The sequence below is a fragment of the Nylanderia fulva genome, unplaced genomic scaffold (genome assembly GCF_048542155.1).
Source record: "Nylanderia fulva isolate GAGA-0341 unplaced genomic scaffold, ASM4854215v1 Scaffold27, whole genome shotgun sequence".
Taxonomy (NCBI): domain Eukaryota; kingdom Metazoa; phylum Arthropoda; class Insecta; order Hymenoptera; family Formicidae; genus Nylanderia; species Nylanderia fulva.
This window is the reverse complement of record NW_028190336.1, coordinates 361,806-467,801: the sequence shown is the minus strand read 5'-3', so window position 1 is coordinate 467,801 and position 105,996 is coordinate 361,806. Positions and strand designations below refer to the sequence as shown.

General features: G+C 38.6%; 3 protein-coding genes and 1 long non-coding RNA gene across 4 annotated transcripts; 1 reads left to right on the top strand and 3 right to left on the bottom strand.

The window, feature by feature from the left end:
• Nucleotides 1-6,246: 6,246 nt before the first annotated feature.
• LOC114931529 (uncharacterized) lies at nt 6,247-23,398 on the top strand. Its single transcript, XR_003819682.1, has 3 exons — nt 6,247-6,305; nt 22,040-22,362; nt 23,142-23,398. It is a non-coding gene; the product is annotated as an uncharacterized LOC114931529 (long non-coding RNA).
• Nucleotides 15,372-18,028, bottom strand: LOC146722802 (uncharacterized). Its single transcript, XM_085483804.1, has 3 exons — nt 17,954-18,028; nt 16,855-17,584; nt 15,372-15,436 (listed from the first exon to the last, which is right to left on the bottom strand). The coding sequence occupies exons 1-3, from the start codon at nt 18,026-18,028 to the stop codon at nt 15,372-15,374; spliced, it is 870 nt and encodes a 289-aa protein (XP_085339930.1).
• On the bottom strand, nt 21,449-23,838 carry CPR5 (cuticular protein 5). Its single transcript, XM_029303611.2, has 4 exons — nt 23,768-23,838; nt 23,153-23,324; nt 22,107-22,354; nt 21,449-21,906 (listed from the first exon to the last, which is right to left on the bottom strand). The coding sequence occupies exons 1-4, from the start codon at nt 23,777-23,779 to the stop codon at nt 21,721-21,723; spliced, it is 618 nt and encodes a 205-aa protein (XP_029159444.1). The 5' UTR covers nt 23,780-23,838; the 3' UTR covers nt 21,449-21,720.
• Nucleotides 23,839-26,441: 2,603 nt separating this feature from the next.
• shot (dystonin-like protein short stop) lies at nt 26,442-105,485 on the bottom strand. The gene is given in 48 exon segments (XM_029303622.2): nt 26,442-29,452; nt 29,645-29,704; nt 30,130-30,240; nt 30,684-30,746; nt 31,282-31,465; nt 31,548-31,679; nt 31,771-31,927; nt 34,761-34,912; nt 36,624-36,686; nt 38,054-38,171; nt 38,274-38,503; nt 38,582-38,699; nt 38,802-38,973; nt 39,356-39,433; nt 40,110-40,163; nt 40,592-40,839; nt 40,924-43,048; nt 43,537-43,548; nt 43,734-45,730; nt 45,732-46,553; nt 46,667-47,488; nt 47,577-47,746; nt 47,835-48,312; nt 48,430-49,473; nt 49,555-49,844; nt 50,058-50,911; nt 51,001-51,795; nt 51,884-52,107; nt 52,195-52,341; nt 54,728-64,205; nt 64,387-64,502; nt 69,977-70,198; nt 71,369-71,452; nt 71,541-72,746; nt 72,831-73,301; nt 73,486-73,509; nt 73,732-74,305; nt 74,646-74,903; nt 74,995-75,445; nt 76,207-76,486; nt 85,993-86,007; nt 89,518-89,688; nt 90,109-90,198; nt 91,092-91,151; nt 93,456-93,473; nt 98,351-98,412; nt 103,883-104,711; nt 105,436-105,485. Coding segments are annotated over 47 exon segments (25,647 nt in total). The 5' UTR covers nt 104,067-104,711; nt 105,436-105,485; the 3' UTR covers nt 26,442-29,289.
• Between the last annotated feature and the right edge of the window lie 511 nt (nt 105,486-105,996).

Sequence of the window (105,996 nt, the reverse complement as noted above, 5' to 3'; positions counted from 1 at the left end):
AAACTTTAATGACATTTCTTATTTCCAGTCGGACGGGACTTACAGAACCTCGTCGACGCCTCTTTCGTCTTATATATCTTCTTCGTCATCGACGGCGAAAGAGAGGACTGAGAAGGAGGAGGAGCTCGATTCGTACTTACCGCGCCTCGTTATCATCCCCGTGTGATCTCTTACACCGAGGTACGCGGTTTCTCTCCATTTGCTTTATTTGCGCACCAAGTTTATGTGCCTCCCTATGATTAGTGTAATTTCCTGATATCGCGACCGCGATATCGATATCGCGAGTTTGCATAAATTGCAAAGCGCAAATGTATAACAGCGCGTCTAGATTGACACATTTTTTTGAAATACAACTTTTTTTGTTAAATATTGTCAAACGTATGTATATATATGTATATATATATTTTATTTTATATTATATATTATATATTTTAAATATTCTTTATAATCGTGACGAAAGTCGTTATTTCGTAATATTGATTCGCAGTTGATTGTGATTAAAGATACGATGTTTCTATAGAGAAAAATGCAAATTAATACGCGGAAGTCGCGAGGGACGTCTTAAATGAAATTACGCGACTGGGAAAATCTGCGTGAATTTGGCGAGAACCAAATCACGAAGGTAAAGATGGAACGAGAAATGATTAAGAATTATAAGTCGGTGTATGCCTCAGAAAGAAAAATCATACGTTTTTTAAATTATTATACAACAAAATTTTCGTCTCACTTTTTCTCGGAAATAAACAAGTTGTTTAATTATTATACTGGGTAGAAATAAAAATTTATTGTTACAGAAATTTAGTTTTTAATTAACTCTAAATCAATCTTATTAAAAGAAATTGAAAAAGTTGATTAGTAAAATATTCAATTCTAAATTAAAAGGATAATATCTAATCTAATATTCACGCGCGCGGGTTAAGAATAAAAACCTTATTTAAATTTACTCTGATGAAAAGAAGACGACTTTTGGGTCGCTCTGTATAATAGAATTCATGATTAAATGGGATGCCAGTTATTGAGAGTAAAATCGTTACAGTCGTATACTTAATCAAATATCATTATAGAAATAATAATTGAGGAGATAAAATCTCTCCATTTGATTGTCAGATGAAGGGAGAAGAATTCTCACAAAAAAATCACAGTGCAATCAAATAAAAGAAAATATATGATAGTAACGCTGGTTATACAGCTGGATAAATAATGCAGATGAATTTATGAATTTAAAACATAGGAATTATTTAACGAATCGGTCATTCGTGTAAAACGGAAATACAATTTTAATATCAGATTTAACGAAAGAAAATATGAAAAGAAAAATATGAATTTAGAGATAACTTGCATCATCCTCATCATCGCGCAGTTAGATGTCAATTCAAAAAGGAAATTCTCCCTCTCTTTTTTTCATTTTCCTCTACTTTCTTTTCTCTATTTTTGCTCTTCGCTTTTCCTTCTTTTATTTTCTCTTTGTTCTCTCTATACGATGCAATAAAGAGTAAATGCAAAACTGGAGCCCTCACGCATTTTAGCTCGCGTATAAGTATAGCGTGCGCAGATTCCTGAGCGACTTTCACGGGAAAGTCAATATTTTCCTTTGCAGTTGCGCCTACCTCGAGGCTCCATGTGGGCAGGATCGTGTTTTATCTAGTCCTCCTTTCAACGTGTTTGCATGGTGCGACATAGGAAATAACGAGAAAGGAAAAATCACGTGCAACTATCGGGAGAAAAGAAACGAATGTGAAGCGTCGTAAATGAAAACAGGTATAGATAGCCAATTGTATGTGTGACAATTCAAATGAAAAAAAAAATTAATGAGATTTTTTATTGATGAAAAAAATGTCAATAATGTTTATCACGTATTAGATTATTATTAGACTTTTGTTACTTAAAAAAGCGATACTAGAATTCAAGAATAGATACAGATAATGAGAAATTATTTCGTTTTTGATGCACGATTATGTAAAATAATACACTGCATGATATATGACAGAAAATTTTGATGTTTTCTCGATGCTCTAATCTTTCACAGATACATTAAAACAATCATGTAGTTATCGATATTTAAATCTCAATAAAATAAAAACGAGCAATAAATAAATATTAAATTCTTAATTTCTCTTTTCGAATTCCTCTCTTAAAAATGTTGACGATATATCGCACGAGTGTCGTGTTGATTAAACGAAATTATAATCACTCCTGTAAAGTCACATATCGTGCAAAGAATGTTGAACCGCCGCTCGATAATCACGATAAAGTAAATAAACGGTTCGCAGTTACGATCAACGAGAATCAAGCGACGGCATAGCAAACTGCAGTCTACCGCGCAAAAACCTGATCCAATCGATCAAGGAAGGCGCGGCTCGACTACGCCGTTAAGATCCCAGAAAACCGCTCAAACTAACGTGAATGAGGAGCGAGTTCACGGCTCGTTCGGCTCCCAATCTCTCTCTTTTCCCGATCCTTGTCGTCCTCGGGAGCCACGTCCTCGACTAACCATGGATATCCACCTAGGCGGAGACTCGACACATAATCGATATTCAATCACGTACGACGACATCTTCGGCGTTGCCCCAGTTCCGAAACAGGCTGTGGGTAGCGAAACGGCGGATGCGAGTAGTTTCCAGGGGTAAAAGAGGAAACGAAAAATTCAAGGAGGAAGTAGCGGAAGGAATAGTGAGACAGAGCGAGAAAGAGAGAGGGAGGGGAGAGATAAGATAGTGAATTCTGGAATTCCAATATGTCTCATAGCTATGCCCTACGGCATCTTCTCAATTTTCTCGTCGAGCTATTTCCGCGATGAGGCCTCGAAGGCTGGTCTGAATCTTCCAGACGAGGTGAAACCGAAAATGAAATCAAAACGTCTTTACTGAAGAGCGGCTCGACTACCGCTGTTAAACCACAGCGAGAAGCATCTGGTCAGTTTAACTGCACCCGACCACACGCGAGAAAACGTCAGTCTTCTATTCTACGCTTTACTTCTGCGGGGATAAAAGAGCGAACGGCACTTGTCTACAGTGCGGTCTGGCGGAACTTAACTCTGGAATTAGCGGGGTTTTTTTTTTCGCGAACTAATTAACGTAAAGGAAGTTTGTTGAATGAACCTGACCGTATATTCTGAATATGTTTCTATAGTTTGCAATATGATACGCATAAGAGATTGAGAGAACAAAAGAGAAATTCTCTTATTACTTTTGTTATAAAATACATTTTGTGAAGCAAATAGAAAAACATATTACAATAGAATGCAGTTAACTAGAGAATCTAAAGGAAGAATGAAATCTCTTTTTAGATTGTAAGAATAATAATATATGTGTGTGTATGTAATTTTTGTACGATCATCATTAATTTTAATAATTCTTATTATAGACGGATGCGGGTGAAAGGAGAGAGAAAGAGAGAGGTAGAGACAAACATTTTGCCAACCCCATTTCTCTACAACTGTGGCATAAATTATGTACATATATGTGCGAAAGTTGTTATTGTTCGAGAGCGATATAACCAGCGTTAATTCGGGTAGCTAAAGTTCTACACATAGTATCGTTACGGTCTTATCCAGTACTCAGTACGTTAAATGGAACTCACCCTTTATGCTAACTAAATCTAACGCAACGTACAATTCACCACCCGGCAAACTCGGCACCATCGTGCGCGCTCCATGTGTACGAGCACACATCGGTCACGTTCAGTTGAACAACTTTGCAACTGCTGAGTGATTTACTGCTGAGCGTTCTCCCGCGGCGCATTTGCTATTTCGCAACGTGCTCAATAACCGCCCGCTATTTTTGCAATGTCCGAAAAGTAGAGTCTTATAGCGCAACGTGACGATTGACATTTGGGATAGGACTGTTTCGGAGCATTCGAATTTGGAACGAGACGTCAAGACTCCAGCACAGTTTAGCATAAAAAATTTATGCTACGACATAAAAATATTCTTTCAAGTAAATATTTATTCCTTTTTTTATAGAATGAACAGACGACAAAAATAGAGATCTTATTTCGAAATGGGAAAGATTTCAAAAATAAATTTTAGATTTCTAATATGTATTTTAATATAAAAACTCTTATTCGAAATAATTAAACAAAGGGAATGAAATGTGAATTTATCACTTGTCGGATTATTGAACTGCTCTTCCACTAACAAAAGATTATCCTGGCCCTTTTGTTTTGCCAGTATCCACTTTACCTATACCGACATTGTCCTGGCTTCGTTGATTACTGATAACTTTTGATAGTAATTAGTAGAGTGAATTAGGCGACTCTCTGCTTATTACACGAGTAATAATAATTACAACAGTTACTGGCGTGTATAACGTCACTCAGTGCAAACAATCCCACAAGTAAGCTGTACACTTTCGCTATGTATATATGTATACGCGGCCCAACTGTGTTAAACTATAGTACTTATAGTGCAACAGCAAGTTAGCGACTGTCCGACAACAAGCCAGTGGCTAGGTTGCCCCGCTCTATTGATAGTTTCGGTTATCCCTAATCTCAACTCTCGCTCTCTCCTATAAACTTCCAGCTACCGACTGTCCAAACAGTTAAACAGTCTCGGCCCGCTAATCTTGGAGATCGAATCGTAGATTTCTTATCTCGCGTGCCGGCTTTTTGTCGATCGATACCGACAGACCGTGTTGTAAAATGTTGGCGAACCACAGAGATTTACCACAGGGTGCAACGCCCTACGGGTTGACGTAACGAAAATATCGAAACTTTCTTTAATTAGATACATATATTTTTTAATTCTCAATATATATATATCTGATATATGTATTTTTAAAATATAAATTTTAATCATGTGTAATTTTATGTAGGCATATATATTTTTTTCATATATCTTCTAACAGAATACTATAAGAAATCTTTTAGAGAGAGAGAGAGAGAGAGAGAGAGAGAGAGAGAGAGAGAGAGAGAGAGAGAGAGAGAGAAAGAGAGAATATTATTTCGACGTTTGCGATTTTATTAGATTATGAAACTAAAATTACATCATCACAGATAATTTTATGGAAAGATAAGATGCACGTCAGGAAATAATGCGAATATCCTATCGAACTGTTCTCATATCATGTCCCCGAACCAGAAGCAAGAAATGGTCAGATAAATTTCACAATGTTCCGACAGTTATCCAGTAGGTACGTAGCTAACGATGTCCCTTATCGGGGATTTCTAAACGATAGTAATCGACGTTTGCGGAACAGTCTTAATTAATTCCAGGTGGATCGACCTCCACATATATTACATCTACCCGATAGCCATCTACACTCGTTCGCGGCGAGAACCGATGAGTAAGTTAGATGGGAATAATCCTATCACGTTCTCGTTCAATAGGAGAGGCGGTCGCAATTAAAAGTTATAGATCCGATGGACATTAAATAATTCTTTAATGTTGCTTCTTCTTATTACAGAAATATGAAAATCCAATATTTACTTTAAGAATTGAATAAAATTAGATATATATCTTTCTCATTTCATTTCATCTAATCGAATATAATTACGCGCGCGAAGCGAAATTATTCTTTGTTAATAAAATATTAAAAATTGCAATGCATGCATACAAATTAATATTACAATGCATAAATATATATATATATATATATATATATATATATATACGAGTATATATTTTTCTTATTTCGTTTAATCCTAATTGAATATAATTAAAGTTAAGTTAATTATATATATATATATATATATATATATATATATATATATATATAATTAAAGTTAATTATAATTAAAGTAAAAAGGAAAGTTCATATTATTCTTTGATAATAAAATATTAAAAGTTGCACTGCATCCATAAAAATTCTTGCAATGAATGCATAAAAATATATTAATTGTGTGTGTGTGTTGTGTGTGCGTATGTGCAATGCATAAAATGCAATGTTTAAATCTAACAGAAAATGCGAAATAAATAGAATTCTCTACAAGAATCTTTCGATCAAGGCCTATCCTAGACTGCAGCCTATCACAAGGCTGCAGCCTGCAGCTGCAAGACTGCATAGTGTCGCCACCTGACGGTGAAGCCCGGGAATCAACCGAGGAATCGGCGAAGCACTCTCTCTTTCTATCCTCTCTAAACAAGCACAACTCCCACGTCCACAACACTGCGCGTCTCGAGCGGGACTGATCCCCACCACCGCAAGACTCGACGCCTGCCGCGCTTGCGCGTAGTGATGTCGTCACTCGTCACGTGACCTAACTTCGAGAGCTCGAGAATTCAAAACCGAGTCACAGTATGTGGCCGAGCGCCAAGCCTGACGGAGGAATCTTTGTTCGATTGGACCCAAATCTCTTTTCTCTTAATTGTAAGTACCAAAGAACTTGCTGTTTTCTGAATTTTTAAAATTGCAATATGTGTGTGTACATATAAACAAGGGTGGTTTATTTACTCTTGAAAAATATATATATTTCAATAGAATTATTAATTAATTGACATAAAATAAATGACTGAGTTTAAGAGAAATTTATTATGTTATTTGTTTATTATATTATACAAAAGAGATTTGATATTCTGCAATATTATTAAAGGAATGATATTCCGTAGAGGAAAATATTTTTTAAAACCTTTGTATGTACGGTCTAGTGATGCCATATGCACACAAATTTCTAATCATCTATAAAGACCTCCAACATCCACTCGTGGACATTTTAGTGGGGCCATTTACAGGTTTCAGTAGAATGTGTTGCGGTAAGACTAAAGTACTCGAGGGACTTTGGGCATAATGCACCAGCAAAGTTTACCTATAAACCTAGATATTTTAACCGCATTATTATCGCGGACATCGGCTACTTTGCGTAATGTTAATTTCTCGATAATAATTTGTCCGATTAGTATCCGGGTAACCGAGAACAGCGAAAAGAGAAATATGCTGATGATTCAAAATACATATATTCGCAAGGTCTCGTCCGCTCGTTGACTTCTATGACGAAAGGACATTTCGTCCAGAGACGGATAGTTTAAGAAAAGTCTCGATTTTAAATTCAATTGTCGCCGGTGAGAAAGAACGACTGCCTCAGGAACAGCACGTTCAATAAATCTGGACCCAGTGTCAACTGTAAGGGTGGCCTGTCCTCGCGACGTCAAGGCGAGTCTTCGCGTCTCGGTGCAAGAGTAACGGTCCTCCGCGCTGCAGAAACAAAAAGGGCAAAAGTAAAGAGAAGGGAAAAAGGCAACGAAACGCAATACATATACATACACACACAGGATGAAATCGGGTCGGCGAAAAGAAGAAGCCGCAATAGCGTCGACAAAGCCGCGGTTTCCAATTTAGTGCTTTCACTTTGTATACAGTGCGGAAGGCTCGAAAAGAAACAGAAACGATAAAGAAGGAAAATTCTGCGAGGAGAGAGAATGTCGGCGAGGAAGGGAATCGATGGGTAGGAAAAACGGGGGAAAAATGAACGCGAAGGAAAAGGGCGAGGAGAAAAAGAAAGAGAAAGAGAGAAAATGGGGAAAGGGAAGGGAAAGATTGGAGCTTGCGAGTCTCGACGGTGAAAGCCCGCAACTTGAATAGTTTGCGCTTTACCCTGATTGCCGTGCAAAAGTCCCGTCACTCCCACCGCGTTTTGCACGGGTCATTGCCGCTTCCATCGCTATTACTGGTTTTGACAATGACGTTGCTCTCCGCAGACTTTTCCATCGACTCGCCAACCGAGTCCCTTAGATTAGTAATGAGAATCGATTTTTATGAGTCTCTCCCACGTCGATTTTTTTCGAACGTTTATCCTTTAACGATAATCTCTGCGCCACGTGAGCATAATTTCGCGATATTTCGATATTTACAAGACATATCGAGGGTATTTAAACTGCACTCAGCGCGCGATTGCTTTATCGCGATAATCGATAAAATCTCGACGAGCACTTCTCCTCAGTCAGAGAGTTACTCGGAATAAAAACGAGTTTCCTTCTCTTTCGGCAAGAACAATCGTCCGCATCGTTCAAGATAAGCTAAGCTCGATATAGAAAAGTTTCGACTGGATAAATAAAAAAATACTTGAAATATTTAAAATAAAAAGCTCGCGAAGAGATTCACAAGTAAAGTATATAAATATTGATTTTATTATTAGTGTGTGTGTGTGTGTGTTTGTGTCCTATTCCTTTCTATCATTTCTACCAGATTCGATTTCTGACGGCTTACTAAATAAAGTACTTCTTTATAAAGTGCGACCGAGACGTGAGTTTCGCTTCTATGAAGCAGAGTAGAAACAGGTAGAAGGACTCGAAGAAGACGAAGATAAGATGGGTGGATGAAAAAGGCGAACGGAAAGAGGAAAAACTTTGAGGATACGTCTTTCACGTGGTCTAACTTAATTTGAAGACACAAAGAAACTTTCTCCGCTCCGGAAATAGGTGAGGACGTGTTTTTCCATGAGAAAACCTTCGTCTCGCCTCCGTCAACGCTTGCTTCTTTCTTCTCGCCGAATTCTTTATCCATCCGATACACTTCGAATACCATTGCACTTGCTCTTCCTTTCTTTCTCTTTTCCTTTCTCTCTCTCTCTCTCTCTCTCTCTCTCTCTTACCATTATATTCCTTATCTTTTTAACTATATAAAATTGTCACACAAACACGAATTCTGGGAAATTTGCCCGTCTGTGGCTACCAAAAAGACTGCTAAAAAAACTAGCTCTAATTATCAACCGTCTCGTCGATAAAAGTTGCTCCCAGGTACAGAAGGAGGATAAAAAGGCAATTGCCAGTTTAAAGTCACGTCGAGATAGGACAGATACGATGTAATATACGGATTCGTTTTACAAATGCAAGCGCGGCAGGTATAATGCGCCGCGAACACGAATGCGTGAAATGTAGATAGAGCTTAACTCTCTAACGAAGTCTACCGCTACCTTTCCGCGGTACTAATTAGCGCGCCACGCGAAAAGAGTAATAGGACCGCGAAATTTTCCCCGGGCCGGCTGTGCCGCGTCGAGCTCCGACGAGCACGAACGCGGATATGCGCGGGATATAATATGCGCCCGGAAATGCATTTCTCGCGGACGTCACGCGACACCGCACCGTCCGGACCTAGGGATGTCAATGGCACGCGCGGTTTTGTCAGGTCCGGGTAAGAAATATTTTCTCTCACGGTAATTAACGCGCCCGTACGTCGAGCTTTAATGGATCCTTCGAACGCGACGCGTTTGATTCGTGCGGCGCAATGCCAGGAAATACCAGATGCAATTACGTTTTCATTTTGTGCAGTTGTCGTATAAATAATTCGTATCCTTTTCTCGTTTAATTACGATATAAAGAATTCCATGAAAAATTTACAATTCACTATACGAGTCTCACATATTACATAAGGCTATATATACAATACATATATATGTACATATATATATATATATATATATATTTAACATTTATTTATTTATTTTTTTAGTGGAAAAAGAGGCGAATCTCTTTTTACAGCTTAGAGCCACGACAAGTCCGGCATTGTCGACGAGGATATTCCGTTCGCGATCTGTCTACCGTTTTCGGGATGATTCCCACGTACCGGGAAATCCTCTTGAACCCCGCTACACCGCTGCTCACGTCAGAGAGACTCAAACGAGATAAAGTGCGAAGGAGCTCTCTCGTAACGAACCGTTAAACGGCTTCTCCGATAAGTTGTTCTTCTAAAAAGAGATAGAGAGAGAGAGTGTAAGAAAAAAAGATCAACCCTCTATCGGCGCTATTATCCTCCGATTTTGCGAGACACTCCATCCGTCGACTCTTTCCTTTGATTATCAAAGACATAAGAATGACAGCCGGTTAAACGTCGCTGAGTGAAATTTCGAAGATTTCCGTTCTGTGCTATCGCGTAAATGGGATTTCATCAATCATAATCAAAACGATATATCCCATTTTACTAGTTCGTAGGAAACCACCTCTTCGCCGGTCGAGCGACATCCCTCTACGCGTTTAAGCGTTTCAGTAATTTATCTATGCTAATATGTATAACTAATTTATGTCAGCGCGCGTTACGTAACAGTTGGCTGACGCGTTGATTTATTTTGCCAACTTAACCGAAGCGGACTAATTTCACCACTTTCCACAACGGATAAATTGTATGTGTGCGTGGTGCTTTCGACAGATTATTTCGCGTTTCCTCTTTAGTTCATTTAACGATTACACATCATTACTATGGATTTCGTGCGATGCCGAGAGGGTGCATTTATTCGAAATGCGTTGCTCATTGTGATTTCTCTCGGTGAATCTCAGCCCGAGCAATACAAATGTCTCGAAGGAATCGAGAACGTATGTATATACAAATACGTATCTCCAAGCTTCAGTCATTCACGTAAAGGATTAATGTAGTTGCTCCGCAGGGACGTCACTGCACGCTCATACTGCATAATGCAGCACTCGTATGAAATCTCTCTTTTTGAAGTTGATTTCAATTCAAATCCCGGAATATTTTTGTCAAAAAAATTTGTTCTCGATAAAAATACTTCTTAACGAAATCCAACCGCACTATATTTGTGTCGACTATATAAATCTTTCATCTAATTAAAATCTAAATTAAATATCTGTGCTAAAAGTAGGAAGTGGTTCACAGATTGAGAAATGAAGTTTAATTACAAACCTGTAACAAATATTCGAAATTAATTGCTCGGTGTATTTGATATTTTTAAAAATATATAAAATAATTATTAAGTCTGCGCGTAAAAATTTACCGAGAAATCTCTGCATGAATTTCTTCTTCAAATGCGTATGTAATATTTTCGTCTAATTAAAATCTACAATAAATTAAATATATATGCTAAAGTAGAATGTATTTCATATTTTGAGATATGAAGTCTAATTACAAACCTGTAACAAATGATCGAAATTAATTGCTCGGTGGTATTTAATATTTTTCTAAAATAAAAAATAATTATTAAATCTCCGCGTAAAAATGTACCAAGCAAAAAATTTATCGAATTCGAGAAAACAAATATAAAAATATATATATCTGCATGAATTTCTTCTTCAAATGCGTACGTAATATTTTCGTCTCACGCGGCAAACTTTCCCCCGAGTTTCAAGATTTAATCGTGCCAAACTCTTTCGCGGTGCGGCACGAATAACCGCGCATGCACAATTAAAGCCCCGAAGTCTGAATCTGACTGAGGGATAACACGAGACAATTCTCGTGCGCGAGGAACGTGTTTCGCTACGTCAATTCTCCGGCACCATGACACTCTGCTTTACTGCTACAGTACATAGTAACGGCAGCAACAATAACAGCAACAACGATGCGGGATTCTCCGGTTGCTGCGGTTTGGTGTATATCTGCAGGTATATCTACCTGCCTACCACCTACCTTACGTGCATTTCGCCGCAATTGTAAACGTCTAAGTATCCGTCCACCCGCATCACCGTTGTCCTACCACGTAATCGTCCTGGCATACACGCAGAAGAGAACGGAAGACACCGCCGCGAGTCGTAATGGGACGGGAATAGGACAAGAAATGTGTCTCTCAGTCGAGAAGAGAGATATCTCTTTGTGCCTGACGGGTCTCAACAAGAGGACTCTCCTTTAGAGAGAGCGAGAGAGATTCCTTTCCTTATGTCTACATTAAACGTCATAAATGCTTTAACAGCGACTAAATTGACACTTCTCGCTTCGCGCCATCGCTTCGGCTCTCCTCGACTCTGCTTTCTAATGCTTCAAACCATCTTTGAAGGATGCCACTGAAAGTCCCGGCACAAAACGAGGGATAAATTTCCCGAAGAGAGAAGGTGAGAACACAAAGATTAAAAGGACACCATTCCGAAGCCACGAGGTTGAAGAGGAAGCGAGGCGCGCGTGCCGCAGAAGAGAAGAAAGGAGAATCCGACTGGAAAGAGAGAGAAATACTCGCTTTGCGAAGGAAAATACGTGTCCGATGTTAGCTAGCGCTGACTAGCCTCGAGGGAACGAAGAACGACTCGTAAATACAGTGTTAACAAGATGTACTTACAGAGAAAGAGAGAAAGGAACCGACGCGTTCCTTCGAATTACCCGATTGTGGGCTGTTCTAAGTCACCAATCTGAATATATCTTGTCTGTTAGATACTGGAAACAAAAATATATATCTCAAAAACCAGTGTAACAAAGAGAAGGAGAATTTTGCGCGAAAAGAAAGAAGAAACTTCTGAGAAAACTATTCATTCTACGTAATATGTAAATTTAATTAACTCTTAAAAGCAACTTAAAAATACAAATTTTTATTTTTATACAATGAAAATGTCTTAATGCGAAGTATAATTAAGTAAATGAGATAAATAATTTGATATCATTTTTATTTTGAAGAATATATTTAACCATATATGTAAACCATTGATTTAGAAATTTCATGAATAAAATAACGCGGATCCAAAAATGATTCTGTCAATACACTATTAATTAATTAGTTCTAAACTTATAAATCAATTTTATTTCACTTTTATATTCGTTGAATATATTTCATTATCAATGATGAAACACCTATTTACCTGAATAGATCTCTCTAATTTAATATCTTTTACAATATTACGATAAATTCGTTAAAATCGAGGAATATCTTTAGCCAGGAATTGATACTTAAATTTATATTTCATATATTAAACATTTATATACTCATCTATTCAACGTGTAATTATATTAGTGATGATGTATACATCCGAAGTAACCTGTATATCTGCTATATATACGTTAATTCGGTTTCCATAAATAACGCGACGCTGTGTAACGTGTCTAGTAAATGTGCATGTATGTGTGTACCTGGCTCGAATTGCATTCTTTAATTAAATGCAACTGTGCCCGGATATACACGCGCGTGTTGCTTTGGATATTTCCTACAGGTGCAAAGCGCTTTAGGGTAACTCCGGGAAGACCGCAGGAACTCATTTCGCGGCGGCAACTTTATGGAGATCGATGCTTCGGAAATAAAAGCTCCGGTATAACAGAGGCCCACTCTCTCCCTAGAGTCTGGCAGACTCGCTGCCAGAACGCGATGGAGCGCCATGGGATTTCCCTATTTCACTATCCGCCTGTCTCACCCTTTCTTCTTTTCTTTTTGTCCTTTCTCTGTTCAACGTTCACCGTCCCTCGTGGAAGTTTTACCGCCGTCTTGCTTCGTTTCGGGGACCATTTTCAATTCCTATGGCGCACAATCAAAGTTACCGATGAATATAAATGCCGGAGTTAAAAGCAGTCAACTTAAAGTCGCGCATCGACATTTCCGTTCGACTCCTCGTGGGAGTCAACTACCAATCGTTACCTTGTTTTTAAGCGAAATGATAATTTACATAGCGCGTATAATGCATCGCTTTGGAAGATTTATTTTTTATATTTGTGAATCGCTAAAATGCTTTTTATCTCGATAGATAGAATCTTTATAATAAGAGAAAGAAGGAAGCTTTATTTTAGCAACAAAAATATACACGAGTAAAAATGTATACGAAGTCAAATATGGTATAGAATAAATTGCATATTCATGCATTGTTTTTTTTATCATGTTTTCGATTTTATGGAACGATTGTATGTCCGACAAGCTAATGACACGTATAAATGATAGAGCGGAACGTAGTCAATTTGACGCCACTCTCCAGTAATAGACTTCTCTTTCCGATTCTAAAGAAAGCTATCCATCTTTTCGCACACTTGACGCCACCATCGTTTGACCCGCACTTTTGTTCAATATATTATTGACCGAGAATTTTGGATAAATAAATAAATATGTTACAATAAAAAGGTACACGTGTAAATATCTTATTATGATTGTATAAATAGAGAGTATCCTTTATATACATATATGTATATATGTACATATTACAAATTAGAATTACAAATTGTTATTATTATTATAAAAAAGTTCCTTTTTTCAGAATTATAAAATTTAAATATGACGATGGAAGTGAACGACATTATATTTTACATTTTATTTCGCTGCAATTTAACGTTTATGATTTAGACTTGATTTCGACGTCACGCTGATTGTATTTGCATCAAATCAGCGACGTATATATAAAGATAGAAGCTATCTCTCCACAGAATAAAATCATATTTTATTGACAGTTCAACGCTCGAAAAAATAGTTTGCCTAATGGATTTTTTCTTCATTTCCACATATCACAACAAGAATATTGTTATCTCAATAATTATCAACGTTACATACAAGATATACAAGATACATATGCACATAATATGATACGAAATATGCATACTCGGAAATATATCTTACCTGAAGTAGACTCGGTAAGTCTAATATGCAATCTTGAATACGAAATGCACGATGAAGCTTCGAATTACATTATTATCGTTCCATCGTGACAAAATCCTATATAAATCTTTCGTCGCCAGAAAACGAGAGAGAGAGAGAGAAAGAGAGGGAAGGAGTGTCAAGATTGCAACAGCAATAAATGACGTGTCGGCGAACTTGACTCTACGACAAATCGACTTGTCGCGGAATCCTATTGTCGGCTGCTGCATGTTTTCCCGAATCTTCCTCTTTTTGCGAGAAATCCGATCAGACCTCGTTCTACATCGAATTCGAGTATTCGCATTACTCTTATTTCGCATTCTGATTTGATTTTTTCGAAAAAAATCTATTATCAAGTGACAATAAAATACGAATAAATACGAATAATTTATTATATGAATACATAAAAAAAAATCTAAAGTTATATTATTAATTATTCCTAAAACGTAGCAGATTCTTGATTCACACATCTCCAAATTCTCCAAGGATAATCCCTATTTGCAAGTTGCTCAGTTGTTACCATCGACATTCATTGAATACCTCAAGCAAAATGCGATTACCGCGAAAAGCAGAATTCTGACTAAATTAACGTATCAAAACTCGAGCTGAGAGTGTCCATTAGCCCTTGCGGAAAATTACTCCGAGGATCAGCGTCCGTCTTCGTACATGCCATGAGACAAGAGCGCCCCAAGAGTTTCTCCAATCAAAGTCTCTCGTGAGATTAGTTAATTATCCTCCTGTTTTAATCGAATCCTGACGCGAGCTCTCGCAAAGAGTGGCAAGCAAACCCCCGAGTTGCTCGACTTGCTCGCGCGCGTATTCCGAGAATAGATTTCTAAATTCCCTCTTCTTTATCGTCTCTCTCACCGCCAGCATCCTCTCTTCGAGATCCCACCATCCTTACACCACGTTTCGCCTTCAGTCCGGTTCTAGCTGACCATGCTCTTTCCTAGACGAGAGCTACCGTACCTGCAGCCCCGGCTTCGCTTCCGGTCTGGAATTTCCGGCTTAACCCCGGAGAGCTAATAGCATAGCCAGAACAGTGCTGTACTTTTATCTCCTTGCCGCTAAACTTACCATTCCGCTGTGTGTTTTCTCTCGACTCATGACAGATAGCCAGCTGGTGCTTGGCAGCCGCACGCGGATGGGATCACTAGGTATCTATTTGGCCGATCGAACACTTCTCACTGTCGTTTAAGCTCTCTCTGCAAGCTGTTGGAACGTCTATTTACGCCGCCGCCTTCAATACCTAAGACAAGTCGGGATTATTATTCCTTTATTTAACACGTGAGCAATAAACGTGTCAATCTATATGTTACTAAATTATAATCATCGAATATATATAAAGTTTCTTGTATATTTTCGGCATCTGTTATTAAATGAAAACTTCTCGGAGAAATATATCTTCTATTGGATTCATGTTTCACCTATCAAGTGGAGGCTGGACTATTAATGAAACAGATATATCCGATTGCATTTATTCTGAGATTCTGAGATTTAATTAGCAAGAATCATTAATAAATAAAGCGTGACATCGAGGGCTATTTACAGGATTGTACAGAATAAAGTCGTCTTAGCGCGATTCGTTCGGTCGGCGGAGAGAGAAAGGGATGGGAAGAGAAATGACCCGAGTTGTCGGTGACAGAAAGAGACGCGTACTCGCGGATCGCAGCGCTGAGGGACGGATTGAATATTCCAATGCACCGAGGCGATCAATAAATAGACACGATTCCTAGAGAGCTATTCTGCGGGGAAAGGACGGCTCTCTCCTATCCATTACCGATCCCTATTCAGAGCAAGGACGATGACGATTCCTCGAATGACGACGCGCCAGATGCACGCTCCCCTTAACTGTACGCCCGCTTAATAGTATTCAGGCGAGAACGTGACGCGTCGCAGTAATGACGAGAACGTAAGGTGTAAGAGGAATAGCACGATGCGTGTTAACAATATTTCGGGAGGACCGTATTGCTTTGGACGAGTTCGATTGTTACCTATTACTGTTCAGCAAAAATCATTTTTTTCCAACACAAAACTAGTCGTTTCTTAGAGTTTTTTGGACGCTGAACACGAATTCTGTCTCCAAATTGCTCCATCACGTCACAATTTTTAATTAAAGTTGCGAAAAGCTATTTTCATGAATTTCATTATATTATAATTGCAATGTCTGACGTACTGGAGAGGAAATTAGAAGTATCTTATATTCAACTATGGATATCTTATTAATCACAATCGACAGCAAAAATCTCTTTTGAGGATTAAAAGTCCTAAAACAACATACTTTGATTGCAATAAAGCTTGTCACATATTGTTGCTATAGTATAGTTTGTGCAAAGTTTGTGAAAAAACTCTTTTTTGCAACTTTAATTAAAAATTTGTCAAAATTGTGACCTATGGAATAATTTGGAAACCAAATTCGTATTCAGCATCCAAAAAACTATAAGAAACAACTAGTCTCGTTCCGATTAATTTTTTTTGTTATTTTATATCTTATTGTGGCAGATATTAATATTATTGTGGTAAATATTAATGAGAAAAACTCTTATTCTTCCAATACCATATTGTCCCGTGTCATGTTATCATCATTTTCAGGGTAAATTCTAAGAGAAAATGTTCACTGTGTAGAAAACTGGTCCGCGCAAAATCGCGCGGTTATTTATTTCGTACCTTTTAAAGAACGCTGATTGCTAGATGACCTGGATTCCTTCTCTCGAGCGACCGAACTTCTCAGGGTGGACTGGCTCCAAGTACCGGCGTCCACAGACGACACTTCAAGATTTCTTTCATCCGCGTGCGGAAGCGTCTCGGTAAACTTGCCCGCGGTCAGAGCTTTCACCGGTTGCTTCAACACGAAATGATCCAGGAGATTCAGATATTCCGTTTCAAGTTTCGTGGAGACCGATGGATACGTCGCGGCGGCGTTGTCGACCTCGAAAAGATCCAGCAGATCGTTCCCGACGTCGTTCCCGAGTCTCGTCCGCGAATTCGGCGTGTTTAATTGGATATAATTTAGGACGACCTCGCCCGGAGGATAATTCGCGCCGTATCGCTCCCTCAGGCTCGTCTCGAAGGACGAGTAACGATACGTGTTGTAATTGCACGTGATGTCCACCACGGGAAGTTCGATCTGCGTCGCCACGTAAGACGACGAGTGTCGCGCCAGCGGTATCGTCTTTCTAACAAACTCCCGGCCGTGCCGGCTGTCACGTGGCACAGCGGGTGACGAGAGTACGGCCCTCGGCGTGGTCCACATTGTCATCCTCGACTCGGAATTGAAATTTAACAGTTCCGGTAACTTGGGATAGTGTTGCACTAGATTAAGCTCGCCGCGCCGGACATCGCGAGCACTTTCTGTCAAGTAGCCTCGAAGCGTCGCCAACAGCTTTCGAGGATGCAGCTGGAAATTCCAGATCCAATGCATGGCATCGCGCGTCAAAAGAGGAATACAAAAAAAATATATATATATATAGTGATAAATAAACGTGATAAATTTTTCAGACGCGAGAGGCGAGACAACGCTTTGCTTTCGCGTTTAAACTTCGATATCACGGCGAGACACGACCACGAAATGATTAATGAACGCGACACTCTTTTCAATTACTTCCCTCCTTTAATGCATTGTGTGTCCTTTTACACATACGAGGATTTGTTTCCTCCCCGCGGCATTTAACCTACATATTCCCGCGCCGTAATAAATCATTACTACTCCCTTAGACGAAAACAATTCGTAGGTGCAATTTACGATCAATTAATCTTGATCACGTACGACAAGCATCTGCAGTTGTACGAGCAGCGGTAACATCAGGAGCAAGCCGAAAATTATAGCGGAAATGCTTTCCATAGTTGTTGCGCGAGGACTCTCTCGTTACTTGAAAGGAGTTGCGAAAGTGATCAAGGTTGCATTACCGAACCATCTTAAAGCACGTAACTGATTTATGCGTAGAATCGTCATCTTATAGTATCAATTTTGTTTGATGCATGGCTCGTGGTTGGAAAATCGAGACATGTTAAATTTGGCACTTGACACCACCACGAAATGCGACCTGACAACCTTTGACGCGTCGCGTCGACCTGAAGTAAGTAATGAAAGACTATCGATTATTTAAACTGTAAATATATAATTGCGCACTCTTAATGATACATATATGTACGAAAAGATATATAATTAGAATAATTTTATACATTTTGAAATAATTATTTTTAAATAGAAACCCTTTCAGAGTTTATATAAAAGTATTTTTTCTCCAATTTAAATCGTTTTATTTAAATTATTCAAATAAACAAACCGAATTAATGCGCATTAAAGAGAAATATTTTTATATTTGTATAAACATTTTAAAAGTTTCTATTTAAAAATAATTATCTTTTCATCAAAACATATGAAAGAATTCTAATATACATATATCTGCTTATATATATTATCGTATGCATCGAGTGCGGAAAGCTTTAGCGTGTGCGATAATAACTTTTGAAAATATTAATTATCTCGGACGCTGTTATAATTTAGACTTTATACTTGTATGTTGTTACACATCAACCTGTTGTATGTTATCTCTTCATGCTGGTCGCTTCGCGCATACAGCGAATTCGGCTCGTTCGGCAATTCTCAATGGAACGCATACTGAATCAAGTGGGAGAATTCCATTATCGCGTAATAACTCTCAAGATTTGACTCACAAGAGAAGAAACCGGGGGTCTCTATAATAGCATGCAATTTAGACGCGGTCGAAACAGACAACACCGCGTCGTCCTGCGAAGCGTAAATCATGGACGCGGCACTAGTCCGAGGAGGGTTGCACGCGAGAAGGAAAATGGAGGGTACGGAGAGAAGTGCATATCTTAATTACAATATTCCCACGGGCGGAACAGAGGACCCTTGCCCGCTCTTCGTCGACCACCGACTTTCCTCCCCTCTTATGCCACCCTGTAGCCAGGCAGCTTGTAGGAATTTAATTAATTTGCCAGTGGCTTGCTCCTTGTCGCCACTCTGAAATATTGTAGCCTTCCCACCCTTTAAAACCCGAGCCAACCGTCGAATGCACCGCCTTTGCTCCGGACTCGCAATCTGCGCGCGATTATCACGCTCGGTTGCCCCCATCGCTATCTCTTATTATTTCCTCTCCTTCTCTCCTTCTCCGACTCTAATTGATAACGGCATTTGGCGAAGAATCACGTGTCATGAGTGATTGCCGTAGCTTTATTAGCTACACTGGATGTTGATAGATAGCCAAGTGGGAAACCCTCGACTAAGTCGAAATTTTCATTGCGTGTGCGCGCTCGCTGACTTTTCGGCGAATAATAAGGGTAAGTTTGCGCGAGAGGGAAGTTTTCGAGATTTCGCAGAAACCGAAACACTTGAGAAACTTAAAACTTTCTTCGCCGGAAGGGAGATGCTCCGGGAATATGCTGCACGACAAAGTGAAAACGCGGCCGATGGTGCTTGGTATCAAAAATCTTTCGAATTAGTGCGAGGTAAATGAAACCGTAAAAATATATCACATTTAGAATTTATACGAAGATTTTATTTTCTGATTAAATAATGCTCTTTGCGAAAAGAGAGCAATCGTTCATCCTTTTATTTCTTTTAATTAAGTATATATATACAATAATTTGCATCGGAACAAAGTCCTACGCGTATTTTGTGTACGAATTCAGAACGGTTCATAATCATTAGATCGTTTGAATGTTCTGTGTTATAACTTTCCGGAGACTATGCTGGTTAGTATATATTTCCGGATGTTTGGGGTTTCTCCAAAGTTCCAAGTTTCACAAAGTACCGGATTTACCACAACTCCCTGATTTCTGACAAGTTTTAGGTTTCGCATCTCTTCGATGGCGATAATCAGATAACGTTAAGAATCGTTCCATATTACATTATCTACGATATAATATTTCGTCCTTTGTTCCTCAATTTCGCTATAATTTAATATTAAGTTTTGCAGCATATGTCTTCTAATCAAGTATTTTTTTTTTCAAATTAATTAATTTTCAAACAAATTGGATATATTTTAACCAATTATACTACATCTTACACACACACACATATATATATATATATATATTGAGAGATAATGACATCCACGATAATTAAAAGGGATCTCGTACTTTAGGTTTATGACATCCTTCAATGGCACAAACTAAGAGAATTAATTTTGAACCGAGGACGACGTCGCGCAATATATATAAAGACGCCTGGACTAATCGATACTGCTTGTTAGTTTTGCCTCTACATCAGTCAGTACATATTTACTTGTGTATGACTTCGTGCTTGATGTATCCTTCGTATCGCGGTATGGTATTGCGCCACTATACACCTAAATTGCCATGCGCATGTTTAAGCTTCGCCGGATAGCATTGCGCGATATTGGAAATTACATTGACGCGATTCATGTTGATAGAATGTAAACCTAAATTCCCTCTCTCTCTCTCTCTCTCACATTCAATAGACTATATTACATAGTATTATACATTCTCCGGAATGCTCTTGAGAAGTTTAACCCGTCCAAGATTGCACGTTAAATGATTTATCACATTTATATTTAAATGTATAATTACATAGAGAAGGAAGAAAAACATTAACGAACTTACTTATTATTTTTATTACGACGGACAATAACTGAAACTTCACTGGATTTTACAAAATAATCAATGTAGGAAGATTGTAAAATTAGAATAAAAAGAATGCATTGGAAAAATATGTGCATTTAAGAAGCATCGGATCTAGGCAGGATTTTCGCCGAATAATTAATCATCCATGATTTTAGACTTCCAAGATTAAAGATTAGGCTTCGGACACGCTGGATCTTTGGTCCAGTGTGTTGCGATCGAAAAAATGATCGTTTCAACCAAAGGAAATGCAGAGACGCGCACCGGAGGTAACTTGACTTAGAGATGAGATTAGATGCGAAGAGAGTGCGAAACCGACGACACGATGAAAGATGGATGGTGACAGAAAAAGGCAACTAAGCAGCATGTCTGCCGTTGAAAAGCTGAGAGTCTCTGACTCGACCGAGCGCGAATGCTCGTAAAAAGCAAAGCGGAAACGGCCGAAAATCCTTTGGTCGCGCCATTAACGGTGATTTCTCCTAAGCCCCGTCAATCCTCTTCCCTCGTATTCTCTCGTCGATGTCAACTCCATTTCGACTAATCAAGTCGTCATTCATCGATCATTCCAGCCGCGATATGTGTTCGCGGCATCTTCCATCTCCATCAGCATCTCTCATCGAATTTAGCAATAAATTCGACTGTTGTTATCATTCTGAAGATCGTCATCATTTAAAGTGAAGAGATGGGGTTGCTTATCACCTTTACCAAACATTTTTATTTCAAGATACATAGAAATGTTTTAGATTTTTAAATAAAATAATAATAGGTAATAAATCTCTTTATATATGATATACTCTAGATATACTTCGTAAATGCAGATAAGAATAATGCGAGAGATGCGCAAGGAGACAGACAGGGAACCACTTTCGGTATACACCGTGGTGAAAAGCCAAGTAGCGTCGATTGAAGCGGAACCATCTAATACAATTATACATGTGTTTCGTGAATCTTCACGATACCGCCATTCGCGACGAGAGCCTGCGTGTCATAGATAGATCCCGATCTAACTCCCAGGCCGACTCTCACACCCACTAGCCCTGGATTCGCAGCCAGGACGTTCGTGATACCCGAGATAGCTGGCTGTCTCAGAAAAGGAGAACCCAAGACGGTCGCCTGAACAATCAAACATAAGGAAACCCTTTGAAGCCATTGATTTTTCATTTGCAAGATCTTTCGCCGATAATTTTCTTCGTAAGAGGAAAAGTCAACTCCAAATTGAGCAGGGAATCTTCCTCCCTTTCTCTAGGTTTCTCTTTCGCGGAGATTAATGGACCGTGGGAAAGAGCGGTCTAAAGTAACTGGATTATACCGACCTGCGGGCGAACTGCAACGGCGACCGGTGCAGCTGCGGCGATCACGGAAGGCGCCAGGACCGGATGCACCGTTGCTGCAGCAGCAGCAGCAGCAGTGATGCTGGGATCCCGCTGTACGACCGCGTTAAAACCGTTGATGGGATCGGCCGCGTAGGAGACGATGCGCCGGGCGCCGTCGGGCTCGATTAAGCTGTAACTTCCTTCAACTACGTCCCCGTTGCGAGTTTCCTCCTGCGCCTTATTGTCGCCTGGAAAAGTACGTACGTGTTTATAATACTCGAATAAAAGTTTCACGGAGATGTGTTCTTTCATTGTTTCGACGGGGTGTTTCATTTAAATTTAATCCACGAGCAAAATTCCTAGAAATTATATATATCCTATGTATATCCCATATGAGTAGTCCTATATATGAGTTTTCTGAAGGAGTGCATATAGACTTTTTCCAATTATCTATTGGTTCTTTCAAACGGGAATTAATAAAAGTTTTGAGCTAAGGTTGGATTCTGTTTAATTAATGTCAATGCGTATATTGTTGTTGTAATTTTATGTGTTAATATTGATGTTAGTTTTTTATTGTAACTCTATATTTAAAGGGACTTGTGTGTTTCCCGTTTATGATAATAATAATAATAATATAATTCCATATAGAAATCCTCAATAACAAATGGCCGAATTAAGTAGTATCGACAGGAAATCAATCTGCGAATTTGGTAACATCCTTCAGACTCGACTTCCTTTTAATTACAAAGTTTGTCTCGCAAATCTGGACATCTTTCATTTTTGTTCCATCGATGCACCTATATATTATCGATTGCCACATTTTTAATTTGATCTCCAGTCATTATATATCTTTAATTACTGACATTGAATAATTTTGGAAAGCGAAAAGTATATTTGCGCGTAAATAATTTTCCTCGAAATCAGCTATATGCTATATGCACTTGAAATAAACGACCCGAATTCTATGCATTTAGTTCGAGCTGCGCCAATTACAATTAAACAGAGGGTCTATAATATCTACGAATTATATTGCAGGGATGTTATACCGGTGAGACCATCTGCCACGCTATAACCAAAGCTATATCGAGGATGTGAATTGTAGTTTTCGGCTCTGATAACCGTTGCAGTTGGTTGTTGCGCGACAGCTACTGCAGCTGCACCTGGACCAGTGATCTCGGCGCGGGCGACGGCCAGTAAGGCGACGAAATAACCGATAATCTGTGTGCATCAAGAAGGAAATATCAGATATCGTCGGCATGCCAGATAATTAACTCAAATATAGTTTCACATAGCGCCCTAATATCGCTGATATTCCTAGCCGGATGTATAATAAGAAATGCATTAAAGCTGCAATAAAATATACAATTGTATATCCAATAGAATCTTATAAGATATCTTATTTAAGATTTTCTTCGCGAAATGCGTTTACATATTGAATAATATATCTCGCTAAATATTCTATAAGGAGTTTATATCTTTTTTAAAACCTAAACAAGGCAAAAATGAATTCATCAAACTTGTTTATTATTTCATTAAAAAAACTTTGATAAAATAGTTCATAAAAAAAGGAATAGCGAATTAACGTTACGGTTTCGCTACGAAAAATACAAGCGCAACCTGTAACGAAAATTAACAAATAATAATAAAATGTAAAATGTTACTTTATAAGACATGATGATTTTCACTGTTTGTGTCTCGTATTCGTTGACTGACTATGTACTTTACACGACTTGGAGACACTAGATTTTATACCGTGTCGAAGAGATCTCCCGCCCTTGCATCTCTATATTCTTCCACCCCACCCTCATCGGGGTCAGTATACGTACATTACTATGCGGATTATAGATAAAGTATAATGTGCACCGTATGCAACGTGGATTGCAACGTACGCGATATTGCATACCGCTGAAAATTCCAAGAGCGTCATATGAACTGAAGTATAAATATCTGATTAAAAAAAAAGAGCCTTCTCCATTCAATTTAAAATTCTCTCGAGAGTTAATATTTCCTCAGTAAAATTAAAATCAGACATGTGAAATTTCATTCCAGGTGGGTCAAAGTTTTGCATTAAATTTGTCTTTAGCACCGATATCGTATTTTAAACCATATAATTAATTTCACTATTATCTGAGAAAATATAACGAAAAGCAGAAAAAATAAAAATCATGAACATTGCATAAAAATTTAACATACACAAAGATATAGCCATTTAATATTTGCATTCTAAATTATATAGAAGAAATTTAATTCCTCCAGATTCCAATTTTATTTCGATGGAATAATGAAAACCATTACTTTATAAGAAGAATTATATTTATAAAATTCTCAATTTTTAAAGCTACTTCTGTAACATTTAAATAAAAAATTTAATTTCGCAAAAAGAAACTGTCCATGATTATGTCCAATTCATTATTCATAGAATGTTAAAATCTCGTTATATATGTATATCAAATTAAACTAAACATCTCGGCCCTAGAATAATAGGATCGCGAAGGTCTTGGGGCAGCCAGTTGACCTGTAACCAGACACTCAATCAAGGTGGTCCAGCTAAAGTATAAGCTAAGAAGGTGATCGTATTATGCAATAACACTGATGTAAGCTAATAATTGATGTCATTGCAACATATTAAGTAATAAAATCTCGTCTTTATGAGCCGAGAATTGTTGGGCCGATTTTTGATTAAATGCCAGTATGTTTGCTTAATATATGGGTCAAGTAAGTCGAGTATAGAGTAACTCGAGGATCCACTCGAGGAATCATATGCTTACGCCAGTAACTCTACCTGCGTTAATCTGCGTGTGCAATATATAGCCATGCGTGGTATTGAGTGTCTGATCATACGCGTGTGTGTTCGATCCATAATGTAAGAAATAATTGGGACTGGGATGTACTGCATTATCAAAAATGTAACATTGCATGACTAATCAGGGACCTATTATTTTTTACATATTATATGTAAATTAATTAATTAATTTAATTATATATAAATTAATTCATACAATTAATTATATCAATTTGCACTTTTCTTTTGTATAAAAAAATATATAGCTAGTTTTGTATTTAATAGCCTGCTAAAAAGATGTGTTATTGATTATATGATTATATTGATTATAGATGTGAAAATTAATCTGCAGACATGTGTCCTGACCAAACATAATGAAATCTAAAATAAATAAATAAATAATTTTAAAAAATTTGTTCCGAGGATAATTTAATATACAATATAAAGAAGACTTTTCTAAAATTTGTTTCTGGAACAGTTTAATAAAAAGGAGACTATTTTAAAATTTGTCTCCCGGACAAGTGAAAAAAAAAAGAGACTTAAAATTTTATTTGTATTTAAATATTTTATTATTTTAATGTTAAAACCTATTATTTTAAAATTTAATTAGGAAATTCGTTTTAATCAACTGATTTCTGTCATAAAAGATTAATGGAGTTTAAGTTATATTATTTTTGTTAAATATCAATCCTTTTATTATAAAATGGCGCGCTTATATTGTTCTAGTGTCTAAAAAATCACAGACGAAATCGAAAATCGTTAAATATATATTTTAAAATTGTTTTATATATATTATTCTATGTGATTTACAAAGGAGGAACATAAATATAAAAAAGAAATTAAAAAATGAAACATTTTCAAAATTATGGACAACTTTCGAAGATTAGGAAAAGCAGGAGAATATATTTAGGTAGCATATAATTGTATAACTCTTTAAGAGTAATATTCAAAAAACTCATTTATTAATCATTTATAAATCTTCTTTTGCTGTTTATACACACACTTTATACTAGTTTATATTTATGCAAGATCCAAAAAAATATTTTGTATTTATTACATTAAATTTTTTTCACGCGTTTCTCGTATTAACATTATTTAATATTTCCCTTGTTAGCTTAGTACATTCCGCTTAGATTATAGCCAATCCAATTATTTCTTACGTTCATGATTTAATCGTAGATGTAGCGGCTTCAGTATGTATAGTAATATTATATTTCATATTCTGGATATATCAAGGATTAAATGTTTACTAAAGCTATATCTAAAGAAGAATGGCCAGGTCTCTGAGCCATAACGATAGATAAAATGACTACATGCAAGTGGTCTGTTATTTTTAACCATTATACTCTTTTAAACTTAAATTACTTACATCTTTAAATATTTTATTCTGTTATCAAAAAATTCCAAAGCCTATGGCACATCTTGTAACAATGTGCAATAATTATTACATTGAAATATATCACCGCGATTGCTATATCGTATCTTTTTACCAAAAATCTAAAGCTAATTAAAAGATCGAAGGAGGAAGGATGTAGGAGAACACACACACAATGTAGAACTGTATGATAAACACTATTTTGATACTTTACACATTTTTTGACAGTGATTTCTCTTTTACACGTATAACCGACATCCGTATATTCCGTATCTCTTTCCAACAGCATTCAGCAAAAAACACATTTATACCGATTACAATAGTCAATAATACAATAGAGGAACATTTTTACACACTTTAAAAATGTAGATCGAGTGTTGTAGAAACTGCACGAAATTCGTTTAGACATAGAAATGTATCTTCGTATAAATTACATGTCTGCAAATTGTGCATGGACAGGAACACCGCAAGGAGATACTTGGTAAGCCTTATTAGCGAAGCATGCACAAAGCTGTCGTCTCTTCCATCAGATCCTCCCGAAATGTATCTGCTTGATATATTATACATTGCATCTGCCAGTTAACATTAAAGGATCAGAGTTGGCACGTAATCCTTGTTTTGGGAAAACCCTATCCGTTTTCGTAAAATTCGCTACGTAGCCAAGTAGCAATGCTTGATGTAGGCATCGACATGTAATTAACGATTCAGGATTCGTATCCTGACGATAACGCGATCCGCGGCTTGAATTAGAAAATACGAACTTGAAAAAAATATGCGCGCACGCATTAAATTATTATATATACATTTTTACATGAGGTCCAACATTCGCTTAGGAAATGAGAAACAGAAAAGAAACGGGTCGAGAGTCCCATCATTGAAATATGTCATGTGTGTGCGTGTACCTGTTATATATTTTTTGTCGCTGCATTATTATTATTGTTATTATTATTATTAACTTGTTGATACAGCACTTCTCAGTATGTGAAAAAAAAAAAACAAAAATCGTACCTTGAATTGTTAATAACATTAATCGCATTTACATAATATTTATAAGAGGCAGCGAGTTATATTAATCGCATCTAAAAATATACATGTAAAAAAATGGAAATGTCTTTTTTCAGAGTTTCGCTTTTTTTACCCGTCACCTAACAGGCCACTTCACGCAACGGAATATATTTTACTTAACTATTCACACAATTTTCTTTTTTAGTATTTTAACGATGTTAGGTATGTTCTTTCGAACTCTTAAATCTCTCGCGTTAATCGATTATAATTATTAATAATAATTATTGTATACAGTTGTATAATTAAATTACATAAGTATATATAATTAAATTATATAATTATATATGCAATTATAATTAATAATTGTTTATCAATTATTATTAATCATTAATAAATCGATTCGCAAACGTGTAACAAAAGCGAATCGTAAGTTAATCCTGGAACGGATGCATATATATATATATGTATATATATGTGACTTTGTCACTTAATACGTTTTTATTTAACATATGTCATTAAAATTTATCATTTAAATAATCTTTTATAATGTAGTATTATTATTTCGATTATTGTAATATTACAATGCTCGAAAAACAAGCATAGACATAAAATATAAATACAATTTCAAGTTAATTTGGCATAGATATAAAATATAAAAGAATTATTTAAAAGAATATTTAGACACACATATATAGAAACTATTATAAAAGTGCATTTTTTAATGCATTTTAAATCCGACCGCTCGAGGATTAAACTTATGCGTAATCATAAATTAGATTTGATTACTGTCATAGTTTTCTTACAAAACCATGAAATATTCCGTTTCGCAAGAACACAAACGTGTAAAAAATATTTCTCAATACATTAATCTTATAAACAAGATTTTCACTCAAATAAATTATCATTCAATATTCATGGTTTGTGAAATTATGTTTTCTCTATTGTCGCATATATAATATAAAAAAACAAAAAATATATATTTAATTTGAATCTAACAAAAATATTCGACTGATCAAACATTTACGATTCCATTTGCGAAACGGATAACAAAAATAAATGTCAAATTATAATCTATGTATCAGAATCTAAAACCGCATACACAATTTATTTTGTTTTTAACAAATGCGCATTAGATGTTACTTATTCGTCGTATAATATTAATACAAATATAAGTCAAGCAAAAATATTAAATAAATTAATGTCTTCAAGTATACAATTTGCCCAATATCAGAAGTCAAAAATCTCATTGGGAGAACCCCTCGATGGTTTTACACGACATATAAAACACGCAAAGGTATGCGTGCGACAAATGAGCAAACTATGCTAAATTATAAAAGTAGTTACAGGTAACTAATTATACTTGAAAAACACAATAAGCGTAATTATAATACATATATAGTATATCGCTGATTTCTTTTTTTTTTACGTTAAAATCTTTTCAGTATAGTATTGTCCTTATCGAGAAAGCTGGCGAAGATATTATTGTATCTTGCCTAAATATTTTCAATTATAAAGCATTACCCTGCACTTTCGGTAATACCAAGATTTAGGTATAACAATAATTTATGTCACTGTGGATTATTATAATCTAAATATAACGCTTTAAGCACTCTTCTCTATATAACGCGGGCACAAAATAAATATATTTCCCCAACTGTTTGCAATCCCCCTTACCCCCTAAGAGAGTATCGAATACTCATTGGTATAATTTATATAATTTTAATGGCATTCAGTACTTAGTGAAAATTCAACGAAATGTAAAGATCATATCGTATAATTTCTATATTCCTCATTTGCCTATGTGAAATTTTGATCAAGTTAATTTGGCATTCGTATATTACACACTCACTATCCTCTCTCATCTTACACAATAACTATTCGTATGTTCCCTGTAATACCATGCGGCCATTTTTTAATTTGCGACGGGGACATTTTTATATTTATATATAATTTTCTCGCTCAGGCATACAATATATATAATACGCAATTTTTTCATAAGCTACATGTATCCGTTAATAAGCTTATAATCGGAACGGCGCGCGTTGTTCGATCGGCGTGGGTTTTCCCTTTCGTGTACTCGGGGTCGTCCCCGACACGGATGTGTCGGAAGCTCCGGAGGGTTTCCTCGATAATTTCGAAGACGGTGGTAGCGGCGTGCTGGATCCACTGGACGGCGTGCGTACCCTGTAACAAATTATCACGTAAGAAAGTGCATAAGGAATGCGCATCCAAATGTGTTATACCTTTCAACTGTTGAAATTGCTCGAATGCAAATCTATCGAGATATACCTTTTTCTTTAGGCAAAAAACCTCTAGGCGAACGAGTCAAAGAGAAGACAAATGACAAAAATTGTGAATGAATATTAATTCTTTTACCTAGTTTGTTTAATGGCTGTTGGTATGTTAGTTGCTGAATTTGTACACACAGAGCTGCTCCTAACATTGTGAAAAAAAATATTGTTAGTCGACAAATATAAAACGATCACAATCATACACAAGTATTCCACAAAACTCATAATAATTGAAAGTGATAGCAACATCTAAATAACAATATTTCATAAATTTTGGCTGCATTCTCGACACAATGAACGAAACAAAAAGTCGCCAATATTATTATTAGATGAAGCAAGCTATTTTTGTCAAATGACTTAAATTATGCAATGTATTATGTGAATGTCATAATCAGATATTAATGATAGATAGACATATTAGATATCAAAATAATGGTATCAATTGCGAGAAGAAACCCAAAACACACAAAAGACGAAAACAAAATATTCGCAAGAAGAACAAGAAACAAAACGAGTGTAAGAAGAAACGGAAAACGGGTTACACATGTAAAAGCGCAAATTCAGCCATACCCAGTGGAATCAGTAGAAATCGTAGAATGGTTGCTTTGAGTCGACATATTGCTGGTGGTCGACTGAGGAGATTTTATATCCACTCCCACATACACAGGTATCCTAGAGCGGCTAAGGCATTACGAGCAATCGAAACGTCATTTTATTGCACAAACTGTATATATTGCATATAAGTACATGACAAAGGAATCTCTCTTTACGAAAATTAAACGAGCAAAGAAAGAGAAATGAAGAAACAGAAACAAAGATACAGTAATGAAGATATAAAAATGAAGAAACAGAATGGAAAAGATATACAAGATCAAGAACTGAAATAAAACAATAGAACAAGTTTAAATGTATCACCGTCACCACGTCTTTTATGTAGAAAGCCTATACCCTATACCGTAAAAACACCTTGCAGCATTCCAATATGTGCTTTGCATTTTGTTTTTGTTACAATTTTCATAAATGCGAAATAAAGTAGAATGACAGACAGAACGCAAAGTGCAAAGCGAAAGCCGCTTTCCCGAGTAAGTTTTATTAAAAATTGTCAATTCATTAATTTGCTTTACCTGATAGGTGTTCCGACACCAGTCAGGGTTGGAATGCTTGAAGCTCTATGGATTGAGCCAAACCTAAAAAACGTTGTTAACCAGATCCGTTAAATTGATGATTATTAAATTATTATATCGATTGATTAGTCGTATAAATGTTTTGCTGTTAACATGAGATGTGTAATAAGATTCGATCAATTAATATGTAAATGCCACCGCGTTGCAAATCCTTGAATTAGGAAATTTTTCTTCAGCTTCTAGTACTTTGACGGTATTCATTTTACGTGGTATGTATCAAATGTATACAGTAGAAACATAATGAAAAGTTAAAAAAAACAAGAGAAACAAAACAAAACTAAAACAAAGAAGAATTCATTCAGTAATAAATAACTCGATTACTTAGGGAAAAAATAACATATCAAACATTCCTCGAACCATCGCAATCAGTTTTTGATGTAAGATGAGATAATACTAGGTGCTCGATTATTGTTAATCTAATGCAAACGTTATAATAATCGGTTATGTATGTTTTTACTTTAAGGCACACACTGATGCGAGTTAGTTCGTGATCTGTTTTAAATTGTATGTCGATGAGAAATAAGTTTGGACTACAAACCTGGAAGGCACCCCGCTGGCGGGACTAATCAATCCTGTCGGGGTACGGGGTCGGGAGCTTGAACCGTTCATCGGGGTCGTAAGTTTCCTACCGGATATACTGTTATGTCTACTGGACGTCGGTGTATTGCTGGAGCCACCCACAACGGTTCTTCGCGGAATGCGACTCGGAGTGCCCGAATCATCTGCGCAACATTTAAAAATGTACTTAAAATGTGGCGAAAAAATAAAAATAAAAAAATATAAAAAGCTGAGTTTGATTCATACCATCCAGCGACTGCGTTGATCCATATCGACTGGGTGGCTTGCTTCCTTGTCTCGATGCGGGTCGACTACTAGGTCTGCTAGCAGGTCGGGAGGCAGGTCTTGAGGCTGGCCTGCTAGATGGACGGCTACCACCTACAGACAATATTAATTGTAGATGTTATATAGATTTTTAGCAGCAACATTGTTTTCAGATTTTCTCAAAGAATTTAGAATGATAGTTTACCGGGCGTCACAGTGGATCTATAAGGCGTGCTGGATTTCCTAGATATTTTGAAGGAACTTTCGTTGTCGCTAAGGCTGTCCGGGGTGCCGGCACTCAAGGATGAGCGCGAGGCTCGTGTTTGACCCATAGGTACGCTGCGAGCACTGCGTTCTCTCACCTAAATGATAAAAAAATTTGATAAATTTTACATGTAAACGTAAGCAGAGAAGCAAAAAAGCCATCGTGATTCATGTTTAATCAACAGAATCAGATGTAGGGTTTTGTGTTACGCGTTCTCTGCCGCCATAAACAAAATTATTAAATTATCCACACCGTAAAAATATATTTGTTGTAATGCAAATTGCATGTCACTTGTAATATGATAAAATAATCTAACAAAAATTTATTAAAAAGCTACTGAAAAAAGAAGAAAAATATTTCTAATCTTCTTAAAATACAATGGCACTTAACTTTTCTGAATTATTTAATAAACATAAAATTAAATAATATAGTGAAAATATTTGTATAAATGAATTACTATTAAATTCTCTTGATATTTTTACGGTAATACAAGGTGATGCTTCCTCTAATATTTACTACAAAAATCTACAGCAAAACGTGAAAAGAAAAAACTACTATAAATATATTACAAATATATAAATACATTATAAATAAAAATTGATTGATTGAAAATACGTAAATAAATTAATTTTTACATCGATAAATGTGTCCAAAAGTTTAACAAGCAATACCAATTTGTACATAATGGTCAACTGGTAAAAATCTGCCGATTTGCAGTCCTTTACGCTTTTGTCGAAGTGCTGTGATTGTAAAAATAATAGAGATTGAATAATATGAAAATAAAAATAAAACCGCTACCATGTTTGCCAGAGTGGAGCAAAGCTATACTGTCATGCAAACTTACCAGAAGAAGTTGGGAGAGATACAGTAGCTTATGATGATTCGAGGTATCTCCAATCAATGCCACTACGCACGCAGTAATACGACATTCGTTATGCAAATTCAATGTTCATTAAATCAACTACGTCCCCGATGCGTGTCCGTTTCGTCGCATTAAATAAACGCGTTTTATTCCAGCAAATTTGTTTCCGAAATTTTTAGTTGCTTAAAAAAAATTCGTGTAAAAAAAATTGTCAATAATAATTACCAAAATTCTGAATAATGCATCCAAGAATAGAATTTTTTCAAAAAATTGCACCAATTTATCGTTTAAAAATTTGTATTACATCAAATAAAAATCAGCTAAAGAGAAGTCTCTTCATGCTTATACAATAAGATATAATAGATTGTATCGAATCATTCTCTATCAAGGGGCAAAGGGGTGGGAATTAGAGGCGTCCAAATAATTCTGACAATAAAAATCAGATATATTCGACGATCAAACTAAAGAAAAAAAATCGATTTGATACAAAGTGATAGTAAGTGGTGAATGATGCGACAAGGTGTTGCATTCCACAGAATTTGGCGCAACATGTGCTATACGAATCTCTTTAATCGAAGTGATACGAGATCGCGAAATATATCTATCAGACACGTAAGAGATCCTCCTCATCATGCGTTCCTTACGAGAGAAATGGATGAGTACGAGGCAGAAATAAAATGACATGACATTTATGTGATAATAAACTGAAAATTATAAAACTTATAAATTATAAAACTTTTTATTTCCAAGCCTCCTATCCATTTTCCTTTATGTATTACTTGTTCTAACGTGACACGATGTTCCGACATGCATTTATCACATTATAAATTGCATCGCAATTAAAGAAGCATTCGTGATAGATTATAAATAACATTCATAATCTCTGACGATTGCTTATTCAACGCGATCTTCGTGATATATAGAGAGAAGAATATATAGAGCAGAGAGGACACAAGCAAGACACAATGACAGTCTACGGAAACATGTCAAAGTGTCGCGACCATACTGGAAACCCAAACTCAAGTGTGTCAATGTACAACAACGTCACACGAAACGGCAATAGAAAATTGAGAAAATTTCGTTATTTACCCAATGATAAGAGGGGGCGTGCATGTGAAGGGGATACGAGCACGGGAGGTCCTCCTTTTGCCTCAAATTCTCAAATATCGGCATCAGCTGGCTCATAAACTCCTCCGCTACACCACAAACGAAAATCTTTAGAATCCTCATGCAATCGCAGCAATCTCTCTTTATCGCACTTTTAAACCTCTCACTCCAATGAGCGAAAAATATTCCTGAAACGAACAGCTACCACATCTCCACGCTAAAATGATACGTAATTCGTTCCTTCCCTTGATCGCAACATCGACCATTTGGATTACAAATCGTATATAAAAAAAATTTCACAAATTAATATAATTACTTTCATAGGTTTCCTTAAATTTTCGTAAGGATTGGTGATTGGTATAGAACTTGGGATGTGTCCTTTCGTCATTACAAAGCAACGGGAAAGGATTTCAGGAGAAGATAGGCAAAACATTTACGAAATCGCGTCTCCTGAGGTTGGGCGAAAAATTCAAGACGCAGACATAACGATTTGATGTCCGGTCTTTAATCGATACAGTCGAATCGTTTTCGCAAGATCGACCGATATGATGAAACTAAACAAGCATTATTTCTTTCTGACTGCATCTACATGTTCGAACAACGTAATTGTCTAAAAAACTGCCATGCTCATGCGAAAATCAAACGTCTAGGTTGACAAATTGAAGAAAACGTCGTCGTATACTTACGTAGATTTTCGATGATGACGAACATCGACAAGAGCTGTCCAGGTAAAAGTTATATATACGTGCAACTCAATTTTTCTACTCTTCTAGCCAAAGAGTCCAATCCTCTAATCTACTGATTCGGTGTGAAAATTTTAAGAGAGAGAGAGAGAGAGAGTATTCAACAGTTTGTACAAATTAACGGCAGAGAAATAAAGAAAAAATCGGTGAAAAAATGAGTACTATACGTGCCTCGTCGCATATCAAGCCCTAGCTCGACTGTAACTCGCTTTCCTTACCTTGGTGATCGGTCCAGCATTGGTGGAAGATATCGGAGTACGCTGCAGCGTCGAAGTCGGACTCGGTTTGGATCGGAAGGCCGTCATGGTTTGGCTAACACCATCCGCCAGAATGAATTGCTCCCGCAGCTCGATATTCGTTCTTCCCTTGGCTACAGTGTGTTGCGTGCACGCAGTTAGGGAAGAGGCGTTGGGGGATGCGGGGTATATGAGAAAAGGTGCCAGAGAGAGATTTTTGAAATTTGCACAAAAAACCCGGAGACAGAGAGTTAGAGAGAAAGAGCGAAATGATGACATCGAGATGACATAACGAACGCGAAAACGAGATGAAAAAAAAAGGAAAAAAAATGAGTAAATATCGGAACGACAACATCCGGAACGAGAGTTGTGAATTGTATGAAGCGGAAGGTGTGACGATATTTTTTTTTACAGATTCACAATATCAAAGGCATGCGCGTTATCAATGAATAGCGGTAATAATGGACAGGGAAAAAGTAAAAGGCGAAAACAATGTATCACGATATGCGTGCATGTTTTGAGTACGTGTATGTTCAAGTGGCGTATCCAGGTTTGTATGTATGTTCAAAGTGTCATGGAAAAAAAAAGAAAAGAACAGCGTATTTAGAATATATGATCGAAAAAAAAGTTCTAATTTATAGTAAAATCGAGATCATTTCACACAAGCTTATTAATAAATATACATAGTTGTTCAAGACAAAGTTTTGCGTTATTATGGTTATCACGGAAAAAAGGTTTACGATACAGAAGTCACTATCTAAATATTCTGCTACTGAGACTCAACTTCATAACACTTATTTCAATGTTTAAGATATTTATATAAAATGTACGACTTGCGAAAATTATCTTTTTATATAATTTATTATATTTTTTCTTTATAATAAAAATGTAATGAGTCACGTCGCTTATTATTGTACATTTTATAATATATATCTCAGAAATTAATTTACGCATCATACTTGTAACCATGCCAAAAGAAACCAATGTATCCTCGAATGTAACATTTTAATGATAAATTAAATAGAAAAAAAGAACGAGAAGTTTCAAGTATATTCACATATAAATTTTCCTTCTCTTTCAGTAAATTTCAAAAATTTAGAAAATTTAATTTAAAAAAATATAATAAAAACATTAAACATGCATTGGTTATCTTGTAGCAAAGACATGAAAATTTCTACAGAGGGGCTACGAGAATAAATCTTTGCAAATAAATATATAAAACAGTCACATTGAATATATTACAAGATTGTGCGAGGATAAAGAAAAAAAAATAAATTGGATAAATCTAATTCAACCAACCACCCAAATCAAGAAATTGCAAAGGTATAGAACGCGGAGGAAAGAAAAAACGAAACAATTGCGGGATAACTACGTTCATAAAAAATTCTGCATCACTAAACATAGACTCTTTTCGCAACATTGACATTCGATTCTTCATCGAAGTGGCGAAACGATTGACATTACGCAGCGCAATAACTATAGCTCTTGTATTTCACTTCTGTACCAAATCTATTATATTTACCTTACCCGGAAAAGTAGCCAATCGTTCAATCATATGATACAAACGTATACAAACGCATATAGAGACATACTCAAACAAAAAGATGGCACTTGGGAAAATTAGTCCGGAGTAAGCGAATAACACGTCATGCGTCATACGTAGGGATGTTACCTTCATGGCCTATACTCTATACTAATTATAAGTACAATACCAGAAAATCGCAGGGTGTCTTCGTAAAAATAGCGCGCATAGAGTTCCGAATGAGACTTTTTAATCATCGAACAAGTGAGTTATTCTTCCGTATAGACCACGAAGGAATTATGTGCACGTAAAACAATTCTCACCGAGCGGACACCAACCCTCATGTTGTTCCGGTTTGTTAGGATCCGGTATTGGCATTAGAAAAACTTAACGAGTTAATCACGATTCGAGAGACAGAGTCGATTAGAAAGCGGCGGGATGTACAGCCATGCAATCATTCGTCGCGGTTTTCGTCAGAATTTTTTTTTATAATTCGCGAAACGCATTCGAAAAACAAATTCGTAAAACAAGAGTCATACAGAAATAAAATAAATGGAAATATTTGTCGTAGAGTTGGATTTACAGGATGTAAGAAGGAACGGAACGGATATAAGGAATAGTAGTTGTGTTAGTACATAGTCAACAAGATATTAGATTATATATCTACTATAATATTACCCTTTACCTCACTCTATACTCTATCCATAAAACAATATCTACAATACCAGAAAAGATTCTCTGACGGAAAATTAGTGATTATCTTGATATACCGGATAATTAACGACGTACAACGAAATTAAAGAGATAGAATAAAAGAAACGATAAGAAGATAGAGCAAACGGACAATTTTCATTTAATTTAATATACAGTCGAATTAATCATCGTCATCATGCAATTACTGTGAGTAGCGCGAACATAAAATACAATGTGAGAAAAATTATGTCGATAGTAAACAATTTCGAATTTTTAATACCCTTACTTAGCAATCAAATGCTAAGGAATTAAAAATCAATATGTGTGGTAAAAAGATGGTTTCTAGATAAGTAAAAGCAATAAAAACAGCGAATGTGTATACTACCCTCAACTGTCCGTTAAATGTTAGATATGTCTAATGTTAAATCACAAATATTAGATTTACATTCAGTTACGTTCAATGTCACTGTGATTAATGGCAAAGTTATAACACCTCAGGAGTCGAAATCGTACATATGTAATGATATCTTCTTAGTATTAGGATAATAGCATACGAAGTTTAGTAGTTATATCGAATCAATATTCAACTACACTTTCGTTAATGACACAATGATATTCTTATAAATAACATTCTTTTATTTAATGCAGCAGAGCAAATTAATATTGATTAATATAAAATAAAAACAACAAAAACAAAAATGCATGATTCTTATTAATGATGTTAATAATAACAAATATATTTAAGAGTACGTCATTTTCGGAAATTAGCAAATTAAACAGGAACCTAAGTTTAATTGCCTCTTAGGGAAGGAGAGAAAAGGAAAGAGTGTACTGATTTCTTTATAAGTTATTTCAGTTGCTTGTAAAGAGTAATTCATCTTTTAAACATATTTCAATTTAGCAATTGATCTGCTTGATTAATTACGGGTCCACCATTCGGTCAACCAGCTTTTCTCTTGGTATTAAATAATTATGAATTGAAAAAAACGCGATTATCTCAACCTAATCTCGGATCGTCTACAAATATTTTGTAGATTAAAAATTCGCGGGGAATACTTACCGCGACAAGGATCGTTTTTCAAAAGGAATTCATCTAGCGCCACCCAGCCTCCACCAACACGTACCATGACTGTGGAACGTAAAATTCGGACCAATCGCAACTTCTGACTGTCACCAAACTGCAATTACACATATCGTATAAATAAAATATATTGTTAATATTAATTGATTGTTAATTAACTGATTAAAGCTATGCGCTATAAATTTATAGTCTTACATACCCTGTATTTTCCTTCGCCAACTTGGAAGACACGGAATTTCTGACGACACGTGCACAACATAACCAGCCGCTTAACTTCGTCATGTATTTTGTCTGTATCGTTATAAGTTCGTCGTTCTTCCCAATCGGGTCGTAGAGCGGCGATGAACTCTTTCCAATCTATCAAGCCCTCGCCATGACGATCGAAGAGATCAGCAACAGCACCCATCTCCAGACGAGAAGTATCGAATTCTATAAATTAAAGACTCAAGATGTTAGAAAACACGTACAGCGCAAACGTGCTTTTGTTTGAAAGAGAATGACAAGTACTCGTGTTCATAATTCCTTGAATAAAGTCCTCCCTCGGTATAAGTCCATCGTTGTTTTTGTCCATTTTCCTGAATAAATCGGTCAGTCTGGATTTCTTGTGATTCATGAATTTTAGGAACTGCAATTAAATAATAAATATCATATTATTTTACGCGGATTGTCTCCCCCCAAAAAATCAGACAGATTTTTATCTAAAAATTTAATTTAAATTTTTGCTTACACGCTTGCGCCAATCTTCCCAGCTAAAGTTAGCAACGCGATCCAGCTCCTGGATATAATTGTACTTGTCCTGAAGACGACGTTGTCGTTCCCACGCCAGCATCCAAACGTGACGCCACTTATCCCAGAGTAGCTTGACTCGCGGACTACGGAATTCCGGTTCTGCTCCTTTGCTGCTCGTAAGAAAGGAAACACAGATGAAAAAATATATACAAATTAAACATATACAAATTGTCTAAGTTAAAAATTGATGAATGGCGTCTTGTCTGGCAACTACATCACCTCACAGCAGGAAATATTCGCGAAAAAAAGAAAAATTGAATAAAAAAAAGTTCAAGAATGATACATACTTCACATTTTTAAAACAGACGATTTTGTGAATGAAACAAGGAACAGTTCATCAAACCCAACCACATTTCAGCCCACAAGAAAACAAGAATCCCATTACCGGCTCATTAGCAAGTCGTATGATACGTCGAATTGTACACATTAAAACCTGTATGATTCCAGATGAAAATAGAAGCGCAGAATGAACTGAAATAAAATTAAACGAACCTTCCTTTAGGCGGGAAGCGTGGACCGATGTGTGGCAACGAAAGATCTGGTGTTCTGTCACGACCTGGGCTGCCTCGGCTAAACAGGAACATGCGTCACATCACTCAAATACTTTCTACTAAAGAAAGCATCTATAGAAAGGTTGCTCGACATCTCGATACACAATAATCTAATTTATAAATTGTTTCTTTTTTCATGTGAGTATTGGACTCTATGTGAAAAACAACGAGAATTTTTTTGTCAAATGTATAACTTTTTACGCTAATATAAATTATATTTGATAAATTATATTTATCAGAAATAATATTTGACTGTAGAATTAGAAAATCAGTTCCCCTTTATGTCAGAAAAAAATTGTAATGATATCTTAAGCTATGTGTATTATAATGACATATAACATAAATTATGTAATTAACAAAATATAAGCAACACTTTAACGTAACGCAAACATTTCAAACATTATGGACATTGTGGAAACCAACTACAAGTGAAAAGCAAGTGAAACATTATTGATACATTTGATGTTGTTGCTAAATCGAAAATTTTTGCTATTGTGAATTTATTGTGCGAATAAGAATTAATTGTACAGTGAAAATGTGTTGTGTCTTGAATATCAAAAAATTATAACACAAGAAAAAAGCATGTATGTACATCCATTAAAAATATGCATATTAAATGCATTATACTTACGAAAAAGCTGTGCGATTAAGTTAAGTATGTAAGAAAGATTTATGTTACGATGAGCAACACGCACCTTTGTTTACGAGGCTGAGGCTGCTCATGCTCGCTATCCTGATAGAGATCCTTACTGAAATTCCATTGCAAAAGCAACATATCATGCGACAGTTACAGACACAAAACACAAAAGAGATTCATACATAAAAAAAAAAGACTTCATTAAAAAGTGCGAGCAAAGTGAAAGATTCTGTCTGGTGATTCTTTCCAATACGGTGATCTAAAACTTTTTTTTGCTACAATTGCAATGTGTATAAGATACGTGATATACACTAAAATAATTCATTAAATACACAAAGACACAAATGTGATAACACAAATGACTAGGATGCAAACAAAACTTAACACAAAGCAAAACAAAATATAACACAATACTTTGCATGAATAATATTATCAGCGTCCATGATATATCTGCATATACTTCGTAAAATCGGAAACTTCCGTTATATATGCAATATTACAACATTAAACATATAAATTTTTATATCGATAAATACGTACGTAGGCGCAGGCGATTTAACTTTCGATATTTTTCTCGCGTCCTTAATCGGCTTAATTTGTCGGGCCTTGCAGACGCGATCGACTTCGTTTTGCCTTCGACTGGTGTTCTCCATAAACTCTCTGTGATCTGCGATAAGCATCTCAAGCGTAGCCCTGTCGTCGGGCAACGGTTCCGCTTCCAAGATGTTCAAAGTGTTCTCCAAACCTTCGAGCCAGGCTAATAACTCCTCGAGAAGATTGTCAAGATCCTGAGAAATGCACAGTAAAGATATCAGTATTTTTTTACATTAGATAAAGTATTACACATATATAATATATAGTATAGTACGAACTTGCAGTCCCTGCATGTGGTTCTCCAGTCTTTGATTCCTTTGATAAGCCCAGGTCGCCACTTCTTCCCACCTCGATTGAATAATCGTAATCCAATGTTTGATAACAGCGGCACCATCGGGATGCGCCTTTCCAAGAATAATATGCGCCAACTCTAATGTATGATCCTTCTCAATTTCTTTAGACTGTAACTCGCGAAGGAATCTCTGGTGTTCCATCACTTGGTTTCTACTTTCTTGCTCATCCTCCGGCAGCGGACCAGCAAATCGTAACTTCATCTCCGCGTCGCTCAACCATTCTAACAACACGTGCACGGCTTTGTGAAGTCGTTCAGCCTCCCTGAGAGCTTCTTCCAGTTGTGAGGACTTCTTCAACGAGAGACTGGTCACTCTGTCCCAGAGACTGTTCAATTCGGACAACTGCGATCGAATCATCGACGCGTCTTCGATGGAAGCCTTAGACTCTAACTCGCGACCGGTCTTGATGACAGACTCCATCTGCGAGGCACGAGATTCCAGATCTCTCTCGAAGGTCTTATGCTGTTCCATTAGATTGGTCACCGTGTCTAGATCGCCGTGCAACGGTCCGGTGTTGGCCAAGTATTTCTCGGTCTTGCTCAGCCATTCTAGCAGCGCTTGAATCGCATCCTTGAATTGTCCAGAGAATAATAAGGCTTCTTCCAATTTCCTCTGTCGATCGACGCATTTACCGCAGACCGTGGTCCACTTGTTTTTCAACTCGTTCAACAGTTCCCTCAAAGCAGGCTCGTCGGTCTTCGGCGCCTTGTCCTTCAACATTTTGCCATTCTTCATAGTGGTATCGTACGTACCTTGTTTAGCACTCAAAGCCTTCTGTATCTCGCGGTGTCTATTGAGGCGTGATTTAATTCTATCCGGATCGTTGCCACCAAGCCCATCAGCAGCGACTTCGTCCAATGTCTTCTCGGTATCATCTAACCAATACATCAAGTTCGACCAACTGTCGTGGAACTCTCTAGCTTCCTTGTAACCATGATCCAGAGCCCTCGTTCTCTCGGCTGACTTGGAGACGACACGTTCCCATCTGTGTTGCACACTAACGAGCAAGTTCCTGATAAGAATCACATCCTGTTTTTGAGAAAAGTATTTGAGATGAGTTCCCTTTTTATCGAGATTCAACATGGTCTCGCGATGAACGCCGACATCCTTCTGGAACGCTTTGTGTTCTTCGATTTGTTGAAGTATAGTCTCCATGACCCTCGAGACGGGTTTGAGATTCGTCAGAATCTTTTCGGCATTGGTCAACCAATCGACGAAGGCCTGTAACGCGTCGTGGAACTCGGTGGCTTCCTTCAGAGCAATTTCCAATTTGATCTTTTTATCGCTTGCGCGTGCCAGTACGTTATCCCATTTCTGTTTCAATGTTCGCAGATTATGGTTCAATCCACCGGCACTGGTTGTATCCGCTTTCTTTAGGTACTCCTGCCCCTGTTGCAGCACTGTCTCGACTTTTGGTCGATTTTGCTCCAGCTCGTTATACACTTCCATGAAACGTTCCAGTTGTTCAGATGCCGTCTCCGGCAATCCACCAACAGGCTTAGAAGCTACTATCATACTATCAACATCGCCCAACCACGAGAGCAGGTCCTGTATTTCAGCGGTAAAGGATTGTGCCTCTCGTAAGGCGTCCTCCAATTCTCGCTGACGATCGGCGGCGCGTTGTAGTAGATCCCGCCAACGACGATTCAGCGTTCCTAGCTTATCGGCTGTAGTAGACGCCTCCGCGGTACCCTTGCCATCCTCGATTAATTGACGTCCGGCATCGTTCAAGGTGTCAACACTCGTCTGATGAGCCTGTATGTCGTTCACTAGAACTTTCAGCTTGGCCAACTCGACTTCGATCACCTGTGGGTCGCCCGCTACTGGCCTGAGATTATCCAAAGTAGTGTCGGTTTTATCGATCCACACCAACAACTCGTCCAAGGCGTGCTGGAATTGACCGAGTCGCAATAATGCGTTTTCCAGTAATCGTTGCCTCTCCACCAAACCTCTCAATAGTCCGTCCCATCGTCTGTTTACGTCACCAAGCGGTTCCTTGATCGCTGCTGCTTGTTCGGAAGAGGTTCTTTCCGTTAATTCAGCCGCTTGCCTAAAAAAGATGATAATGTTAGAAAATGTATCGCAATATGTTTCGTGATGTTATGATATAGCAACATGTATTGTGTAGAATGTTTTTTTAATATGTATATATGTTGCTATATATGCTCGAGGCACATAACATTGAACACCACATCTACAGGGAAGATGGGTATAAAAATTTCAATGAGTTTAACTACCGAGGGAATTAATATCAACTGAATATTAATCAATGCCGCTTCCACATTATTTCTGTCAAAAATATAAATTGTATTATCATCTACGAATTCTCATGTGGTTGATCGCTCGATCCACCTGCTACATGCGGATGAGCAATTTACCTTGGAATAACATAAATAAGGGAAGGATATAATTAAACGTTTAAGTAAATTGTGTTAAGGGCTGCAAGATTAAACTAAAACGGGATGAAGTAGACACGTTGACAACAACATGAAGCCATGCTCTAACTACCAGTGACAACACAATGAGAGATTGACTTGCCTTGTCAGACTCCTATGTTCGGGAACCGGCGCAGAGAAAAACAAAAGTCGGGATTAGAATTTACACGTTTTATTAAAAGGTCTCATCGCAAATAACTCTCGGACGGGAGTTACACAAAGGGACCAATGCTGTGCACTGAACTCTTTGTAATGTCATTAACGTTTAAATATAATCTTAATTTGAAAACTAATTGTCACCTGTTCAACGCCTCGACCTTCACCATATGTGGATCCACTTCGGCCTTGAAGTTGGCCAGCTGCTTAATTTGCCTCTTCACTTCGTCGATGTCACTGCCGAGCGGACCCATGTTTTCGAATCTGATCTCGGCCTCTTTCAAAAATTCTAACAGATCCTGCAGCGTTTCATGGAACTCCATCGCCTTCTCCATGGCATCGATCAGATTTTCTTCACGTCTAGCGTACAGAGCGGTGACGTTGTCCCAAGCCTGGTCTAAATCTTCGATGTGTTTTCGGACTTCAGGTTTATCTGGCTCGCCGCACAAGCCCATTAATTCGTGTCCCGATGCTCTGACTTGTTCGACATCCGGCTTGGTCTGATCAATTTCTTGCCTAATTTCTTGCAACGCAACTTGCTGTTGTTCGATGGCAGCCGGTTGAGCTGCTGGCGGTGCCTGTCCAGCGAGTGCATCTTGCAGTTCTCTCAGAGTTGCCATAACTCCATTCAACTCGGCCCAAAACTTTTCGGCGACCGTCAAAGTGTCATCCAAAGTGCGACCGCGATCGTTCGTAGCTTTCTGCACGTCGGACCATAATTTGTTGAGCTTGTCCAGTTTACGTTTGATGTCCTTTACTGCTGGATCCCTGCTGCCGGCCTTGCTGATCACATCGTCCGCAGCTTTTCTGACGGCTGCGTAAGCTTCGGATCGCTGAGCGAGATCGTCTGCCAAAGCCGCATTCTCCTCCATTTGATTGCGCAGACGAGGCGGATGAGCGCTAATAGGCTCAGCGCCGTTCACCTGATCAGCGGTGGAAGACAGTGCGCGCAACATACCCTCCAATTTATCGGAAAACTGCGAGGATTCTTGCAGCGCTTGTTCCAGGGCCTGTTGCCGGCCTCTCAATTCGGCTCTCAATGCTGCATAGCGAGCGTTATCGTTTTCCAGAATGTCCTGTACCTTCAAACCTTCCTCTTCATTGCATAATTTAATGAGAGCTTCGCCGGTCTTGTTGAGCTTCTCTACCAGAGGTTTATGCTCGTTGATGCTCTGTATGAGAAGCTCGTTCTTGTCCTGCTGCGCCGCTATTAAGTCAGGTCGCAAAGCGGGCATGGGTAACATAGCGACTTGTTGTTCAGCTTCTTCGAGCCAACTGACCAGACCAGCGTGGGTGTCACGAAGATGCTCGGCTAGCGGTAGAGCCTGCTCCAAAGCTCCCAATCTGTCTGTCGATAGGCTTGATACAATTTCCATTGTTTCTCGCAAATCTTCCATCTTGTCTCTGATCGTAGATGTATCTTCGTGTTGAGCATTCTCGCGTATTACTTTCTTCGCCGTCGATATGACATCTCGAACTCTGCCTTTCTGACTAGATATATCATCATTGAGCGCTTTATGCTCTTTCAGTTGTACTCTAATAATCTCAGGTTCGCTGCTAGGCGGTTCTGCCTCTCGGAGTTGATTATCCACTTCTCTGAACCAGTCGAGCAGATCGTCAATGTCGCCAATTACTTCCAAGGACCGCTGCTTGCTTAACTGAATTCTCTCCGCTTTCCTCTGAATCTGTTCAGCAATCGCGTCAAATCGTCTGTTGTCTCTGGTTACAAGACCCTCGATAGTCGCGGCACCTTCTCCTGGTGATAATTGACATAACTGCGGGCCCACTGCATTGATCTTGTCCAAAACAGGTCTGTACTCTGATATTTCCATCTCGAGTCGGATAATCTCCTCCTCGCGAGGTTCAGCAGATTGTAGAGCGGATTCCGCACCCTGCATCCAATCCATCAATCGATTGTGATTATCATGGAATTGTTGCACCAGCGGTAAGGACTCCTGGGCGTGTTTCAAAAGGTCCGAGCCACGCGTGACGAGATCATTAAATCGTCGTTGCAGGGAGTCCAATTTGTCCTTCAGTTGAAGCGCCTCATCGCTCGAGATGTGTTTCATCAACTCCAGACCGGAATCCACGGTGCTGTCAACCTCCGTTTGTCGCGTCGAGACTTCTTCTGTGAGATCCGCAGAGATCTTCCATTTGTTGTAAGAGTTTCTCCGTGTGTACAGCCAAAATACGATATTTTGATAATCGAATCTCCATGCTTTCCATCCACGCTTGTAGATCTTGGTACGTGAGAACCAGATGACGCAAACCTTGTTTCGAACGTTGCAACAAGCTGCCGAGAGCCTCGGATCGTTCGACCAGAGCGGCATATCTATCTGCCGCGTCCTGAAGTTTATCAGCCAATATACTAGCTTCGTCTTCGCCCACGAGCGACATTAATTGACTGGCTATCTCAGTGAGTTCGCTGAAATCAGGTGTTTTAGATATAATATCCTCATGAAGTATGTCATGCTCGCTGATACGTTGTTGTATCTTCTCCTCATCGGTTGGAACCAATTCCATATCCTTTACTTTCTTTTCCGTCTTGTCCAACCAAATGGCAAGCGGTACCAATTTATCTTGGAATCGTTTCGCCACCACCATAGCTTGCTCGAGAGCCTCCATTCTTTCCGCGGCGCTTTCCGTCAGATTATCAAATCTACCTATTAAATTGTTCAATTGTTTCTCGATGGCTTTACGTTCCTTCGAATCAGCATCGGCAGCTACCTCCCGTCCCATGTTGTAGAGAGATGACATAGAATTTTGACGATCTAACAACATCTTTCGCAGGAACTTCTGTTCCTGCAGCTGCGCTTTCACAACCTTGTAATCTGAGGATGGTGGTTTCTGATTGGAAACCATTTCTTCCGTATCGGTTAACCATTTTTCTAGGCCATCCAAAGCTTCTTGGAATTTGCCCGATTGCAGTAATCCAACATCCAGTTTGCGATCTCGCTCGTTCAACTAAAAAGAAATGGTAATTATACATTAAATTAAATAATAAAATAGAGATATTTATCTTAGTTAATTTTTGCATATAATATTGATACAAAATAAAAACAGATTGAGATATTTACCCTATCTTTCAGATCATTCCATCTTTCATTCATTTTGTCAACATCTTTCTCGATATTACTAGTGTTGACATCTCGTCCTGCAGTTTGTATTAGACCTTGACCAAGCGCATTACATCCATCAACAGCATGCGCCAGTGGTTCGATCTTGTTAATTTTAAGAGCCCGGAAGTCTTCTTGCTGAGCCTTAATCGAATCCACTTCGGATCCAACAGGCTTGAATCTTCTGACATGTTCGTTCGCGTCACTGATACCATCTAGAACGTGCGTGTGCAATTGATAGAATTCTTGTAATTTATTCAAAGTAGAAGTGAGCTCATCTTCTCTAGTACGCGCACGTTCATCCAGCTTGCCAATTTGTCGTTTAAATCCGTCGACCTGATCTCTGGTTGCAACAGCATCAGCAGCGAAACCGTAATCGACCAAACGTTCACCACGATTCTGCAGATCAGCAATTTCTTCGTACAATTTATTAATTTTGTTGATGACTTTAGCAGTATCTTCCAATTGGGCCCGTACAATCTTAATTTCCCTACCGGGGGCCTTCATGGAATCTAGATCTTTCTCGAGAGCGGTCAGCTGTTGATTAATCGATTTCGCTTGATCATTGAATTGCGCGACCGCCGTGGCTGCGCTTTGCAGTTCGTTGCATCTGTCATCCAATTTTGCTTGCAAATCATTGATACGATCGGTGACATTATCAATTTCATCTTGTAAATGAGTCGCATCGACGCCTTGCTCACCAGCTTTATTTACGAGATCGTTAGCCTGTTGTCTCACGCATTGCAAAGGTTTCTTCAAGTTTGTCGTCTCTTCTCGTAAATTCTAAAAAAATTATATAATTAGTATATATACATATTTTGCATTAACCGTGCGTTTTTTTTTTCAAGAATACAACAAAGTCTCAAATTACCTTTATTCTATCGAGAAGTTTCGGATCCTTAGCCGCTCCACCAAGAGCATCATGCGAAGCTAATTTATCTTCGCAACGTTGTAAACTATGCTGCAAATCGCGCAAGTTCTCATTAAAGTCCATTAAGTGACGTGCGGTATCTTCCAAGGACTGCGTCCTAGATATTAAGTCTGCACAAAAAATAATTACATTATAATACTAGAACGTATTCTAAATTATGATAAATTGTAATATTAAATAATGAGCATTAATACGTACCATTATTTAGTTTATCCCATCTAGTTTTCATAGCACCAAGTTCATTTTTAACATTTTGTTTATCAATGTCGCAAGCACTGACAAACGTCTCGCCAAGCATCTTATTATTCTCGAATTCTCCAGAGTGTTTCCACACTTCGTTCCTGAACGATGATAATTCCTTCAGTTGCTTTTCGATGTCCTTGCGTCTAAAGGAAGAGGGAATTAAACTATCCAATTTATCTTCGGCCTGTCGAAGCCATGGAAGAAACACATCTTGGGCTTTGTAATATTTCTTGCAATGCTCTGCGCAAGTCTGCAATCTGGTGTGTCTTTCAACGGTGTCCTTCTTTAAACGGTCCCATTGTGATTGCATTTTATCCAAGTCGCGTTGGAGAGAGCGATTTTCAGTTTTTTGAGATCTTGCAAGTATATCGCGTCCTTTATTCAGCAGCATTATGACTTCATGTTCTTTGCCCATCACATTTCGGTATACAGGCTGAAAAAATATTTTAATTTTATTTTAATAACAATAAAAAATGAATCAAGAAATATAAAATATGTATAAATTAAGAAAAAAAAGCAAAAAATTTCTTGAATATTTATATACACATACTTCGTGATGATCAAGTTGTTGTTGCAAAACTTCTCTGTCGGCAGATACGAGTAATTTTTCAGACATGTTGCCAAGTTCGTCCGCGAGCCATCCCAAAGTTCTGCTACAGGAAGCCTCGAATTGCCTTCCATCTCGAAGATTGCCTTCGATTTCAGCCTTTCTGTGATCTAACTTCTTCTGTAAGTTGTTGTACATCTTGCCAACTGTGGCAAGCTTTCCTTGGATTTCGGATTTCGATGCTGGATCACTCAAAACTTCGCACAACTGCGCACCAGCCATCTCCACATCCGCTAATAACGGCCTTTGACCTTCCAATTGCCTCTCTAGATTTTCGATTTTACGAAGCTGTTCTTCAGGATCCTTTTCGAGAGATAACTCGTCCAAATTGTCTGAAATTCCTTGCAGGGCATTTCGTAGTCGGTTAAGACTGGCATCGAATTCGCGACTAGTATCAGCGGCGTCTCCTAAACTCTGGGCTCTTTCGTCCAATCTTCTCACTTGATCCGTCCACCTTTGCCGAATGCTCTGCAATCTCGCGTTTATCTTCTGTCCGTCCGAAGAATCTATAGATACCGCAATGAGAATGCTTTCTCCGACTTGTACCAGATGATCCGCTTGCGGCTGTTGAGTTCTGAATTCTTCTCGCAAGACTTGCACCTGCTGCATTTGACTCGCAGCCATACGAGGATCGGCCGAAATAGGTCCTAAAGCACTCAGCATACGTTCCTTAGCGCCAAGCCAAGCGTCAAGACTCTCATACGTGTCGTAAAAGTCTTTAACATCTTCCAAGAATTTAATTCTGTCCTTGCATTTGTCCGAGATCGATTTCCATCGACTAACAACATCTTCCATCTCGTCGTTCAATCTATCCACACCGTCTGCTCCTTTTTTGCGTCTGACTAAATCACGTACTTGCGTTCGAGTGCTGTCTAATAGAGACTGTTTCTCATACATCTCTTCGACGAGAATCTTTACCTGCTTGATTGTTTTGTCCGCATCGTCTTTAGTGGCAGGCATACTTTCTTTAGGCAATTGTCGCTGAATCTATTAAAATTATTTTAATATATTACTACGTGTGCACAGATTATGATAAAAAACTATGTCATTAAAAAAATGGATAATTACCTTGTCCAAAAATTGAGAAAGTATTTTCAAATGGTCCAAATATTTCTTCAATTCTTCCTTAATATTATCCAATTCTGTTTGGCGATCCGATAGTCTGACGCCAAGTAATCCGTATCTATGATTAATTTCCGAAAGTTGCTGTTGAACCGGCGATAATTCTTCCAAATGGAAACCATCTTGACTCGAACGGCGACTGCTGAATCCGCTGCTACCACCTGGGGAGACCGGACTTTGAACTGCGTAGGATTTAGTGGGTGACGGTGAGCGACCGTCTTGTGACATTCGCAGTACTACAAAAAAAATGACAGAAAAAAACGATCAAACATAACTGAAATGGCAATGCTCGTGTGCTGAAAAAGAGGCAACGTGAAAGATTTAAGCTAGAATTGCTATAACTGATAAATTGGCAGTGTAAACTGGCGCGCAAAAGGTTGAAATACAGGCATGATAAATAGCCATGCTATCTATGCAATTGAAGTATAAATAATCTTAGCAAACAATACCTGGTCTCTTTGTTGGGCTAGTACTACCACGTCGACGAGTCGGACTCTCGCCACGTTCCTTCAGCAAGCTATCATACGCGATACCAAGATCATTGATTTTATCGACAGTGTTGCCGTAGTCACGATATTCCTTTTGTATGGGTTTCAACTCCTCCTGTTGTATCTTTAGTTTGTCTAGATCAACAGCAACCGGTTCGAGTCCTTGCACTCTGTTCTCTGTACGGGTGAGCCATTCAAGTACTTGATCCCGCAGTTTCTCATATGCCGTATGTTGTTCCGCCCTCGACTTGCACAATCGTTGTTTCTCGTCGAGCAGATTATTCAATTCCTTCCATTGAGATTCGAGAGCCTTAATCTTATCTCTAATCGCGCCGGGCTCGGTTATATCCTTCTTCGAGATCAAGTTCTTGCCGTTACGTATGAGATCTTCAAAGTTTCCGCGTTGATCTTCTCGCATGTCTATTAATCGAGCCATCTTGCCCTCGTATTCCGACATATCTAACTTGCCCAGATCTCTCGAGTCGAGAACCTCCATTATGTGCGCGTACCAATTCTCAAACTTGGATACGTCAGCGAGAAATTCGTTCAGAGCTTGTGCTATTTCATCTAAGAATTCACCGCGTCTCAAAGACTTGTCCATCAGTTTCTCAAATCTGCTTTGTACATCTTTCAATTTGCTCTCGATACGTTTGGCGATGCGAACGTTGCTGGAATTTAAAAGAAGATCCTGGGCGTTTCTTGTGATAGTTTCTACGCTCAAGCGGTGGCTATCTAGATCTGCCTGAAGTAATCGCTGCTCTCTTTGCTGCTCTTCCAAGCGTTCCTTCTGCAAACTTGCCGGACGTTGAAGCGACCTGTGCAATACAATTTACGTGAAAGTGAGTTAAATTATTCATTAAACAATCAATAAAATTCAGAAATGATAATTGATATTTATACGTACTTAAATTGACTTTCAATGTTGTTCAACCATGCAACCAGACTGTCCAATGCATCTTGTACTCCTTGGCTTCTCACAAGTGCTGTGTCGAGTTCTTGACATTTATCAGCCAAGGCGTTACTGAGTTGTCTGTACTTATCCTCTAACGCCTTCACCGGCTCTTCAAGGTCGTTAGCCTCTTTGATCGTTAGTTGGCCTTCCAGAGAATTCAACAGAGCCTCAACGCTGTGTTTAGCATTATCGACTAAACGCTCATTAGCGAGGAATTCGTTGTACAATGCCTTTGTTTTACTCAGTTGGTCCTCTACTTGTTTCGGTTCGGCGGCGACAGGCTCGGAGATAACTCTGTGTACTTTCGGTTCGACTTCCCTCAACCACGTTAGAGCCTTATTCAGAGAATCATGATAATCTCTCTGTTTACCACCGACACCCGATAATCTATCTGACAAAAGATTTGCTCGGGACAGTAGATCTTTGTACTGAGCTGTTGCGCTGGATACCTCAGCTCGTACTGGCGAATCTTGACTAGCTGTGGGCTCTTTGTGCGGCAATCTTTGCGGCAAACTAGTCCTGAAATCGTTGAGAACTTGAAGATATTCTTTGCTCTCGTCAACGAATTTTTGTGCCGCCATTGTGATGAATCTCAGATCTGCTTGATGAGCGATGACATCGCTAATGAAATCGCGAGTTGTATCTGTACTACTGCTCAGCTTGTTCAGATCGGACAGAGAACGTTCCTTTTCTTCGAGAATATTTCTGGTTTTATCCAACCAAATTGAAAATGTTGTCAGTTCATTCCTGTGAAAAAAAAAGAAATCAATTAAGTCTTCGTTGTTAAATCAATTAAATTCAGAAAATAATCGATGATTATATAAGCGATACGAACTTGAACTTTGTCAATTCGTCTCTAGCACCAGTGAGACGTTTCACTAATTTATCAGTGCGATCTAACGCCTTGTCGAATCGGGTTTTGAGAGACCGACCATTCTTCTCCAACGTGGACACTTCATCGCTAGACAATACGTTGCCTCCAGTCAAGACGACTTGTCGAATCTGATCTAGACACGATGATACGGGCCGATTGTGCGACTCGAGATCCTCCTTAATGTCCTGCGAATAACATAACATTCCACATTGAGGTAAATCTGACTTCTTAAACAAGCATTTAAAAATGCTCATTAATTTTATTCTACTTACTTTCATGGTAATTATCTGCTTCCTCAACTCTTCAACATCTTCCTTCACGGTGTCCTGGTCCGCTAGCTTGTCCTCAACTTCGGAGATCCATTGCAACAGTTTAGACAGCATTTCGTCACAGAGCTTGTATTTTTCCTCCACTGCTTGCTAAAATAAAGTTAAAAGAAAACAATTCATTTCGATCTACATTCATGCAATTTGCCATTTTTTACATCTAAAATTGTGCGCTAGAAAAAAAAACATTAAGATAAATAATAAAAATGATTACCGTCATCTTACCAATGACGATATTAAATACTCGTCGTATTAATTAAATATTAAAGAGAAACGTAGGTAAGCTTACGACATATCTCACGCATGCAAACACAGGCACACTTTTCAAGTACAGGTAAAATACAGTATTAAAATGGTAGCTTTAATTTATCTGCAAGAACTGCATATCTTACGTATCGGTCTTTTTCATATGCAGCTTAAAGCATAAACGATAACAGTATGAAGTCACGTAATATATAAAAACAGGTTCCAACAAGCAAATAAATTAAAACGCACAATGACGAGGAGTAACGTGATGGTACTGCGTAAAATATAATGCGTATAATGTATGATACAGTAATGTAAAACGTGGCGTAACTTCCGTAAACTCATGCTAGCGAAAACATAGGTTCGTGATAAGTAAACATAATCATACCTGAAAAAAAGGAAAAAACATTTAAATGTAATATAATAATTATATATCATAACTTTGAACAGATAGAGATATTAAAAACTAACTAGTGAATTAAACGCATATTAACAAGTAAATTGACAAAAAACTGAAACAAGATATATATCTATTAATATTATTTTATAACGTGTTAATCGTATTAATTTTTCTTGCAGAACGGTAAATAAAATCAACTAGGATTCTAGCTATTGTTTTATGAGAATTTACTTATTATTAGAGATGTTTGATAGTATTGTGTTATTATAATATTTATGTAATCGTATATTTATAATTATAATATGTAATTATTGTTAATACTGCTGCGATATTTATAATTATTGTGTTGATCTTAATTACCGTTAAGCGTTTCACGTTATTTAAAATTAGGTACGTTAAAAATGATATAAAGACGACATAATATCAATTAACTTATTGTATCATTATCTATCATTGCCTTATTTCTTGAAATATTTGTTACTTCTTTTAAATGCTATATTATAGAAATACCTAATTATCACACAAATTTTATTCTTTATTCAAAATAATTTATTTGCCATAAGCGTCTGCTTTTTCTATCTTAATGAAGCTTGAATGCTTCGTAATGAAACAAATAGCAACGATATAATTATATGTGAGACACTCCTTAATTAAATCCTTTTTCCTTGTAAAGTGTTAATTTCGAATGAAAAGTGAAATAAAATGCCAATTCGAAAATTTTATTTTATACATGCATGTTGATATGCATTAGTATGCTCAGCAAAATTTTTGTTTACAACTAAAGAAGAGATTTTTCTCGAATTGGATTAAAATAATCCAATAATTATAATTTATTTCATCAAATATATAATTGCTGTACTTTTGCAAAAACATTTTTTACGATATATATAAAAATATATTGTAAATATATTTATACATATATTGTGTAAAACGATAAATAATTAATTTACCATAAAATAAGATGAGCGCGCGCGAGAAAATGATTAGATTAATAAAATTAGATTAACGATAAAATTATAGATTAATGCTACTTATAATTTACTGCAAAGAGATTAGCGTTGTTGATGCGACCAAACTTGGCTTTGGAATTAATGATATTCTGCGTGGTGAAGGATTGCTGATGCGATGCACAATATAATTGATGGCCTGCCGATCGCCGATTATATAATGACAAAATCCTTCAAAAAAACATACGCGATGTCCGATTAATGTTGATGTGATTCCACCCTTTACTGATTCCACATTAAGGTAAGCACGAAGGTGTAAGTATTATGTGATGAAGAGGCGGACTAATAATGAGATAAAAACGAACTGAAAGCGAGCATTCCGATAAAAGGAAGCACGGGGTGACTCCTCCGAGGAATAGAGGAAGAGAAAGACAAGACTAGAGTGAAAATGATTCTTGTTTATATCTGTCCATGCACCTGTGAATTTTCTCAATTGTTGATCAATGTAAAAAAAAAGTCATGCGAGTCAAGAATGAAGACTATTAAAGGTCTATGAGAGACCACCATGCGCTAATGCAAGCGTCTCTCCGCGCGAATGATGATAAAATTCAAGTCTCAGGCAAAAGATGAGTGTGATGGAAAAAATCGCATGACAGTAAAATGTAAAATGTAGATTCACGTGAGAATATATGTAATGGTAATCACATCCAACTCTCAGGAAGCTGTTAGAGAATCATGAGTGGAAACAGAGTAGCAACGTAAAACTCGAGTGAGATAAAAATGATAGAAACCCAAACAGTAAAACGGAGGATGAAAAAAAAAGAATCAACCGATGCGGGAGACGCGAGGTTGTGTAAAAGACATTTCTGCTTGTGATCCTACTTACCCTGGCTTCAGCGGCGAGTATGTAACCTCGTTCCAAGGCCTTCACGAAGTCGATACTCTTGCCGTCCGTGTCTTCAACTAATCTGCCCCCCACGGAATCTACCTTCCCGCTATTCACCGCCTCTAACAAACTCTCGATATTACCCGTAAATGGATCTTTAATCACGGTGGTGGACGGATCGATCAAACCCGACTCGATCGTGTTCGCCAACGTGAGACGTCTGCGATCTAATACGGAAGTGACAACAAATGGATCGTGAAAACTGCCTGTGGTCGGATTATAAAGACCAAACTGCAGCGCTTCGATAAACGAGACGCCGTTTTTCGGAGTGATCAACAAACCAATCTCCAGAGCCTTGGACAAACTGTACAATTTGGACGTGGCTGTGTCCAGCACGTTACTCTTTTCCGCGTCCATCATGCCCTTGCGGAAGGCTTCCGGCAATTTTACCAGCTTCTTTTTCTGCGAATCTTTGATTAACGCCGAATCAGAGTCTACGATACCGAGGCTGACCGCTTCCTTGAGAGTCAATTGTTCGTTCGAGATCGGATCGGTGAATTTGCCCGATTCCAGCGACAGATATTCCTTTTCGATAGCTTCCTCGAAGGTGAGAGGTTCCCTAACAAAGACAGTGACATCACCGAAACGCACAAAACGCGGTTCTCTTTTGTCTCCGCCATTCAATTCGATCATGCCTTTAACAGATGGATCCACAATACCGTCCTTTATCGCTCTCGTCGTCGTCACGAATCGACCAGTTCTAGGATCTTTCACAACCGACGTGTTTGGATCAATCAGTTCGAAATTGATCGCTTCTTCTAGAGTGCATTCTTTGACGCTTCTATCGCCAGGTCCGGCTTTGAAAGTTTCCAAGGGCGAACGATGTATCATCTGTTGCGCCAGAGGTTTATCGATCGTGACTAGCAAACCTCTTTCTAAAGCAACATCGATATTAAAAGCGCGCGTCGTCTTTGGATCCAAAATTCTCCCTCGAGACACATCGACCGTTCCATCTTCAATTCCTGCCAACAGTGACTTGATCTGTCCAGTCGTCGCATCCTTCAGAGCAGTAGTATCGGGATCTATGAGGCCAGAATTGATTGCTTGAAGCAGATCGTGATACTCGTTGGCAACGGGATCAGCGAACTTGCCGCTGTCTCCGCGATAAAGGAAACATTTGACTGACTCCTCGATCGACAGAGACGTCTTCGACGTGACGATAAAACCCTTCTTCCTCGCTTCTTGCAGATTAATCGCTTTGTCTAACTCACGAATGATATACATACCGCGAATATCGTCGATGATGCCGGCAGAGATCGCCTCAGCCAACGGAATGTATCTGTTAGATTTGGTACATTTGACGATAGATATCAACGGATTTATCAGATCCATTTGGCACGATTCGGCCAATGTTAGCTTGCGATTGTTGGTTGGATGCACGAACTTGCCCGATGAGACATCGTACATGTTCATCAATAATGCCTCATAAAGACCGAATCCCATACTCTCGATGTCAACAATGAGACCAAGTTGTAATGCGACTGACAACGAGACTGAACCGCTAGCGCCTGGTTCTTTAAACATACCGGTGCGTCTGTCGATCACGCCAGCGCGACACGTCTCTGCCAACGATAACAATCGTTCGCTACGCTTGTCCCAGTAACACGGCAACGTGGGGCTAATGATGCATTTCCTCATCGCTTCGTGTAACGTTACGCTTCTTCCTGTGCTGGAATCTGTGATCTTGCCTGTGTTATCGTCGTACAATCCTTGATGAATAGTACGTTGTAGAGAGACGGCGGCTCTGCTGTCAACGATAAGGCCGGATTCGAAGGCGTCCCTTAGAGATACGTTCCTGTTACTTTTGCTGGCATCCTTGAGATAACCAGTAGTGCCATCCACATAACTCTGATGTATAGCTTCCATCAACGTCATCGTTTTCCAGACGCTGGATCGAGTGTCTTTGACGGTAACCGAATCAGCGTCTATCAGATTCTTTTGAATAGCTTCCAATATTGTTAAATAAATTCCCGTCTGTGGATCTAAAAATTTATTGGTTTTCTCATCGAGAATACCCTTTGAAATAGCCTCGCTGAAGCTCATAGGTCTTCTTGTTTCAAGAAGCAGACCGCGTTCTAGCGCTTCCTGGAAGTCTACGGGTGGTCCTCTAGAGCGACTGACTGTTCCAGATTTAGGGTCGACTACGGAGGTCTTGATAGCCTTGTTAAACGTCATCACGTCACCGTTGGGATCTCGTACGATCGCAGTCGTCGTGTCTATCACGCCCATCTTAATTGCGCGATCGGTAGGGAGTTTCTCTTGCGTGTCAGGTACTGTAAATTGTCCGGTCTTTGGATCATATAAACCTTTGAAGACTGCGTCCGGTAAGGATATCTTGCGTTTCGCTGGCATGATGAAGCCGCGATCCAATGCATCTGTTAACGAAAGAGGCACACTGGTGCACGGATCGATAGCTGTACCAGTCTTCGCGTTGACGAAGCCATGCTTGATAGCGTCACCCAGAGATATAATATCGTTGTTTCTTGGATCTTTAATCGATGGACTGTCCTTGCTAATAAAACTCTTCTCGATCATCTCTTCTAAAGTATAATTATTACCGTCAATGTTAAAACTGCCAGTCTTCGGATCGTAAATTTGAAGAGCTAAAGCTTCTTGCAACGTCCACGGTTTCACAGTACTCAAGATGTATCCTTTCTCGAAAGCAATGTCCAACGTCATAGAATGTGGATAGTTCAATGTTCCTCTTACTAGATCTATCACCTTACATTCCTCTGCCTCGTTAAGGGAAATAACTTCGTCTTTTCTATCATCTTTGATTACTGTCGTGGAACCGTTAACGTAGCCAATAGCCAATGCCTCCTTCAGTGTTAGATTCTCGCCTGTCATGGGATTTAATACAAGGCCAGTTTTTGGTGAATAATACTCCTGAACGATTGTGTCAATTAATGAAAGCACAAACGGCGTTGTGATAATTAAACCTTTGTTAAGCGCTACGTCTAATGGTAGAAGTTCTCCCGCTCTCGTATCGCACAAACGACCTGTGCTGTGAATCAGGTTCATCGTCAGTGCGTCATCTAATGAAACGGATGAACCGGCCTTCGTATCCTCGATTTCGGTGATAAAAGCGTCGACAATGCCTCTACGAACACCCTCCTCAACATCGATCGGTTGTTTAGTAAATGGATCCTGTATTTTACCCATCTCGGTATCATAAAAACCTTTTCTGATAATGGCTTCCAGTGAGATCGGCTTGCGAGAAGTAGGCACGATCAAACCTCGCAAGAACGCGGACGTGACGACGTCGATTTCTGTGCTAATTTCGTCTTTGCGAAGATCGAGAGCTTCGGTTTCCAACGCCTCGGATAGTGACATAATCTCTTCAGTAATAGGATTTCTCACGCTAAGTAACTCAGGATCGATGAGTCCCATATCGATAGCCTCGCTCATAGATAACGCTTGTCCTGATTTAGGATCTTGAATCGTCCCCGTGATAGGATTACATATACCAGTATCGATAGCATCCTGCAAATTCAGAGGCTGCGATTTTGCGAGTGTTTCTTCTTCTACTTCGTCCTCTGGTTCCTGTTTAATCCATTCCAAGCGTACAGCCTCGAAGAACGGTATCTTCTTGCCAGTCTTCGGATCAACCATGTAAGCGACATTTCGATCTAAAAGAGGCTTGCTAATCGCTTCACGCAATGTCACATACGTGTCCGTCTTGGAAGACAGATTCTTGACAAGCACCCGATCAGGATCGAAAACTTGCAGATTCAAGACCAAATCATTGAAGGAAGTAACAGTGCCTGTCTCTGGATCCAAAAATTTTTCTCTTACCGGATCAAATACTCCATATTTCGCTAGAATATTAGGCGTTAATTCTTTCGTAATAATTATAGAAACTTGCTTAGGCATTTCTTCGATTGTCGTCAATTTACCATCGTCCTCTATTTCCATATCTTCAATGTCGATCTGTTCCGCATACGAAGGTTCCTCTCTCTGCGCCGATGAATGTTCTTGTGTCATTGCTGCGTTTGATTTTTTGCTTTCTTGCGAGATAGGCGCCTCACTTTTAAATGAATCAATACGAGAAAGTCCCTGGCTAACTTGAATTTGTTTCGAAATAATTTCTGTAGATGATTCCTTCTTTGCCACGGATGATTTCGCCGTCGCGAGTACACTCGGCTTTGTTTCTTTAGACTTGTGACTCGAAATTGCGTCGACTACTGCTTTTCCAGCCAACACCGGTGCGGCGATGACTGCCAAAAGACCCATTTTCGTAGCTTGCGCTATGTTAATTGGACGATTCTTCTGATCTCGCAAGGTCTCCATTTTTCCAGTAGCAGGATTGAGTAGGCCTTTTTCGATTGCTTCTTTAGTGGTAATTGCTTCTTTGGTTTTCACATTATAAAGCACGGAATCAGATTCGATTAAGCCTACTTCCATTGCTTCCTTTAAGTTGTAAGATTCATTCGTCTCGGGATCTTTAAACGTCCCGGTTTCTTCATCGTAAATCTGCTCGACCGCCTCTAACACGGTCAAACTGGTACTGGATTTTTTAGGTGATACAGATTCGCTCTTGCTAGATGAAGTGTCAAGAATTCCTTCCTCGACAGCCTTAGCGATAGACATTGTGGTGCCGGTGCAAGGATTGGTATAAGTACCTTTCGTCATATCCACGAATCCTTTTTCTACTGCGTGATCAAAGGACATTTTGATGTCTTTCGTTGTGAATTCCTCCTTGCTTTCCGATTCATCCTTAATTATTCCTCTTTGTCGAGCTTCTGTAATAGTAATAATATTCCCTGTGTTAATATCTTGCACCTCCGTTGCGCTCTTCAACGCGTAACCTGGCAAAAGTTCGACCATCTTGGTTGTGATAGTATGATATGACGTAATTGTTTCGGTGATAGCAGCTATTGTGTTCTTACCGCTGACTGGCGGTTTAATAATGAGTAGACCAGATTCAACAGCCTCGGCGATGGGGATTGGAGTTCCTGTAGTAGGATGGAAAAATATATCGTTATCCTTATCGATCAGTCCCGATTCCAGAGCTTTTGTTACTTCTATACTATCAGGTGCCACTGGATAAGGTAACGCCATGATGAAGTCTCCTTTTATAGCGGCTTCTAGTGGCAGATGTTCCCCAGTAATCGGATGACGAATTTCTTTCTTGCTCATGTCTATCAATCCACGTTTTAACGCGACAGGGAATGTCATTCCAGCCGGTGGTATATCGGAAGATTCGATTGGTTCCCTCAATTCGAATACCTTATTTTCTATCGCCTTGACTAGATTCACACTACCACTTTGCGTCTTCACCAACGATCTTTCTGCATCAATAGTATCATTCGCGATGGCAGACTGCAACGTTTCTGTATGACCGTCGACAGTAAATATCACGTTGGATAAAGGATCTACTATTTCGCATACTATAGCTTCGTTGAGAGTGAGATGCGCACCGGTTTCTGGATGAACGATTTTACCTTCCAAAGGATCTAACAAGCCTTGCGTATATAAGCTATGCACGGACAAGCTCTTTGCCAAGGGCACTAATATGTGTGCGTTTTCCGGGTCCAAAATTCCGCGATCGACAGCTTGCTTGATGGTAAGCACGTCGCCCCGTTGAGGATCCACAATCTGTCCCTGATCAGCGTTTATTTGATTGTCGCGAATAGCTTCCGAAAGAGTAATCGGTTCTCCTTTCTCGTTGCACATGTTCTTTGCAAAAGTATCCGCCGTTTCCATATCGATGAGACCACTCTTCAATGCCTCTTCAACCTTGACTATCCTCTTCCGCATCTTCTGAAGAACAATAGGCTTCGCTTCCCGTTCAGGACTCTGTGATACAGTTCTCGCTTTGCCAATTGTGACCTGATATCTCGGTTCGACCGTCACTCGCGCTCTAGTTTTCGTACCAAGACTTTCGCCATCTGGAACGTCACTGATGAACGAGTCAGTTAATGTTGCGCTCTTACTACTATCTTCCTTTGGCACGTAAACTTTTTCAGGTTTATCGTGTATTGTAACTTGTGCAATAATTTTTTCATGTTCGCCATCGGGTGTACCAGTTGCAGATTCAATAATCGGTGAAGTTGCGTTGTCATGCATTTGAATGATACCACGTTCGATGGCGACTTCCCTCGGTATTTTCTTGCCAGTTACTGGATCTTTAACCATCGTTCTTTGCACCGCTTCTATAGCAGCTGCGGTAGCCGCAAGAGGAGCACCAAGAACGGCTATTACTCCGAACTTCGCTGCATCGAGCAGCGATATTTTCCTGCCACCGTCGATTTTATATTCACGTGTGTTCATGTCAAGAATGCCACGATTGACAGCATCCGCCATGCTAATATCTTTACCAGTTGTTGGATCCTTGACGATTACAGCGGTAGATGGTATTGTTCCTTCAGAAACTGCGGCCAGAAGATTTTCAGATTTGCCGGTTTTTGTGGAGATCACCAAAGCCGTTCCTGGATCGTAAATTACTCCCTGAGTTACTTGTACCGGATCTGGCAAGGAGACTTCATCGCTGACCTTTATTTCCGTTTGTTGAGAAGGATCGCCAATATGCGTCAACTCTACTTTGTCAGGTTGACCCGAAACTCTCGTGATTTGCAGAAGTCTTTGATTAGCATTATCACTGTCGGTATTCAATTCACCTTCTAATATAATCAGTCCGTTCGCGATCGCTTCTCTCATGGAAATCTTTTGCGGATAACTATAGTGACCTGTAGAGTCTAAAATATTTTTTTCTAAGCTTCGAACCAAGGACACTTTTCTTCCATTATTGGGATCGATAACAAAACCAGAATTTGGATTAATAATTTGTAGCTTAATGCATTCTTCAAAGGAAACTAATCTGTCGGTGCCTGGAATTATAAAAAGACCTGTCGCAGGATCAAAGAGTTTCCTGTCGATAGCCTCAGCGAGTGTCCAACCATCCGCGGGTAGCTCAAACACTCGTTTATCAGTGGAAGCACGTTCACTCTCTATAAATTTCGTGATCTCTGATTTGTAACTTGTAGTTGGCGTTGTTAGTGTGGTTGATGTAATTATTTTTGATTCCATATCTTCTTTTTCGTCAGGTGATTTAGGAGTGCCTGTATGACTTACTACATGTGTTTCTTCAAAGAGATTTGTTTTCAATGTTATTTCAGATGTTTGAGATTTGATCGCTTCATTAATTGTCGTAGATGTCGTTTTTCCAGTCTTTGGCGCGAGTGAATCTGTCACAGAAGGAACAGAATCAGTTGGTGAAATCGTCATTGTAACGGAAGATAATTCCTTCTTCGGTGTGGAAGACGCTGGTGGAGTTATCTCTTTCGTAATGATAGTAGTAACCGTTCCAATTGCTCTAGGCGGTGACTCGCTTCTTTTAGATATATCATCGATACTTGTCGTTAAAGTGCTCTCGAAAGTCGTATGTGCTGAATCCGGAGTGCGTTCTCGAGACGAATGACTAATATATTGAGCATCATTACCGAGTAGATTCTGCTCAACAGCATCTTCGATGGACATCGTTATTCCCGAATCAGGATCTTTGAATTCATTTCTATCTTCGTCAATCAATCCGCTGTTCAATGCTTCTTCATAACTCATTTTGTAATCTCTCGTAACGACCTCGCCGGTATGCAACGTCGTCACGTACTTCCTAATAGTCTTCGTCACAGTTTGCGTGGTGACTGCAATGTTCAGCATACTGGTGAGTAATGCGGCACCATCAGGAGTAATGAGTCCACGCTTAATTGCCTCTTCCAGAGGAACTATTCTCTTACTACGCGGATCCAGGATTTGACCGGACTTTGGATCAAGCAAGCCGAGCAATACGGCTTCCAAAACACTCACTTCGCATCCATTTTCGATGATACCGATACCACGATTCAGCATCTCTAGCACTTCCGGTCTAATGTATCCTTGTTCTTCCGCTTCACTCAACGAAACGGTCTTCCCAGTTTTCAGATCGATCGTAAAAGTACCACCGGATTTTGAACTAATCAAGCCCTTCAGCAAAGCCGCGTTCAGACTAATATATTCGCCAGAAACCGGATCCTTGAAACCGTCGATGTCAAAGATAGTTTTTTGCGTTACGGACGTAATCAAACCTTTCTCAACGGCTTGAGGAATAGACAGTTCTTCGGCCTTTAACATATCCCGATATGTACCTTCGACTTTAATTATACCATTGGCTAAGGCATCCGCGAGCGTGATCATTTCACCCGTTCGAGTATCTACTATAGATTTAATATTCTCCGAGTCTAAAACGCCTCGAGATATGGCCTCTAGTATCGTTAATTTACTGCGATGAGCCGGACTGACGATCTTACCCTTATCGTCAATGATTTCCAAGTCGCAACAATCTTTGAGCGTCATCGGCTTAACAATCAACTGCCGACGACGAGCTTCCTTAAACGGCAGCTTCTCCATCGATAAACCATGCATGTATTTGCCGCTCTTGGAGTTCAGTATACCGCGTGTCGTGGCTTCAGCCACCGTCACCTTGGTATCGTTCCGCGTGTCCACGATCTCTCTCACCTTCGGCTCGATAATACCTTTGTCGATCGCCTCGTCCAACAGATGGGACTCACCGGTAATCCTGTCGATAATGCGGCCGGATCGATCGTCCACGAGACCCTGAGATATCGCGTCCGAAAGCGCGATGGCGTTACGGCTCACCCTAACAGTCACGTCAACCTTGGTAAGGTAACCGCGCGAGTACGCCTCCTCGATCGAGATCCGTTCGCCATTCTCGGCGACGACTTCTCCCGTGGCCGGGTCCAACAAACCTTGCTTCATCGCATCGACAACGCTAATCCCCGCGACGGCGCCGCTTTCGGCGCCCACTGTCGTTACCTTAACTCGGTCCGCGATGTCCGCCCGCTCGGCGTCGCAGAGCTCCCGCTGGATCGCCTCGAGTAGGGACACCCGACGGCCCTCCTCGGACTTGACCCCGCATGGACCTAACAGCCGATCAGCCAGAGCGATGTCGATGATACCGTCGCGCGCGGCCTCCTCGATCGACACGCTCGTCCTGCCGTCGCTCGACGTCACGATCCTACCGTTCCTAACGTCGAGGATTCTGAGTCGAATCGCTTCGCCGACTGTCAGGACCTCGCCGCTGCTCGGATCTACGATACCCCTAACGTCAATCACGTTCTCCGCGCCGACAACACCCCCATCATCGACACGCGGTACCCTCCTAAGATCCCTAAGCTCGCTACTAAACCCGCCGCTGTCCACGACGGATGAGAACTCTTGCTGCTGATGATGTCGTCTATTGGAGGAGCTCGTCGTCTCGCTCTCGTACGAGCGTTTCGAGCTACCACCGATGGGTGAAACGACCTCCGGACTGGTGGTCTCGCCATTAGGTCGATACGGAGTCTGTTCTGCGCTGTAAATTCGCTTCGAGGTTTCGCTCGAAAATGTCGTCTCGGTGGACTCATGTCTCTCGGAGGTGTATCTAGAAGTCATGTGGAAAGATTGTGATGTAGAAATATTAGTGAAATATTAGACGTATACCATGAAAAAAAGCTTAAATCTATTTTCTGAATATACGCCTTGGAAATTGTTTTGTGAAAAGCACCTCGATCGTTCAATGCTGCTCTAAATAAGCAAGACCTTCATCAACTTTTCATACTCACTGCGACTGAGTGTAGTGTGTGGTTGTGGATGTATAACGCTCCTCGCTAGTAGTACTTTCATATATGTTGAACTCTGTACGGAACGTTCGCAGTGGCCTCTGTTCTTGAAGAACACGCTGAAAGCAAACATTGCGTTACTTATGCAGGAAATATTTGAAAATGCTATACGTGAATTTAAATATTCATATCTCTATGAATGAGGTTTCAAAAATCTGCGAGGCCATTTTGTAACGCAAATAGTCCCAGATTTTTTATTAAATTTACAATCTTATCCAATTTTTCTTCAATAATATCAGCATAAAAAATTATTTTTTAATATCAAATATTAGAGAGATAGAAATTTTTTAACATCAAATGATATTTTATTGTTTAAATTAAAAATATTTTTTAATATTTCTTGATCATTCATTAAATCCACCGCGAAAGCAACTAATGTCATTAATGTCTTTACGAAAATACCAAACGCATCTGGTTCGATCTGTCGATCTCTAATTCCTAAATCGGATGGACAGCTACGTCAACATCTATGCTATAATCGTTCGCTACATAAATCATGTACTTTTCATATTTAAACGAGCCGTGACGAGAGACGCATAAGTTTACATATGTGAGAAACTAGAATATAATTGGACCATATGCTGTGCTAACTCTTTCGACCGAGATGAGGGACTCTTAAATATAGCAGTGTTCGCGACGCACGCGCCGAATACACTTTAGTCTTATGCAAAATTCTAATGCGACGTGGCACGCGCGCCTTCCCTTTAATTAGCTAATTCCGAACGCGAAACATCGGACTCGCTTTATATGCGTCCAGGGAACCAGCAAGTCATTCGCTTATGTCATCGCGATTTGTATCATTCTCATTGTCTGACACATGAATTCAAGATATATGACGGAACACGTGCGATCTGACTAAAATAAAAAACAATTCCAGACGCTTTGAAATCTCAATGAAAAAAAAATAATAATTTAGTTGCACCGAAATATTTTGCAAAATTTTCTATGCACGGAGAGAATTTTCTCTTAGAATTTACCTTGAAAATCATGGTAATCGGGAGAAAATATGGTAGTGGAAGAATTTTATAAGAGTTTCATATTAATATGTTTTATTGTCATTGGTGGTAAATATTAATCAGAGAAAGTCTTATAAAATTCTTCCAATATGATTTTTAGGATAAATTCTAAGAGTACAATCTTTGTGTTATACATAAATTTTAACATAAACGCAGACGACATGCGATAAAATTATCGAAGTCGATGTTTGATAGAAAAAACCGAACTATAAAGTTTTGAAAAAATTTTAGGAAATCGCAGCTGCTCCATGAATAAATTAAAAGCTATTCTAAATTAGCATCAAAAGCTTAAATAAAAAAAATAGCAATTTATATAGCTATAATTCTATTGAACATAAAATGCGACGAGAAAGAAAAATCATCGCCAAAGTAATATTTCCAGCTCTATAATAATATTAATTGTATTTACAACATTTGCATCAATAAAGCAATTTATTTCAATAAATTTAAAATTAACGAGAAAAAATTGATAACCCGTAATTGATTTATCTGCATCATAAATTCATCAATCGAAAAAATTATATTAATGTAATCGCTGACCTTCGACAGTATCGATTGCCTTTACGCTATCGGTCGCATAATTACATGGGTGTGTGATGTGTGTTTAAAATTTGTATTTGCACATTCGAAAAATAATCGGGAAGCCATTCAACTCGTCTATATAAATAGTGCACAAACATATGTATTTCGAGGGTTGTGTTTCGCTGTCAAACATTTTGTCACTGTTGATTTGTAATGCACGAGTGATGTAGCTTCATTAAGAACATATGCACAAAATCTCCTAAGAGCATCATTTTTACACGATGAACAGACAGAGATAAAAGAAAAGTATTAATTTTAGGTTCTTCAATTTCAGAATGTCTGTAATTTTGGAATTGTGTCAAACAATTAAAATTAAAAATTCTTTAGTGAACAAAATATCAGGGAGAGAGATCCATAAGAACTTTTACTATGAAGAAATCAATTCCGCCTATTAATCTAGAAAACCGTCGTCCAAATATACCGGCCAGTATTTTTGGGTCACCCTGTGCACGCGTTAAAATAAGAATCCGCTATTTAGATGCACGTCGACACACATGAATCCGAAGAGTCGAGCTCTCCCGGGAAAATAACAATGCAATTGCAATGTCTGCAATGCATCTGCCACGTGAGAATGCATCCATATTTCTATACTTATAAATATTTCATTCGCGCGAAAATCGATTCTTAGAGAATCGTGCTACCGATAACAGGCTTGATGCAATCATTTATCTTGCCGGATCAGCGTAATCAAAAGCATAGTGATAAGAGTGTAATGACTGAGTCAAACGTCAGCGAAAAGTTTCGTAAATATCATACGTATATGTGGAAATTGTAATTCTAAATTAAATTCTCTGAATTCTATCTAAGTTGAACATATTGATTTTAATTTTTTTAATTACTTCACTTTTTTTATCGTGAATATGTAACGAAGTTGACAATTCCGCGGTTTCGCTTATATAAGCCTATACTTATGCGTATACATATTCGATAAAATCTAAATGCAAATATATATATGAATATAGACGTTGGCAATAAAGTGCATAAGACTGAATGTGAAATGTCGGTGATAAAGTTAGTCGATATTTGTAGAAACAATAAACATCGGTCCTGCGAAATATTCACCTATTCGAGTTTACGCAGAACGCACGAGCTAAAAGTTAAGTGGTCTGAACTTTTGACAGAAATAGGACTCCAGAAAATATTACCAGATGTGCCCAGAAGATCGTAAAGAATGACACATAAAACTCACAAAAAGAAGTCCTCAAGAATTATTAATTTAAAAATATAAAAATTTTGTCGGAGAATTTCACAAGATTACGCACTCACAATTTGATATTCAATAAGTTTGATATTTAATAGTGCAAAATTAAATTCAGAACATTTTAAAATGTGTCAAGTTTTAAATAAATATAGAGACTGCAAAAAATTTATCATTTTTTTTAATCATAGAGAAGACACGAATCATTTCAACATATGTTAACTTACAACTTCAAAAAAAACTATATCATTTTACGTGATAATTAAAAAATGTTCGACACACATGAAATGGCACTTAAAAAGTAACATAAACTCATAAAAAATGCATCGCCTCATGGTCTTCATCTATCAAACACAAACACTAATATCAAACTTCTACATAACTTGACACTCTAAGATCATAACACGCTCTCTTATTTCCGTAATAAAAATTCCATAATGAATCTTTCAATCAATTTATCACTGAATCACGCATGTCTAATAAGAATATCTATCTCCAATTTCGCTGATCGAATACCGGCATTCATTTCATTCTACGAGGAAGACGATATGTCATCTTCTCGTACCTTTCGCACGATCATCATGATCGCTCACATCGGAGCGTGTCCACGTTTCCACCTAACTCTACGACCACGAAGACGAGACAAAATCGCCGGCGAGCATGCTCGACGTAGAGACCGGTCAGTCGCGCAACCTCGCGAGTTTCTCACTACGGCTTCCTCCTCTCGGATGAGAGGCGAATGCCGCCGACGCGACGCACACCGCCGTCCCCAGTAGCGCATCCGTGCGTGGGCGCGACTGGCGATGCGTTTCAGGGCGCTTTTTCGTACATTCAGAATTTTGACGGATTACGCGGTCCATCGCCGAAAACCGGCCTTGACCGATTTAATCATCTGCGATTTAAATGGCCCTCATCGAGCGCGCGCGCGCGTTACGCAATCGACTACGCCTTTATTCTAAGAGAGAGAGAACTATTTATTGCGAAATTTTTGCGATTGTTGATGTAACTCTGCCTATTCGATGTTCGTTCTCTCATGTATTTCGAGGTCACCCCGAGACACTTGTAATAAATATATCACGCGCCGGTGAAGATGTCAAGCATTGAGGATGCGGCGACTTAAGCGTCAAAAATCGAGATTGTCGGCTAATTTTAAACGGTATCTGCTGGAAAACAAATTCATGATTTATCGTGTTTTCGAGATATTAATTTCTCCGCGTCTAGAAATTTAAATTGAAGGTTTCAATTACCGGAGAAAGAAACTTAATTATATTCAGCAAGCATGATGAGAAGATAATGAACGTACAAGCGAAACTCGCGCAATCCCTCCCCTTCGCTTGGTGGCAAAATTAATTGAAATATAAACGCGATATGCTTCATAGAGATATACACATTTTTTTTAATTTTTCCTTTAAATTAACGCATTAATTAATGCAGAACAACAACGGAGGGGCCTGGACGGATACGAACGCGCCGCCACTGCTCTTCTATCTTTGCGCCGACATGCCTATCGATCCCGACACGAGACCGACACACGAGCGGGAAAGACGAAAAACAGTCGGTTAATCGAAATGAAAGTCGGTCGCGTGTTGTCGTTCCGCTCAATCATGACGAAGCCTTGAGATATACCGGCGTGACGAACATGAACGTGAATGTGATAACGCACGAATTTATAGGTGACAGCACGCTGAACTGATGATTATTGGAGGGAAAAAAGTCTCCTTCCGGCGTTTTCCCTCGTACGATTTCTCGACACAATTTGCAAGGTCTCGATCGCGCATTGCTAGAAAAATCAGTCGCTATTTCTGATGCCGTCGTCATTCGGAATATAATTATACCTGCGAGAGATGTAGGCATACAGGTTTTCATGATGAGAGCGCTCGTTCATATGTTCGCTTGCCTCATCTCCGCTCATTAATTTCAATCTTATGTCACTCGCGGTTCGGTGAAGTGGAAAAGTTTCGACTGACTTACTTCACGAAAGAATATATCTTTTTGTTCGCGATATTTATTAAAGAGGAATATGCATTCGTTTGATTATCGCAAGAGCTATCTTCGAAGAGGAATAATTAAGATAATTAAAAACACTTCAACTTTCAAACTAATTCTCGTTTAATGTAAATTTTTAAAAAAATTATACTCTATATAGGAAAGAAGATATTATTTTTCAAGCTTTCACACCATGCTTTCTCCTTTCGGAAAATGTTATTTAGAAAATCTAGAGCTCGTAGGCGAACAACTTTGTTAATAAACTCTCGAGGCAACGCGATCGCGTGATTAGAAATAGTTCTAATTCATTATCATGATGATGAGCCATTCGCCGAATATCGAAGTGTTACACAATCGAAAGTTTAATAGCGGATTCTCCACTTCGTGGATTCTCGACGTTCGCCCATCAGCAATGCAAATTGCAGACCTTGCCGAGTTTCGGTTTCCGAGATTAATTCCGTTCACGTTTCGACACGCCGCACTCATACACGCATGTGCTAAAGATTAAATACTAATCTAAAATATCCACCGGTTCGCCTATAACAATTTTCAGCCGACTCAATTGCTCAATAATAGCGACAGAAGAAATATGAAATGCTAGATTATGCAATGTCTCATTCAGAGATCAACTTCATTAGAACCACATATGACAGTGTTCCTAAAAGAATGTTGTATTGACAAGGCCACAAAAACTATGTCATACAACCTTCTCTCAGAAACGATTTGAATCAAAATAATATGCGTGACTCACCTGTAAGGAAATGTCTTCAGGATGTAGCAGCGCCAATTGCTTAATCCGTTCCTCGAGCAGGTTCACAAGGGTCGTATATCTTCGGTTCAGCGTATCTAGATCGCGCGCAACATTATCGACCGTAATAACGGAATCTCTTCGCGGCCTCTTCACCGAGGCGTCCAACGACGGGCAGATATCTTCCAATTGTTCTTTGAACGCTCGGAGCCTCTGTCCGTAGATCTAGGGGTTTCCGGTTAGTCCGTTATGGTTAGTGAAATTAGATCGCTGTGTGTGTGTGCCAATTACCGTTAGCCTCCGAAAGCGACAGCGAGAGGTGAGGCGTTGAAAACTGCCACGCGAATCGTTATCGCGATCTTTTGACAATTCAATGCGATCCCGATAAACAGAGGCATAATAATGCGATAGCTATTCGGGGGTACGTTAAGTTTTAAATATGTTTCCAATAAGATTTTGGGAACTACACGTAGTAATCGCGCTAAGAACAAGCAATTAATTATATAAATCGCGCTACATTAATTAATATTGATAAAAAAAGAGCACAAAGAATAATACACTTAAAATGCCAAAAGTGTCAAAATGTGTCGTGAACACTCGTTACATCTATCTTCGCGAACTGTGTATTAATCGATCAGGCTCCACTGTATGCATGCTATGGAGTTATATCTATGAATACAGAGTTCTCTGGGAAAGTGTCAATCATATTGTAAAGCATTTAAGCGATATGCGCGTCTAAGATTTATAAAAAAAATAGCACTAAATCGCCGCTAAACACGAGGTCGTGCAGCTCATTCAACCGTGCTTCTGATGTAATTGAGTTAACGAGGTTTCCGTTAAGGTTAAAAAGGAGAGAAAGTCCCCAGTGATATTATAAATGCGCGTTGCTTCGGATTATATCGTCCCGTGTGTTACGTAAGTAAGTATATTTACTTAGTGAAGTAACGACAGTTAAAAGACGCTTTATGCCGTTTTAAGGCACTAGGCCCGGATATACAAATAGAAAATTCTATCTTGTAGATAGAAAATTAATGTGTCATCTCGTGACGTCGACATGAAGACGCCGAAAAAACAGCAGCAGATTCGACTGTAAAGGAACGTTCATGTTTATAAACAGCAGATGCAGCGCGTCTCAGTGCGTCTTGCAACTGCTTGCTCGATATCCCAGCCGCTAAAGAAAAACAGTCGCTCCGACGAGTGCTAAATAAAAAAGATTCATCGCGCACATAATTTCTGAAAATCTCGAAACCCGTAAAAATTGTGGTTGTGATGAGACCTGTATGTATGTAAGACACACGCAGAACTCCATTCATGCAAGCATTCACACCGTAAGCTAAGGCTACCTATAAGGCTTACTAGCACCGAATTGAACATCACGATCCATCTTGTTATTACCTTTCCTTCGCGAATCAGTCTGCCGCCAGTCATGTTCACTGCCTCGATTGCCAGCGTGCGATCCAGTACATTGCCCAGCAGATTCTACAAACACAAAGACGCATTGATGATTTCACGATCTTATCGAGAACATCACGAAAGAGAATAATATATCGATAAAATCTAACATTACCTTCGTGTTCTCCACCTCGAGCTTTACGTACGACTCGTCGACAAAGTCCACCTCGTTCTGATACGAATTTTGATATTGTTGTGCCAATCCATAAGCCGTTTCGGCGCTTCTCAGCCTATCGACTAACTGTCCGCAGACGTTTGTCCATCGCGCGTTCAATTTGTTAACTTCAGCATCAAGTCTGTCCATGTCGCCATGTGGACCGCGGTGATTCGGTCTCGACTTCTCCACGAGACGTCTAGCATTATGCGCATCTTCGTTTAGTTGATCTACCGATACTTGCTGATGCGCGATAGCGTTCTGCAAAACCATAAGATCCTCTAATACGATTTGAAGACCCTTGACGTCCGCAGGTAATTCGCCAAAAGAGGCTAATTTGATTTCAAACTCGGAGATAACTGTCGTATTTTCCTCGAGACTGGATAAAACAATTTCGACGCATTTCAAACGTTCAATGTACAAGTTATGTAGATTCCACAGATGTTTCCATTTGGTCGTGATGTTATCGAGCTTGTTCCTCATAGCCGGAGTCTTCAAAGTAATTCCGCGGAACGTCTGCTGTATCTCTTCCACGTCTGGCGCTAAGCGTTGTAAATTCTGTTCAAAATCTTTATGTTGTAGCACAAGATATTCTAGACTATCGATATCTCGAGGTAAAGGCGCGGCTATGCGCGAATTCAATATTCTTTCAGCTTCGTCGAGTGCCTGCTGAAGTGAAGACGCCTGTTCATTGAAAATGCGCCCGGCGTTCTTCGATTCTTCCTCGGCCCTGGCGCGTTTCTCGAAATCATCGAAAAGTCGGTTAACATCCGCCATTTCTCGTTTCAATCTTCTAAGCTGTGGATCCGCTGGATCTCCCTCGGAAAGCAATTTATTTGCGTCCTCGTTCAACGCGTTTCTGATAACAGTGCGTTGATCTTGTCCCATTGCCAAAAACTGCGGCAAGTCCCAACCTTTGACCACTTTGATAGTCGCAAATATCATGTTTTGTCTTAGTCTCAATTCTTTTCGTTGCCAGAGAGCGATACTTCTGTCATATTGCCGTCTCAATCTTTCCGCGGCATCCAATGCTTCCTTATCAGGAGGTTGTAACGCAAAGCAGACACCCGGTACAGGAGATTCTACACCCTGCGTGTTTTTGACGCGCCACTTAACTCTGCCAGAATTGTCGTATAATGTGCATTGCTCTCCTTTATCGATGGACATCTAAAAACATTATATAGATAAGAAATATGTATATTTAAAATGCCGTGTTTCTGAATTAAGAAATATTGTGTAAATAATACTTACATTGACTTGCTTGTAATTACAGATGCAAGTGACCTGTAACGGTCGTACAACAGGTTGCTTGCGTTGCTTCATTGGAACGATATCCTTTGCTCTCTCCACAAGTCTCTGCACGTGAATATGACAATTATTGAGTTCCTCGCGCAACTCTTGCATGCCCTTCAAAAGCCGTTCTCCCTCATCCAACGAGAAATCAGATTGCGAGTAAATGGTATTCAATGTTTCGTCGTGTTTGGAGATCAGCTGCTCGGTCTGTTGAATGTCTTTAAAGAATTGCTGGTTTTGTGCGGCGTGTCTCAAATGCACCTCGAGACACAGAGTGAGTTGTAGCAGCCAGGCCCATTGAGTTTGCATCGCTGACATGTAGGCTTCGATAGTTTTCGCCGCGGGATGATGCTGAAGAATTAATGCCTCACCGCGATCTTGCACTGCAGAAAATTGTATCTCGCGCTTCTCCAAATCGCTCATCAAAGACTGCAAGCAAATAAAAATACATGTTTTTCCGATATGTGCATTTTGAAAATATAATTTATATCAAAAATTTAGTCACAATCGAATAAATTTATAATTAAAAATTAAAGAAAATAATCTTTAAACAAAATTAAATACCAGCTTAAAAGTTAAAAAATATAAGTATATATTTTTCCATACTCTTTACCTCTATGCCTGATCCATACGTTTGCTTTAGAAAGAAGAAAGTCTCCAATTTATTAATTCAATTTAACAAAACAAGAAATACTGTTATATATTGTGATAAATTTTAAAACTTTACAATATAGCAAAGTACTATTTAAGTACTTAAATACTATTACTTAAGTATTATTTTATCTTTTTAGCTAAAAGTTTAGAATATTACAAAACTACATTTTCATCGGTTCATTAAAAAAATTATCCAATGACTAACCTCGTAATATTGTTCAATACTCTGTACATTAAGGTTTTTGTCGCTCCAGTCACGCGTGACTTCAGTTTCCTCTTTAGCGTTCAACCAAACCAGTTCACCAGTCGCCGATTGTATGAAATCGTTTAAGGTGTCCAAATCAGAGAGTCTTTTATTCGATATGGCAAGAAGCTCGGCGTAAAGCTTCTGCAGAGTGCTGAGATGCTGGCTGTACAACGTGAGCTCTTCACCGTGGAAATTGTTCTTCGCTTGTACGCACTTGTCGACCTTGGCCTGGAACTGATCGATGTTTTTGTGCTCTCTCTGATGTACGTCTAATTCATTTTGCACGCTAGGCAAATCCGATCCATAGTCCGCTTCTTGCAGATGCTTCAGTTTGTTCTTACACCAATCTATGCAATCGTGTAACGCACGGAAATGAGGATTGGTATCAACTAATCGTGTTTCGTGCACTGTAGTGCGATGTTTTGTGACAACGCGCTCTTCAACGGGGAAGGACACCGCGGAGAGTGGTTGCACTAGACGTCTGTGCAAGAGTGATCGTAGTACGACCCATCTTTGATGCAATTTCTGCACTCTAAAAATCAGAATAAATATTTGTCAAAATATATTTTATTTATCATATTAATTAATACTGTTTTAGAGCATACATTATTAAATTTAAGAAAATATTAAATAATACGAGATAATTTGAAAATCGCGATAGAGTTTGATTTTCGAAAGCTGATATGGAAAGCGCGCTAATAGTTCACTCATTAATGAAAATTATGAGAGTAGAAACGTAATTATACATAGTACAAGCATGATGATCACGTTACACGCGGATGATGATTCCTGATTGCATATTAATATTTTAGAGTGAATCTTTTTATAATTTATGATAACACACACATGAAATAAATATCTTGATGTTTTACCTTTTATGAAGCTCAGGCGCCTGACTGTATCTACCCTCCGTAAGGGTGTGAACATCGGTGAATATATTCTGTATCTGGGTTTCCGTGCTGCGTATATCCTGCTCCAGCAAGTCCACTGCGTGTTTCGCCTCTAAAGGATGAAGACGATCGAGCTTGCGAGCCTCATCTTCCACGCGTCGTTCGAGCTCCTCCAGTCTATTGTCGGTCGTTTTCATCTCGCGATGCACTTTCTCGGCAAGTCGTTGCAGACGCTCAAGTCTGCCAATATACACGTGCAAACACATATATAAATATATAATCAAGCATTTTTACGTTCAATTTATACAAGTATGATGATAAATGTGTGTACCGTTTAATTTCGTCGATAATAGATTGCTCGCGTTCCTGATGTAGCATTATCAGACGATTCCAATTCTTCTCTATGACTTCAATATGCAATTCCGGTTCCATATCCACCTCACCCACCGCTTCGAAGTACTTTTGCAGATCTCTGAAGATGTACGTCAACCGCTGTTTGTCCCTGTATCGCGGTGGAACCTCCTCGTTCTTAAACTTGGTACTGTCAGCTGCTAGTTTTTTCATCTCAATCAGAGTCGGTGGGAAGGATCGCTCCTGCATGAGAGCCATCTTCTCGCGGATCCACATGTGAAGCGAGGTCGCGAGTTCGCGATATTCCGCGGATCGTCTTTGTGCCTCGGCATCGTATAGAGGGTGAATGGCCGGCGGCTCCGGGAACACGTCGTAGAGCGAAGAGATGTACGTTATCAAGGACTTCTCGTCTGGTTCGGGGGTATCAACATCTGCACGAAACGTACAAGGGTTTGCATAAATACATGTAGAAGACGAATGTAAAATGATCATTTTTTTTGGAAATTATTAGTAAATTTCAAATTTATCATTCTTTTTAATCTTACAAATCTTGAAAACAAGTGATTTTGTTATCAGCGCCGAGATAAACTACCGATATTTATTTAAAAATTATTAAAAAGCAATATAAATGTTATCTATTTACCCGAGAAATCTAGTTAAACCTGTCGCAGTAAGCCGTATCGAATTCTGGATATACTATCTATCTGTGTATTCCGTTTCGCTTTCCTTGCAACCTGACCAATGTCAGATATATATCTACGAGACCCAAGTATATAGAAAGCACAATTACGACGACTGCCGATGGCGCGACGTTACGGTATACGAACCGAGACCGGAAGCGATTCTGGTCAGGTACCGTGACCAGAAAGAACGTGCACTATGCATGTATGTATATCCGTGCAGAAACGCACGCGGGAAACCTCACGCACTCATACGCAAACATAGAAAAGATACGACAGGTAGGCTGTGAAAGGTCTCTTTGTGAGATGAAGCCGCAAGCTCGAAATGATGCACGATAAATCGCATACACAGAGAAAAAAAGTCTAACGGGTATGTTCCGGTTTTTTCTCTGCTTTAAATTTACAATTGAATGACATGTATGATAATTCATTTTTTTTTCGTAGGTTACTGAACGACGATTTTAGAGATAATTAATTGCAGTTCGGTAGAGATATGCTTAATCGATTGTTACCTTCTGGATCGAGAAGCCTGGTAACGCCGTACTCGCGCTCGGCGACGTAAAAGACCCGATCGAGTCGCTCGCGCGGCTGGCTCGAACGTGCATTTCTCCAATCGACGAGATCCGGCCGATTCCGGTGGAGAAGAGCACTGAAAGCCAAACCATCCCGCCAGGAACCAGTAAAGTCGGTCACTCGGACGCCAGGATATCGAGCGGTCGATCGTCGGGCCCATCTCAGGAGAGCCTCGCGCGCTGTCACGTTCGGTTCCTGACCGACTACTATATCGGATATCTGCGAACAGAAAAAAAGGATTATCTATATAATTTATGCCTCTATATCGACTTGGTTTATAGGCAAATAAGTTCGGTGATAATGTCGATCCTTCACTCTTCTTTTAACATCGTTAAGCGGTCATTAGACATTTGTTTAAAATAATTTTATCGAATAATTTAAGATTGCGCGAATTTTGGAGAATTTAAGAAATTTGTGGGATTGGAGGGTTTTGAAGAATTTATGAATTTTGAAGAACTTGAAGCTTTTTAGGAATTTAAGAATTTTGAGGACTTTGAAAACTTCGAGGTTTTCGAAATCCATACAGGTTTTTTAACATTATCAATCATAAAATCGTGCGCATTATATTAATATAAATGCACATCGTAATCTTTCACAATTATAATTTCGAATTTGATGTTAATAGAAACTGAACGCTGCAACCTTTGAAGAACTATTGACATTTTACGAGGCGACCGGCGCCGAGAAAACATTGATCACGACTTTAATCACACGATTTTAAAATATTATTAATTTATAATTATATAAAATAAAATTTTATTATTAATTTAATTGTATAAAATTAAAGTTAAATTAAAATTTTTATCTCGTATATTTATGTCGTGGTATTTATTTTAAATTTATTATATGATAATGTAAAAATTCATGAATATATGTGGAGCAAAATAATTCTAAAAACGGCTCCCTCGTGAATGCGATTTTTGTGTATTAGGATGGCTCAGTTTCTCACGTTATACTTTAATGCCAGGAGTTATCTTATCTCACATACATACATATATGCATAAATGCCATATCATACCTATACTATACATCTGTTCCATATATACATCTTCCTATATTTTCTTGAGTTACACATACTCATCGATTGTCAGAAATTACGTATTATTGTTACCTAAGGGCGTAGTTCTCGTTTACGTTCATTGAACCAACGCTATAGTCTTGCTCACATTTTCATAGTAAAAACAGGTAACCGACAAAAACGTTGCACGTAGTAGTATTCTCTTCGAAAAAAATAAAATTATTTCAAAGAATTGATTTAATAATAGCGCAACAGAATTATTTCTATTTTTCATATGTAAAACAGGAAAAAACAAGCTAAGCTTTACATATTTCCACGTGTCTGTTTCATTCACATACTTGTTTATCTCGAGATAATTTCAACTCAATAATAATATAATAAACAACAGCTTGACAACTTCAATATTTGAGAAATAAATAAATCATTAAACTAGATAATATATATATATATAAATGTAAAAAAGAAAAAAATAATGTATATCTAAACTCCTGTTTCTTTCCCATGAAAGCTCTTCGAGAGATGGTGGAATAAAATAGTAAATTAATTTATATCAAATTCCTCAGATATTTTTCGCGAAGACATCCCCACTTCAGGCTCTCTCGGTTGTTCAACGATGAGAGAGCACTTGACCGTCTGGCCGACTACCAAATTCGCTCAAGTAGCGAAATAATAGAGACAAATATCGTTGGCAATAGACTTGACATTAACACCGGCCGGTCTGAAATTGAGATCGCGTTCATTTGAGAGACCGCTGCTCTGCCATTGGCATTGATAAAGGCCGACGTTTAATATTCGGGTCATTGCGGTTTGCGCATGTGAGATATGCGTTACTCACAGGAGGATGAGAAACAGCCGTTTCGACTGTACCATCTGTTTTCCCCAACCTACGCAATTCGCAGCAACAGGTTGCTGCGGAAGGACGTGGGACGAGGTAATTTCATTTATCGAACGCGCTCTTTCAACCAGATTTACATCGGATTTCGAGGATATCGACTACTGTCCTCTTGATCCTCGCGAATCTCTCGTCCGTCACCATTGAGCAACATCGAAAGCGGTTATCGACAAATAAGTAGAAACCGCATTTTTGCCGACTTTCATTCTTCATGCGCCGGTATAATTAACGTCTCGAACGCGTCCTTCCAGTTTGAGCCGAGGTAAATAACATACGTATCTCTCTCGTGCTCGAGTGTTAATTTCGCAGAAGCGAAATAACGGATTAAGAGCAGAACGGTAATAGAGCTACGGGATGCCGAGGCGAGTTGCCGTTGTAAGCGTTCTAATCCTAATTAAGGCGACGCGTCCGTTACGACGAGAGAGAGTGTTTCTTTTGGAAGAGCGTTTAAATCGGGTATATACGAGACGACTTCTAACGCGAGTATATCTTTCCCAGCTCTCTGAAACGTTCGTGGAAATATCATCTCGTGCTTGCCTTACTTTCAACTACGCTCGCCAAATATAGATACTTGCTGAAGATATATATAGCCTCGACAAACTGATTAAAATGCTCAATTGTGGCGATATTAGTCCCATTATCTTCTCGATCTAATACGTAATCCAATAAAATAGTAATGGAACCACCTTTCGACAATTTTCCACGACATGATTCGCTTACCCGAACAGTTTTCGCTTTCGTTGGACCATGTCGAGTTATGGCCGTAGTCGACAGACTGGCGGCTTCCTTTAGATACCTCGGTTGGCCACGTTTCGTAAGATCTTCGGCAACGCTACGTTCCTCGCCGCGTGTCAGAGTCGTCGTCTTCCGAACAATGCGAGTGACGATGCGTTTAGTTCCGTTCTCACCTCGTCTCGACGTTTTCGTCGACTCGATCGACGAACCTGCGAGCGAACGGTGCAGATCGGAGCTTCGATCGAGAAGACAAACCGTTGAACCGAGCAACGGTTTCGCGCTCGATCGAACTGGGAAAAGGATTCATTTGACGATTTGCGCCGACTTTCAAGACTGTCGAATATATCTACGTGTACAATTATCATTTTCCGATTTCTGTGTGCGAGCACGCAACTTGTGCGTCTTACAATTAGTTAGCGGCAAGAAAATTATGTCCATTTAACTTGGCAGAATACGGTAATACTGCAATTGACTTTGGCTGAATGAGGTGGACGTGCCTCTTTAAGTCGCGATGATGTAACAGCTTATTGCACGCCGTTGAGAAAAGATCCCGGAGAAACATTGGAGAAAACCATTACACGCAAAGTGTGTACCGATGTTAGCGATACACCGGCACCTTGTTGCGGTAACTTAAAATCAGAAGCACGTAATTCCATTGAGAGAGATTTTATCCTTCACATTACTATATATATTATTTATTCCATTACAGAAAAATATCAAGTTATACTTATGTCTTATTCCTATTCACTATTCATAATTTCTCATTGTTTCGGTAAAGACCAATTAATTGATAACCATCATTCTCAGAGAGATTTAGTTTTAAGCTAATTGCTAATTAGTCACGACTCTGCGGCGGACGCCAAGAAGAATCCGCTTTACAGCCGTCGAGTCTCTCCTGTCAGCGCGGAACGTCAACGTGAATCCTTTCCCTTCTTTCTCCGCGATTTCGAAACGCTACCTAAGACTTCGGTCGACAATCTGCGCTTCGTGTGTATAGCTCGCAGATCGTCGGCGGAGCGGGATCCCGTTGGACTTGGTGAAACTCCATCACGATTATTGTCGTCCTCCCTCGTGCCTTGCACGAACAGCCTGCTTCCCTTGCTGAATCGGTAGATCGACATTGCGTTTCACGTGGATCACAAGATCGCGTATCGCACTCTGCCTTCTTCCTCCCAAATCGTTCAAACCGCAACTCGTCCGCGAGCTGCAACCGTTCATTTACATACGAAATGCACAACACACCGCGTCGATGCACCAGACCGCTGTGTTTATATTTTTCCTCGAGAAGACCACATCGCTTCGCGTTTAATTAAACGAGGCCGCGTGATACCGTGTATTTGCCTAACACGGTGGAATTACTATTCAAACATCATGTAACAATATTTAGCGTGATAATAACAAGTATCATTAGCTCGTATTTTTTTCATCCTTTAAGTATCCTAAGTACGATCATATGATTTTCAACTCGCTCGTACAATGTAATTAAAGATTAAAAATATTCAACGCTGATGCTATGAAAGTCATATTCCAATTCAAACATGCAATTAAGATTAAGACTATTATATTTTGACGTTTAGACTCGAGGAAAAATCAACGATTCGAAGAACACGAACTACAGTCGCTATCATACGCTTTTATAACAATATTCTTATTAAAGTTTCGTGAGATCAATCTCGGTTGAACCTATATCTTTGTTTCTTTCAGATACGTTCTTTAAAAAGATAAAATTGGTTTTTAAAGGATTCATCGACAGTCCACTTGACAGTCATAAAAATTTTTACAACTGTCAAGTGGGCTGTTGATCAATCCTGAATCTTTTTAACCGCATCTTTGCCGATGATTTCGACAGAGTTAAGTATATCGCGCTAACTGTAGCTCGTTCACGCCGGCATGTTAACCAAAGCGGAACCGCGCCGGTTAGAGACAGCACAGCGGGCTGGTGCGAATGTATCAGCGTGCGAATGTTGTGACAATTTGTCCTCCCTCTCTTTCTTTTTCTTTATCTTCAACAACACGAACCTGCGAAAGATCGGCGCGCACTCGACGCGGTCATCGTATCATCGCGATCTCCTCCCGAGGCACCTGATCTCGCGAATTGACAACTGACCACGCACGACACGATCACCGGCACTAATGAGGACGAGAGCGACGACAACGACGACGACTAACCACGGCGATGATTGAAAATGACAGCCCAACGTCTGACTAGCAACTCTAGGCGCGACACGCCGGACGATCGCCGCGTAGCATCCGGCCGTCGTGGCGAGAGTAGGCCAACGAAATGCGCACAGGTGAGAGACGTTGCTCTCCCTCTCTCCTCCCTGGCACTTCTGCTCTCCCACCTTTTTGCCATCACCACCCACCTGATGTTACCTTGCGCTTCGCCGCGCCTCGTCGCGTAGCGTATTACCTCCCTCCTCCAAACTTATATCACTGATTGAAAAATAAATTTCATGTTTACAAGCATTGTTTTTTTTTCTTATTTTAGCGCCACATTTTTCGACATCTATCAATATTCAAATTTTTTAAAAATCTTCAGAATTTGACATCTTAGAATTCTACCATTTTTAGCAATCGCACGTAGCGATTTTTGACAGCTGGAAAACATTTTTTTCTAATAATGTTATTTTCGCAAATTGTAGTTTCCCACGACAGCGATCGCGGAAGAGATGATAGATTGAATTAAATGCACTTCTCTGTGCATCACGAGTCACGGCAATCTCTTCTCGATCGCGCATGCGTCCTCGATCGATCGACTTCACGTGCAGCGGAGCTCTAACATTACGATCGGTGGACTTCGTGATGCTTCCTCCTCCTCCTCGTTGAAACGTCATCGTCGCGGCGCGTCCTTCCTCCTTTTCCTTTTCTAGAGATTTCGCGTTCCGCCGGCGCGCAAACACGCGCGCTAATATGTACATGTATATATACAATTATATTTACGCGACCCACGACATTCCGCTCTTCAGGGTCTCGAACGGTATCGTGCATAATTTACGCGTGAGCGGTGGCGTTGGTTATCGCGATATCAAGGTCGAGCCGCGATCGGGAACACGACCTTGATAAAGACCGAGATTCCTTGGACAGGCCTAAAAAGGAAGCGGAGCGAGCAAGCAATCTTTCTGTCCTGTGACATCACCGAGAAGAGCTCGAGCTCGAGTTTCGGTAGACGTCTGATAAGCGAACGCGTTGATAAGTACAACGATGATAACGATAAGAAATATAAAAATATAAAAAAACCATGAGAAACGAGACGAGAAACAGCCGCGAGATCTCAGATGTATTGTTCGCATATATGAATAAAAACAATAATTATTATATATTTTGTATATAATTCTATAGGTCTTCACGTTTTCTAAATTAAGAAAATAATAATATCCCAGAGATTAAAATGTTTAAGACGTTCTCGAGACGTCTTTTAAACGCGTGGCGCCTAGGATAATTCATAATAAAATAACAAGTCGCAAAAACGTATTATTACATATAATTAATCTAATACGGAAACACACGCATGCAGATACTCCAGATGCTTTATGCGGAAACTTGAGATTTATTCCTACAAAATGCAAATGTCAGTTACATCAGCTGATGCGTAGGATTTCTAACGAACAACAATCTCGTCGTTTTTGGAAAATAGCGTGGGTCCTCGTTTGGGCCGCGCATTCCGAACCAATTGTAAGTGATTAGGAATGTAACGAGCGAGGTCTTGATGCTAATAAGCTGTTTTGCGAATTGAGATACGTCATGTAACGCATATCATAAATTGACATCGATACGCTTTTGTGGACCAAACGCGGTAATGTCGATCCGAATCAGACAATTACGTAGTCCGATCTCCCCTTTTATGCGATTCGAGGGCGATCGAGATAATAGGATAATGGAAAATCGATGTCGTAATTGCTGGCAGTAAAAAAAAAGAGACCTCCTCGCTAATTTGTTTCTTCTCTTTAATTTTCCTCGTCAATGTCGATCTTTTATTATAACAGCGGACACAAATTTTAATCCTACGCTCCAATTTTCCATCGATTTCGTCAAGAGCAAATTATGATGGAGATCATCATGTCGTTTTCTTCAGAATATCATGGAAGATCATAGAAAACATCCGGATATCGAGTACAAACGGCAGGAAGGAAAAGCGACCTACTTGTTCAACTTTTTATTCTTTTCCTGTCCTGAGGGGTATATGCCCCGTATCTAAGAAGATATGTGACACACGTACACATAAATTGCTTGTAATAAGACAGATTTATATCGAGTGAAAGGTATAGCTCGATGTGGAGAAGAGAGGAAAAATCTTTTATATTTATTATCTCTTTAGATATTTTATTAATATTAGATTAATTCGACTACTCAGCCGAAATAATTAGAAACAAATTGCGGAAGCGAGAATAAGAATTCTCAGACGCTGATGTATGTACACGCGTCGATTCCGACCGATACGGCATACAATCAAGCTTTCATTGCAAATTTATACGCGTGCCAGCACTTAGGGAAACGGGTCGACGGCCCCTGGTGGGTCTTCAGAAAAAAAGGGATTCCATAGAAAAAAAAAAAAAAAAATAACAAGCAACAGCAAACGAGAAAGCTCGATGAATAGAAAAAAGTCGTGCTGTCAAGATTCTATCAATCAATTGATTGAAAATTATTCTCCTGCGATATCCATTATATCAATCTTGATGAAATTGATGACTCTTTGACGTCTCAATTTAATCAAAATTATATAAAATATCTCTCTTTAATCGAATGTCAAATATAAATTTTTTTGACAGATAATCGACGAAAAGAATATTAATGAACTTGATCGTGTACAAAATTATAAAGTGTTCGGCCACTTCGCGATGTGCGTAACGCATCAGATGCAGTACAAATTTTATAATCGTGGAGCTTTATGCTAATTGCACGCGGAGATCACAAGGCGGATATGAAGTCATCGCACCCGAGGCTACTTGATTCGTTCCGACATGGCTTCTGCCGTCGTGAGTACGCTAATTCGTTGCCTTTGGTGCGAAGATCGGATACAATCCAGCCGCTGTAATGTGCACGTACGGGTATATATCTCTTTTGTACAATGGTTATAGGAATAAGAAAGTGACAAGCGAGCGAATACAATGAGCAATTTCTCTCCCCGGTAATAATGACATTGGGAAAAGCTCATAAATACGCAAACGAGGTGTTTAAATCAAGCTATTGTGTACGTGTACACACGCGATCGGAATATGTAATATTAATACGAACAGTCTGCGCATACGGCTAGAATGTGTAAAACGTCAACAATAAAAGCGCCGATTCAACTTTCGCTCTCGTTCGCTCGTTAAGATAAGCAGCGTAAATTGAAGATTATTATACCAATCGATGTGGGTCATCAATCGGTAGTGAAAAAGCCTAATGCACGGTTACGAGTGTCGGAATTAATATCGACTTTTCGTAAATCAATGGTAACGAGAATTCCAGGCGAGAAGCCTTTCCTTATGCGCTGTCGTGCGAAGAGAGTGAAACTCGTAACGAGCACGCATCGAAACCTGTACTTACGGACCCTGAATGGTTTCGCATACAGGTGAATGATGTCATTCGTAATAGCGTCATCATCGAAACACTCGGCGCGTCCGAAGAGGCTATTTAAGAGAGCGCCATGAAATGACTATTAAGTCTTTTCGCGAGTATTTTTATTCTTGAAAAAAAAAAAAGAAAAAAATCTCTGATATCAAAAATTTTTTATCCGATAATTATTAAAATATTAACATTATTAAAATATTAAAATTATTCAAGTATTATAAATTAAGAAAGTATAATTAAAGAGCTAAATTCATAATATTTCTTGTTAAGAAAGAAAAAATATGAAAAATATTTTGTAAGATAAAGTGCATAAAAGATAAAATTTTCAAGAAAAGACGTAGCGTAGTAAGGAAAAAAATCTGCATTTGATGGCAAAAAATTGTGTTTATCGGAAATGGCGTACCCTGCATGAAGATTTCCGGAGGCGATATATTAAATTGCACGATCGATTAGCGAAGACCTTCAACTGCAAACTGCAGCAGTTACCCTGTGGAGCTTAATATTGCGCCGCGAGGTTTTTTTAAATGATCTTTTTATTGTCGATTCCACCTACACGCAATTTTATTGCATTAATGTTTGCGAGCAAAACGCACATACACACTCGTGTATACGATCAGCTGTGCATGTAAATAACAACGTGCGATCGGAATTATCGCAACTCTTTTAAATAAATTAAATGGACCGAGTTTTCCTCATTAAAAAAAACTGAATAGCTCGATTCAGTCACAAAGTACTATATACACACATATATATATGTATAGAATTATGTATAGCGAATCATGTCGCTGCGCAGATCGGAGGTCACAAGTAGATAAGCATGTGAAAATTAGCAAGGTGAACCGTTAATAATCACGGCATAAGTTCCATCTCGAGATCTTCGATAAAAAGGGCATTGGCACGGGGCCACCGGGAGAAACCGTCAGCATAATAAATTCTGATTTTATTTTAACTGCTATCAGAAATAGCTACATCAGTTAGCAAATAACGCAAGTAATGCTAGTCACGTGCTATACATTACGTCCTGCTTTATCAGGAAAAATATGTATTATCTTATTTATAAGAAAACAATGTGATCTTACAATAGAATGTAGAAAAAATATTTTCCACATCAGAGATTAAAATAAATCCCCTCCACAATTTCGAATATACATATAGAATGAAAACATGTACTTCAATAATTCGTGGAGTGAAGTAAAATGAAAATGAACGCAATAATTTAATTAATTTAAGTTAGTTTATATAAGACAGAATTTGCTTTCTTCGTGAATGAATCTGTATAGGTCTGAGTGTGGGCATTCAAGGGTGTGGGAACCAAGTGGAAAACCGAGTGCTTCCATTCATTCGCTCTCTGTGATTCAGGTGTAACTACCTATACGAGCCATCTGTGTTTAACGAAACGATCATCTTGGCAAGTATAGTCGGTAATGCAGAAAATAACGCAGTTGTATTATGTAACCACTTTGGTTCCCAAACATTATTTATACACGCACAGGATGATGATCATTTAGAGGATGTAAATGATCGACTTACCTTGCGTCGCCATCTCTGCGGCGCAAAAGAAAAGAAAATTCACTATTAGAAGGGTCAACCACTTACGACGTTAAGATTAATTATAAAACTAAATTTTACGGTTTATTATATATAATCGGCTCTGTACGGTTTTAATTCTGACGCCGATAGCAACGCAAAATGAAAAATTATCTTTCTTATATAATCTCAAAATACGCTTTCCGAATATTAACATTTTTTTTTCTATACTTGTCATAAAGTATTATGCCTAACAGAAAAAATATACATTTATTTAAGATAAAATACAGAATTATAAAATTCTGAGAATGAATCCTAGAGATCTCATCATCATTAATAAAATCCCAAGAAAGGATCACCCAATCTCTTTAATTAGCAGACACTGCAAAGAATGAAGGAGATGCAAGAAGATGAGTAAAATGCGAGAGAAATAAAATAAAAACCAGAGAGATGTAAATTTTATATTACATTCCTCACATTTAAATTTATGTCTGGAATTTTTCTATAATTTTCTTTCTACGCTTGCAATTTTGCAGGCGTCATCGGGAAGGGCAAACACAAGTCGTCTTTATATGCTCGCGTAACTCGGTTATTCGGTTCGCGCCTTCGCTCGACTTTTTGCGGTTCCTTGAGAAAGAAACGCGAATAATCTTTCTCGCCGGCGCATATATAGATGCATACGTACATCCCGATGCATTTATCGCGAATCGTACACGGTAGCGAATCGCCATCAAAAGAAATATTCATAAGCGAGTACAAGAAGCCGCGTTTCGCCAGAGTCAGACGAGCGTTTCGAGATTCGCCGATATCGGACGTGCCAGGGTATCAATCGCGACATTAATGCGTCTTTATTTCATCCGTCTTCGTTCGTCGAGAGCAATTTGAACAGAAAAACCTAAGTCGATCGCGGACGATCGAGCTACGAGATGAAGTCTAAATATATCTTCTCGAGCTTCAAAATGCCGGCTAAATAATTTTCAGATTTTAATGAATCGCTCTATAATTTTCTTCGTACGAAATAATTTGGTTTCCCCATCAGATTGAATTGTATTTCACGCTGTGCGTGGTAATAACTCTCGATCCGGCTCGGTCCGGCACGAGACAGACGAGCGGCCGTCCTCGCTTTCGCTTTTCTTTGGCACAATGCACGTGATTCCGCGCGAGCTATATACGTTCGTTTTACCGGCACCTACCGCAACATCGTTACATCGACAGATACGAGCAATCTAAAATTAGCGTGAGACACAAACGCAAAACGCGCAGAGATCTATCGCGACGCTTTCGATTAACGTCGAGTCGAGTCGCGTCGCTAAAACATCGCCCTCCCTGTATATTATTCTATCGCTGATGAAATTCAATAGTTGGGCGGTTCCAAGCCTGATTAAAACAAAATTAAATAAATATTTTTCAAGAACAATTTACAGGGAAAGCGGAAGTTCCGCGTATACAATATATAAATATCACACGTTGTTAAAAGCGGAAGAGAAAGAGAGAGAAATAGAGTTCATCGACATTCTAATGGCCAACCTGTCAAGTTGTGTGACAGGCCACTGGCCGGTGAGATATGAAACGCAATGAAGCGAGAGATGTTTTGCGCGCGCGTAAAACGTATCGGGATGAATTTTTCTGTGTTGCACTGGAACAGCATCTCTATGCATCTCTAACGCATTGCGGTGACACAAATTGAACGGAAGAAAAGACTCGAGATTACGACACAACGCGTCGACCCGAGATAGAGGATTGGAGAACGCAGAGAGAGAGAGAGAGAGAATTCAACGTGAAACCCGATGACGAAACGTCGATAGTTAATTCTACGAATTATCTTTTCCACAGGCGTTTCCGCGTCTGTGCGTTGCGAAATGAGAGAATGCACTGCCATAAAAATTTTCTTTCAAGCTCTTGCTCTTACATTCACCGTGAAGTTCCAAGACCACACGATAATAATAGTGCAAACGGCGTAGCTAATTGTTTGCATATAATTCGATCGTAGCGAGAATTGCGGCGCGGAATAAAATAAAAATAAAATAAAATTCGATGAAAACGTCAAAGGAAAGGTTTGCGCGCGTGATTTTTTTATATGATGTTCCGCGGAAAGTGACCGAACAGTCATTTCCAATAGGACGAAAGTGTTGTGCCGCACCTATGGTAGAACCAACGTATTCCGTTAGTCCAACGGTACACGCACATGCGAGTACGCAAATGCAAAATACTTGCAACATGACGCCAACCATGTCGCGACAACGTATCGCTGCTGCGTTTTATGATGCAGAAGACTGATGAATATTCGACGTCATTTCCGCGCGAACGTTAACATCACAACTATATAGGATAAACATATATATAGGCTATCTCGGAAGTAATGTTAGTATCCCAAAAAATTTTCCGAGAAACTTCAACTTTTCTCGAATCAAAATTCGATTCGGTGTGTTTGTCATGTTTGTATGATATATATATATATCAAAATTTCTTTACTTAGTTCTAGACCTGTTTGAAAAGAAGATATATGCCTCGATATATATATAGTGACGCGAGATTATAAAAAAGTATTACGTCCTGGTCGGACACTCTGTATGCATTTCACTTTCTATCGAATTTCACGGCCGACTGGACGCATCATATATAATCCAATGGACATTACAGTAAATTGCGATGGGCGGTTTCCATCATGCTCACATAGCAGCCGCTTCATTTGCATTATACAAGCTACGCTATAGATACGAGACACAGAAGATAAACTGAGAAGGATGACGACTATTTTATATCCTTTCTTCAAAAACATCGATCATTTCATAATTATTAAACGTCAAAAATTCATCTTAGCAAAAATTTAATTTTAAATTACAAGATTTTTAAAACTTGGAGATTCTTCGATTAATACACTGGAAACAAATTTATTGAATTCAAATATAAGTAATTATTTCAATACTGCTAAATAAATCATTTATTTCAGAAACTCTAATATTGATTTGATGTAAAAAATATTTATTCGGTATAAGAAAATCCTTTTCAAAACAAATAAATATTAATTTCTTCCAAATAAATAATTTATTAGGAAGAGTATTGAAATAAATATTAATTCAATAATTTTTTTCAGTGTATTTTATCTTTATAAAAATCCTAATAAAATATCTAAATTTACTGATAAATATACGAAAAATAAAAAAGATGTGACAAATATGACAACGATGGTTCTCTATTCGATCTTCGTCTTTGGATGATTCTAAAAGCTCCAGTAATTAAGAAGGAGCGCGATTCCGGAATGTTTAATATCAGATAGACGTAAAACGCGCTTGTACGAGCGCATAAAAATTTACGATGCCGCGATATTCGCACGCTACTGGCAAATTCAATGTAAAACCTCCTGGATGCCGTTGTCTCGAGACGCATGGTCGATTCGAAAGGCCGACCATGCGTTAGCTTAGAATACATCGTTACTATGCGACCGTTAACTCGGAAGATCGCGCGGATTGTCCGCATACATTATCCTCTTACGTCTCTTAAAACTAAAAATAACTGCAAAACACTTACCTGGAAGTGCAGGATGATGGTCCATATCAGGCCCAGCGTGAGCTTCGGGTTACCGTCCACGATATCTTCCGCTCGGATGTTCACCAGCTTGATCTTCTTGTACCGTAGAAAGTCGAGGGCCATTTGCACGTTTTGCAGCATGTGGAAACGCATTCGGCCTCTCTCTCGCGGCTGAAACACGCGCGATCGAACCGTCGATTAATTACCTTCTATCGAGGACAATTATCGTTTGCTTGATCTGTCTATTTAGAACTAGACTCGACTAGAATGTACTTTTATACTTCTCCATGATCAGAGATATATATATACAAGTAACTCGAATTTATTAAACATTCACAGAAAATCAATTCGTAATGATATTTATAATAGTAAATCAAATTAATATTTGAAGAAATGTGACTTTTTTACATTCGACTATTTTAATAAAAATCAAAATTAATTATATAAAGTTCTGATAATTAAATATAAGGGGAAAAAGGCAATACATTGTCTTATTTATAACTTCTTTCCTTCTATTTATTACTTAAAAAATATCTTTTTTTTTAATTTAGAAAGATTGTTCCGAGAGCTTTTTATGTAAAATGTACTCACAAGATGCTCGCCGGAAAGCACTTCCAACAGGGAGATGAGATTGTGACCGTCGCGTAGATCTTCGAATAGATCGCCGACATGTCTGCTCGCCTGCAACAAATTCCAAAGTCCCAAGTTAATGCCGTTTATGAGTCGAATAAGCACATCCAACGAGAAGAAGAAAAAAGATCAATACACGAAGAGAAGGAAAACCGGAAAGTTAAATGGGAGAACGCATAAGGGTATACAGAATCTACCGGCAACGTACTCGTTTAAGCAATTACCACAAATATAAAGGATGAAAAATCGCAGGAATGTTGAGAATTGCACGTTGTGTTTATACAGCAAATAATGAAGGCGTGAGTTGAGTCGTGAATGTGTACATATAAGTATCATCGACAACGAATACATATAGTTCTAATCACGTATGACGCAGAAAAAAGGCACGCAACGTTCACACAAACGAATATCCGAAATCATATAATTAATTAATTGTCAATTGACATTGTTAATTATATTACGATAAAATTAAGAGCAATAAAGGATTAAAGATGAGAGCAGTAAAATCATCGGTCGAAACGTCTGAAATCGGAATTTCCTGATTTTAGGCATTCAAACTCCACTTGATTATGCGCGCGAAAGTAAACGCATGCAAATCGACAGACCGGTTTTTAAAAACACATTAAGCTCGACGCTACCATATCGGTCGACCAACGATCAACTTCAACGGTTGCAAAGCGAATACGTCATCTCATACGTGCAGGTGTTAGTCAGACGCGTTAATAACACAAGAGAACAACGCGTTGTATTGCATTCCAGAGAGGACTGAGGGCTTCCTCATGGGATTAAAAGCGCGACATATCGCGTTTTTTGCGTTTTACATAATTTTTTAATTTGTAACATCGTGGCCCACACGAAAGCGAGAGTTGCCATGTAAACACAATGATAAATTATCATGCGTGCGTGTCATCACGACCGATATAGAACGAAAATTATAAACTTACGGTGGGGGAACAGCATGGTTGGTTGTTCACAAGGACGCACACGTGTAAGCACGTGTAAGTCTGAAAAAGATAGCGATGAACCGTCACCATGGGTTAGTTGAAGTTAAAAAGAGCTTGCGCGAGCAGGAGCGAATGAAGGATGATCTTTTCCGAAAGTGAAAATTTTTAAAGCAAGCAAAAGCGTAAAATGTTAAAAAGAGCGTACTCTCCTCTTATTAAAAGTTTCATTATTTTTGTCAAAATGTGGCGAATATTTTCAGTCGTGTTTATATTCGTGTTGACAAGTAAAATATTCGTGGAGAAATATTTTAATCTGAAAATATCATCAAACAAGATTAATATAATTGAATTTTGTTAGTATTCGTGCGCGTGGAATCCGCTCCTGCACACGAATGTGCATCAAATGTTTTGTACAGCTACAAGAGAGTAAATGTCAAACGACTGACATAATAGCACGTGACCCGCCTCCTCTTCATGTGGGTGAAGCTGAGTATGCTGAGATAATTTCTTTAATAACCAGAACTGTTTACGTAATTATCAAGAGCTAAAGACTAAAGAAAAAAATAAAATAAAGTAACATATCAGAATAATTTTAATATTTAATTTATAAGATTCTACGAAATCACACGCCAGCTTCACGCACATATATCTACCTTCTATCTACATTTCGTAACTGTGACTAATTGCAATAACTCATGTCTACATCAAATGATTCCGACGCGTTCCAATTTCACGACATTGTGACATTCATTCCTTTATATCGCGATCATGAAGAGGATTAATCGCCGTTTTATCACATTGATGATTATAAATGTAAAATTTACAACAAATATTGACACGATTCGACCTCGAATGTCACAATGCGTGCATCATATACCATAAAAAATGGCAATCAAACGGAAACTTTAAAATCAAATAAGCTGAGTTCCATAAATTATATATAAATTTTTGAAGTTTGAAATAGTACAAATTTTATATCACTTATTTAAGTATTTGACCATTCTATGTTTTATATAAGTTTAAGTATTATATATAACATATAAATTCAATAACATTTTTATTTGAAAAAGAAATATGTAATTTGAAACTTTTGATTAAATCCGTTTTTATTTATTGTAGTATATTGAAGGAAATTCTGAACGCAGTTTGCAAATATTTCTATAGCAAACATTAATTTGTTAATAATTACTTAATAATTACATTGTTGTAATTCACATGTTTTTCTATTAATATATAACAAAACATAGCTTTCCAACTGTTCACCAACTGTTAGCAAACTCCGTTTACTCAAAGATAAACAACCGATTCCGACAGTTCTAAAACTACAATGACTTGAAACGGAAGTATTTCCGGAGTGCAGAGTGGAGATCCATACAAATTTCTTTCGTCTTAAAATAAAACATGCTTCTACAACTTTCCAAACATGTTAGATAAAAACCGTTTCGTATAAAATTCGCAATATATGGTATAAAACAAATTTATATTCATATTATAATGTATTTATATTCATTATATATACTCTATTTATATGTATATATTCATTATTCATAGGTATTCCTTTTCTATATTCAATTATATGATATTTACTGTTATATTCATTATTCACATTATATGCGTTTGAAGATGTAGGAACTATTGTAGTCATTTATGCATGCAAAGTATCTTTCAACGCTAAAATTGTCCCATAAATCGACTGCTTCGCAATTAAAGTTCAATTGCCTTAGACAATGTGATTGATTGGAAATTTCACGACTAGTCGCTTCGAGCGGCAAAAAGTTCGAAACCCTCGGCACGTTGCAGTTACGAATGAAGGATCGGGTACATTGCGGGTAAAGGGCGAGAACATTACTGTCGGAATATCTTGTGCTGTCGCGTGACACGACTCGACAATTCTTGACGTGCCGTTTTGGCACGAATGCCACTTTGTCATAAAGGCATTAGAGACACGAAAGAATGAAGAGTAACAGATGGGACACATAACGGTATATACGGCGAATGCTTTTACGACGGTAACGAAAGTAATTATTCTAATCCAGCTGCGAACTGCGTTCATAATTTCACGTGTGTTAAGAATAGTCTTTATTATGAGGAAATCTGCGCGAATTGCGGTTAACAACCGCATCTAAAAGGTGACACATTATTGTCATGATTATATTGCGTTAGAATTTCTTATTATTCCAGATTTGCGACTTGTACTATAATTCAAACAATTAAAACGTCATTTGGATATATTGTTTATTCCGGAATCATCTTCAGACAAATATAATATTTCGTTAATAAATCAAGTCCACAATGGATGAATGCATCGTATCGACATGTATTTTCACCCTCGTACATCATAAAAAAAGTAACCATCATACATACCTTGACGTATTTCCAATGCTGCAGAAAACAAAAAATGCAACAAATCGATGTGAATGCGATAACAATTTACATATAATTAGACCAATCGCGTGGGAGAGCACGCTTACGTTGAATACAGCGTTTCATTCTTGGTCTTATCGTTATACGTTGACAGTAACGTGTCATTATTATAATTATTATTATGATAAACGTTGCGTTGGTCACGCAACTTTTAAGTAACGCGATTTTCAGATAATGCGTTTCGCGCGGATGTAAGTGTTTTTCGAGAGATCGACGAAAAACAGCTTTCATTCTTACGCAACATAGGGCTGTGTTCATTACTCTGTCCTCGGTTTGCGTAGAATCGTCTACTTCCTGTATCCGTGATTCCGCGAACGTAATAAGCACAAGGTCTTACAAAATGTGAAGCTCGAAATTGCCATCTACGAAGAGCGATTCGCATAATCTGTTATCTATCTAGTTGCAATATAGAATCTTAAAGAGAAACACGCAGGTAAAAGTTATGTTCCAAGGAAGTAGATCCCGTAATATCAATTTTTTAGAAGACATAATTTATTTGAAAAAAATACCTATAAGAACTAAATCTTTATGCAATCAATTCACTAACACAGCTGTTAGATAAATATATTACTTATTTATTAAATGTATTATTAATTGTATTACTCTTTCCTCTTATACTTATTCATGAACTAAATTTTTATGAAATAACATGAGGCAATTAATTATGACATCAATAGAAGGAAATCTTCAACTTAAAGATATACTACACATTATTGCTCTTGAAATGCACACGATGAACATAAAAACAAATCCGAAAAAAGGCAAGAATGTAGGGTGTTCGTCGCATTGTGATTATGCAAGCACCGCATGTTTCGTGCCGTATAGATCAAAGGCGCATCCGCCGGAGAGAGGGAGATCGCTAAAAACAGCTGTAAAAGGCTCTTCTCTCCCTCTTCAACTTTCTTGTGCCCCATGGACTCGTTCGACCCCCCGAACGAAAGACTGGCTACTTATATCTCACCTGCCCTACAGCCCCACCTCTACCATCCAGGGAGAGACGCGGTAAATCGGGAACGGGGCACTCTCGAAGAGGGTTTCCGAATAAGGTCAGACTCGCAAAACCAAACGTGGGCGCGCGAAACCGAACGACCGTGGGTCGATGCCGGCAACCGGTATTTGCACGACTCGTAAATATATCGAATATCGTCATTGTTTTTATGGTACCTCCTGGGTGGTAAAATTGGGCATTTCGAGGCTTAAGGGGTAGGCGTTCGATTCTATTCGCCGAACGGAGCTTTCCGAAACCGATGACATTTTTTAATTTAGCCAATTTAAAATCGATTTTTTTCCACCAATATCAATTAATTAATTGAGAATAAATATCAATGGATAATTGTCGGAAGGATCCTTCGGTGGATTTGTTTATTGAGAAGGCGTAGTAGCTTGAACAAACGATTGGAGAACGCAAAAAAGTTTGCAACACCTTGACCCTGTAATCGTATTCGTTGCACCGAGAAAAAGAGAGGCCACCCGATCGCTCGTATCAACAATAGAACGTTACATCGCGTTATAAAAGGTGCACGTGATACACGAGTTTGCGAGGAAGGCCGCGATCATTAAAACGCCATTCACACGAGTCGCGCTTAACACTCGCAGGTATTATACTCGATTCAGAATACAGTCGTCCTCATCATAAGCTGGCTTTTCTTTCGATCTCTCGATTGCCGATTTTTTAAAAAGGAGGTCCATAATCAACAAATTTATGAAAGACGATTTATTAAATTTCAAGACACGCAAAATCACACAATAGCATTTTTTACTGTCCTTTTTCTCTCACAAATTTTTATACAAATTATATTTTTTATTTATATGAATTTTAAATTCATAAAATATAAATAAAGATTACAATTTGATCAACCAAATTTGTACATAAAGTTTGTGAGGGAAAAGGAGATGGCAATAGAAAGTGTTGTATTGTGATTTTGCTAAATAAAAAATTGGTATAAATGACATTTTCTATTTATATAAATCTTTTCGCATTTGATCTACATCAGTTGCAGCATCCGGCGATAAAGCGCATTCATCGGTGCGCTCGCTGCGAATCGCATCCGCTATAATCCCGCTTTATCACGGAAAAAAGCACGCGGCGAGAGTGAGACGAGGAATGAGAAACGGAGCAGGAAACGGCACGACAGAATGATGCCAGCTTACGATAATTATACGTCGACGGGACAACTCCACCCGTATACGGCCGTGATTCGCGAACCATTCCTGGCGCCGCCGCTGAAAGACCCGGTCTGCCTCGCGGCAGACTTTAACTCGACTCGACTCTCGACTCGACTCGACTCGGTTCAACTCCGCCGTGATGGATGAATCATTGTCCGTATTAAATCCTGACTGACATACGCGCGGTGCATACTGCCGAACCGAGGCAGATACGATTCCTGCGTGTCGTGAATTTTCTCTCGCTCTCGAGAGTGTAATTGACGAGTTAATTAAACATTTATGTTTGCGCGTAGATTAATATGCACACGACTTCATCTGGATTGTAAATTTCGCGGCGAATATCTGCAAATGTATCTCGTTAACATATCCTCTTAATATGAGATTGAGAACTGTTTTTTTTTTAATTAGATATTAAATGTCTTGATTTAAAAGATTCGAAAGAGGTTTAAATACTTTTCAATGACACTTCTTGATTTATTTTTTATCTTATTTTGTAGAGTAAAAAACGACAATAATTGTGAGATATCTTGAATAGTCTCACGATTACTATCATACAATATTATTTCACTTACGTAAGAAGCCGAAAATAAAACTTTTCTTAAAACTTAGCTTAAGAATTTATCTTGATAAAGTGCTATATTATATTAAATCTTATCAAGAAAACGCGCAAAGTGGCAATTGCTGTGATTTCTAAAATCTTTATCATCCATCAACTTTATCTTACAATCGATCTAAATATATTTTAGCAAGAATTGTACATTTAGCAAATGATTCACAAAAATATGACTGACGCGAAATTACGAGACATAATGTACATCATATTTTATCATCATTCCAAGTAGATAATTCTCTTCATCTCAGTATATAAAAGCGCGCGAATGTTAACGTGATTTCTCAGTACCCCCCTGTTCGTGATATGCAAATATTCGCCATAAAATTGCGACTGCAATAGCTGTCAAATGCAAGCGTGCACGACGCACTCTCTTATAGCGGAGATCCAGTCGTAGCTCGCGGTTACTCACGCTCGACGATCTCGAAGACATGCAACGCGAAGCAACAGACAGTGCAGAACAGACACTTGGTCCTTTCGGTGGAGAAACGTTTAGCCGGGTTCTTATCACGAACATACGATGCAGCGTCCGGCAACAGATTTGATCAGATAACGAAGATCAAAGCTGACCGGTATCTCTACTATCGATAGATATCCGATTCTTGCTCAGAAAAACAATTATATGTATTTCAGATATAATTCTTATCAAGCCAATATAGGCTCTCGAAATTGCGATCTCTTGTGAAAAATGTGACAGCGACAGAAATGGACATTTTTCCGAAAATTTAGTATGATCGATTAGTCGCTCGATTTATTTTCCCCGATCGCGCGTGTCGCCCGCTTGTCTTTGGCTCGATCCGCTGCCTTCTATAGTCGTATCTCCTCTCTCGAGCGACCAGGTACTTTCGACCCACGTGTGTGCCACATACGCAACACGGGGGCCGCAATATCGGGACCGTCGTTGCGCAACGAGAGTTTACTTATTTTTACGCGGCGATTCGCGCGCGCGTGCGAGAGACGCCTACTTGTGTAAGGCGATGACGACGAATGCGAGAAAAGGCGCGACGCACATATACTTATATTCCTTTCGAAAGTCGGGGAACAAAACAGGGAACCCCGCTTGTCGCGGCGCGTGAACCGCGGAACTATCGTGTCGTCGTTTCATCGCATTCGAAATGCAAATGCTCGCTTATGCTCGCGCTGCTCTACGCGTTTGTTTCCTACTTCGAACGGTGACTTTGGCACTTTCGCCTTGGCGATTGTCCGTCCACGAATCGTTTCGATTTGACGGCGCGTTCACTGCTTTTACGCCGCTCTCTTTCGTGTAGATTTGTTTTTTTATGTGCTTCGAAAGTGTCTATCGACGGTATAAATTTCTCTTCTCCGATTGAGTAAAAATAATTTGAACAAGAATAAATTTTCTCTCATATATATGTGTATATCCCTCTCTGTTTCTTGTGTCACAGTTAACACAGACCGTAAATCCTTTCGCGAAGACGATTTATTACTTGGTACGCGAAATGACAATCCGCCTACATGAGTAATTTCGTCACATAGTTTATACGCGTGTAGGACAAAGAGTCCGCAAATGGATGAAGCGAGCCATTATGCGTCATCACGCACAAATTTGAGATTTGTTTACCGAAAGACGAGAGAAAAAAAAATTTGACGTTATAACGATAAGACCAAGGCAGAGACCACACCTAATAATTCCACGGATGAGCCTGACGTGTAATATATGCTAACAATTTACGTTTTTAGCAGCTATTAGCAGAATGTATAGTATTAGCTATTTAGCAGAATGTCAAAAATTATATTATTTTTAAATACAGATTTTAAAAAATATGATCGATTCGAGCATCCTCTGTATCAAAGTAAATACTTATATAAAGTAAACTACTAAAATTAAAATGTTTTTACGAGATATGCAATTTTTTGCAAATTATTATAATTCGTCCCAGGCTCGTCCATTTGTATATTGTTACTCCAGTAGAATATATTTCATACAGTACTATCGCGCTAATTAAATAATGGCGTGAGCAAAAAGACTTGCGTGAATTATTCGCAAAACGCCAAGTAATAAAACTGCATGGTAGAATAATTTGAGAAGCAGTCTCACCTTTTTCAAATGCTTGTTCACCCATTTCGTGAAGGTCTTTTTCTGTATAGCATCTCGTTCGTCTGCAAACACACAAAAAAAAGTTATCAGAAAACGTGAAACGGTCTCTTCCTTTAGTAGCTGTTTTGCGTCAGGACAATTATAATGATGTTATAGGCAATAATACAACGCATTACGCTTGTATTCATAATAGTAAATGTAAATATCTATCTCTTGTAATATGTATTAGCATGTATTACCAACGATTCGATGTCAATTCGCATAACTATAATCGTTGCTACTACAATTATGTCACAAGCGCAGCCTTGTTCGGTGTTATACTGCGAATGTAGAGTGCATATAGAATAGATATCATGCATATATTATAGATATATGTCACGTGTCTATCAATAGCTCGTCATCAACAGCTACGATAGATTGCTGTGAAAATCGAATTTCGCAATTCGTCACACTGCATGGTAGATGCAGCTATTATCGCGTCGATGTGACGTTTTGCTCGGTTCTCCAGCATGACAGTGAGAATGCGTCGTGGCGCAATGCCACCTGGAAATGGGTCCTTTAAGGATGGTCGAGGTCAGTATAACGAAACCAAAGTCGCAAGCAACCAGATCGGGTCACGTCAGATGAGGGTCAAGCAGGTAGGCTGGTAAGCAAGCGAGCGAACTGACAGAAGGTCGGCCGGCTTGGCAAGCTGCTCGATCGGTTTAGCATGCGAGGCACAAAAATCCGGACAATGGGTCGAACGATAATAAATGCGAAGCCCACTTAAGACGGTCTTTAAAAGTCCGAGATAGTGGCCTAAAGACTATATCGGTAATTTTTGTGTCAAATAAGACACAATTATGAAGAAAATTTGGATGCATCAAATATTCTGTTATGCGGTGTCGATTGAATATATTTTTCGATTACCTAATTCATTATTATTCAAGATTTGTCATTTTATTGTCGATATGACGCAATGATTGAAATTACAAGAAACGTCAAATTAAGCGCATGTGTGTGAATTTCTTACAAAATAATAACTACGTTCTTGTAGCGTAATCGTGGTAACTAAAAAAAGAAAGAATAGTAAATATAATGAACACAGACATCTCCGAAATCAATTACGACACAAGTAATAAATTTGATGATCGACGAGATGTCGAAACATATACGGACCGCAGCGACATTACATTTTTTTTTTTTTTTTTGAATAATGAAAATATATTACTACAGACTGTTATGTCATTATGATATAGTGCGTATTACGTGAAACATTTTAACTTTTAACTAAAATTAAATTAACGAGTCATTCGTCTTCCACAATTAATTGCAGAGAATTAGCGAGGAGATTTATCGGATCCGTGATTCGATTTAACAATGATTTATAGCGCGCACTCTTGACACTTCATCATCGTATCCCGTGAAAAGTTAACGCCACTCTTGAACGACGGTATCATCGATCGGGTATGTTTAAACCCGGTCGACAAGCCGACGTAAGTGTCAGCCTAATGCCGCCAGACGATACAAAATAAGAGGTGAGGCGAGAGGTACACTCTGTCGGAAACACTTCTCGATTTAGAAATATCTCGAGTGGCCTGCTCTGTGAACGATCATATTTCCCAAGTGCGCCTGTCTCGCTCTCACTGTGAGAGAATCGCGATCAAATATTTTAATGAACGAACACGACGCGTTCAACGACACTGCTACATGTTGCTGAACGTGCTAACATGAAATAAAATATAAATATGGTCAAATATATTAATTATCTGCGAAGGAAATATATTTAACAAGACGTTATTCCTATATACTATAATAATTTTACAATTAGATGATTTATATTAGCCACTATATTATATAAAATTATTAATAGGAAATAACTCTAATTTCAAGCACTTTTTCAGAATGTTGATCATTCAGATGATATAGATAGTGATCTTGCGTGACAAGTATGTACCGGAAACTTTATTTAGTACAGGAAGAGTTTATTAATGTCTTATATGCACGCACCTGCGCCTGGTTTAGCGAACTTTGCGGCTTAACTTACGCTAAATCGCATATTCCATTTTCTGCGAACCTAACATTTGTTCTTCGTAGATTATCTCACCTCGTTGCAGGATCCAAGTTTGGCCCAGTTTTAACACTTTGCCAATAACACTACCCTAACGTGATTTAATTAACAATATGTAATAACACTACCCTAACGTTGTTTAATTAACAATATATATAAGATATTCTTTAAATCGCGACTTTATTTGTCTCTGACGAAATTCAAGGTCGATTTTTCCCGAATTTGAATTTATTTAATTGTAATTCTTCTAATAGAAAAAAGTGGAACATGTAACTATGCTCTGTTTACTTGTTAATAAATAATGAAACAATTATATGTATAATATATATCGATCAAGAAAAACATAAAGATTAACATTTCATTTAAATTCTTCTCAAATGTAAAAAATAAAAAATATAGAAACTATTTCTCTCCTTATAATCAATAGTGCTATTTCTACGATATTAAATTTATTTCCGGCGTGTGCTAATATTTTTTTAGCTTAATGGCATAGTTAAAGAGAGCATTGATTGAGAGATGGTTTAATCTGTTACGTCTGGAGGAAGAAATTCCAGCGTAATCAGTATTGACGTTAATGAGAATAAACAAAGTTACGGTCAATTCAATCGGTTGATATCTTGAATGTTATTGAGAGAGTTAGAATCTAAATTCCACCGACGATGGATTTTGATCTCTATCAATCATGCCATAGTGACCTAGTACCGATCACGAGGAACTAACGTAATTTCGGAGAATCCAATTCTCACAATGCCACACAACTAGGACGGTGATAGCTTTGCGTGAACTGTCAGTCATTAATTGGCACGATTCTAATGGCTAGTTTTCGCCAATCTATGTCTACAGACAATCGGATTTTACGATCAAATCTAAGGATTTGATTGACGAAACGAAGATTGACTGACGAAAAATTACGACATGAAATTAAATTATACGCTTTAGAATTAATAAGAGAAAATAAATGTTATACATTTCTAAAATCTCCTATATGATAAACACAAAACATGTATTTAATAATTATATTCATATTTTAATTATACATATAATTATTAATTTTATAATAAAATGTACCTTCTTGCGTATATTTTTATCGCGATAAAATATACATTACGTATTTATTTTATTTTTTAATTGTTTCTTTTTCTCTGTATGTATAAAAAGAAACATGCACATTGGTAGAAAAAGAGAGCTATGAACTAATCCCGAAGAAATGCGCTGACACGCATGCTTTCTTCAGTAAAGTCCTTGTTGGCGGATACGGATGCTGGAATGTGGAAGCTCTGATAATGATAGAACGATACTGACGTTACAAGAGCTAAAGATAAACATCAATGAACGTATTCATCGGTATTTATTCTTTTCGGAAATTCTTGACAGTAATTTACGCGATACCCTCTCGGCATTTAGGCTAATACAAGATAATATAGTATACTTTTTATCAAATATATTCAACAAATCCAAGAGTCGAAAAGATTATTAAAAAATTTTAATGAAGAATTTTATTATACACACAATTATAACTTAATTAATTAATTAAAAGCATTTTTTATTATTAAAACCCTGTTTTTTAATTAATATGTGAACAATTCTCAAGTTTACTTTCATTACAATTATTATTAATTTTTCTTTGGCCGCACTTTTGCTCTTCAAGAGATAATTCACGCGTCAATTCATTTGTATGCACTCAATATTCACATTCATCAAGTGAATAACGTTTCGTAGGAAGAAGTCTTTGAAGAAACTATGAAAGAGAGAACTACCTCGCGCAAAATGCTACATGATTGACATCTTTGGTTCGTATATCATGTATACACCGTATTCGTGAGCAACGATGCGCGCGTGCATTTTACGCTTCCGTTATTAATTGCTTCGCTCATGCAAAGAGGAGATCGTAACGCGCGGACGAGAGTCTCTCGATTTCATAATACATGTCCTTCGGCATCGTCGGCTTCGTCAAAGAAGAGGGCGGGCGCGATAGGATACGATACGATATGTATATATTGTACAAATGCAACATCGTCGGCGATATAACGACGTAAGTGGAGTCACGAAACGAATTACTCTAAACCGGACACGAGATGTCGGATAATTACGATAAATTAGCGATCAATCTTCAACGTAACACCGAACGATACGAGCGCTGATGTCATTCGTTCACGCGTCTTCCGGCCGTTTACTTTTGAGCTAAGTGAAAAGCCAACACTTGGGCGTATCGCGAATCGTTATTGTATACGCAATCCGAGTGGGCAGAGATTATGAAAAGCGACGGCCATTGTTTATTGTTTGTCCACCTGGCTTGTAAAATAGTGGGCCGCGCAAAAGAAATACCGGATTCGCAATGATACGTCGATATCCGAAATTTTTGTTCACGCGGATATAGAGACGAGGCAGCGTCGAGATGCGGATTTAAGTATATAGACGAAACGATAAGGGAGAACCGCTGTCTTTCGTTATCTGTCCACGTATTATGTTGTGTATACAGTGACACGGTTTGGATTATTCTCTGCACTCTCTTTGAATATGTATATCCGGCGCTGCTAAAAGAACAAGGCGAGGAAAGCGACACTCGTAACTCAAACATTTATCAAACAAACGTTCCGAAAGCAAAATTCGATGGATCTCTTCTGGCGCCTCTCGCGTGTTACAAAAGCATGAATCAATTTATCGCCAAAGTTAATAAAAACACTGTGTGAGTAAATTTGCAATCTTCAAACTGCAAGCAAACGCACTACATATTTAAAGACATACAGAATACAGTTGAAAATATTTATATTATAAACACCGTATATAATTCGTAATTAAATTTTGCAATTAACTTGAAACGCGTTACAAATAACTAATAATATCAATTTAAGGAGAAGTACTATTTATACGAATTTATCATATTATCTTTAATATTATTTTAATTTTATTCTTTGCATCATAAATATTAATTTCAATATCATCATAAATTTTATAGAGCTCCTATAATTATAAATACCACTTTTAAGTATCTATATTTAAATCGAGTAAAAATGTTGAAATTTGCATGTTGCGAAGGACATCCGCGTACTTAGAATAAAATTTGCAATGAATAACTCTCGAAGACATTTATTTCGCATGAAAAAAATAAATTATTCCTTGCGTATTTATACACCGGATTTATATATTAAAAATAGCAGATAATTAGGCAATTCAAAGTACTCGTTTTACCTGTCAAAAATAATAAGAAAATACGAACAGGGAAAATATAAAAATTTTGATGCAACACAAAAAAAGGGAAAAAAATAAATTCACGGGAAGGGAAAAACGGGGAAGAGATGAGCTTCTCACGAAAATCTTCCAGCATCCGCATGCCAACTGTTCATCGCCTCTTTTCCACCTACCGTGCGCCTCAATGAACATCGCCCAGCAGCCCCAGAAAGCCTGGGTGTTGCCGACACGGTGTTCCCCGACCACGCCATTGCAACCCGGACTTTCCTCCGGGAATCCGTTCGTATTCTGACCTTTGAACTTGGAGAGCGACTCCTCGTAACCGTGCTGAGAGCGCTGCTCGCGCTGATGCTCGGCTACGGTGTCGGCCGGATCGAAACCGAGCCGCTCCTTGTAGTATGCCTGGGTCGACATCCTGTCCTTCTCCGGGCCCCGGGCCGTCCCAGCGAAGTAGAGGGTGCAGGTTTCAACGTTCATGCCCGGCTACGCGAACTGTATCATGACACCATGAACATTCACGAACCGGCACACTCTGTTCCTCCCGCCCGAAACAAAGTTCCGACACTTTGTGAATTTTCGCGTTCGAAATTTTATCTGTTTGTAAAAATCGCACCTTGAGATATACCTCGATTCACTGTTCGTATTACTGACTCGTATAATAAAAATCGTGTGAATAAATATTTTTACATTTTTGCAGGTTTATCGTCTCTCTCTCTTTTTCTCGAGATTCGCCTCGAGTCGGAGGAGCTTCTAGTTTTCGAATCAATCGTTCGTTGAATAAATTCTCGTTTTTCTACCGTATATCGTTGGCGGTCAGAGCGGTTTAGAATGCTCGATGCATCGAGTCTCGGGATGCCCGCCGATTATCTGGTTGCTGTTTACACACAACGTGCACCAGGTTCGGACTTGGAACGCGATCGAATTCTCAAACCGTTCCGTCGATCGTTCGGAGAATCGGCCAAGGATTCTCTTACCTTCGGATTCCAACCTGCCGCGCGGTATGCAAATGCGAACGTCGCTTTATATCTTTCCGACCTCGTGTACGGTATGGCACTTTGTGAATTCTCGAAAAACTCCCGGCTCGTCACGTGTACTCCTGTCAGTGACAACACGATGGAAAACCTGTTCAATGATAATGCACAATGTGCGAATAAGACGTTCAAGAGCTAAGGAATTTTTAGATACATAACTTTACGAAGAGAGAGAGCCATCGAATCTTAACATAAAAATTCTTATATTACTGAAAAAAAAAAATTACGTCAATCTAAAAATTATATTAATAATTCTTCGATATTCTATTACAATGTTGGCGTTTGGAACTAGCCACCGCGAATCCGCGAAAAAATTGCAGGAAATCGTAGATAAGCAGTGGAAACAAGGAGAAATGGGGCGACGTAGAAGTGGAAGGGATGATTAATCGATATATCCATGTTAGATTAGAATTCAACGGCCTTGATGCACGCCTAAGAAACTCGGAAAGTCGATCATGGTTACACCCGACCATTAAATACCATTATCCTACGCGTGTCCATCAAATTTGTAATCGATCCCAGGATATTAAGCTAAAAACCAAGATGGGATTAACCTGATCGTAACAATGACGGTGAAACGTAATGCGATTAAGTATGATTAATTTACAATTCATTTCGCAATCTCATTTATCCACTTAGGCTTTGCTTAATTATATGATTTTATATAAAACCAAAGAATAAGAAATTGACGAAAAGCGAAAGTGTCCGATTTTTGTCACTTAAACTTGGATACGAAGATAACGGCTTCTTTCTCTTTACTCGATGACATTAAAATACTGATGGCACCAAAGCTAGAATCTATGGTAGAAGCCTACCGGTCACGACACACCGAGCGGGAAAGCGAAATCGGACGAACGGATCGAGCGACCTTTTCAAACTGACGATCCGCGAAGGCGCGTGGAGACTGAGCGCCGACGCACGCGCCTGGCATCGGCGGAGGCTTAAGAGGACGATGGAAGCGCGCCTAACCGCGAGATCGAACTCTCCGCATATGGTAAACGGAGAATGGGTACGTGGGTGCCCATTGCGTATCGGAAAGGGTCGTCATGGACCAATTCGCCGATGCCGCGGAGGCTGACTAGACGCACTCGACTATCACTTGATGATCGTCATACTTCGCGCTCTCTTTTCAGGGTGTCCAGCAGACTCGATGAAAACAATTCCCTGGCTTTTTCAGATTTTCCAAGACAAGAAATTGATTTTTTCCCTGACTTTTTAGTATTATTTTTTCCAAATATGTAATTTGCATATACATATCTATATGATAAATCAATTAAATGTTAAATCATCAAATCCTTGAGATATTTTTGTCAGCAATGAAAAGGTTCGGAAGTTAAAACAAAAATTTTAATCAATTATACAATCTGCATTATATA

Bases quoted from the DNA above. Each gene is read 5' to 3' on its own strand.
- LOC146722802 (XM_085483804.1), bottom strand. From the start codon at position 18,028: ATGGAAAGCATTTCCGCTATAATTTTCGGCTTGCTCCTGATGTTACCG. The intron at 17,585-17,953 runs GTACGTGATCAA...TGGAATTTCCAG, and splicing joins TACAACTGCAGATGCTTGTC to CTGCATCCTCGAAAGCTGTT. The intron at 15,437-16,854 runs GTACGAAATAAA...GACTTGTCTTAG, and splicing joins CAATCAGCGTTCTTTAAAAG to GTATTGAAGGCGGCGGCGTA.
- CPR5 (XM_029303611.2), bottom strand. The intron at 22,355-23,152 runs GTATAACATCCC...GTACTTTTCCAG, and splicing joins CGTGGCAGATGGTCTCACCG to GCGACAATAAGGCGCAGGAG. The intron at 21,907-22,106 runs GTCGGTATAATC...TTGATTGTTCAG, and splicing joins CCGTTGCAGTTCGCCCGCAG to GCGACCGTCTTGGGTTCTCC.